We start from the raw sequence: 144179 nt of genomic DNA on the forward strand, positions 1-144179 counted from the left end.
TATACCTTTCCCTTCATGAAGAAATTCTTTGGTGAAATGCATGAGATTGACATTTGAAGATCATGACTTCCCATAGGTTGCTGATCTTTAGAATTCAGAAGAAACAAAGAAACAAACTCACATGTACTATTCCAAAACCCACTGCCCCATGTACCCTACCCAGAACTTCAAGTGAAAGGAAAATGTAATGTTCTCTTTTCTGTTGTTATCATTGTTTCTGTTATAATTAATAATACCTTGTACCTCATATTCTGATGATTCCAGTCCTTTGTTTAACAACATAAGCCATTATTTAAAAAGTTTCCCATTATGCATTAATTTTAATATTCTATATATTTCTGATATTAAAGAGAATTGTATGGCTGGGCATGCTGACACACGTGAGTAATCCCAGCAGCTCGGGAGGCTGAAGTGGGAGGATCTTGAGTTCAAAGCCAATCTCAGCAACTTAGGCCCTAGGCAACTCAGTGAGACCCTGTCTCCAAATAAAATACAAAAAAGGGCTGGGGATATGGATTAGTGGTCAAGCACCCCTGGGTTCAATCTTTGGTACCAAGAAAGGAAAAAAAAAAAGAAAGAAAGAAAAAAAAAGAGTTGTATAGAAGAAGGTTTTGTTTATCGTATATATATTAAAAAGTCTTTTGAGTCATTGACATTTAAGACATTTAAGACTCTCTGGTATAGTCCTTTGTCCTAGAGGAAGTAAATTAAAAATAATACTGGTTGGACTAATTAAAGACCAAATGAGCTTTATTTTTCATTGTCTGTGTGAACATGGAATGGTCTACTCTTAGATTTCTTTTTTTTCCTTTCTTTTTTAAAAATATTTTTTAGTTGTAGATGGACACAATATCTTTATTTAGTTTATTTATTTTTATGTGGTGCTGAGGGTTGAACCCAGTGCCTCATACATGCCAGGCAAGTGCTCTACCACTGAGCCACACCCCAGCCCATTAGATCTCTCATTAATACTTACCAAGAGCAAGCTTGGTCACCTTGTGATAATCAATTTCAGAAATAAACCAATTATTTTTGTACTATTAACACTATTGAGCCACACAAGGACATAACACAAAACTGACACCTATGTCTCCTTCCAGGACTTGTGGGAATGGACTCCCACGGTTATGGAGGCTGAGCACTTCTGCACAGGCTGTCTGAAGGCTGGAGAGTCGGGCAGCCAGTGACTTAACTCCATCTGAGTCGAAGGCTCAGGATGGGGTGGGGGTGGGGTGGTATAAGACCCAGTCTGTGTCCAAAAGACTGAAACCAGGAGCGCTGACTGCTGACCAAGGGCAGGAGAAGGTGGAGCTCAGCTTTTCCCTTTTTGTTCTGTTCAGATCTCGGTGGGTAAGATGAGGCCCACCCATGTCACAGACGGTCACCTGCTCTGCACACTGTGAGGTTTTGTTTTCCCAACATTCTGAGCACCCCCTGGCCCCGGCAAGGTGACACAAATTTAGCCACCTCACAGGCCTATTCTATGAGTCCTGAAACTAACTCTTTCATTTGACTTTGTGTTCTCTATTTATTCATATTGATAACAATTCTTGGCCTCAGTGTTGAGGTTGCCGATTCCTACAACAAATCTCATCATACACTTCCATATACCTTATTGGTCTTATTTTCTGGAGAACCATAATATGCTCATGTTTAGGAAAATCTTTTACTAATATTATATATGCATATAAACACATGATATATAGTTTATAATTATGTATTATTATATATACATATATGATATATAATCCATAGTTATATATTATTATTATATATTACTAATACATATTACTTTGGAAAAAATGCACATAAAAATATAAAAATATGGACAGAAACAACAAACAATATATTTGGAACAGGGTAGTGAGGCAGAGAGAAGGAGGTGGGAAGGTTACAAAAGGACTTAGCCTGTGTCTGTAGGTTCTTTTACCAGGAGGCTGGGGTAGGGGTGGGGGAGGAGAAGCCCCCGGTGGAGGTGGCTTTGAGAGCCTGGCGAGCCGGGACTGCTGCTCCAATCTCTGTTTGGCAGTGTCTTGGTGTTTCTGAGCCAGGGCAGACAGTGGGGAGGGGACAAGCATCTTGCCACCTTCTTTTCAACCATCGGGTTTGCTGCAGTTTGGTGCCAGCACATTCATGGGTCACCGCTTGTGTTTCTCAGTGCATTTCTACAGGCTTTGTGACCAGTGGCCATTCCTCCCAGGTTTGGGCTACTAATGACCAGTTCTGGTCTTCACCGCTGCAAGGCTCCGTCACTGCTGGGGGGCTTTTATTTTATTTCAACGCCTGTATGACTCATGCTGGGTTGGACACTGCTGTCCTGACAGATTATGGTGGTTTATAAAAGAACTTCCCTGGAGAAAAAGAAAAAAAAAAAAAAAAAGGAATCTTGGATTGAACATCCCTGGCTAGTCCACTTTAGTGCCTGTACTCTTCAGGGTCATTCACATTTGCTTTATGTATTATACTCAGGGATTTTAGTTGCCCACAGTGAGAGGAATAGGGAAAGGCACGTCCATCCATCTTCCTAGATGGAAGCTGGTTTCTTTTCTATATTGCATCTCTATTTGTTCCTATGAGTTTTTCATTTTTATTTTATGAGGTTTTTTTTTTTTTGGTGGTGCTGGGTATTGAACCCAGCGAGGGCCTCGTGCATGCCAGGCAAGCACTCTACCAACTGTACTATATCCCAGCCTTATTTGACTTATCTTTAGGAAGAATCCCATGCTGGCAGCGCTCTGGATGGAATTCCTTTTACATTCCTGCAGTACTGCTGAGAGTTACCCACGTGGCCGTGTGTCCCTGTTTCGTTCCTCAGTTTTGACGGCTATGTCCACAGGCCCTGGCTTCATCCTCAATGTCCTGAGAATGGGGGTTGGGGCGTTTCCCAGCTGTCGCCATTGTGAGCGACGCTGGCGTGGACACGGGCGTTGCTCCCGTGAGGCACGTCCAGGAGTTCCTCAAGGTCCACCTGGAGAGGGCCGGTGGGCTGCAAGCTGTGTCTTCCACCATGGTGGATAAGGCTAGCTCTTTTCCACGGTGGTTGTGGTAGTGTATGTCCCCGTTAACAGGGTGGATCCTTCGTGACCCTCTCCAGACCACAGGCTAGGATGGCGGTGGGACTTTCCTCCTCTTTCTCCTTTCTCAGTCATTGGTGTCACTGTTCTGGGATGAGCAACATCGGAACACTGTCCTTCAGGTGTGGTCCAGTGCTGCATGAGGACACTTTGGTCAGCGCTGGACTGCGTATATGACGGAGATTCCAAAGAACTGATGGCCTTAGCTGCCTCAGCAGTGCACACTATGATGTCCTTACCATGACAGCTGCCCAACAAGGCCCTTCTTAGGACCATCTCCCAGTCTTTAAGTGACTGGAGAGTATATTTAGAGTTTTTGCTTCTGGCACAAGGGTCAATGTCATCCTCAATTTTCCATCTTGTTTCAAAGAACTCTTTTTTTTTTTTTTGAATCATTTTAATATTTAGTTTTTCTGTACTAATTTTTTTTTATTCATAAGACCATTTATATTTTCTCTCTTCTTGTCTTGATTAATTTTGCCAAACTTTGTTCATTTTGTTAATTTTTCAAAATTGTTAATATTTGGTTTTATCTTCTCTGTTTCATTTTCTTTTTTCTCTTTCTTTGTATTTCCTTTAGTTTTATTCTGTTGTTTTATTTCTTTTTCCTTCTTCTCTCTCTCTCTCTCTTTTTTTTTCCAGGGATTGATCCAGGGGTGCTTAATCACTGAACACATCCTTAGCCCTTTTTGTGTTTTATTTAAAGACAAAGTCTTGCTGAGTTGCTTAGGGCCTTGCTAAGTTGCTGAGGCTGGCTTTGAACTTGTGATCTTCCTGCCTCAGCCCCTGGGCTGCTGGGATTACAGTCTTGTGCCACTATGCCCGGCTTTGTTGCTTTTTTCCTAAATTCTTATGTTGGGGAATTAATTCATTAATTTTGTGGCCTTCTTTTTTCCACCTAGTATTCCTGTTTAAGATCATAAATTTCCCTCAGATCCTTATTTTTGCTACACATTTTGATATGTGGTTTTAAAGATTTTAAGCCACTTTCAGGTATTTCAACATTTTTACTCCATTTTTAACTTGTGAGCTATTAGGATTTTTTTTTCAAATAAGTGGGAATTAAAATATATAATAATAATAATAATAATAATAATAATAATAATAATTGGTACTGGGGATTGAACTCACGGAGTTCTTACCACTTAGCTATATCCCCAGTCCTTCTAATTTTATTTTTAAGATACTCTCATTAAATTGCAGAGACTATCCTTGAAATTGTGAACCTCCTGCATCAGCCCTTCCGAGGTGCTGTGATTATAGATGTGTCCTACTGTGCCTGGCTCCAGTATTTATTTTATTGATGTTTGACTTAACTGCATGTTTCTTTTGGTAAAAGTGTTGAGGCTTTCTTTAGAATATAATCCATAATAAATTTTTATGAGTAATTATATGTACTTGTGAAAAACATATGTTATTCTAGTTGTTGGAAGCAGAGTTTCATATATATATATTCACTACAATAATTTTTAAGATTGTGTTGGGTGGATCTTGCATATCTTTTCTGTGTTTTTTCCCACTTGAATTGGGTATTTGAATAGTCGAGAGGCTATGCTGAGATCTCTCACTATAATGGTGGTTTTATTACTCTATCCCTGGAGTTCCAATAAAGTTTTCTTCATATAATTTAAGTTGATTTTATTAGGTAAGAACATATTTAAGCTTTATTTTCTTAGAGGACTGAATTGGGTAGTGAATTGAATTATCTGTCCCTAAACTACAGTTTACTATAACATTTGTTTTCCATGTGATTGACACAGCTACAACAACTTTCACTTTGTTGTGTTTGCTTGATAATTTCATTTTCTTTTTACTTTTAACCTTTAATATTTCCTCATGTTTTGGGTCTTTTATAAAAAGCATAGTTTGGATTTTTGTAAAATCCATACTGTTAATTATATCTTTAAAATTCTGTCCATACTCCTCCTTATGCTGATTATTAAGAAGTTCTGCCCAGTTTTAAACATCTCAACTTGTTATTTCTGTTCCCCTCCCCTTTATTTCTACTTCTTTTCATCTACTTCATTCCCTCCCCTCTTTAACCTGATGCTGTATCTACTAAGAATGCTGTTCTGGAAATTGGTAGGGTCACAATGAGACGAGCACCCAGAATGTAAGTGCACCATGGTTCCCTGTGGTCGTGGGGTCTTCACCTGACGCTCATGCCGACCCCGCCAAGCAGTGAGCTCAATGACGTGGTTAATGCTTTCTGGAGCAAGATGCTGCTCCTATCGAGCTGGTGGAGTTCATGTCCAGCTTGGTGACCACAGGGCTTCGTTCTTCTCCCAGCCCTTGTGAGAACTCAGCTTTCAACATTTTGGGGGACTCTAAACTTTTAAGTCAGGGTTATTGTGAGTATATCAGGTCTTGATGAGAGAAGGAACTTGCACACAAGTTTCCTCTTTTACTTCATAATAGCATCCTCTCTCTCTCTCTCTCTCTCTCTCTTCTCTATTTTAGGATAGCAAACAACTAAATCAGGGTGTGTGACTTCTTATTCATAGATTGCTGGCAGCATCTTTATATTCATTATTCTCTTAAGAATTTTATCCTCCCTTGGCACATTGGCGCACACCTGTAATCCTAGCAGTTTGGGAGGCTGAGGCAGGAGGATCACGAGTTCAAAGCCAGCCTCAGCAATTTAGTGAGGCCCTAACCAACTTATCAAGATCTTGTTTCTAAATAAAATACTTTTAAAAAAGGGATGGGGATGTGGCTCAGTGGTTCAATCCCTGGTACAAAAAAAAAAAAAAAAAAAAAAAAAGAAAGAAAGAAAGAAATTTATCCTCAAAGTTACACTCCACGTATGTATAATATGTCAAAATACACTCTACTACTTTCCCGTATCTACTGCGAGAATGAAGACCATTCTCAGCAATCAGACTGTCGACATTCCAGAAAATGTCGACATTACTCTGAAGGGATGCACAGTTATTGTGAAGGGCCCAAGAGGAACCCTCCGGAGGGATTTCAATCATATCAATGTGGAACTCAGCCTCCTTGGAAAGAAAAAGAAGAGGCTACGGGTTGACAAATGGTGGGGAAATAGAAAGGAACTGGCCACTGTTCGCACCATCTGTAGTCATGTACAGAACATGATCAAGGGTGTTACACTGGGCTTCCGTTACAAGATGAGGTCTGTGTATGCTCACTTCCCCATCAACGTTGTTATTCAGGAGAATGGGTCTCTTGTTGAAATCCGAAATTTCTTGGGTGAAAAATACATCCGCAGGGTTCGGATGAGGACAGGTGTTGCTTGTTCAGTGTCTCAAGCTCAGAAAGATGAATTAATCCTTGAAGGAAATGATATTGAACTTGTTTCAAATTCAGCCGCTTTGATTCAGCAAGCCACAACAGTGAAAAACAAGGATATCAGAAAATTTTTGGATGGTATTTATGTTTCTGAAAAAGGAACAGTTCAGCAGGCTGATGAATAAGATCTAAGAATTGTCCAGTCACAGAAACACGTCCTGGAGTCAATTTGATATTTTCACTGATGCAATAAAAGATCTCTATTGACTTTGGACTTAATCCTTTCCAACGGGTTGAATAAACTTTAGTGTCCTTTCAAAGGAACAGAAAAAAAAATACACTCTACTGTCATGTACATCTAAAGAGAACAAATTAAAAAACAAATTAAGGAGGGAAATGAAAAGATTTTTATCCTCAATGTTTTCTACCCGGGACCTTGCATGGAAAACCTTCTGAAGACTTACTTTCCTGAGTTACATTTAACCTCTCTGATTTGACTGATATTTAGGCTATAAAATTCTAAATCCTAATTTTTTTCCTTCAATACTTCAGAAACTATTCTCACATTGTCTTCTCATGGACAGCTTTAGTTTTAAATAATTTGCTTCTTATTCCTTCGATGTGACACTTTCTTTGGCTTTTAGAATTTTCTTTTCATCTTTGTCTTTTAAACGAAATTTACTCTTCAGTTTTAGCTTAATGCAGTGTGAATATTTTTCATTTCTTTAGGACTCTAAAGGTTCTTTCAGTGTTGGGCCTTTAAAAAAAAACCTGCAATACTTAAATACAGTATTCTTCAAGTATTTGTTCCATTTTTATTTTCCTGTCTTTCTGCTGTTGTGGTGTTGGATCTTGGCTGCTGGGCTCTGATTCTTTTGTTTGTTTGTTTTTTTTTTTTAAAGAGAGAGAGGATGGAGAGAGAGAGAGAATTTTTTATATTTATTTTTCAGTTTTCGGTGGACACAACATCTTTATTTTATTTTTATGTGGTGCTGAGGATCGAACCCAGCGCCCTGTGCATGCCAGGCGAGTGTGCTACCGCTTGAGCCACATTCCTAGCCCTGGGCTCTGATTCTTATACCTACTGTTATAAGATTCTTATACCTACTTATACTTTCTGTTTCTCTTGTCTCTGTCCTTCTTTCCTCCTTCCCATGATGTACTCCGTATCAGATGGGATACAGACAGTATCCCATCTCTGTGACCTTTATTTTAATCATTGTAACTTTACCTTAAAATAACTTCATTTTCTATCATATGGGTATGTTCTTTATTTTCTTTTTAAATGTGTTCTTTAAACTGACTTAAAATTATTGGTTCAAATATTTTGGCTTATATTGGAATCTAAACCTAGATGATTGTGTTCTCCCATAGCTTATCCTTTAGGTTTATGGGGCCTTCTTTATCTTGGGGGGAGTTTCAACTCGGCGGTGATACGGGGGAGGCCAGACCCTGTCTCTGTCCATGCAGTCAGTGAGGGGAGGGTGGGTGCATGCAGGAGTCTAGAATGCAGAGGCCTGGAGGTGAACAGCAGGGTCTATCACTCTATACTCTAAAAAAACAGCTCAAGGAAGCCCTGTGCTCTCTGTCCCTCAAGAAAGAGCAGCTTTAGCTTAAGTGCAGCAAATTCCCCCAAACAGGACCTCATGTCTCATGATAACTTCCAGTGCTGGGCTGCCTTTATTTTTTTGAGATCACTTGGATTAGAGATCTGAATGGCTCTAGGTGTGGGTTGGGTACCACTTGTCCTAATAGTATCTTTTCTGTTTTACCTTCTGTGCGGTCTACCAGGCTGCCTCTCAGGCTGAACAAAGCCACACTTTTCCTCCAACATCTATTTAAAGCACAACCCTCTGACTTTATCTCATGGATTTTTTTTTCTTTTTTAATTTTTTTTATTAGTGCACTATATGTATAATAGTGGGTTTAATTGACATACATTTTAATTCCTATAACATAATCTTAGGGACTTCTTGCACCTTTCTGGGTGTTTTTGGCTGATCTTTGAAGTGAAAGCCCGCGGTGGTACCTGTTCACCATCCCAGTAGGATCTGCAAGTGAACCCACCCACCACTGGCTACCATTTTAAGAAACCAAAAATTTTTTTTCCACAGTGAAAATTGGCCTACAGTTTTGTCTGATGATTTTAATTTTACAAAAAGTGTTTCATATATAAATATTAGGATAAAACTTAAAACACTGTACCCAAGCTCTTCATCTGTGTTCCCTTTCTAGTCACATTTTTATGATGTTGTTTCTTAACCTTCCTTTATTTTGAGTTCACTTCTCTCTTTTTTTAATCGTTCTACTTTATTTTTAATATTGCATAATATCTTAAAATTATATGCTCAATTGTTCCCAACCTGTGCTGGTGTAGAATGTTCACTTTACTTTTGGGGGCTTGTTTATCTCGGGGGGGAGTTTCCAGTAGTCTTCATTACTGGAGATCAATAGAACATCTTTATAAATATATCTTTTAAAATTTATTAGTTTAGATTTATTCCTAAGAATGAGGTTCTGAAGTCCATGGATGTAAACACTTTACGGCCCTTGAGAAGTCTTGCCAAATTGCCCTTCGAAGAATGATACTGCTCTTTGAATGGTTTTCTACACACTTATTCTGATATATACTTAATTGCGTATGCACAAACTTCTTGTACATCACTTAAGACAAATCCTCTTCTGTCTTTTTACACTACTCTGATTACATTTTTTAAGGATACATTAAATTAAAATGGTGATAGACCATCTCATTTTTTTTTAAAACCACTATTACTTCCAAATAGCCCTGTAAAATCCTCTTAATTCTAATTCTAATTTAAGTAATTAGGAATATAAATATAAATTAAGACAATGGGTGACATTTACTCTCTCAGATTTTAACAATATAGAGAGCACGTCTTCGTCATATATTTGGAGGTCTTATGTGTCCAACAAACATGCAAAATATTTTTTGAAGTTAGTGTTAACTTTTATAATTGCCTGAAAGTCTGTCCCTTCCACTCTGTTTGGAACTATGTAATGCCCAGGGTTTTGCATTATGCAAGATAATCAGGATAGAAGGACAGCTATTAGACTGCTTATCAACCCCAATACCTGGTGCTCACACTAGGCTTAATTTGATCTAGGAAATATGCGACATTTTTTATTTTTTACAGATCAAGGGCCACACAGCACTTTACTCCTACTATTTAAACATAGTTTTGAATGTGATGCATTTTTATAGTGCATCATGGCTTACAATATTCTCGATAGAATTATGGTTAGTATGTGCCAAGCTTGTTTGTGATATTAAACATGTGATCCTTGGATTCATTTTTGTTACATGAAAAGCAATCTCAAATTCTGGTGAGTCAACAATACAAAACTTTCACTCTCTCCTTCAGGGGTGCATGGGTTATCTGTGGCTCACTGGCTCTAGGAATGGTTGACCTTGGCTCCAGGCTATGGATTTGGTTTCCATTTGCTTCACCTATGCCAGTCACCACCTGGGACATGCAATTCCTCTGGAAGACCTCAGAAATGCAAGCAGGCTGGCCAAATGACACAAGGATGTTTAAAATATCTCCTAACATTGCATTAGCCCAAGCCGGTCATCCGGCCAAGCTCCACAGCAAGTGGGCTGGGTTTTGCATTCCTCCCACGGTAGAAAGCACTGTGAAGTCACATAGGAGGGACTATGAATGTGTCACTCTGTTAAGGACTGAGTGAAGGGCTGAGGACTGTGACCTCATGATCATAATCCTGAAAGCACTTCTGCAGATTGTTTTGTGTGAACTCACCGTGATTCCATCTCGTTTGTTGTATTAAAGATGCAGGTAGGACTACATTTTAGTTAAGAAGCCTAGGAAGGACATTTCCCAGAATCTCTTGCCAACAGAATTCTGGGTCAGATTCTGTTAATGAGAAACACTTACTGGAGATATGGAGAGTGAAAAATTAGGAGAAAGTATTATTTTCTTCCAGCAGTGAACTCCTGTGTACTGCCTGAATTAATCACACCAGTCTCTCTTGCATCTCTTTTGGATGATTTGGCAACAATTTCTCCTGATGTCATTTTTCTCTTAGTTTAAGTTCCACTGAAAGTAGAACCCGAGACAAGGATGTGGATGCAAAGAGAGCATATTTAGAAGGAGATCTCTGGGAGCAGATGGTCCTCTAGGGTCATCAACTCCTCCCCTGGGAACTTTCACTATCCCCCACCCGCCAGCTCCCAGGCTTCCTGAGGTGGAAGAACAGAGGCATCCTCAATGTTTTGAATAAAGAGCTGGAACAGTGACAAAGGCACAGAGATGACTGGGAAGAGCTCTGCTGGTTTTGGTTTTGTTTTCTTCTACACAAAATGCAAAAGCTGAGACTTGGTGGGTCACTTGCCAGATCAAAATGCACGAGACCTTGCGTGATTTTACAGCTTTTATTCTGCCTGCCATTTGCATTGCTGCTTCTTTAACAATTGCATGGGTGTGGGTGCTGTCTGTCTTGACCAAGTGTCTTGACTCTACATTATCTGATTCACAACAAGTCCCGCTCAGTCTGTAGTAAATCAAGAACTTGGCCATCTCCTGTAGAAGTGAGTCCCCAGAGAGTCTGGCTGACATGCATTGGCCTGGAGGAACTGGTTACTCCTGATCACATTCTGGACTCGGTTGCTTCAATGTAGGCGTTGCTATCCCGGGAAGCCCTGCCCCTGCAGCCTGCCAACATCCCATCACTCTTCTCCTTACTATTTCACAGATGTGTTAGATGCTTTGGGGAATAAAAAAAGAAGCTCATGTGACGATAGCTGTTTTCCAAAAGTTTAGATGCAATCCTACAAGGGGCTGTTTACCAAATTAGCAAATCAAACTCTGGAGGCAATTGAAAGAGAAGAGAGATTTTGTGGCCTGGACCCTTTTGGAAAGGCCCTAGGAGCCAGGTCTGAGCAATGCTCTAAAGAATGGGTAGACTTTAAACCAGGGAGCTGTGTTGCTAAGTACCTCTTGAGGATGCAGTCTCCTTGGAGCCTGGTACTTTCAAGCAAATGCCATTTTAAAGTGTGATCTTATTTCTCAACAGCAACTGAATTGTCCGGGTTCTTGAAGTTTGCCAAGAAAGATGCTTGGCAAGGTACTTGAAGCAGTTTGGTGGGAACTTGGGCATGAAGAGCTCAGCAAATCTGGATAAGAGTCTAGACATAGTGGGACCTACAAAGGGAACACCTGGTGGCTCATGTGCTGGGGCAGACAGATGTAGTATGGTTCATGCACCTGGGACCAAGCCTTTGTGTCACAGTGCTGGAATTTGCTTACGGAGTTTTTCTGCTGTGCGAAGCCCACCAGCTTTTGAGAGGACTTGCACCCACTGGAGCCATTTACCTCTTTTCTGCATCTTCTGGGGAGAACTAGAACTATTGATTTCCCTTGGGCTATCATGATACTTCCATAGAGTCGCATGGAGGGACTTCAGAGCTTTGTGTGTGCCTCAGAGTTTTGTCCTTTGTGAGTCTATGTTGTCTGCAACCTCCCACTTGTGAGAGGGAAAGCAGTTTCCTTCCGGCTCCAGAGGATCTGATTGACTTCGGGTCACTTTTGGAAGCCATTGTGCTTGGATCTCAGATTGGGGTTCAAATCCTAACGCTGCCATTAGCAGGCAACCACGGCTGATCTGGTTTTTCTCCTCTGGGGATGGTGGTTAACCATCCCTGTTTCATAGCATCTTTGAGAGATGGAATACAGTCAGGATGTAATGCACTTGGTGTGGAGTTCCAGAAGTTTCACTTCTCTAAAAGCTTGAAAGTTCAATTTCAATTTAATGAAAAAAGTAAGATATTTATGTATCATAAAGTCTAAGGAAAAATCTTTAGATTTAAGTTGAGGAATTTGAAAGTGGAATTATGGTTTTATTTCCAAAATGAGCTGTTGTTTCCAGTGACTATTTTATTCACTTTATATGGAAAAATAAGTCATATAGGAGAGATGGCCTGGGTATGAAGGCATCTGAGGAAAAGCCGCTAATTAAACACATAATTTGGTACAGACTGTGTACCCAACATATTTTGGCACATAAAATATTTACTCTGATAGACTGAAGCTGTTACTCTGAACTGGGTCTGCGTTGTTATTGAGACTGAGTGTTTTTAATCTAGCAAATGATAATGACTTCATCGCTTCTGACTTCGTGTGTCTGGTTTCAGCCTGGAATGAGGTTTTATTGCTGTGCTTTCAGCTTTGGGGAAGAGTGCGTGATAGACTATCACTGCTAAGATCCTGTCTTTGAAAAGAACATTAAATACTTGTTAATTTATATTTATATTTAAAACTTCAAATCCATGCTAACCATGAGCAAGCCTCCTCATTATGAATTTTCCTCATATTTCTAGTTTATGGGAAATACACCAACTTGAACAGCACAAAAAGTAGATCAGCTTCAAGTTTCTCTCCAAAATGCTTTTAATGTTTTGGACTCTGTGTGTCCCAGCTTCCTGGAGCATTTGTATTTGGAACAGGGCAGGCCGGGTGCATATAAACAGGTATATGTTGAAGTAATAAAAGAAGCAAACTAACCCTGTGCTTTAAGAAAGCACTGTTTGGGTTTATTTCAGTTTCAGATTTACTCAGCTAATGCACTGAAGTCTAGTTCTTGGTCCTAGACGTGGTTAGATTTTTTAGAACGTGCAGATTTTACTTGTGTTCAACTTCTGTTTCCTTCAGGTGGTCTCTCTGTGGCTTTTACAGATGCTGAGCTTTAGATTTGGGTGGATGGACTGAGAGTTTGCTATTCTTCTCTGTAGTTCAAGATCCTAGATTATTTCCCAGAGTCTAGGCTTCAGGTGATGTAGCCTAGTGATTCAGCATAGATTCGAGTCTGCCGAGTCTGGCTGTGGTCTGGCTGTGGCCCTGAGATTCTGCATTTCTAACAGGTTCCTAGGAGATGCTCAGTCTGTTGGAACGAGGAGAAAGAATGTTCTGCACGCATTTTGAAATTTGACTGCATGGGTTTGAATTTTTGTTTTACTAGATTTTTGAGCTGGGTCACCTTGAATGACTCTGTGCCTCCTTTTTGGCATCTGTCAAAATGGAGTGATCAGAATGGCATTTAGATCTTAGGGTTTAGAATAATTAATATGATCTGTATGAAGTATTTAACATAACAGCCAAGTGAAAACTCTTGATGAGTATTAGTATATATTTTATCTGATGGCTTCTGGAAAATAGGCAGGGGAGAGAAGTAGTCCTAATGTATGCTATGTATGTTATTTTTGCCCCAGAAAAGTTTCACCGCAACTGGAGCCACCCTGTTGCAGCTTGCCTGGGATGTCTTGGCCTGGCAGTGCAAATCCTGCATTCTGGAACTCCGTACCCCCTTTTAGCAAACTGGGAACTGTTAGAGTCTGTAAACAAGTCAGGATGGCGCCTGGCATTTTGCCAGGGGGAGTGGTTTGCGAAGTAAGGCCAGCGAGCCATTAAGTGTGGAGATTCCTTATTGGTTGACTGCTGCATACGGGGAGCCCCGGGACACTTGGGGGTAAGTGACGAAAAAAAGCTGCCCGTCCATAGATAGGACGGGAGCAAATCTGCTCGTCCCTAGGCAGATAGGACAAGAGGAAAAATGGTCATTTTGAGAAAATGGAGAGGATGGATACAGTATGTTTGTGTCTTGTTTTGTCTTGAAATGTTGTATTATCTTTGTGACGAAAATATGGAAGGGACGTTAAGTAAATTACTAAGGGAAGGAGGCACCCCAGTGGAACCAAGAGCAGTTAGGGCATGTGTTGATGGAAGCCCAGGAACTCTAGACGGAAAGAAGAAAGTTCAGAGGAGGAAGGATTATCAGGAAAAAAGTTGCAGCAAAAGGCTATTACTAAATACTTTTCGTTACCGGAGGGTGCAGGGTGCGTGAATTGGTGCAGCGGCTGCCACGTGCGCGAGCCGGTCCTGGCGCAGCAAGGACTTTCCAAGCTGCAGCGGCCGGCTCTTACCCGCCCCCCGCCCGGGGAGCTGGACGCCACTGTGAGAGCCCAAATCCAAACCTGTGCCCGGTGGCAGTTTGAGTCCAGGACGCTCCCCGTCTGGGGCTGCCCGAGGACGCTGCAGCTGGGCGGAGGACGCACATGGCGTCCCTGAAGTTTGATCATTTCCGAGGCCAGTGGCTACAATGGTTCTCCCACACCTGGAGGCTAATGAGTAATGAGCGCTATTAAGGCTTATTTCAAATGTAAAAAAAACCTTGAGATAATGTACTAAATTGTTCAGAAGGTTGTTTTCTTAGTGGAATGCTACAGGATTTTCTTTAGCCATCCAGAGTTCCTGCCTTCGTCCCAGTGCCGGTGAAAACGAAGGTGAAAGAATTTCCAGTGTTTCTGAGAACCAGACGAGACTTCGGATCAAGCTAGCTGCCTGCAGAACTTACCTGGACTGTGATTTAAGCTAGCTGCCTGCAGAACTTACCTGGACTGTGAACTTACATGGACTGTGATTTACCGGGACTGTGAGTTAATCTGTTGAGACACTACTTTACCTAGACTGAGACAACAAACTGTAATCTACAACAAATTGTAACTCGGTATCTTTGCAAACGGTGTCATTGCTGGTATAATTTTTCCAAGGGCTTCTTGCATGGAGCCATCAATTGGCTTGGTATTGTGGCATTTTGTATCCTCCCCTTCTGCTTGTAGCAGATTATTTATGGTGTTTGTGTAAAAACCACTATGGTCGTTATTTAAATTAAACAAAAGGGGGAAATGTTAGAGTCTGTAAACAAGTCAGGATGGTGCCTGGCATTTTGCCAGGGGGAGTGGTTTGCGAAGTAATGCCAGCGAGCCATTAAGTGTAGAGATTCCTTATTGGTTGACTGCTGTATCTAGTTTATGCTAATTAAGATAAGCTGTGTGGAATGTATAAATATCGCTCTGGTCCTACAATAAACAGCTCCTACTCCTGCTGTATCAATCTACACAAGTTGCTCGTCACCCTCCGGTTATTTTGCTGCAGCTGGACTGCAGCAGGGAACAATTGGACACCCACATATTTTTCTCTGCTTATTTTCAATTTTCACAAGAATCTTTGGACACAGGTACCATTACCTGCATTTCACAGATGGTCCACGGGCCATGGTTAGTAAGTGGTGAACCTCTATTCAAATCTGCCTTCCAGTGGCCTAAGCCCTTGCCCTCCATTACATCTGTTGTATATTCAGATGTTGCTTGTGCATTCTTTTCTTTTCTTTTTTTTTGCAGTGCTAGAGATTGAACCCAGGGATGCTCTACCACTGAGCTACATTCTCAGCCCTTCTTATTTTTTTCCTTTGAGACAAAATCTCGATAAGTTGCTCATGGGGCCGGCCTTGCATGTGATCCTCTTGCCTCAGTCTACAGAGTCTCTGGATTGCAGGACTTCACCATTGTGCCCGGGCTCTTTGTGTATTCTTTAATATTTAAGTTTTTATCAGTGGAGTTAGGGTATAGCTTACTGGTAGACATGTATTTAATGTGTGCAAGACTCGAGTTTCAATCCCCAGCACACACACATTATATTGAAAACATATTTGGTTTTAAATAAGATCAAGAAATAAAAGATCTTTAATCGCCATACAGTTATTTTATAGAAAATAAATACATAAATAGGGAATATACTAGATAATCCAAAATCAGGAGGCTGCCCTGGTCCAAAGTCTGAAGAAAGGCAACTCCTCTCAGAGACTTGCTTTGTGCAGGCTGAAGGGAAGGCACAGCTGGGTTACCATGAGGCTTAGAGGCAGAGCATTTAGGTAATTCTGGGGGAGAGTGGAGGTTTAGGGATGGGGCTAGGGAAAATTGGATTTCGTTATTTTTTTCCCCTGATTCTTTTTTTTTTACCCCAGTCTTCTGCCCAAATGACTATACACATGCTTCTTACCACTTTTTCCTTTCTCTGTGTTTGTAAAAGATTGATTGGGACAGATACAACTAAGCTCTGTCAGGTGGCCACACCAGGGGATGGCAGCAAGTTCAAGCATCCTCAGGTTAACTCATCTCCTATCTCCAGGATAGTGCAGGAATTACATCAGTTTCTTTATCTTCTGTGCACTCCAAAACCTCTCTGCAAATGGTCTGCATAGAATTCTCGTTTTTCTATTAGACAGTTACTGTTCACATGCAGAGGAATTCTTACAATAGCTTCTGGTTTCCTTAGCTGGATGTAGCCACAGTGCAACCAGGCCTTAGGAGAAGTCACTTTTAAAAATTTTTTTAAATGTTCCAAAACTGGAGTTGGATATAACATTTAAGATAAAAATAAAAGCATTAAAAAATTCATTGCAAAAGGAATTTGAGAAATTACACTCTGTGCATGAATAAATATACACAGTGAATTTCACCTTTATGTATATCTATGAAAAACAATAAATAAATAGAAGGAAGATCAGTAGAGTACAGGAATGGGGGGAGGGAGGAGGCAAGGGCAACAGGAAGCACCAGGGACTGAGAAAAATTTCAATAACTTAATGCATAAAATATAAATGTGAATAGATAAAGTTAATTCTTAATATCTTAAAATTTATAGAATCACTTAAATTTCAAAGCAGGGATCCTTTATTATACTTGATTATTTTACTATAATCATTATATTGAAAACATAATTTTTTGCTACATTTGTGGATTATTTAAATATGCAATGGATTTGAAATATTGTTCAAACACCTGGTTTTGTTATAGAAGACAAGAATTAAATGGAAATGTTATCCTTAGTTCATTTGTTTTTGATTTGTCTATACTTTGAAGATACAGCCTATGAGTAAGTTATTTTTTGTCAATAAGCTTAGAAATCACAATTTTTTGTGATTTATTTATTATTTCAGTGTTTTTATTGGCAAAACAAATAAACACTGAAAAATAGAAGGAAAATTTGCAATTATTCTGTGATTCTCAAAGTGTGGTTCTTGGGCCAGCAGCATCAGCATGACCTGATGTTAAAACTTGTTAAAAATGGAGATTTGGGGGCCTTTCCTTACTCTTGTTGTATTAGAAACTCTAGGACCACGGCCAGCAATTTGTGCTTTAATAACCCTCCTGGGTGAATCCAGTGCAAACCAAGGGTGAGAGTCCCTGGTCTAGGTCACCTGGAAGAGTATCTAATGGGTCATTATGATGATGTACCTTTAGCATGGAGTGAGAATTAGATGGGTAATTGATGATTGACAGATTAGGTAACCATTCTCTCTGCTTTCTCTAGAAAGGTGACCACCTTGAGGCAGTTCAGAGTAATAGAATGAATCTGAACTTGGAAGTGTGAAAATCTAGTTTTCAATTTGCAACTTTTTATAGGCAAGTCACTAAAGCACTTTTGAGTTATGGTTCTAACATATTGTGGCTCAGAGGAAGAGCACTTGCCTAGCATGCATGAGGCACTGGGTTTGATCCTCACACCACATGAAAACAAAATAAAGGTATGTGTCTACCTACAACTAAAAAATAAATATTAATAAATAAATAAATACTAATAATCTTCCCCCAACTAAGTCACATCGACTTGTGATCAAATGCAGGCATACACATAAGGCAATTTAAAAATTTTCTAGTATTATGCAAATGTTACTTTTTATATACTCATTACTGCCAGTATGATTGCATACCTCAAAACTTACCCTTCTCACCTCCCCATTCTTTGCCCCATTAAAATTTAATTACATCTTGAAATTTAAGTTTTGCAAAACAGAGATTAAAAAAATGATATTGGCATCTTTAAATAAAAAAGAAACCAGAGCTCTTGAAAATTATTTTATGCATGAAATGATACATATGGATTTTTTCTTTGTTTCATGAATAGTCTTTTACATGCCTTTAAATCCACAATGTGAAACGAATCAGTAGCACACTTCAGGGATACCATGGCAATAATAATGCATTTGGAACATTAAGTGTCAAATTTCCCTCACATATTTCAAAAATTGTTTTACATTTTTCTGGTTTAACCTCTCTTGACACCAGTGAACTTAAGGCTTGTAATTGAAGGATAAGTGAGTAAAAAAGCAGTTCAAGTGATAATATATCCATTTCAATTCCTATTTTCTGGACGGAGACCTTTTATGCGAAGTTCATGTGAGAGCAAATTTTTATGACAAAATTATAACCCTCAGATAGACATTACTCAGGCGGGCTGAGATCTGTCCTGGTATAATGGATTTTGTGACAATGAAATGCAAGAGAATCTCCCAAAAGCTTTGCCTAAGAAAATTCTGACAGTAGCCTATGTGCTGCCGAAATTTTCAAGATGCTATTATGAATCATTATAGAAAAATGGCTGGGTATTTTAATCATGAAATACAATTGTGTAAAAAGGAGAAAGATGAGTACAGGAGAATCTTTGACATTTTGCTTTGTATTCATATTAGCCTCACTATGTAGAAAATGTTGCTTTTAATGTGGTTTTGCACAATAAAACCTTGTGGTTTGGAAGGGCTCGTATATTTGTTTCCCCTAATTTGAGTTCTGCCCATAATTTTCTGCATATTACCAGTCGAATGAAAAGGAAACATCCTCTGTCACCAGATGTAATCTGAACTTCAGATCATTCCTTGTAGATTCTTTCTTTCCTAAGGGGGAGAACATTGCTTCTTTTTCCATTTCAATGTGTTGATTTTTTGAGGTATCTGCATAAAGTTTCCGTACTGTACTGTGCACAATTTAAAAAAATCACATCCTTGGCAAGGATCATAATTTCATAACAAATCAGCAGGTTAATGATTTTCTGAAATTTTAAGATTTTTGATTTTCCTGTTTTTGATCATTGGAAATATTTTATATTTTCCATCCACCAAATGGAAGTTTTTATATTTTTTTCTGAAGATCATTAAAAAGGGAAAGAAGAAACCAATAGTAATAAGCTCAATAACAAAAAGGAAGCCAATGAGAAACTTTAAAAAGGACTGGAGTTGGCATTGTCATACTTTTATGTGTGAAAATATGGTTTTTCATTAGGTTGGGTTTTGTGTTCAGTTGTGTTTAAACTTGTGGTCCTCAATAGCTCTCCTGATATAAGAATCTGATGGATACTCTATGCGGAAAGATGACATAAGCATCAGCATAGTTCACAACATCCCGTCAGAGCACAGCCAGGTGAAGAATCACAAGGGGAGCAGTGATTGTTCTGATTGTTTTGGTACCACCCAATCCTTTCACAAGAAGGAACCACCTGAGCCAGTTCATTACAAGACCCTGTACTTTGTCCCAAATACAAATAATATGGAAATCATTAGCTTAACTTGATAAGCATCTATTACCTCAAATTCTAACAAAAACCTAATAGATGGGTCTGGCAGGCAAAGGTGATGGTAGCTGGATTGTTGTTCAGTGGTAGAATCAGGATTCCAATCTCCACCTCCTGGTTTCTACTCCCATGATTTTGCGTAACACCATAGCATCCTCCAAAAGTTTCCATCTGGAACTGGTTTCCCAATTGTTCCTGGACTGTTGCATTAGTTAGGATTAGGCTTCATTGGGAACAACAGTGATTCAAATCAACAGTAGATTAATTAAGACCTTCCTTTCTCCTCTTTCTCTTTCTTCTTCTGGGCTCAGAATTGAACCCAGGGCCTTGTTCAAATTAGGGGCATGCTCTACCACTAAACTTTACCTATAACCACTATTTATTTGTCACATTTAAGTCCTAGGTGGTGTAAACCTTGATTAGCATCTCTAGTTGGTGAAGATCTATGGTTCCAGGCTTCTCCTAACAGTTTCTTTGCTTTGATTCTCAAGATCACTTAGGGTCCAAAATGATGGACAACCATTAGCCATCACAATTGTATTATAGCCCAAAGAGAAGAGAACAAGATGAAGGGCCCAAGTGAGCGTTCCAGAGGTCTTTGAACTGAGCCTCCTAGACTGTAACACATGATGCTTCTTAAAACTCATAGGCCAGAACAATACAATGGCTGCTATGATTTGCAAGAAAGTTTTGGAGATTTTATTTGGATGGCCATGTGTCTAGTTCAAAGTTGGGAGATCTCCTATAAGGGAGAATAGAGTGAAGAAAGAGGGAAAGGAAAGAGGGAAGAATGGATTTTAGAGGATACCATGCAGTAGTGAAGGTCCAGGTGGTCAGGTATGGTTTATGGACTCCATTGGTTCTTACAGATGCTCAGATAAATAAGTGTTCAACCAAGATTACTTACTGCTGCTGCTTCATAATTCGTGAATTCAGGATACTTTGACATTAATTTAATATTATAACACCACATTGTAGATTTTTGGGGCCAATGCATAGTCTTCTCTAGGAAATCTCATTTACATTTTCTATATTAAATATAAATTGCTAGTTTATAGTGGTGAGAACCACATGGTGGAATTAAGATGAGTTATCTGTCCTTGACTTATCCCCTGTCCAGGGGAGACCAATATCCATCCATTTGGAATGTCAAAATAACTTAGACTTCTAAGGTGGCCAGGGAGAACGTGAAAACTGAGAGAACTTGCATGCTCTCTATAACACCTTCTACCTTTCTCTGGAGATTAAATCTTTGCTTTTTTGTTTAAATTAGCTATAGGGGTTTGCGTTCCATGAGAAACAGTAACTCCCTTCCGGAAGTCTAATGTTCGCTTAGCCAATGAGTATTTATGTGGTCAAAGAATGGTGTGTGGGATATGAGGAGGAACTTCTGACAGTACATTTAAAAATCAGTTTGGACTCATGCTTCTCACTGGAAGTTCATTTATTGCATGGTATAAACAATTAATACCATGGTTAATTTCCTCATGGAAGTGAGTTGTGTATCTCAGCACGAGACCATTGCCCTCAAATAACAAATTTTCAAAATATGAAAAAAAATGCCCCTCAAGTGAATTTAATAGGAAAATTGGAAAAGAAATGGTTATTTAGAAGATTTTTTTATTAGGATATATTATCAAGAATATTATAAGAGATAGCAGAACTTGTAACTTGAGCACTACGCCCTTTTCCTGATAAAGGGGAAGTGTATGGAAAGACTCAGCACAGATTGCCCAACATTCTCATAAAAATGAAACTTGAGTTTTTAAACTTTAATGCAGATGTCTTCCTTCACATATTTATTTTCATTTTCATATGAAGTCAAAGAGGCAAACATACCCTAGATAGCCATTCAAAAAACTATTTGATTAGGATAAAGAATGGTCTTGTTAGGATTTTTGACTTTTAGCTAGTCAGATAATTTTTTTTTCCTAAGAAAAGAAATATCAAACTGAATAATAGCTCAAATAAGTTGTGTGTAAAACTTTTGTGTCTTTTATAAACAATACTGGATGGACATAGGACATCTTCAACAACTGGGATTCTCTCTCACCTCCTCCATCTAAAATCCTACTGGAATTAGAGATATTTATGTGAATTTAGGGGTAGAGCTGAGTTAAAAACCCTTTCTCAGTTGAGAAAGTGTGAATGAGTCTATAATTCCCACATGGCATATTTAAGGGAATAAATTGACACTCCTATGTTCTGAAACCAGTTTGGAATGCTAAATATTTAAGTATAGGTATTATATTTTTTTGTGAGACAACATACTCTCAGCCAAAATTTTGTCTTTCACTTTCCTGTCACTGTTTCCTCCTCAACCTGTAATGAATTTTTTTTATATTTATTTTTTCTAGACAATTTTGCATGAGAAAAATTTGCATGAGAACGTTTTGCCTACCTCCTCACTATCAGAAATGCCATTATCTTGTAGATTTAATGATGTCCATGCTTCTGGCAGTGCCTAAAGGATTCATGAGGAATGTTCCAGGTTATTTGTTGAGTATATTTCTCAGGACCTTTCAGGATCCTCAGAATCTATTGTCAGAGTGTTTGGAAAAATAAGTTTATGGGAAGTCAAGGTCCTCTCTTCCTGTCCTTCAAATTCTGGTCAGCCTGAGGGGGCCATTTGTGTTCTGAATTTCCAGAATGTAGATACCACCACTGCTGTCCTTTGATAAGGGGTCAATGTTGAGAATATTAAGGGATCAATATTTGGGGGAAAAGTATTTTGGAAGAGCATCTTAAACAACAGGCTAACAGACTGAACACTGGTACCAAGTTACCGTGATTGCTGGTGGTAGACCAGACTACTTATCTCCTAATGCATCTCCTGGTCTCCTCTCTTTCTATCAGGAGGGCAAGGCCATAGCTGTGTCTGTCACTGCTGAGAGATGTTTTGGCATGTGGTTTCCTCTGTTCCTCTGATTACAGCAGGTTAAATTAAACTGTTTTGAGTTTAATATATGTTATAGCGATGAGAACTGGGTTGGTTGTATAAAGCAAGCACTGAGATTCATCTCTATAAACAATGTTTACTTCTATCAGAAAAAAAATATGTGGGCAAATTATGTTTTTGAAAAATGAAGATATTCTTTCTTATTAACAGGCTGAATAAGAAACATTAATCTTGACTATTAATGCTATTGGAGAAATGCAGAGAACAGTCTATCAAAAACAGCATTTTTAAAGCATTAGAATGCATTTCATTTTAATCTTATTAGCACATGAAATGATGAAGCCACGCCGTAACAATCAGATTCTGGGGAAGGTTTTAATTTCTTTTCTGTGTTTCACTGTATATTACTTTTAAAAAATACTCAAAATCATACTCTTTTCTGGTTCACGCTTCCCTTAAAGCAAAGAAAGATGATTAGATAGTTTCAGTTAAAGCTATTTTATTAAGGTGCTACTGGGAGCCAATAAAAGCAAAAAGAAATAATGCAGGATTTGGGTGAATAAAGATGGACTCAGGTGATGTGAATCTGCATCTAGGCATAGCTAAGAGTGATTTTCTGACAAAAGAACATGAGTGTGTGCACACACACACACACACACACACAGAGATTAACTGGTGTTTTCTAAACTGAGAGCAGTTGTTTAGGAAGTATGCCTGAGGATGTACTTGGCAATAAACTTGACAGCCAGCATAGTCTCTTTACAGGTTGACTTTATCCGGGATTCTGGAAGGAGAAAACCAAATCTGCCTTTATCACGGAGCTCAAAGGCAAATGTGTGTTTGATGCCCAGACTGTAAGCCCAGTCTAAAGACGAACCTGATGTCGGGTCTGCAAAACATAAGCAGTAAATATTTAATTAGAGTCAAACGCTAACGCTTTTTTTTTCTTGAAATGGAAATCACTGGTGTAAAATTAGCAATAAAAAATAATTATGTGTACAGTTAACTGCAGTAAAGAATGAGAGTCGTGGTCTGAAAAGTACAGAGTGCATGGTAAAACATAATCGTGAGTTTGTAATTCACTACACAGTTTAGATATGTGCTGCTTTTAGAAAGTCACATTTTGTTTGGGTCAGTACTAAATTGACTTTATTTTCTGGGTACACTTGGCTGCTGTCAGCGGTGTTCTGAACAAATACAAGCAGCTGAGGAAATCCACTGTGCGTCACTGGTGGTTGAAAGCCACCAAGGAAACTTCACACACCAGCTCTGTAAGAGCTTAATCTCTCGATATCCATGTTATTAGGGTGAACTATTTTATAGTCAAAAGGCCAGGAAGGCTTAAATTTGTTTTTTTTTAAGTAGGTATTTTATTCCTTATTTCAAACTTCCCATGTCAGGCTTACAATATAATTCATTTTCCCAAATCAGGTTTAGTTTTAGGAAAGATGTTATTATTTGGTAGAATATTGAAAACATGTACATCTAGATGTTATATATATATATATCTCACACGCATAGAGGTTACATAATAAACATAAGTACATACACATATTGTAAATGCAGTTAGGTATATTTAGCTTTATGTAGTAAAATGTATTTTTTGTATGTAAAATTATGTTCTAGGACATAATTTGGGTTTGGAAGGTAGAATTTCAAAACTGTGAAGAGGAAAGAAAGAGAAAAGGAATACTTGGTGGGCAGAGAGAGTTGGCTCTTAAGTCAGCCAATAAATATTTATTGAGTGTTTAATGTGTCCAATTCATGGTACTTGGCCCTAGAAAGGGTGGGTGGTATAAAGTACTTGATCCAATTCTGTGACTCTTTTATCCCCCCAAATTCTTCATGAAGTTACAGATTAGGGGAGAGATGTCAAGGTCCCAGTCTATATGCAAGTAAACCCCGAAAGGAACAATGGCGTACAGAGATTTGTAAGAAGAAACAGGGTGCTTGGTGAGGAGATGACATTTCATACCATGCTTGTCAATGGCGATGGGTCACCTGGTGCCTTCAGGTGGCAAATGGGGGATGATGCCCTGAAGGGATGGGATGGAGAGCGATTCCTGGTGAGAAAGGGTCAGAAGGAAGAGGAGGGACCTGGAGGGAGAATCTTGGGAAAAACCTGTGCTTTGTGCCTGTTTGTCAGAACATCTATTTTAGAGGTGGTCACCAGAGACAGCGAAGAAAGAGGAAAAAGCGAAGGAGAACCAGGCAAGTGCAAAGTTTTAAGGGAGCTGAGGAATGACAGGAAAAGGATCCAGGAAGTCATTTTGCCGCTGGGAATCATGGAGCAGTGATCTGAGAAATATGTCCAGGATTCTGGAAGGCTGGTATTTTTAGCTAGTTGGGTTTAAATCCATTAGGAAGAAAGCACAAGAAGAGTTCAGTAGGAAAGGAGGTAAGGTCAAGAGGTATTGTGTCTGGTGTAGCAATTCAGAGTGTGCAATGAACTTGGCCAGAGTTTAGCTGTGCCAGCTCTCCATTTGCAGTTGATTGAACTGCTGTGATTTCAAAGGGTGAGAGGATATGGCTATTCCATTTCCAGAGCTTTGCTTTGTGTGAAATTTCTCATTAAGGTTAACAGTGGTGACTGAGAATATATGTAATTTGTGATTTTTCATAATTGTGTGATGTTATAGAGTATAATACATTTCTTTTATGATGCCACTTTGTGCATCTTCTAGACAAATTTACAAAACAAGAACTATATTAAAGCATATAATAAAGGCAATATTGAAAGCTTTTTGCTCATAAGAATATATTAGTCTAGAATGTAATTTGCTGAACATGATAGTCTTTTATTTAGCTCCATGTGTACTCATTAAGTTATAGCATATATTTATAAAATATAATAACTATCACTTCTCTAAATATCAGGCACCCTTCTAAGTGCTTTCTGCATGGTTAAATCATTTTAATTAATTCCTATCCTAACTTATTATGTAAGTACCACTTTGTAGAAGAGGAATTTAGGCACAGAGGGTTTAAGGAACTTTCTGAAAGACGTAGTTGATAGATGCTTGAATCAGGATTCAAACTAGGCTATGTGTCTTCAGAGTTCATGCTGTTAATCACTGTGTTTTACTACTTCCCTTGTGCCAATCTATAGCCAATCAAGTCTTCTATTAGTTATAGAAGATAATTTATTCTTAACACATTAACAATACATTCTTAACATCTCAACTTTTGGAAACAAATCGCTTCCTATTCCTTTCAAAGGACACACTAGGAACAAGGGACTTACTGTAATGCAGTCAAAACAAATAAAAATGAAACTGTACCAAGCAAAGGAATCCATATAGAATGATGCTGGTGACTTAATGTGTGCTGTGTCCATTGCCTACTTGATATGGAATTTTCTAGAAAATTGTAAAATTTTGCAAAGTATTATTGAAATGCATTATATATGATGACCTGCATTGACATAGCAAAATTAAGTGAAAATTCTATTTTAAGTGAAAGCTGAAGTCAGAGATATATGAGTGTAAATTAAAATATTTTTTCTGCCCTTCTGGTGCCCCACAGTGTCATCTCAGTTTGAATGTCTCTTAGGAAGTAGAGATTGGGTGTCCTAGTCTATGAGTTTCAACTTTCTTGTTTTTAAAATGTAGCATGGCATAGAATATGGAAAGGAGCGCTGGCTGAGAAGGAGGAGCACATTTAGCATTTGGTGCGTGGAGAAAGCAGCAAGAAGGGCACTTTGGAATCAGCTTTGTAATTCATGATGTGACTCCCAGGTAGATGTTACCAATGATGCAAGCTAGCTGGTTCCTATTAATTCAAATAATTATTTGTGCTCACTAAGGACTGTATGTAGTTATTTCTAAGATGGTGGAGGATTGGATATGATGTTAATATCAATGCAGACATTTCACAATCTTTTAACATCATTATTTACACATGGGTCCATCTAAATATGGATGTTTTGGGGCTGAATAGTTGGTATAACATTTTCACTCTTGTCTGAAATGCTCATTTTTGTTCTTCTTCTGCCCTGAAGTGATGGAATCTTACTATAATTCAGTTTCTTAGACTCTAAAGGAGGGTTGAGCCTAGATCAGTGTTTCCTGACCCTACTTTCATCTTAGAATTGTTTTGTGTAGCTTAAAAAAAATGCAAATGCCTAGGCTTCACCCCAGATGGGTGGAATCAGATTCTCTGGGTCCCCCAAGCAATTTAAAAGCTCCCTGATGATTCTAATGGGAAGTCAGGCTTGAGGACCATGGACTACATCATTTCTTCAGTTGCCCCCTGGGTTCTAACATTTGCCATTTTAACTTCTGTGATATATTTGCTTCTTAGGTTCAAATATTTCTTTTCTTCTGAGGGCCAGAGATCTCTCCATGCTTTGGGTTTGAAACATGTCTACAAAGTCCTTTTCTTCTGCCCTCATCAAATCAGAGAGGAAAATACTGGCAAGAGGTGGATGTTTCCCAAATCCTGGGACTTGTTAAGTGACAATCAGGACACTGGAATGACTAAACTTCAATCACGAGGTGCTTTCATTTCCTATTCTTACCAAGTCAACTGCTTTGCTACTCTCTGCTTTCTCATGAATGTTTGATTAACATTCAATTAGATGCTTTATTAAAGCAGTTACTCCTAGAAATTTTGGACATCTATTGAGCTGCTTCAGCCTTATAGGAAAGAGGCAATTCTTTCCAAATCTGAATTTCTGAAAAAACTGTTTTAGTATAATATAATAAATTTTAAAAAGACACTTTTACTCAGGTGTATAGGATAGCAATCCCTCTTGACCCCATCCTCCCATTTTGAAAGGGACACAGGATGGCACAGAGCCATTGCTCCCTTGTCTGCCTGCTCCTTCCAGGCAGGAGGGTACTTCATTGAGAGCAGGTACTATGTCTTCACTCTCCCCTGTCCCCCAAAGCTCAAAGATGCCGGGCTTTAGGTAGGCCTCCTGAGAATTCTTGTTCACTGAGAGATTGTGATGGAATGGTGACACCATGCCATGTCCGACTCCAGAGCTCTTTCACGTGCGCATGCATGCACACAGATAATCCTTTGATGCTTTAATTGCCTTTTGCAAACTTGGCTACTATTTGGAAGCCCTTGTTCCTTAGCCCCAGGAACATCTGCATGTCTTCCCTGCTCAGAGGAGTGGCTCTTATCTGATCCCTGGGAGCCTTACCTAGCCCTTCTCTTTCTCAGTTTCTACTTTGTAGGCAGCCACTTAAACTGATGTGCCAGTCTTTCTTGTTCTTTATCTCACTCACTTTCTGTCTACTCATGTAGCTGGGTATATATCACCTGTGTTTTATTTATTTATTTTTGTTGTCGTTCATGTGCATGTGCAATGATACCCAGCATAGGCTTTGAGGTAGCAGGATCTTTTTGGATGAGGGGTTCATGTGTGTCACTTTTGCTTCAGCCCTTTAGCAAAGACTATTTGATAGGTGATTGCTGATGAAGGCTCTCTAGGTACAGGACTTGTCTTTTTTTTTTTTTTGGTCATTTTTCCAATTCTAGCAAAGGAACTTCCAACAATTAAACTCTACAAATGATATGTGATGACTCTCGTAGTTTAAAATTCCACAGCAATTATTGAGAATACAGATCATTAGTTGCCATGTTTATACTCCTAGCTTGGGTAAAGGAAATAGTTGTAAGCTGTAGCCAGGTGACATTATGACAAGGATTCCATATATATGTATTTATTTTTTTTGATCCACAGATTCTCAAAGTACAATATGAATACGAATGTGTTTCGTGGTGGTTGTGATGCTCATGAAATGTTTGAAAGTTTAAAAAAACCATCTTCATGTTAAAGAAGTTGGCTACTATTGGTCTGGGCAATGATGCAGGCTACACCAAGTCCAGTGTTGTGGTCTCAGCCCATGTTCATTGCTTTTGGATAAGTCAGGTACCCCTCCCATTGCGTGAATTATGGGAGTAAATTCTGCAGTGTTCCATACCCTGCTCTGGGCTGTGTGTTAGGAGTGTGAGGGGACATTGAAAGCATTGTCCTTACTTCTGAGTAATAAAGTTTGGTTAAAAACTTTGGGATTTGTAACTAGTCTTTGGAGAAATTTTCTGTAAAGTTTCGAAATAGTAAGAGCTAAATCTTGAACTTGGTTTGGAGGAAAAAGAAATCTTTACTAAAGTCTTCCCAAACTAAGGTCAGTGAGAAGTTTTTATAAAGAAGAAATTATCTCACTTCCCAGGGTCAGAATTAATGGTCTTTGGTGAAAATCAAATGAATTATTGTTGATTTTGTTGCTTGAAAATAAAAATCTCTGTTATTTCAGTTACAAAAACCAAATGGCAGAGTAATATGCACAGTGGTCAAGATGGTTTGGTTTTGCTAAAGCCTGGAATTGTGTCCTGGATTTGCCAATTTCTAGAAATGGTACATAGTACTGCTCACTTCATAGGGATTCATGAAGACTAATTGAGATCATGAAATCCAAAGGCTAAGCACAGGGCTAATCTGTAAGAAAATATCAATAAACTGGTACAGATAGCACTGAGTGTATAGTATGAGGGTTGGAAAATTATGGTCATTCTCCTGCTTTGGTAATGAGGTTTTATGGGAACATAGTCATGCACATTTGTTAACTTATCATCTGTGGCTGCTTCTGAGCTAAATGCTCCAGTTGAGTAATTGCAGCAAAGGCCACACTGCTAGCAAAGCCAAGACTACTAACTAGCCCTTTGCAGAAAAAGTTTGCTAATTCCTTGTGTATGGAATACGTGACAAAAATAATCTAGACCAAGAATTCTAAGTTAACAATTCAAGAACACAAAAAACAATGAAATTATAAAAACAGTGAAGAGTAAGAGGTGGTGCTGAGAATATAAAACAAGAGCAATAGAATTAGATACCATGGTAGACTTTCCTATTCCACCATACAAGTACCAGTTGACCCTGATGAGAAGGGCAGGTTGGAGGGACAAGTAACTGGCTTTCCATGTTAAACATGGCTGAAACTGAATGTGCACCCATTTTCCCACTAGGAATTAGGGGAGAGATTGTGCTTTTATGGAGATAATGCCACGGAAGAAAGAGTCTGGTTAAAATTAAATAGTTAAAAAAGAACAGGAAGGTGGATGGATTAAATTAAGCTGTGAATTTGTATTCACTTAGTCATTTCTGTCAACCTCATAACCTTGTAAAAGTTCAACAAGTTCATATTGTCTGTGTCAGGAAAATCTTTTCCCCCCCAAACAGGCATAATCTAGCTCTTAGATTCACACGTAATTCAGAATCTCCTGTGAAAATTGGAGTTCAAATGAGTAACTCCAGATTCCTAGTCCCAATTTATAAGTTTGATAATTTTCTTTTGTATTTATAAAAAAAAGTTAGGAAAAAGTCACAGTAAGTGATAAGAAAAACTTACAAGCTGTCGATGCTATTGGGCCATAAATGTACTGGGTTTCATATCGAGTTGATAGAACATCAGTGCCAATCCTAGCAACTTTGGCCTGGAGAGAAAGAAAAGTTAGAAAGGAATAATAGAGAACTATGTAAATACCACTAATTTTCTAGGGATTCAAAAATCAGTTTTAAAGGTTGTTTGGCATTTGAAGATCAAAATAAATGATTAAATGACTTATTCTCATTCAGGTATGTTGTCATAACCAGGACTTCTAAATATGAAATCAATTATAGACAGTGACACTGTATCTAATTTTGAGTTTTTGTCTTTCTTCTGTCTCTGCCTTCCCTTTCTTTTATAGAATGCAGTCTTGTTCTCTCACACACACTGCTATGGGACTTTTTCCACTCATCTGACTTAATTTTGCCCAGGGAGGAAGGGTTGTTGACTCATCTTTAAAGTAGTTCTATTAAATTAGGGTTTCACCTCCAGAGTGGCATATCATGATCTTTAATAAACATGTGTTTTGTGTTATAAGAATGATTGTTGGAATGAACTTTAATGGAATATAGTCACTCACATATTTGTACTCTAAATGAAGATTTTTGTAAGTCTACATATAACTAAGAAATAGATCAACGATTAACTAGTTTGTTGTGTTAAGAACTTTTGCTTAAAATAAACAGTCACTGTTGTGCATATACATATATACTTTTTATTCCTAACATAATTTTCTTAAATATAATGCTAGAGTTCTGAATATAGTTGACTGAGGTCAAAAGGAAAATTGAAACCTCTTTTTTATTTCTAAATGAACTGTATGAGGCAGCATTTGAACCACATATTTTACTGAATGTGTTATATTTGCTAACCACAGAGGGAACCAGGGCACTGATCCTTATCAACTTTATTTCTTTCTTCTATAGCAATTCAAGGTATTTATCTACCTATCCAACCATTTACCTTGTCAGTTCCTGTGATTCACTGAAACTCACAGGCAGACATGATCAAATCAGCTTTCATGGAAAGACAAATAACAGGTTCAAGAGATCACACTTTAGGAAAGAGAGTATTCCTAGTGACAAAGCTTCACAACATTCAGGATGTTCTTTCTTTAGATAGAAAGTTAATATAATTTCTAATTTGATTGGTAGGATAGAAATACAACAGATCTCCTTAAATATGGTACCTGGGAAACAGAGCTATTGGGCTATGGCTGTGTGGTTTTATAGAATGGCCCATGGTAAATACTGAACTATATAGTGGTAGAAATCTGCTCTAGAAGCCAAACACTTATTTTTCTTTTCTTTTTTTTCCCCTTAGAATCACATTAAAAGACGTTATTATCTATATACTTTTATCAGATTAGAAATTAAAGATCATCATTTCAAATCCCCAGCAAACTTCATTAGTTTGTGTCCTAGGTGTTGAATTGTGAAGTTCCTTCAGCATAACCCAAGTTAATGAAGAACAGACTGAAAGTCAGTGGTGGTGCCCCCGGATAAACCACAGATTGTTCTCTACCTACCAGGTCCTCGTGGTTGGGTGGCAGCTTTAACGTGTAGCCGTAGGGAAACAGTAGCATCTGGGAGTAGGAATGGAAGGAGATGTAGGCCCTGATTGATTTCAGGTGGCTTCGAATGAAGTCAGCAACAGCTTTTGTCTCTTTCTCCGACTCTGGAGCAGGGCCCCGATAGGTGTCCTGACATGGGTCATCGGTGTTAGGAGAAGCTGCAAGGGACACGGGTGGACAAGATCACCATCCACTCTTCATCAGGACAGCCTGCCTGTCTGATGTGGGCTCCCAAAATGTTTTAAGTTCTTTGGTCTCCCCTGTTTACAGGGCTGCCTCAAGGTCTCCTGTCCCATGGTGCCTGCCTCCTGTGTCATGGCATGCTAACTTTGTCCTATCGTAACAGACTTGGTCCACTGCAATATCAGCCATGTTTACTTCCTCTTCCTTTCCCTGGGCTATGGGAAAACACATCAGGAGTGTCCCAGTTCCTAGAGCCAGAGAGACCCTGGTTCCAGCTCAACTCCAGCTCTATCTCCTAGGGACCTGCTGTAACCTGCCTTCTCTCAGCCTGACTGTCCCCAGCCGTATTTCAGTAGGAAGTTCTCAATCAGTGGTCACTGCTGCGATTATTATATTCATTATGGCAGAACAGAGTTAAAAGCTAAGGTGATGTTTTTAAGCAAATTAGGCAAAGAAGAAACACATAAATTGGAGCAATCTTAACTTCTCCTGAAAGTCCTAGTGATAAGTCCCAGTTGTGCCCCCGCATGCTGTATTGGATGCAGCTGCCTCTGCTTATCACCTCATTTCCATCAAATGTCTATGTGTAATTCACAAGCTGTTACCTTGCATTTTTAAAAAATTTTCCTAGTGTCAGAGTTTAAAAATTTTTTTGTCCCAGATGTTTCTTTCCACTAAGTATTTGAAGAATGACTTGATTGTTGGTTTTAATGACTGGTATTTCTCAACTTTTACCAGAGCAGGAAGGGGAGGGGAAGTGGAGGGATCCTCTGGAGTCTTATACCTCTGGATAGTGCTTGGTTTTGAAGCAAGCTAGCTACTCAGTAAGAGGCGGTTTGGTGAACAGTCTTCTCCCTACTTCCTCCCACAGAAAGACTTTCCTGATCCCTGTACAGCAGTGACAGTGACGATTATGTTGCAGTTAGTAGATAAGAAAATTAGTGCACAGGAATTCCTATTACTGAAAAAAGTACATGGCTCAGTTCAGTTCAGCGACTGAACGCTCAAGTGATTTTCCTTAAGACTACTCACAATGCCAAGACACATTAAAATTCCTGTTGAGGTCAGTGCCCACGCACTTGGAGTTGTGGTTCTTGGAACGATTTTTTTTCCACATGCGGTCCTGTGGGATTGAATCGTGGACGTGTTACCGAGATCACTTCAGACTTTTCAACTTGATCATCTCATATTCTCTCTGTAGGTGTCTACAGCTTTATTTGAAATTATCTAGTTAATGTGAGTCCCTTTATGACTAGAAGAATATTATTTTAAAAAAAATTTCTAATATTTTAAAAAACATGATTTTTAATACTAACATTTCTTAGGCCTTGATGAAATAATTCAGTTAGTTTATAAACTGTTGATTAGTTATCAATATTGGAAAATAATCATTGTTGCTTTGGAATTGCCTATAATCTAAATGATAATTTTATTCCATCTTTTACTATTTGTAGATTTGGATAAAAGACAAGTCAAATTGTGACCATTAGACCATAATTTTCAGAAAAGAACTTAATGTGATTGTATGTTTGAAAGTTCAGTATTAATCACTTTTAGCAATGGCAGGTCAATAAAATATCCTGTTAAAAGATGGATATACAGGTACTTGTATCTCCTTTTTATTATTTATTTAAAAATTATTATTTTATCTCAATTCCATCCCAGAGTGCCTTTAGCTTTGGAATCAATGTGTTCATTAAAATCTTTCCATAGCTTTTATTTTAGATAGAATCTGCTTTTGGCATAGCATGTAATCATGCACTTCCTTTATAATAACTGCTTTATTTCATTTTTTCATGCCATTAGCTTTAGCAACAAAAATTTCAAACTTCAAGGACATCTATGCAACCAGGAAGTCATAGTTGACTTAATCTGAAATTGAAAATATAAACTTTTCTGAATTGGAAATATCAAGCTACCCAAACCTTAAACTTATGGCATAGCCATCAATGAATGTACATGAAAGCCAGTGAACAATATATCATTTATGTGTAGTCATAAGAGAGAACAAAGCACTACCTGTGTCCATGACCAAATATATCCATCCACATTGAACACAGGAAGAACATAAAAATTCATTCGGTCCAAGATTTTGGTCATAATTTTGTTTTTTCCATAACTTTTTGCTGCCTGTAGGAATAGCAGGAAAAAAAAATTAAAATTAGGCTACTGGTGTGAAATTTAGCTACCAGGAGGAAAGTTGTGGTTCTAGTATTAGCTATCTTTCCTTGAGTCATTTGCCCAAGGTCAAATGATTTCAAACATATTTTTTTTCCAGAAACTGCACAGATTACAGAAAATAGCCCAATTTAGACTAGTGAGATTAATTGAAATGAAAATTCTCCAAAGGCTCAGCTATTCAGACTTGAAGCATTCCAAATATAGTATTTAAGGTACATTTTACAGAAGGCCAAATGGGAAATTTGTAGTACAACTTACTTTAGTGGTACAACTTATCCTTTACGTAAATCTAGATCGGGTGTGTAGGCACTGGAGTATGGACATATTGGAGAAGATATATAAAACAGTTACAAATTGGATTAAAGAAAAAAAATTTTTTTCTTTAGGGCTGGGATTGAATCCAGGGCCTTTTGCATGCTTGGCACATGCTGTACCCCTGAGCTACACCCCCCAGTCAAAAAAATATTATTAATAAAAATTCCAAGAATTTAGAGATTGACCAATCAACATTTTTCTCATATCTGACTGAAATTTCTCTAATTATCTGGGTTTTCTGGGCTACAACAGATCTCTCTCAGTATTGTTGGAAAAACTCTCCAAGGTGCCTCTCTTGGGAGTTATGTACAAGGCTTGTTGTGGTCCTATGATGCGTGTTCCCTTGTGGATTGAGCAAGGGGGCATTCTAGGTCCTCAGCAGGGACAGTTACAGGGAGAGGTCAGTTCTATGGCAGATTCCTTCCTAGTAAATATGTTCATGGCCAGACAATCTCTGTCAATGTGTTCTGTGCAGAAGTTTGTTGAAAGAGAAAGTTTAAAGATGGCAAGAGTCAGAATATATCAGCAGTTGAGTAATCGGAATAAAAAAAACATATAAAACTGGATTTATCTTTTAAAAATGAGCTCTTTTTTTCACTTGGAAAGAGAATATAAGTATGAAAATATCAAGTTCATGCATGGCCAGTGAGATAGCTAACTGAAACCAAAGAACTATATTTTGAGCTTACTGGAGAAAAAAATCTGAAGGGTATAATAAGAGAGTGGTTTTAGATTTCCCATACTTATATAGGGGAAATAACTACAGAAAAAACTTTCATATTATAGCCCCAAATAAAGGTGTTTCTTTTAGTTTCCTAAACTTTCAGGTGGGGTTCAAGAAGTTTGAAAGAAGGGGTCAGGTTTATAAAAACTGTGATGATGAATAAAATCTAGAGTGTTTCAACCTGGAAGCACCAAGTGTAGTCTCTTCCAGGTGACTGCAATTGCTGTCCTCTGGAAAGGGTGAGTCGCCACTCAGTAAAATGCAGCGACTAGACCCTCAAAGGGGAACTGTGAGTGTGCCCCAGGCACTCACCTGATAGACAAACCACTGGCAGAATGCTGGGGAGATCCATTCTTGTGCATGAATGCCGCAGTCCATGAAGATAGACTTTCTTCTTTCATCTTTTTTCCCAATCTATTGAAAAATGAACTTGAGATGCTATTTTACCTGAACTCACACACTGATCCCCTGTCATCCAAAACCTCACTCATATCCTCAGGGCAATTCTTTCCCCTGTTGGTGGATGGGAGCTGTGTTTGCACGTAGTTCTCAGGGAAGACCGTGGCACATATCCTTAAATGTCTATGTGTAATTCACAAGCTGTTACCTTGTATTTTAAAAAAATTTTCCTCGTGTCAGAGTTGCTTTTAGTTTTTTATTTACAAAAAACTTAATCTATTATTTTTCTTATTCCATTGCTAACATTCTATGTTTGAGATGTAGATTATAAAGTTACTTCTGTTTCCTTTTATTTTTTCTGTTTTTTATAAACTGGGAGTGTTTCACCAGGAGTGGAGAGATTTTGTGTTGTGTTTGGAATGAGGAGGAAGAACAGGGCCTCATATTTGATGGTCTGTCATTTTAAATGTTTTGGGTGGTTGGAGACACTGAACGGCAGTCAGGGTAAGGATGGCCTTCCTAGTTATGGAGGGGATGCTTCTGGAAGCGGTACCTTTGAGTGTGCAGAAGTCCAGTAGTACCAAGTGACAATTATCAGCCCTGTTACAGAGGGAAATGCCTCACCAACATGAGTTGGAATGCCTCATGTACTGTTCTGGGGTTCTGTCGGTGTCTGATACTTAAATTTCTCTTTAAGACATTCACTGATCAGTTTCATTGAGTTTTAGTGGGTGGAAAGGAGTGGAAATACCAGGAGCATTACACACTCCTGTAAGGAAACTGTGGATTGAGGTGTTGTCTGGGTTTGTCCACTCTGCAGCCTCTGACAATTTATTCAGGTACTTTCCTGCTTCATCAAAAACCACTTGTGAACGTCTATTCTTGATTTGATGTCTAGAGTTTAGATATTCTTCAGAAGGTCAGATTTTGCTGTCTCACAGTTGGCCCAGGTATGTCATGAAGTAACATTTAAATTTAAGTTTTTCAATAACAATAAGAATTGGTGGTTTTTGAATTATTTTTACCTTGAGAATGTACAGCGGATTATCTTCAAAAGTAGATCCGATTTTAATACGAGAGACCATTTCAGGATGTTTATCCACCATTTTTTCAGTCCAGGCTACAATCTTAGGAGCAAAATCAGTATTGAGGAATTAGAGTAAAGGAAAACTATATGAAAATGAATGATAAAGATCACTTTTTTAAAATAAATTTTTAAGTTGTTAATGGACCTTTATTTTACTCTTTTATTTATATGCAGTGCTGAGAATCAAAGCTAGTGCCTCACACATGTGAGGCAAGAACTCTACCACTGAGCCACGATCTCAGACCTAAGTCACCTTTTTAAAAATAATGGGGCTGAGTGCGGTGGCACACGCCTGTAATCCCAGGGGCTCCCAGCGGCTTGGGTCGCTGAGACTTGAGGATTGCGAGTTCAAAGCCAGTCTCAGCAAAAGTGAGGCGCTAAGCAACCCAATGAGACCCTGTCTCTAAATAAAAACAAAACAAAACAAAACAAATCAGGCTGGGGATGTGGCTCAGTGGTCAAGTTCCCCTGAGTTCAATTCCCGGGAACCCCCCCGCCAACCACCACCAAAAAAAATAATAGGCATTTTGCACTGTACCTTGTCCCAGTTATTGTATTTGGCATAACTGTGCCTGCCTGGGATAGCTTCTTTAACATCAAACTGTTTCTCGATTTCTTCTTGTAGATTATCAATCAGGATTCTGGTAGATAGGGGGTGATAAAATACACATTTTATCATGAGAAAGATAAACATAGTTATCTTTTATTTGCAGAAAATCTCTCTTCCTTCTCTATCTTTAATCAAGCTTGCCCATTTTCTTTTCTAGCCACCTCCTCTTGGACATGTGTCTAACTTCTGATCTCCCTCTTTATCTAGAGCTGTCTATCCAATGATAATCTCTAGTCACAGGTGGCTATGGAGCACTTAAAATGGGGCACATGTCAAGTATATATTGGATTTTGAAGAATTAGTATAAAAACTATGGAAAATATCTCATAAGTGTTATATTGATAAAATATTGACATAGTAATATTTTGGGTGTATTTGGTTAAATAGATATATTGCTAAAATTAATTATATGTATTGCTTTTTACTTTTTAAATGGCTACTAAAATATTTAGAATTACACAATGTGGCTCATATTATCCTGTTACTATATTCCCTGTCTGTCTCTAAAGCACCCACACATTTACATACACACAGCACAGGTAGCAATAATGTTTTATGTACACATCTCTGGACCACCCCTTATTAATTCACACTGGGAGAGCTGGGGAAACTTGAAGGTCAATTACAATGATGATGTTAGTAACCAGGTTCTTAGCACTTGCCAGGTGCCAAGTATTGATCTAAACTCCTTATGTACACTTCTTCACATGAGATCATGATCTTCATCTCACTGATGAGGAAACTGAGGCACAAAGTGTTTAAGCAACTTTCCTGTACTGGTGAAGCTTTTAAATGGCTACGCCGGTTTGGAGGGGCTGAAAAAAGACGCAGGCAAAATCCCTAGGAGGCTAATATTGGAGGTCAGAGGCTTACACCTCCACCTTCTGGTTTTCATCTCTTGCTGAGTCTTATAGCCTCCTCTCATGGAGGCCCTCCCCTCTAAGGGTTGCCTGATGTTCAGCTGTGCTTGAATCTGCAGGTCTGACCTCTCCCATCAACTCCAGACAAACACCGACTCTCTACCTTACATTTCCTCTGGGACTCAGACATGCATCTGTTTAATAGGAGTCAGTTGCTGCTTTATATACATGATTTTATTTAATCTTGTCAATATTATCACATCTTATAGATAGGGAAATTATTGCTTAGAAAGTTACATACTCGCAATTTGGATGTGTTGGAGTTAGTTGGGAATTTGGACCCGAAATACTCGACTTCAAGATTTATATTTCAAAAATATCACCTTCATCATATACAATGCATATTTTTATGTGTTTTGTCCATTTTGGGATATTCTATTTAGATCCACGATTCTGTTTTCCAGCTCTTATGTAATAACGAGCCATATGTAAATATAGTATGATTTAATATTGGATAAAGGGTTTCCTTGTTCTTCTTTTCAATAGTTTTGCCTTTAATAAATGTTTTGTTAGAATCATTTTGGAAAATACTAGAATCATCAGAAAAATAAACTTTTGATAGAATTTATTATCAAATTGTGAATAAATTTGGAAGAATTTTATTATTAATATCAGACCCTAATATATATTTTTTTGTTTCTTGAGTAAAATATTGTATATTTTGATTGCTTATTCATATATTTTTAAATTAGTCTTATGAGTGTATTATTCCTGAATGCATTTTTGAGTTGGTTATTATTCATACTTAAAAACATAAATTGCTTTGCTAATACCTGTTAGCTACTTTATTGGCTTAAAAATGTCTTTTTACTTTAAAAAAATTTTAGTTGTATCTTCAGGGTTTTCTGTGCAGTTATTTTTTCTGAAAATAATTAAAATTTCTATTTTTTCCAATTACTATTCCTTCTTCCCCCTTGCTTTATTGCATTGGCTAAACCCTTTAAACAATGAAAAGAATGGTAATGAGAAAGGGCATGCCTTTTTCACTGTTTCAGCAGGAAAACTTTTTTTTACCGTGTAGTATGCTATTGAATGCCACTCGAGATTAATATGGCAAAATTTATTTATATGATCTATTATTGTCCACTGAGGTAAGGTTGTATTGATGACTATGACCATATTCCTTGAGATTTTGAATATTATGTTGCAATCACAGGAAGTTTACAAACACCCTCCCAAGAGCCTTGGTCCTCTTCTTTTACACATAGTTCTAAGAAGCTTTATTGAGCCTACAGTGAATTACTGGATCTGGGAAAATGGTTTGCTGAGAGGAAGCACGCTGATATCAGTAGGTGATAGACCACAGAAGAAAAGGAGAGTAAAACCACCTATAACAGAAGTATTTAGTGAACACAAGAGTAAGTGGTCCCTTGATTCTGTCCAAATGACCCCACACACTTTGGCAGTTTCTGTATCTCTTAAGGATGTCACTTTCTTACAACAGCATGAAAATTCACATTTACAATTATAATTCTTTACCAGACAAGGTAAACTATATTCAAAATATCTATCTTATAGTATAGAGAACTATGTATTATGATGGAAATATTTTAAAGAAAATTTTTTAAAAAAGGATTTCTTCTTTTTTTTTTTTTTTTTTGGTACTAGGGATTGAACTCAGGGTCACTTAACCACTGAGCCACATCCCCAGCCCTTTTTCAGTATTTTATTTAGAGATAAGGTCTTGCTGAGTTGCTAAGTGACTTGCTAAGTTGCTCAGGCTGGCTTTGAATTCACCATCCTTCTGTCTCAGACTTCCAAGCTACTGGGATTACAGATGTGTACCACTGCATCCGGGTTAAAAAAGGATTTTTGAGGTTGTATGTGTCCAAACAATTTCCTTATTTGGATTCTCTCACTTCTCTCTGATTCCATATAAATACAGCTATTGCCCTGCTTTTGGTAATGAAATGCATGTGTCTGTTCTTTTGTTAGCAGCGAGTCCTGGATGCAGGAAGCTACTTTTTTTTTTTTTGTTTGTTTTTTTTAGCATTTGCTCCTGTAGTTTAGTCATCTAGTCATTTATCTAATTGAGGAAGCTGAGAACTACGGTCAGCGTTCTTGAGTTCCAGCCACAGTTCTGCTACTTGATGCTTAATGGGATCTTTAAGAATTTCTCTGACCTTCAGTTTTCTCACTTTTACTTGAGTACACAAAAGACCACCCAGGACTGTGATGAGGACAGAATGAAGAGAAATCTGAGAAGTGCTTGGCCTGCCCCAGGTTTCTAGGGAGTCTCAGAATAGTGGGGCCGAGTCAAAAAATTGACAACCACTTTCCAGAATGAGAACATCTTTAACCCAGAGTTAGTTGATGGTATGTGGTTGTCTGACTCTGATTTCTTCAGTTTCTTGTAATAGCCTGTGACACTGCAGAGCTGCTCTCTGCCTAGTTTCTTCCTGCAGATTGACTGATGGATCTGGGTTCTGATGCGGAACACAAATGTGGTCTACCCCTAATTAGAGTTTATTTAGCACATGGGACCAAGTACTGCTCATGAATATTGATTCCCATTAACAGCACTGACAAGCACATTATTATGCACATTATCTCTAACTCTCTGTGTGCTTTGCTTTTGACTTATGAATCTGGGATTTCTGAGGCAGTACATGTGTTGACCACAATCCTGAACCCAGGTGGGGCATGTTGCACTAAAGCTCACCTGAAGCTGGAGGAAGTTTGACATTCTATTTCAGGTGGTCACTACAGATATAATTAGTTGCTTTAAGCTATGAAGAGAGTATATAGCTTGTGCTCCACTTGCATAATTGAAGTGGAGGAATCAGGTGAGAGAGAAATGTTGTGATCCCAGAGGCTGATTCATAACACAAGGCAGTATTAATTAGTCACAAGAAAGCTTGTATCTAAGAATATTTTTAGACTTACACATATCAATTTAGCTCTTGTGAGAACAGCAGCAAAACAGAAAATCATGTGAGCTAACATACGACCTTCCCACAAATGCAGCTGCATGAGGACTTCGGAATGGTGCCAGATTGTAGCTGATAGGGACTGGAAATTAAGCCTAAGGCTGGAAATGAGGAACTAGGGCCAGATGTTATTTTCATGAGCCCTTCCACTATCCGGCAGCCAGGCTTAAGCAGATGAAACCAAATTCCTTTCTCCCAGATATTATTTTAGTATCTCAACATTGGCCTATTTTGTTTAAAAAAATTCTTAAATGTAGGTGACAGGATTAATACGTATCACTGAGGATTTAATAATCCTAGTGACTGATGTTTACTGAGTCTTTTTTATGTACTGGGAACTCTGCTCAGCTCTGCATTTACATTTTTTCACCACAACGGTGTCAACAATGGTCATTGAATTTCATTGTCACTCCCATCTTTCTGGAGGTCAAGTCTGTTTCCAGAATTGTCACAGCTATGGAAATACAGGAGTCTGGCTTTGAACCTGACTTCTGATGTCACTGCCCTAGCTGGAACCTCTGTGCAGCAGATCTGGGTTCTCCTCCGTCTTCAGAGGCCTGTGCAGGGTGTGCCCAGTCAACCAGCCCTGTGGAGGTCTGTCCTCCAAGGTCAGGGGGCAGGTAAGAGGTTTGGAGAAGAAGCAAGATGAATCCTTTGACCAGTTTAAAGCTGCTTTTAGAGAGTATCAAAGCAGGTCTGGAGGACTGTGGGGCGGGGTGGGCAACTGCCATGGGCCCTGGGGTGTGTGTATGTGTGTGTGTGTGTGTGTGCACGTGCACAGTGGAGAACGTGCTTCATGAGGCAGAGCCAATGTTAGGGTGTCTTGTACAGCTGGTCTGGAGTCCCCTGATGCCCACAAGACAGGAGCTGTTCAAAAAGTATGGGTTTAGGTTTCCTCAAAATCTGATTTGGTAGCTCCCTCATTGGGTTACCAGGCATCAAACTCCACACTTACAGATACGGATTTCCCAAACATCTGAGGCATACCATGTGTTGGATAATAAATTTTAAGGCACTGATTTATTCACCAGGAGGGAAGCCAACATCTGGTGTGAGCCTCTAGTTATCCCCTGTCTCCCTGTGTGTTTGTTGTGGGTGGTGTGTATGTGGTGCATGTGTGTGTTACACACACTCATATAAGCCCCTGCATAAGTGATCTTATCTCTACCTGCATTATAGAGGGATTTTATGGTCCCTGTCAATCTTTGTGAAAGCCCTCTGAAATAGGTTTCATGAGCTCCATTTTATGAACGAGGTAAATGAGGTGGGGAGAAGTAGATAAATTGCAGTGTTAAATACCTCTGGTTTGAATGGCACAGACAGCCTTGCTTCAAAATCCGTTTTCTACCTATTACATTTTGAGGGTTTCACTTCCACCAATACCTTTTCAGCGTTTGGAGGAGGCCTTACATACATGTTCTGCTCTTGGGCAAATATTATGTAAAAGTGGAACAGAAAAAAAATGAATGGAAAGACACAGTAGATAAATCATTAGGATGATTCACTTATTTGATAGGACCATGTATATACTTATATGAACTTGGGTCTGGCTGAGCATTATTAGGTAATTAGCACTGTTTCAGTTTGGGCTATATGTCATTTACATTTCCCATATAATCTCCTGTGATCTTACCATCTGAGTTTTATTTTTATATTAATAGTGTTTTTTCTAAATTATCTTTCATTAACAACTTTTCTAATTTTGACTTTTGACCACAGAAAAGACCATATATTAAAGATCAACTACCTACATGTAAAAAATTAGTAGAAACACTAGGATTTTTAACTGCTTCATCTAAACATGGTGCCTGCCCCGAGGCGCAGTCCAATGGATGTGCTTTCTGTCCAACATTTGTTCGCCAGTCTGTTTGGGTCTGTGTGTATATGCATATTATTTAGCTTTTGGACTTGGCCTTTTATGACTTTGTAAAAGTGTAAATAAAAAGGAAGTAAGCATGCTACTTTAAAATCAGATCTGGCTTAGTAATTTAATTTTCTGAAAATTAAAAAAATATTACACACAGATGCTTTAAACTAAATAGTGGTTTATATGCACTGTCTAATGAAGGGTGTCTAAGTAAATCATTGTGTCAAACCAGCCTCTTAATATGGTTTTATTCAGCCCAGTGCCTGAGTCCAACCAGATGTTTCTGTTCTTAGAACCCTCTTCTGTTACTGACTGACACCAAGTAACACATATAATTAATATGCAAATAAAATTATCTATATAATTAGTACTTTGAGACAAGATTTTAAATAGTTCTTGTCTGCACAGATCACTTTACATATTTATATTTTTGAGGAAGATAACTATCTAATTATGTGGCTTTCCCACAACTGTGGCTAATTTGGGCCAATTTCTAGAAATCATGTCTTAATTAGATAAAACTAATTTTTATAGGTAGATTAACCCCTTGCTTCTCGATGTAGACAGCAAAAAAAAAAAAAAAAAAAAAAAATCTTGGCATAAAACAAAGAGGAAAACACACTCTTTTCGAGGATGCAGATTAGATTCCAAAGGGTCTGAGGGTTAGGCCAGGAGAGGTAGAGAGGATGGGCGGGGCGGGGCGGGGGGTGGGGTGGGGGGGTGGTTTGATAAGCTGGAGAGCAATGTCCACCCACCTAGCTGTCTTTCTATATTTACTTCAGCATTCACACCTAAGTGGAGCAACTGGCTTTTTGTCTCTTTTATAAGAATGCTGTGGGAGGAGTGTAGCTCAGTGGTGGAGCAATTGCCTAGCACATGTGAGGCACTACTGAGTTCAAACCTCAGCACCACATAAAAATAAAATAAAACAAAGGTTGTGTCCACAACTAAGAAAATAACCAAAAAAAAAAAAAATGCTAAGAAGAACAGAAGATCTTTTTTTTTTTTATCTGATGATAAAGTATCTTTTTAAAAGAAGTATCTTTCTAAAATTTGTTCACATTCCTTAGATGTGACAGTAGAATGCATTTTGACACATCATACAAAATGGAATATAACTTATCCTCCTTCTGGTGGTACATGATATAGGAATTTCTCAGTTTTTACCCTGCTGTTTGAGCCAACTTATACAAAATTTGACTAGAGCACTACTGTATTTGAGCTGGGCGGGGTACTGTGTAAAGATGGATTGACCTTGGGAATCCACATCAGGTGTTAAGGAGGTAAAGTGAGGAGGGTAGTGACCGAGGCACACAGCGAGAGGCCTACCATGAAGTGAATGGAGAAACGGCAGCCCAGGGTTAACCACGGTGGAATCAAGACTTCCTCTCAACCTCGCTAAGCAGGTAGTCTAGAATGCACTAGGAATTTCTGGAATCTTGGAGGTCTAGCTCTAAAGTGTCTATTTCCAATTTTAATGGTGTCACTTAAAAAACATAGAAAGCACACTTTGATATGTTAATTAAAATGATTAAATGCTGGTTTCAATTCATTAGCTTCTACATTTCTATCACACTCCTCTTGAAGGAATAGTGAAAACAAAAACAGTGATCAATAACCATCACGGATAATCGCCTGCTATCTTAAAACTGTGAAAAAGAACGCTTTTTGTCTTTTCTTAAGTATGTCTTCCCTTAGTTTTAATAGCATCTATATTTATTTGTGATATTGTGCATTGTCATAAATATAACCAAATCATGATAGGCAGCTGTAGATCCCTCTCAGCCATGTGACCTCACTGTCATCAATAGGGTTTCTTTATCTCAGCCAGAAGAAGAAGGTCTTTTGAACTAAAGCACTGAATTAGGTGAAGGCATGAAATAGCAAGTTGGAAAAGAAAGAGCTGGTGCTTAGCAGTTTTGGGCAGTGAATCTCAGTAAGGGAGGATCCTGGGCTGATAAGGCCGGAGGAAGTTAAAATGGGACCTTTCAGTAAGTCAAACTGCTGAATGTTTGAAAGCCTAAAAACACACTTTGTTAAATTATGCATTGATTTGTGACGTTCACTGCCTGGTTCCTTTCTTGTTCATGGCCCCAGGGTCCAGACTGTGCATGGCCCATGGTTATTGCTCGATAAATTCTAATTTCCTCTTATTTCTCTGTGGGGCAGAATGACTCATTTCTGCATCTTTGGCTATTTGAGAGCCTCGTGTCTTTGATATAAGCTTTATTCTCCTGCTTTGCTTTGGTTTTCTTTGAGGAATAATTTCTCTTATAAAGAGTAATTTATTTATTATATTATTTTACATGACCATATTTCTGATTTGAATTTCTAGATGAACACTTTTTTTTTCTTAGTTTCCTTATATGTATCAGGAGAATTTGAATCCAAGCACATGGTTGATGTGCAGTTTGTGAACCCTGGGCTGAGGACACATTGTGGTATAATGGCCTAGGCTAAATGGCCTAGGCCTGATTTCCTGGGCCCTGTGCTAATATGGTGCTGGTTTTAGAAATGGCAGATGTAGGTAATTGTCATTCTTGCAGATGACAGCAAATTCAAGTTGGAAGGTGAGCTGCCAAAGATTGTATCATCTCCACAAGCAGCTTCCGTAGTCTGTTTGGAAGTAACCGTGAACTTTTATTTTATGAGCTTGTTTTTTGGGGAGGTCCAATTTACAACTAGTTCCACTGTAATACTTCCTTAAAATTTCAACTCTTTTGAAGCTTTGAGTATCTAACACATTTGAATATTTGCAAAGGACTTACTCATAGTGCATTCTGTTTTGATCCAAGGCAGACTGGATGGATTGGAATTCTTTCCCACTAACTCGGAAATCCACTGTCATGTTAGCAGCTACATGGTCGATGGCATCTGGATACCAGAAGTCAAGCTGCAGAGATGAGTGTGCTGTTAGTCACATTGCTTATTTTCCCACCCAGCATGTATTCATTAAGAGATGACCATAAAAGAAATTTGGGGTTCAGAGTGACTAAGGTATGGATTCTTCTTTTAATAAGCTAATGAGATTTTTGCAAACATGTTTAAGAACTGTTGAATGTTAAGGGGTGGGAAAGAAATTGTATGTACACATTTCTGTTTCAGGATATTGTATCTACCCATGCAAAAAGAATAGGAAGCTCTTTTGGTTAATCTCTTTGCTTCTATCATTTTGGAGTTGAATAGGATAGTTGCATAATTGATTTGGCCATAGCATATGGCTGTAATTGGATACTTACATGAAAAACTCTCTATTTTTCTTCCCCTAGTTAGGTATCAAAGCCAGATGTGCCTATAAACCCTGAAATTTCTGGAAGCTTAACATCCAACAAGGAGACAGAATCTCCCAGTTCTGTCATTCTTTAGCTATACTTTCTTGGGAATGTTACAGAAATCCTACATTTCAGTCCTCTCCCCTGAAAAATGGGGCCAACAGAGCTCCCTGGGGCGTGTTGTGAGTATCGTGAAATGATACAAAGTCTGGGACATACAGGAATTTATAAGTGCTGATTTCCTTTTTTCTATCTTTTCGTATGTGGGAATATTGGATTTGGTGAATGGACCCAAAAGGATAGGTTAAAATAACTCTGAGAAAATTTCAATTCTTGTGGCTCTTCAAAAATCATACTCCATGATGAATCCAAAGAAAATACAAGTTCCTAGCCTGGGAGATGAGAAGAAAATGCTCCATCTCCATCTGTCTCACCAAGATGGTGGCATGACTAAAGCTGTGTGGCTGTCTCTCAATTGAATTCCACTATAGCTCTAGGTCAGTCCATTACGGGACCATACGAGGCTGTTGTGAACCAATCAACATGTCTGCTTATTTTGATCAAAAGGTGACAGCATGAGTTAGACATATGAGAGATGTAGTTGATTTAAAGGCAAGTTAGGAGGGCCATCAAATCTCTTCTGGCAAAGCAATATGGAGTAAGAGACTAGAGCTCAGTGAACTTTATAATTATTTTTAAACCTCAGGCACAGAGCTGGATGCCATTATTGAAGAAGCAAGAGGTTCAGTGGGAGACAGATCCATTTTGCATGTTTCCAACATATTAACCATTGCCAGAGGAGGAGCCAGGTATCCCAGGAGCAGAAGGAACAATCTGACTGGGTCATGAGAATTGATGTACGGAGAGGACTTCTTGTAGGAGGTTTCAGCTGAGCCGTCCCCTCAAAGAATCAATAAGACTCAGCCAGGAAAAGAGGAAACACATTGCTCTTGAGAAAAAGTATACCAGCTGGGTAAAGTTTTGATATCTATATTTCTTGAAGGACTAGAAAGAGGGTGGACAAGCAAGAGACTAAAGAGGGCAGCAGTTTGATAGATCATAAAGAACTTTGAGGGACCTGGATTGTGTCTCAGTGGTAGAGCGCTTGCCTAACATGCATGGGGCACTGGGTTTGGTCCCCGGCACCACATAAAAATAAAAACAAATAAAATAAAGGTATTGTGTCCACCTACAACTTTGAATACCACACAAATATCAAGAGAAAAAATAGAGAAAAATGCTTCTGTGGTGATTATCATGGCCAGGCCTGCTTCTCAGGGCTATCTAAAACTTACTTAGTCTTGATAAAAACCTTACAGAACAGATAGGATGATTAGCCTTCTCAGGTAAGGAAATTGAGCTGCAAGCTGAGTAGCTGCCTAAGGCCACAGAACTAGCACAGAGCTAGAATTTGAACCAAAGAATCTGGCTCTGAAGAGCATGTTTTTCCCATACAAGGCAGCCTCTCAATGAAGAGTTTCAAATGAAGAAACGCCATTGTTAGGGTGCAATGCAAACTTGGCTTTGTAGGAGTCAAGACCAGAACCCTGAATGCTAGCTAAGGGACAATTAAAACTGTCCCACTAAGAGGTAGGATGGACATGGACGGGGTAGTGGAATGGAGAGGAAAGCATGTATGGGGGGAACATTTGGCCACTAGAATAGGTGGAATTTTTGATTGATTTGATGTGGAGATGACAGTTTTTGTGATTAGAGTCAACCCCAGATTTAGTTCTGGGTTTAAATCTGAGGTTTTCTTGACTATTTTATTTACCATCCTTGAAATTTAGTTATTCTGTTTTAAATGGGTCAAATTAGGGCCCTGGCATTGCAAATCTGCTGAAGAATTTGAGATGACGGATGGAAGATGGCTGGCCCAGGGTGCCTTGGATACAGAGCAGCAAGGAACTGCTAGAATGGTGATGTTCAACTGTTCGATTTTGAAGGCCTGATCTGATTTTCAGTCTCTTTTTAAAGTGCACCTGCTCTTGGAAAGGGTCACATCTTGATTTCAGCCAGTACTCTAACATTATCAATTTATAGTTTAATGGAAATTTTGCCACCAAAGGAGATCAGACTGGGAGTAGGGAGAGTAGGGAGCACCAGGCACCGGCAGGGAGGGAAAGAAGCCCTGAACTGCTCCTTATTTTACAATTTTACCTGGGAAAAGGTGTTGTTTGCAAAGCTTTTTGGGGACAAGTCAAGTGGTATTCCATGAAAACAAAAACATCCCTGAATTATCCAGATAGCACCTGCCATTATGTTGGAATCTTTGGTAGCACCGAGGGCATTAAAAATGAAATAGAAAAGAAGGATTTTAAAAAACAGAAGGAAAAGGTGCAATGTCTCTCTTTCTTACCTCATTGTCTTTGGCCAAATTCTTCATGATGCTCACTTGGTTTTCATCCTGGGGCTTCACACGGACCACCTTCTCCCTTCAAGAAAGCAAAAGATGAAAATGTGAGCCCTGGAGCAACATTCCCTTGGACTCTCTTAGTAACTGCCAAAGGCCACAGCACTAGTGCAGAGCTGGGTTTGGAACATTCAGCGCTGAAGAGCAAGTCTTCCTATATGAGGCTGCTTCTCAGTGAAGAGTTTCAAATGAAGAATCGCCACTGTTAGGTTTGAGAGAGAGCAATCAGGTGGCAATGCAGATGTGGCTTTGTGGGAGGCAAGACCAGAACCCTGAATGCTAGCTAAGGAACTATAGACTGGAATGCAGCGTGGTGGGCTTTACCTGTCGAAGTGGACGGGAGCAATCGCAATGGTGGTGGCCAGCAGAGCCACAAGCAGGAGGAGCCTCATGGTTGCTGTTTGCTTGACTTGAGACCCTCTGCCACTCTTATGCCCCAGCCTTTATCTTGAGCAGCAGCTGACTTCCTCTCAGAGTTCTATGGGACCAACTGTCTTCATCTCTATGGTGTGTGTGTGTGTGTGTAATTAGGGAGAGAGGGAAGAACACAAACCCTAAAATGTCTGTGCTCCTCATCTACCTTCTACAGTAGGGAACACCGTTTTACAGATAAAGAGTGGAAGGCAAATTACTTTATCCAATATTTGCCAAGGTAACAGAGCTAATCTGTTCTTTTTGATTGACACCCAATTCTTTTTGTTCTAAAGTACCCTACCACCATGCTTACATAGAAAGGTTCATGTTATTTTTAGTTTTTTAAATTTTTTTCTTTCATAGCAAAAGTTTGTTTCAAGTATGACAGTATGTTTAACGTATGTACACATACACACAATACCTGTAAAATTACACAGGCAAGTTAATGGAACTTTTTTTTTTTTTCAAGAGAGCTTGATCTTTGCCTTATTTCTTCCATGCTGTATGTCATAAGTCTTGTTTATTAACTTCAGAGCTACAGATCTTATCACTTGCTGGAGTTACTTGAATTTTTCAACACAACTAACTGGGATGTCAAAATATAATGTTCAGAATAAACAAAAGCAGAGAATGGACAAGGAAGTTATTTTATGTTGCCGCTCTACCAAGAAAAGATAGAAGGAGAAAAACAAACACCCACCTGAAAGGTCAGGAATGTCCATTCGTACGTAACCTGATGTTTTCCAAGCTATTTCCAACAAAGTTTCAAAAATGCTTTAAAAAAAAATCCTGATATAGATCTTGTTGTCCTTAAATGACACAGTATTTATGTCAAGTGATGGTCTAAAAACTTGAGATGTTTTTCTTTTCAGTGTTTGAAAAGGTACCAACTCTTAGTTCCAGACAAGTCCCAGGCAGGTCTCACTCTTTGAGCATGAGATGAATTTGGATATTGATCACAGGACCTTGGTGGGTGGTGGTCCTTAATAATGTAAAATATGTTTATGAATATAGATTATAATTTACTAAATTGACAACATTTTATTTACAAGATATTTTGAATATGCTGAAATATTATAAATATGGGGGGAGGAAGCAAACATGTTCCCCACACAGTATTTACGAGGTCATATTTTTGTTATAGTTTTCTGTACCCCTGTTGGGTAAAGAAGCAAGCATTATAGAAAGAATAAAAGAAACACTTCTCCCCTCCTCCCCCTTTTCTTCTTCCTGTCCTTGGAGGGAACCCCGATTCCTAGCACAGCCTGAGGACTCCCGGAGGGAAAGAAAACATCCATATTCCTTTTTTTGTAGATGGACAAATATTTATTTATTTATATTTTATTTATTTATTTTTATGTGGTGCTGCTAAGGATCAAACCCAGTGCTTCACATGTGCTAGGCAAGCACTCTGTCACTGAGCTCTGCCACTGAGCCATAGCCCCAGCCCCCAAATATCCATGTTTTCATGTCTATTCTTTGGACATAGTAACCAGAGTCTGAATGCTGTAGGTGCCAAAAAAGTGCTTTTAGAAAGTTGAATTGATGCAATCCATTTGTCTACCATGTAAAAACCATCTAAGGGTATCTTTAGTCTTGAACACAACTTAGTTAATTATGGACTATTTTGGAGAATAACACCATTACCCAGAATCAAGGGAATTAACCTCACGGAATAAAGTGAGTTTTAAAAATCAGATCCCTTATATTTTCCTTTCCAAAACTCTCTCTTCACATTGGCGAAAGTATAGATGGTTACATATGAAACACCTTAGAGTCATCATGATGCATTTTATTATCAAAGAAATATCAATGAGCAGATGCCCCATTATCTGTAGAGCAACAACAACAACAACAAAACGCTGTTCCTTCCTCTTCATCTGATGGGTGTGTGATATAACTTCAGATTTCCTGATCTTCCCCCACTAGGGACTCCCCATCTCAACCCTGAAGATAAGGAAGAGGAGGGCTTTACAAATGTCTTCATGTACTTGACCTTCACCAGGCTCATCAGCTAGAAACACCCAAAGTGAATGAATGCTTGCTCCACTGCTTTGACTAAAGGTGTGTTGGACTAGGCACAGTGGAAAGGCAGAGATGGAGCTGGCATTTAGGAAGCTGCACCCTTGGAGGGGCTCTCCAACATGAGCTGCAGCCCCTGAGCAGGCTGCCTGCTAATGGCTCTAACCAGTGCTTCAAGAGAGTCTGAGATGGTGCAACCCGGGGACGGGTACCTGGTAGGAGCTAAGAACCACACCTATGGCTTCTAAGGCATGGTCAGAGATTTAGTGTTTGTGACTGCTGGGTGCAGATTGATGATTGCCAGCACATACCACAAGGTAGATTGAAGTAGTATCTGTGATCTTTAAAGATAGAACTTCTCTCCCTATTTATTTTGATGTGTACAACTTCAAGAAAAAAAATTTTTTTGATGCTGTAACTTTGCTTTTTGGAGTTTTAGTTTTAGACTCTAAAAGTTACAAATGATCACTGAAAATAATTTTGCAAAATACAGAGAAGTTGAAAAGATGAAAACTAGAAATCTCCCTTAATTCTAGCTTTCTGATACATTTTGTTGACACTTTTGCTGTGTGAGGGGTTTTAACACTATGGAGAGGGCTTCAATTTTCTGTCTAAGGAGAAGGACACTTCCATTTCCTTTGGGGATCTACATGAGTGTTTTTAAGGACACTGGTATCTCTCAGGATAAGATTCTGATGATAAATAAAAGAACATCTTTAGATCCATAATATCTGCTGCATTTCATAGTTGTCTGTTTCTGAATAAGATCTGGCCATGTAATGCATCTAAACTCCTTCCCACCCTGCCCCCATTCTGTTTAGTTTCTGTTGAAAGTACAATAGATGGATTTAAAAAATGTTCTAGAACTTTCTCTCAAAGTGGGTGCTATTTCTTGGCACCCATATAAGGTTCATTGTAATTCTCTATTAACAAATCAAGACTTATAAAAGGTTTTGTCATATGTATGGGGTAGGATGAATGTTTACTGGACATTGTATTGTTTTAGGGTGACTATGTAAGACTGTGGTGTACCATAGGTGAAACTAGTCTCTTTAAAAGGCAATTTAAAGTTGAATGCTTCACACAGCAATAATTTTCCATTTTTTTGAGCTCTGTACTCCTGGGATTTTTATATCTAGCCACAGTTTAAAATATCACTTTATTTTTAACTATGCTTTTCTGTATGTCTTTGAACGTTATCACTATAAAGGAAACGTCCTAGAAAATGGAAATGAAAGTTCTCTTGTGATTTAATAGGATCTTCAAACAATTCTCCTCCTTCAAATTCAATCCAATAAATTGCTAGAATAGCTTTAGATATCCCATTGAGGGTATGTTGAAGGAAAAAATTTGATGCTTTTAGTTGTAGAGGTTGGATTCTTATCATTTCAAACAAAACTACCTTGTAAATGCAGCAGAGAAAGTTTTTCTTCATTAGTTGTGGCAAAGGTGGCATTTCTGGACATGTCTATGGATGCGTGGGTCGGGTGAGATTTGGGGGGAGTGCCTACCTTGGTCCAATGATGCCACAGTCCGGCTGCAGCAAAATAACCGGGGGGTGACGAACAACTTGAGTAGATTGATACAGCAGGAGTGGGAGCCGTTTATTGTAGGACAGGAAGGGTATATATACATTACACACAGCTTATCTTAATTAACATAAACTAGATACAGCAGTCAACCAATAAGGAATCTCCACACTTAATGGCTCACTGGCATTACTTCACAAACCACTCCCTCTGCAAAATGCCAGGCGCCATCTTGACTTGTTTACAGACCTTAACACAATGACCTGGCCTAAGAGACTCATCAAAACCTTGCTTAATCCCCAAATTTACTTGGTATCTTAGCATGCTTCTTCTCTTCCTTCTGGAAACTCTGTTTGACCAATTCATAGAGCTCAGCTTGAAAAAACAGATAAACATGCGGCGTTCAATTCTTAACATGCAGGAGTTCAATAAATGAAGCCTAAAAGTCAGTTGTCTTAGTCAGCTTTCTGTCACTGTGACAGGAATACCTGGCAAGGACAACTTATTGGATGAAAAGTTTATTTTGGTTCATGGTTCCAGAAGTTTAGTCCATGGTAGGTCCAGTCTAATGCTGGGGGCTCAACTTGAGGCAGAACATCATGGCGGAAGGGTGTGACGGAGGAAAGCTGCTCAACTCATGGCAGGCAGGAAGCAGAGAGAGGAAAAAGAGAAAAGTCTGCAGGGAAGATGTACCCTTCCAGGGTATGACGTCAGTGACCCCTCCTCTAGCCATGTCCCACCTGCCTACGGTTACCACCTAGTCGGTCCATTCAAACTAAGATGCACTGATTAAGTTAGAGTTCTCACAAGCCAATCATATTACCTCTGAGTATTCCTGCATTGACACAGGACTTTTGTAGGCCATCACATAACCTCAGTCTTGCTTTTTTCTAGCTACACCATTTGAGAAAGAAAGATTCAGGGGGCCATTCCTGTGTTCACTGTTGTTGTGTGAAGATGAAAGGAAAGGCCCATTGGCTGCTGTACTGGCTCTGAGAGTAGGAGCTGATCAAAGGAGAGAGGACGAGAGCTGCCCTCAGAGCCTGAGGCTCTTGGGTGGAGCTCTTGGCCATCTCTCGTCAGCTGGGTAGCTGGGCACCAGATTCTACTGCACTGGGCAGGACTAAGGCAGAGTCTGCTCTTTCTGTTTCCTGGGTTTAGCTCCAGCAAGTGGGATCCCTAGACAGCAGGCGGCCACATTTTAGTAAGTGGGGCAGGAGCTTTAGCAAAACTGTCTCAGTGCAGGAAGTCTTAGACATGTGGGATGTCTAAGTGAGAATATTTACATATTTGCTTGCCTATTCTGTTTTCTTCTCCTTAAAAGTGCCTTAGAATTTTAGAAAAGCCTACAGATATTCCTAATTGATTTATGCTGTTGTACTGGGGATTGAACCCAGAGCCTTACACATGCTAGGCAAGCACTCTACCACTGAGCTACTTCCCCAGTACCTTTTTAATTTATATATTAAGACAGGGTCTTGCTAAGTTTCCCAGGACTGGAACTTGCCATCCTCCTGCCTCAGCCTACTAAGTAGCTGGAATTCCAGTTGTGTACCACTATGTCTAGATTCCCTTTTTATTTTTGAAGGTAGTCATATAGGATTTTGGTGAATTGATTTATCCCCATGATTTCCATACTTTAGGCCACAGCATCCATTAGTAAGGGGTTGATGTTATTTGATAGAGATGGCGTAAAGCAGAGCCCTGTGGAACAAGAAGTGAAAAACTGTCACTCAAGTGACTGTGGTGGACTTAGCCCACAGTTGTAATGTGAGTATAAGTGAAGTAGAGTGGGGGATAGTGAACTTAGCTAAATTACACCTTTTTTTATTACTATCAATGCTTCTAAGAATCCATGGGAATTTATTTTTTTGCAACAAAGATCTCTATTTAAATGATACATTGCTAAATTATTTTGAAGATGGTTGCTTGACAGATTGTAGCAGTTGCACTACTACCATCTAGTGGACAATTAATGCAATTAATCATTCTTTGGCTTGATAATTTCCAAATTGTTATGACTCCAAAAGAAATTCTTTTTTAAAAAAATTAGAACAGGGCGGGGGATGTGGCTCAAGCGGTAGCGCGCTTGCCTGGCATGCGTGCGGCCCGGGTTCGATCCTCAGCACCACATACAAACAAAGATGTTGTGTCCGCCAAAAACTGAAAAATAAATGTTAAAATTCTCTCTCTCTCTAAAAAAAAAAAATTAGAACAATGTTATAGATATTTTAGCCTATTATGCTCAATGTGGAATCCTATTTTTCTTGAATCCACATAGGGGAAATAGTTAATATTTTGTTCTATGATTTTAAAGTAAGAGATGCTCCCAAATTATAACCTAAATAAATACTATTCTATTTTAAAAATTGGAATTGGTGCAGTCCTTTTGCACATGGGCACATCTGCTTATAATTCCGGATGGGATCAAGCCACGTGGTGAAGAAGTCACAGAGTGGTCTTCAGCTTCTTTCCTTGGCCCAGCTGATCCAGCCAGGGTGCCTAGCACGCTCAAGTGCCCTGGTGTGCAGAAAAGACTCTTCCCATGTCATTTAAACCTCACATCTTCAGTGGTTTCCTTTTGTTCTCAGGCCAGTGTTCCAGGTCCTAAACACAACTTCTAAGCTCTCCTGAGGTCGACCCTGTTCCCCTCCCCCAGGCCTGCCCATAGCTTCCTTCCTTCACTCTCCCTGTTCTACCCTTGTGGCTTATCTTCCGGCACCTTCCATGTCCAGCTCACGGTGACTCATTTTGCAGGTTGCAACACTTCTTTGAGAGGGTCTTCTCTCCACATCAGGAAGTAACTTCTTTTTCTTTTTCTAGAGTCTGTCAATCATTTTTTTTTTTTTTTTTTTTGCTTAATATCTGTCTTCTCTCATAGCCTGTATGCCCAATGAGGGCAGAAGTGTCACCATGTTCTATTTCACTGTTCTGTCTTGGAGTGCTCAGCACAGCTCTCGAAGGCACTAGGCAGCTCATTATAGAACCTGAACTAGCTCAGGTGAAAAGCCAGACCAAGAGGCACCTCCTCATCTACACCAGGGTTTGCAATGCTCCATTTCCCTTTTTATTTCTTCTCACTTCCTAAGCCCCCTATCATAACCTGTGCACTCTGCTAATGTTGGTTGGCTCCCCAAAGACTTTTTTTTTTTTTTTTTTTTTTTTTATTGTTGGCTGTTCAAAACATTACATAATTCTTGATATAGCATATTTCACAATTTGATTCAAGTGGGTTATGAGCTCCCATTTTTACCCCATATACAGATTGCAGAATCACATCAGTTACACATCCATTGATTTACATATTGCCATACTAGTGTCTGTTGTATTCTGCTGCCTTTCCTATCCTCTACTATCACCCCTCCCCTCCCCTCCCCTCCCCTCTTCTCTCTCTGCCCCCTCTACTGACATTCGTTTGTCCCCCTTGTATTATTTTTCCCCTTCCCCTCACTTCCTCTTCGGAAGGAGATCCCCAAAGACTTTTTAAGTCCTCTACAGGTGACACTTAGTCACTATACACAGCATTCCCCCCACCAAAGTAGACCATCTTCCATGTTTTGCTTTTACAACGATTTGTTTTATTGTGATCTATTGTAAAAGACCCAAGTTTTCAGTAGACACAGAAGTTTAAAGGAAAGATTAGGATCTGTAAAACCTCCGAACAAACAAAAGTAAGAATTCAGGATAGACCAGAAACGCACAGTGAGGTTTCTGAGAGAAGGCTCTGGAATTTTCCACTAGTACAGGTGTTCCAGGACGTAGCGGGCCATATGCTTGACTGCTAGCAAGGTCTCCTCACAGGTTGCCTGGATCTGGGACTCGGGAAGCAAAAAGCCATGTCTGCCTTGATCTCGGAGTTCAAAGGTGAAGGCATATTTGATTCCTTGATCATAAGCCCAGTCATCAGAGCCGCCAGCGGCAAGGTCTGAAATGAGCAAATAGCAGGGGGAAAAAAAAAAAAACCCTTTATGTGCAGAAAGGAGGTTAAAATTATTGTCATTTTCCTTTTATATTGACAAATATTTTGCTGTGTGAAATATTATGGGTAGATCAACTTTTTAGTAAATGGGATCACAGAGTTTTAAACACTTAGTCAATCTTACCTCTGGATATTGAGAGTGACATGTTGGACACTCCAGAAAGTGTGTAATTTGCTGTACCCAATTCTCAGTATGCTTATGTGCTAAGGTGCACTACACCGCTTAGTATGTGGTTTGATTACAAAATCTACATAATATCTGGGAAAAGAATGTGTAACTTCTAGGAAAGTCAGGAAAACTGAGCAGTGGGTGGGAGGATCACTGGACTCCGAGCCCCGCAGAAACTGTACTGAAGGATGGAACGGGAGCAGCCAGAGGGCAGCGCTGGGCCTGCGTTTCTTTATCCTCCATGTCTAACGTGGAGCTGGAATAATCGTGGCTGGCATCCATGCAGTCAGCAACTCATTCAACAGTTGCCACTGACATGTAGACCACGTATTCATCCATTCACTGATTAATCTGCTAATTCAGTCAACAACTCTGCAGCTGCCACTGAGCTGGTCATGTGCTCAAGTCCAGAGATGACAGGACAAAAGACAGATGCTGCCCCGCCCTGTAAGTGTGTCCTGTGTAATGGAAACAGAAACCTCATGGAACTAGTGTGAATGGCGTATAGTATACAGGAAGTTCACACTCTATGAATAAGTGAGTTATTTGAAAAAGTGAGTTATTTAAAGAAGTGAGATATTTCTATTAGAACTTCTTTAGGAAAAATATTTAAATTTTTCAGTTTTAAAAAACCGAGAATATGGAAAATTGTATTCTATATTGAGCTTAAAAAACCCCCAACAGCTCAGGACTGGAGCCGGACCATCTGCATTGCGGGCTCCTTGGTGACAGGACTGGGTCTTATTTATTTATTTATTTTTGTATATATTTCTGTTCCTTTCAGATTTGGGGGCAGAAAGAAATCACTTGAGGGAAGAGGAAAATAGAAAAAGAAAAAATTGAAAATGGGTCCCGTGGAATGTGCTGTTGCAGAGAAGGCTGATCTCTACAGCATCCGGGCCCAGTGATCCAGCCCTGCCCAGCTCTCTCGCTGTGTGTCTCTTCCACGTGCTTGCACCCAGTGGGGACTGCCAGAGGGGCTTCTCTACCCCCTCACAGGCAGCCTGTGCCCCAGGGAGCCCTCACACTGTTGTCTGTCTAGCCAGGCAAACATGTCCGCTATGCTTTCTCCCAGCAGAGGTCCTTCCAGGTAATGTTCTGGGCTGTTACCTTGGGAAGTGACCCTGATACTGCAGGGCGGATTGGTCAGTGTGTTCTTCACTTGTGCATCCCCGTGTCTTAGCTCTTAGCGCCTGTATCACCAGCTCTGTCATAGCTCTTAGCGCCTGTACCACTTTTCCTGCTTCCCTACTGTGGGTTCTTTGAAGAATGCACTGGTCCCCCTCCTTCCCTCTCTTCCCTGCGTCCTTCCCTCTCTCCACCCTTCCTTTCTCTCTACACACCCACTGAGTGCCTGCAACACCCACACCACAGCTGCTCAGTAGATGTATACAGAGAGCAAATGTTTCTGTGGGTTGAAAAACGTTTCTTTCTTTCTCTCTCTCTTAACAGAAAAATGATTACAGCGTTCATAATAATCACTGTAAGGCAAAAACCACATGCTTTAAGTGACTGGAGAAGAAAGGTGCTGGGAGCCATTTGTTGGCTTTTTTGGCGCATTGTCTCTTTCCACAGCTGGGAAGCCCAGACTCACAAATTGTGGTGGCTCCGGGGCCGTAGGTGTACTTGGTGCCGTGCAGCGAGGCCAGTTCCTTCACAGCAGCTTTAGCCAGGGAGTTCTGCAAAGGAACCAGTGACAACTGAGCAAAGACACACACCATAAGGAGACACGCTCCCCGCACATTATGTTCAAGGCCATGTCTGTCACATTTTTAGGTTAGTCTTATGAACTTATTCAGTGCCTGTTTTGATTTTTTCCAGCTAACTTAGTCCCATGGTCCAAGCACTAGGAGAGGACATCTCTCCTAGACGCTGACTCTCAGCTTCTAGATATCTCATCTATGAGAGAAAAAGGGAGGTCCTATGGCTGCATGTGGAGGTTGTCTGTTCTTTGAGCAAAAATCAAACACATGAAAAAAATTAAATAAAACCCAAACCAAACAAAAAACCACTTGGCAACACTGTGGTGCGATCATGTGAATTAGGGCAGGAGCGCTGGATGAATGATTGGCCGGTCCAATGCAAGGTTCAGCGCCGGCAGAGAAGTGCTCAGGAATTGGCAGTTCTAATGGTGGGTGGTAGTTCCAGCTTGGAAGAGTTTTGGCCTGAGGAATTAGAGAACATTCATTCTGTTTCAAAAGCCAGAATGTTTGAATTTTAGGATTTTAAAAAATTAGTATTAACTTACATGCATTCTTCTTCTTTTTTTTTCTTCAGCATAGCATCTCCTTTTCACAAGAGCCATTGCTTTCTAGTCCCCTGCACACAACTCCTAAGAGATGGGCTGTCTACACCACCCAGCAGCCCTGCCCGTGCAACTGCCCGACAGGCTACTTGTTTAAGTAGGCACTTGGAAAGCAAGGCCTGACTCAGCTGTCTGGGGAGCACAGATTGGAAAAGTGGATTGTTTACTACAGGAGGATTAACCATAATTCATTCTGGTTATGAAACTTGCTGTATTTCATACTTTGGCATCATAATTGCTTCTTGTACATATGCTGGGAAAACTGTGAGGGTGGTGATGTTATAAGAAGAATCTGATTTTTTACAGAGCAGGAACTTTCTTTTCTCCTTATTCTAGTATTAAACCTGGTTTCATAGAGTCTCCTATCAGAGTGTTGAGGGCACTGTCTTAAGACTTCAAGGATCCCAGATCCCAAAGCACTAATGCTTCATCAAATAATTGGAAAATTTGGAAAGAATTATAAAATTTAGGTCATGATTTTCTGCTCTGGCCCACTGAAATGATGCAACTAGTTTCCTGGAACTGACTTCTTATTCCCAAAGTTTTAGATCAGTAACTTGAAAGTTTTAGGGCTCTGTTTCTCTCTGTCTGAGCTGGAGAAAGAAGACGTGCTTTCTGTCACTCTCTGGACTCTTTACTCTTGTGATGTAAAGGCATCACCCAGGTTGCTTAGCCTTGTAACCAGATGCAGGAGTCTTAGATCTTCCTTTGTCTCTTCATTACCGGGCCTATTGTTGATTGAAATCAGAACACTCTACAAACATTGCATAATGTTCAGGATGGATCTAAAACCAGCTTTTAGAGATACGGAACCTGGTAAGGCAATAGTCCTTTTGCTAAATAAACAGTATGTTTTTCACTCTTTTATAGTTTCTTTGACTTGGGATCATCAAAGGAAATCTCTAGCCAGGTATTTTTTTTTTTTTGCAAGGCAAAGCCTCACATCTCCAAGAACACCTGTTCCATCTCCAGCTGCCTTCCTTGGGCTTTCACTCAAAAAAATTTTTTCCCCCTTTAAACAGTGAATTATTATTTAGAGTTATAAATAATATAATTAGTCAGAATTATTTTCAAATGGGAAAAGTTCCACCTGTGAGAAATTATAAAGAAAAGTGATACTGGAGGTTTCACAGTCCTTGTTGGCATCTGTTGAACTCACATGTCAATTCACCTCCAAGTCTCTCTACACAGTTATTGGAATTATTTAATAATTGAATTTGCAGACCGTACTCAAGGGTCCCCTCCCAATGTGTTTTCTCTCTGGACTCACCAACTTATCAACCTAGTCATGACTGCTATCAGGACCACACAAAAATGCACCATTTGCCTTTCCTCAGACTAAATTCCGGGCCTGTGGAGTGCCAGCAAGTGCTTTCTAAGCGTTTTGCAGGGATCTGTCTTTTGGAAATCGTGGCTTCTGTCTTTGAGGCTGAAAAAGAATCTATGATTGAGGTGAGCTCAGGAAGGCTGCCGTTGACGTCTGTGTCTGGCCCCCACGGAGGGGGTCCTCAGTCTCTGCTTCCTCATCCTCCTCTGCTCTCTCATTTTGACATCTGCATTCCTGCTCATCTTCCAAGGTGACCCTTGGCTGCACCTTCAATGGCTCCATCACCTTCTATTAAGTCCAGCCTCTTCTTTTGGCAAACAGTGTTACTGTGGACTTGTGACAGCCTTCTCTCTCAAGCCGAGTCCCCCCTTGTCCTGTGTTCCCATGCCCAGCTTGAGGCAGGTGTTCCCAGTGGCTTCCCTGTACCCCTTCCCTGCCTCCTCTTATCTCCATTCCTTGGGGTACCCTCCTCCCTTTACTAGAATCCTTTGCCTCTCTTTGCTTACATGAAGAATCCTGATTCTTCTAGATTCATCTTCAGACTTCTTTGTGGGGACTCGCCTCTTTTCAGAGTTCCTGCCACTCTGAGCTGCAACCGGTGGTGTATTAATCCATGATGCCCAAAGGTGAGCTCTTCATGGTCAGGGATTCTTGTGTCTTCATTTGTCTCCTCAGCAGATCACTCAGTACCTGGTGAAGGTGGGCTACCTGAGTCCTATGCAGGGTCTTAGGGGCAATATCAATGGGCACAATTTGAGTAGGGGTACAAAGTGCTGAGTGTTGCAAAGGCCACACTGTGACCCACCTGAATGGAGATGGGGTGCTGGTGGAGAGGACAATGGGACCGCAGAGTGATGGTTGGTGGGCTGCTGCATTTACATACTGACATCTTCTGCCTGCTTTTATTTATTTTGATTAGTTAAAAAAGAAGAAAAAGAAGAGTCGCCTGTGGAGCCTTACTCTGAGCCCCTCCAAAGCCAAGGGACAAGAAACAAACAAAGTTAGAACAGACATGAATCAATGAAACGACCATATTTTAAATTCCAATGATCTTAACAAAAATCCCTGGAATCATGTGGGTCTTTCTTTTGAAAAGTTTAAATAATTTCACAAATGTTACTCATTTATCTTCCCAACAGTATCTGTCCACATTTCATCACCCCAGAATTTTCTAGCAGAATGGAATGCCATGTGGGGCAGTCCGCTCAGTGGGAATGTTCCAACCAAGCTGGATGACTGACCCCTGCCAGGAATGAGAGAGAGAAAAGGTGATTTTTTTTTTTTTGCATTTACGAAAATGTTAGGGTGGTAGCTTCTTTCCTCTGTACGTTTCTGTGAAAAGGGACTAAGATGAGTGACCGAAGACCCAAGAAGCGATAATGGCAGAGAGCCCTGTCCACACCTTGAAGCTCCATTAAGGACATTTCCTATAGAACCTGCCACCAGAAGGATGAACCTTCCATTCTTGCTCAATAGGTTCAAAATAAGAACTAACATTTACATAAAACCTGACGCTTTTAAAAGAGCTCTTGATAAGCACTAGATATTTTTATCCCCATTTTACAGATAAAAGACTCAAAACTCAGAGAGGATGAAAGAACCCGTCCAAGGGCACACAGCTCCATAAGTGGCAGACTTGAGCTAGGTTCTTCTTTCTTTAAACCCTGTGCTCTTTTTCACTTCTCCTCTTGGCCTTTGAATACTTCAAAAGAAGTGTTGCTGGAGCTGGTTTTACCAATTGTAAAGAACAGAAGGAAGCTAAATATAAATCGGCCTCAGAGCAAACGGCTTTCAGTCAAGGCCAAACATGGCTGGCCTTTACTAATCCTCAGATATGAGTTTCCTACCACAGCTCATGCACGTTCTCTTTTGTCATCTGCTTCCTTAAAAAGAGGCCTTGGTCCTAGAGCAAAAGACAAAGAGTCCAAAATGTCACATCCAGCCCACAGCCCAGGATGGTTAAGGACAAAGCAGGGTTGGGCTGCCCCAGGCTCTAGGTCCAGGTCCTGGTGAGATGAATACACAGAGGTTGTTCTTTTCCACTGGCCCTCTTTCCGGGTAAGTTATGCTAAAGAAGCCCCTGTGTCATGGCAGCACACATAATCCACATTCCAACCTGCATCTTGCAGCCCGCATCATATCAGGGGCAGCCTGCTCCAGTCCTCCAGGGGCCACTGTCACTGGGCAGGAAAAACAGAAGCCCCAATCTGACAGTGAGATACCACAGGGTTCAAAGGAAATTTCCTTCAGAACTTCGTTTTGTAACTTCAAGTCCAAAGTTTAACCATCCCTGCGGGTAAGTAAAATGCTGGAGGCTTCCAGGTGATCTTCAACTGTGGCTTCCTGCCTTCTGTCCTGTGGTAATATGTAATGCACACCAAGGGACTAATAAGAAATGTCACTCTTATAATTTTGGTGCACGAAGAGAAGCACTTCAGATCTGTAAGCAGGCACTGAGGAGAAAGAACTTGGAACTGGAGAAAACAAGTTTCTAATAAAGAAGGGGCCCTGAGATTATAGAGGGGAGAGGAATCCAGCAAGGGACACTTGGTTTGGGAGAGCAAGGCCTGTGCTTTCTGCAGAGCCCACCAGGAGTGCGGGAATGTGGGAATGTGGGAACATGGGACTTCTTCCACTGATATAAACCAAATTTTTTCTTTGGCTTGATCGGCCTACATATTTTTCAGCCCTTTAAGAGTCAAGGGAAATGTGAAATGTGAGTCAGCTGAATTTTGCAGTCTGGAGTTTTTTTTTTTTTTTTTTTTTTTTTTTGTGGAAGTGTTGCTTCTCCCAAATAAATTTTAAAAATAAGCACTGTACAATAGGGATGTGCCAGTCTCTGGCACTTGAGACCATCAGAACATTGTGTACTATTTTTGAGGAGGGTATAAGATCCCGTGGAAGCCAAGAGCCTTTGGCCAGGAATGTGACTCTGTTCTTATCTTTGTTTAAAGCAGCATTTCTCAATCTCGGCTGGCTTGACATCTTGGGCTGGATGGTTCTTTGTTGTGTGTGGGGGCTGTTCTGTGCATTGTAGGATGTTTATCAGCTACCCTGGCCTCTGCCCACCAGATGCTGGTAGAACTCCCACAGTTACATCAATCATAAACATCTCCAGAGCATTGCCCAATGCCCTTTTGGGGTGCGGGTGGGGGCATAATTAGTTGAAAGGGAGATAAAAGATATAATTATGTCAAATGTGAGTTCATTTTAGGGAATGAATTAAGAAGAAAGACAACTGTCCTTCAAGGTGCTCTGAAGACCTGTTTTTCTGCTGATGTCCCTATAGGTGTCTCCAAGACACTTCTGCTAGGTCAGTCTTGCTGCAATATTGTTTTACCAGTAGGTTGGCAGATTTAGCAAAAAGTACAGGCATTCCAGTTAGATTTAAATTTTAGCTAAAATATGAACTTTTTTTAAGCATAAGTTTGTCCCATGAAATATGTGGCACATACTTAGAATAAAAAATGATTTGTTGTTTTTCTGAAATCCTAGTTAAACTGGAAGTCTCTTCTTGGACCTGGCAATACTCTTTACCATGTCCCTGGCTCCAGGACCAGCAGTGACAGAGGATTCATTCTGACATTCAAGTCCATCTATGACCTGATAACTTTATTGATCGCCCCTATTCTTCCCTAGAAAGAGCATTGGAAACAAACTGACCTCTGTATTTGCCTTCTCAACTCCCTTTATCAGTCCCACTGGTGTATATACCCAATTCCTTCCTCTGCCCAATTGTGTACTGCTCTTGAATGGTTTCTGGTATCTGTAGTTTATAATTTCAGCAAGAGCCTAAGTTCTCAATGGCAGGAGCCATGGTTTATGATGAGCACTGAAAATCTGATGATTGCCTGATAAACCATGTCCTGACCAGGACTAGTAGGACAATTTTATCAGGCCAAGGTGTATAATGGTACAGCAGCAACTGGTTTCTTTGACCAATGATATCCTGCTATTTCATTTGAAACTTTTTGGCGTTTTTGCAAGATTAGAAATTCTGAGAAAATTTTGTGCTTCAGTCCCCATTAGCCTGTAACAGTAGGACTGCGACCTTGTGACTCTAGTTTTAGGTAGGAGCATGGTGACAACAGTTTTCCACCTCCTAATTGCAAAATTTCTTCCCTCTGGATTTGTATGTTTATCCTAATTAGGACCTTGCACTTTGTCCACATGCTTGGGTGGAGCAGTGGGCTCTATCTTGGTGGGTTATTAACTACAGCTTTAAGAGGTGACAAGTGATATGCCAGTGGACTGGAAGGTGCCACTTTAGAAGTGGATTTCAATGTTTGGTTATGTTTAGTAATTTTTCAGAAAGACTGGCATATTTTTTCTGGTTACTATTATCTTTCTCTTGGTTAGTGAATATATATACTCATCCAGAGAATGGGCTAGGGCTGGGGATATAGCTCAGTTGGTTGAGTGCTTGCCTCACATGCACAGGGGTCTGGGTTCAATCCCCGGCACTGCCCCCCGCCCCACACACACAAAAGGGCCAGAATCATAAACACTGGGCCCTGATAAATCAGTCATGTGAGATAACAGGGGTAAATCTTTAGCGATGTCCAGGGGCAGAGGTAATTAGGTGCTTTTTGTGGGATTAAAGACTTTTTTTTTCTGATAAAATTCTGCAAATCAGTTACATGGATACTACCATTGAATGTGGCCACATGAATGTGTGAGTGTGTGTGTGTGTGTGTGTATAAACAGGGCAGCACAGAACATTTTTCAGGAGCCAGTAACTCTGGACTCCCCTGCTGGGGTCAGCTTAGCTATGGCTTCCTTGCTTCAGTGGGAAAATGAGAAACAGAACTAGAGAATTTCTACAATTTTCCAGCCATGACTTCCTAGCTTTCCTGTGAGGGAGGTCGGGTAAGACTCGTGCCCTGGGCTGCACTCTGCTGTCCTCTCGATCAGTTAGTAGAGTTTCCTGGGTGATGGCATAATGATGACGATTACCATTGTTAACAGTGTCATGCAGGCACCTGGGGTGTTGGGGGAAACGTCCTCATACCCAGTAAGTGCTGCTGTACCGCCCAGTTTTGGGAGTCTTGTCCTCTACGTCTTTCAGTTTTTAGTTCCTCTGACAATTAAGAAATCACATGATTCACTATTTTGTTATTCTTTAGAGTTTTGAAAATGTAAATATTTCTTTTTTTTCTGAGCCTTAAAACTTCCCTTGAAGATAGTGGTTGACAATATTGAAGGAATTCACACTGGGGAACACAGGGTGTGCTCTGGAAGCCACTGGAAACTCAGTGCACATCAGTCTTTAAATAATCTGGAAGGGCAGTTTGTGAAATGAAAAGCATCGTGTATGTGAGATACTCAAAATATTCCTGCACTTCCTACTGCTCTGGGAAACAGAGCAAGAAACACAAGAAACACTTGTGTTTCTGGCCACCTCCTAGGGTCCGTGTGATCATTTCTGCTCTTTTACTTCCTGGTCTTCTGTATGCCCATCACTACTCTTCTTCCCTCTGAAATTTTTCTCATATTATAAGCAATTACCAGGCAAGTTCCAAGAAAGATCTTTCTGAAAGGAAGCCACAAAAGTCTTTATCATTATTCTGATGTCAAAGGATTGCTGCTTATAGCATGCCTTAATTTTGGGTAAAAATACTAATATAAGTATAAAATAATTTCCTTGAGTTTAGAGTCTTATTCATCTTGGAGGGATTTTTTTTCCTACAAATATAATCTTATCATATATACATCAATGACTAGGTCAAACTACGTATGAGACAAAATCCTCACTCTAGCCCTTCAAGAAAATTCCTAGCTCTCTAATGTGGCATGATGCCATGAGATCGTTTTATTTATCTTTCACTACTTTCTGTAGCAGTCATGTTTCTCTAACTAAGAATTAATATGGAGACATCAGATTTGAATGGAAAATTCATCCTTCTAGATCAAGACCACTTTTTTCCCTTGAAATCCTCATTACAAATAAAAACTGTGAAAATGCCAATATACTTTTTTGCAGGGGAGAGATTCAAATTTTCCTTTGGCTATGCATACGTTTGTAATTATACTATAGTTTAAGCTTGTTCTAGAAAAACGTGCTTTAGAAGTAAGTGAATTGGAATTTCACAAAATAAGAAAAAAAAAGTGGAAAGAATTTTTATCTCTCCAAAGATCAAAGTTGCTTTGAGCTGTCAAACTAAATTCAAAGGCTAAATGAATGTAATAATCAAATAGCTTTTGCCCAGGCTTTCCTGGCCTAGTGGCATATAAATATTTGTCTTAAGATAGTAGGCCAAAGTTTCATCAAAGAAAAAATATCGGACATTAAAAAATCTTTTAAATCAATGTGTGATATAAATCTAGATGAGTTTTACACTTTAGTCACCTTTTTAATATCCTGGAAAAGGTAAGAAGGGACATGTGCTTTTCCTTGAATTTATTAGTTTTGTGAATACTGAAATATTTATTCATGATAAAATTATTTAATGACTTGTGCTCCTTTTGAGAATAGGTTAATATTTTATATCAATAGAATTCTGATAATTTCACTTCTTCATTAATTAGAGTTTAAAAACAATTTTAGAAACAGAATTTTAAGTAGTATCTCTTTTGCTACTATCTGCTTTTCACTAATTTTAAGGGAAAGACTGATTTTTGGGAGAACATTCGTGGCTCACAATCTACTGGTGCATTTTCTCACTTCCTGGGCCCATGTGAATGGGCCAATTAAATTCTGAGACTCTGAACCCTGGGTATTTTCCTGGATAAAGTTCCCATAGGAAGTAGCAAGCTTTATTCACAAGATTACAACAAATAAACAAACAAAAGCAAGAGTACTTGATTCCTTTTTAAACAATAGTTTGGAGACTTTTCAATAATCCAAATACTGGGTTATTATCATATGCAGTAGTCAATGCAAAGTTATCTCCTCACTATGAAGGATTAATTCATTCCCCAAATAAAAAAAAGTATTGAACCTTGTGAAAGCAGTTCAATTTCTATGAACACTTTAAACGTTTTGCTTAGTGTTAAACTTTGAGGTATTTACATCTAGAACTAGTAGATACTGAGCAAGCTAGACATATTCACTATTTAAACACTTTGTGTGTTTTATAATTTGTGTTTTCCCAATTCACTTCTTAATTCATTAGTATTTAGTTATGACAACTTTGTTTTCTCTTAGGATATAGGACAATTTAAATATATTCACAGGAATTAAGCAACCTCCTTCTTTTTGGTGGCCAGAAATCTAGGACAGAAACCAGGAGCTGACCACACCCATCTCTGGGGCCACAGGACCATGAACTCCCACTGGGAACATGTACAGATAGGGCATAACTGGACAAGTGAATATTTAATGGTTCTAACTAATAATGTTTTCTTTTATTTTTTGGCTCCAGATAGGGAAAATGAGAAACATTTTGAAGATTTTTTTTTTTTTTTTTTTTTTAAAGAATCCATCCAACTATTAGCCATCAGTTTTCTGGGAGAGTGGTTTGTTTTTCTGTTTTGCTCTTTTTATGACATATTTACAACATTACGTTTTTTATTTGGTCTCTGAAAGACTGAATCTGAAAGTGCAAAACAAGAATTTCCAGTTCTTAAAGTTACTGGGCCTTCTAGATTAAGCATTTATGTAAGCCAAATATCTGTGTCATTTTCTAGATGGAGTACTTTTTAAAAAAATTTCTGGTGTAATTCAAATGCTTTAAATCTTATGCTTGCTCTTTTAGATTGTTGATCTGAACTTCTGGCAACCAGATGTTTCATAAATTAAAAAAAATATTGTTCGAAGGGATCAAATCTGCTTTTTAAAAAAATGTATGCATCTATGTATGATATTTATTAGTGTGAATGTTATAAAACTCATAATATCTAAGTGCTCCTGTGATTATATCTTTAAAAAAATTTTTTTGTAGTTGTAGATGGATAGCTTGCCTTTATTTTATTTATTTCATTTTTACGTGGTGCTAAGGACCGATCCCAGTGCCTCATACATGCTAGGCAAGTGCTTTGCCTCTGAGCGACAGCCCCAGCCCCTGTGCTTGTATCTTGATTTTCCAACAAGGTTGCTTTTGTTTTGAGTGAGAGATACTTAAATTTCTTTGCATTGTCTCCTAAATCTAGAAAGACTCATTCATATCATTCGTCCATTGATTGACTGACTGACTTCTCAATCTCACCCAATTGAACTGTGAAATAAGCAGTTTCAGGATCTCATGACTAAACCTGATCTCAACCAAATGTGACAAATTCCTAATGACATCTGCCACGCTCTGTGTCAACCCAGCTCAAGGCAACTCAACAAAACCAACTCTGACAAATACTATGTATGTGACTAAGGAACTCCAGTGACAATCCCAAATACATCTGCAATCATTATTTGAGTCAATATTGTGAAGAAGCCAGAGAAAATGGAACTATGGTCATTTTGAAGATTAGTGGATAAACGATACAAAGGTGACTGTTCCTGATTGCAAAATTTTTAAGTCAATTTATGCAGTTGATTCTAAACTCCCTATAAATTTATAGTAAGTTTTCTGTACTTCTGCTACCAAAAACCAATAAAGAAACTTCTAGAAATTGTTCATATATATATATATATATATATATATATATATATATGAACAATTTATATATATATATATATATATATATATATATATATATATATTTCCCCCCCCCCCCCCCAGGAATAAAATGAAAAACAGTCTCAAGAGTGAAATTTCCCAGCCACTGCCGAGTCGACTTACCAACTCCACATTGTTCTTCGGCAGATTGTAGGTGTAGGAGTAGGGATAGAGCAGCATCTGGGAGTACGAGTGGATTGTCAGGTATGCCTTGATGGAAGAGAGGTTGTTGCGGATGAAATCAGCCAGGGCCTTGGTCTCCTTCTCAGACTCGGGCACAGGTCCACAGTAAGTATCAGAACAGGGGTTTTTAGATGCTCCCACCTCTGGGAGAACATGTGTTGTTGTTAATGGCCAATGGTGGCCTTCTGAAATGATCTACCTATGGTGAGCTACCTGGGGGATATTTTAATGCTTTACACTTTCACATTAGGAAGCTCAATGTACATTGTTTTCACGTGACTCTGTTGAACGATTCTCTACTATATATGCATGTGTTATAAAATATGTACGTATTTACTGACAAGATTAACACAGTATGGTTTTAAGCTCGCAGGATAAAAAACTTTGCATATGAAATCATGAATGTATCCTGTATAGTATTACACAGCATGATCAATAAACTGTAAGAAAATTAACAAGCAGTGTACAAACTAATATCTATCAAAATTCTATATTACTATGATCACAACACAATGTTATTTAAATAATTATTAACTTAATAGCTGTATCTAGACACTCACTAGACTAGACTCTCTAGTGTACAAACAGTAGTAGGATTCTCTCTGATTTGTTCAGTCCTATGTCTTCAGCATCTAACACATTTGAGAACCCAACACAGTGCCCGATACATATTTGTCAAATGAATTAATAAACTACTTATTATGTGTGCTTTCAGAAAGTGAAAACTCTAAAATATAAAAATTTATAGTTTTTCTTGTTTTGGGACACTATCATGTTTTCTTATGTCATTTTTTTTTCTCTCAAGGTTTCAACCTATGAGTGCCATATGGCCAGCCAGGTACTTACCACACCAACCAGCAGCAAAATTTCTGTTGGGGTCTATGCCCACACAGGAAGTTCCAGCCTGAGTCGAGCGGGTCTTTCTCCACATTCGGTTCTGAAAGTGGATTGTGTGGTTAGGACAAGGGTCACAGAAAGCAGTTGGTTTTCATTACATCAGTCCCACTCAGTGCGGGTTCATGTACCTTGGTCCAGGTGTAGACATAGCCATCAATATTGACCACGGGCAGGACGTAAAAGTCCAATTCATTGAGAAGCTCTGTCATGTGGATCTCTTGTCCATAGGTGCGAACTGCCTGTGTGTGAATTACAAAGCAGAATTTCATGGGATGGGGATAGAAGGGCACCATGCTGCTAAATTTACATAGACAGGGTGAAGGTTGACTTTGGTAATGGAACTGTGTCCCCTATTGGGGTAGGCAAAGTTAATATTTAGAAAGCCATTGGCAAATGATCACTGGTTTTCTTTTTTAAATTATTGTTTTTAATTCTTCTCTGCTTTTAGCATACTTTTGTTCCATTCATATGTAACACAGGGAATTATTGTTTTTTTATTTTAACTTTTTCCTTTAGAGATGAACATAGATTTAATAAAAATTAAAGACTTTTTTTCCCTCAGGGCATTCCAAATTTGTTGTACATGGAACTACAAATTAAAGACCTTTAAAGAACACACACACACACACACACACACGTACTTGTTTCCTTTATGGTAAAAACTGCAATCACTTTTTATCGAATTTACTAGGGTATGAGCATAAGACCTAGTCCTGGTATGTAAGGAGGGTCTATGGGTGGTTATTCATGTTCCTAATGACATCACCTAGATATTTACCTATTTTTTTAGAGTTTATAAAAAAACTTTCCTGGATGATATTACTAGAGTCCAACACGGAAGAAGAATGAGAATGTGTCTCCTTAATCCACTGATGGGTTTGGGGAAGTTCTTCCTGAGTATAGACGTCTCTGCTTCATCCTGTTTTTTTTTTTTAATATTTATTTTTTAGTTGTAGTTGGGCATAGTACCTTTATTTTACTTATTTATTTTTATATGGTGCTGAGGATTGAACCCAGGGCCTTGCCCATGCTAGGCAAGTGCTTTACTGCTGAGCCCCAGCCCCAGCCCCTTCATTCTGTTTCTTGAGAAGGGAATCCCATTAAGGGACTGGTTGTCCCTGTTAAGTAAACACTTAACTATGAACGAAGGACACTGTGCCCATTTAATTTGTTCTCTTTCATCGCAGATCTTTGGCTGTACCATCATGGTAAAGTTAAATTCAACATTCTCCTCGGCTTGTTTACATAACTTGAGAATGTACAAGGCTTCTCTATGTGAACAGTTTTTACATACTTTTTGTGATTCTTTACACATATACTCCTTACACTAACATATGATAAAGTGTGTGCTTTTTAGATTGGAGAAGCTGTAGAGCCATGTTCTTTGAATGGTCTACACACTGATGATAAAAATCTAACTTTCTCCTTCTAAAGGACAGAGGTAAGCTGCCCAGTAAAGTCAGGGGACGCTTCACTGACTTCTAGACCTGAAATCAAGACTAGAAATCAAGACTTTGGTAAGTAATACAGAAGGGCTTCACACAAAGTAAATTACATTGTACATGATCATATTCTTGTATTTTAAAGCACTTCAATGTAAGCTTTAAGATTTACAAAGGAGTTGCAAAAATAATATGAGGAGTTCTTATAGACCCTTCTCCCAGATCTCCCTAATGTTATGACCTTATATCACTGTGGTACAATTATCAAAGTGAAGGAATGAACCTGGGCATAACAATATTAGAAGTTAGATATAGGCTTTGTTCAGATTTCACGGTTTTCCACTCATGTCCTTTTTCTGTTCTGGGTCCTTCTAGGATCCCACCTTGGCTTTGCTTGTCCTTTCTCCTTGTCTTTTCTGATCTGTGATAGTTCTTCAGTTTTCCCTTGTTTTTCATTGACCCTGTTTAAGAGCACTTATCAGGTTATTTTGGAGAATGTCTCTCAGTTTGAGTGTGTCTTATTGTTTACATTATCTTTTTGTGATTAGCTCCACGTGTCAGGGGAGGAGTGTCACAAGGGTGATGTCTCCCTTTACTGTACAAGATCAGGGGCACATGGTGTCAATATATCTGATTTATCTCTGGTGATGTTCACCTTCACAACTTGGTTAAGGTAGTTTCTTTTTTAAATTTAATCTATTTAAAAGAATTTTTTTTAGTTGTAGATGGACACAATACCTTTATTTATTTTTATGTGGTGCTGAGGTTCGAACCCAGTGTCTCACTCATACTAGGCAAGTGCTCTACCACTAAGCTACAACCCTAGCCCTCTGCTAGGTTTTTCTATTCCAAGTTTTCCTTTGTAATTAATACATTTTGAGGGGGAAGATATTTTGTGATCCTGCAAATATCTTATTTCTCCTTAAACTTTTACCCACTCATTTTTGTGTCCCTCTGTGGATTTACCTGAATTGATTATTCAGATGGTATTCTAAAGGTGATTTTATAACATATATATTAACTATTTATTAAGTCATTTGTTATGCTAGTAGCACTCAGGGATATTTAAAAACTTGAGTTTTTAAGTTATTAGGAGATCATGTTCCAATTGGTAGCTAATCCACAACCATTAACTTTTAATGACCAGTTCACTATACTAGCAGTTAGCATGCTCACCCAAGGTGGGTGAGGAAAAAGTTCAGATAAGTGAAATGCAGATAAATCCAATTCTCTAACTGCTTAGAAATTCCACCTTACAATGATCTCTTGATAAAATTTGACACCAATTCTGAAAAACAAGAACTTGGAATTCTGGATTTTTTTGGTCCTGTGTCATTCTCTTATTCTAGCGAGGTTATAAGGAATTAACTGGAATTAAAAAATACTTTCTTTCACTATTTGCCAAAAATCATTGCACAGACTGACCTCTCTCACAAACCACTGGCAGAATGCAGGAGAAATCCACTCTCTGGCGTGGAAACCACAGTCTATGAAGATGGCGGGCTTATTTCGTTTGGCTTTGCCAACCTGGCAACAAAATGCAGAAGGAAGTTATGATTGACACTCTGGCATTCAGGGGTTAACCTTCATCATCCACTGGTGTTTCAGATTCAACAGGTGAAACCTGACAGCGTGTGATATATCCTATGATTAAATTAAAACACAATACCAGCACAGTATGCGCTTGCCTCTAGACACAATGTTTGAGCTGAGAGCTTACGTGGCTGTTTATTATTTTTATTAAGCTTGACAAGCTCATATTTTCCAAAGATGCCTGATTACCCTGCTTAATGGTCCTCACGTGGAGGTTATTTTCAGCCGCTATTACTAGGTGACATGACCAAGACAACTGGATGAGTAATTAGAGGTAATCACAGTAGTTGCTAATCTCATAAGAATTTTCCCTCCTCTCCACTATTTCTCGTCTTTTTATTTCCTTCATTAGAATTACATGACAAAAATGGCATTAGAGGGTGACAGAGACAAATTGTCGGTGCGCTTTGTAATGTTGTCTGATAAACGTGAAGTTTATGAAGCTCTTTAGCAAATGGATTTGCAAACAACAGCTGGGAGAGAAGGATTTCATCAAGGTAGATGATCATTTACATTGCTTACAGGAGTGTGGTTAAATTTATAGGACTTCTCTTATTTTATTGCATTTTCTTTTTGAATAAATCAAAATAATGATTTAAAAATCCACATATGATAAAGGAAGCCAGGGAATCTGTTCGACTCCCTGGGGGATATAGGCAGGAAAAGTTATAACAGTGTTTGGGATAACACGTCTGGGAAACAGATGTTAATGCATTAGAACTCACTGATTTAAAGCCCTCAGACCAGCAAGCTCATGGTTAAAAATAATTACCTTGAGGAGGTACATGGGGCGTCCTTCAAAGGTGGTTCCAATGACGCTGCGGGAGACGAGATTTGGGTTCTCCTTGGCAACTTGTTGAGTCCAAGCCTCTATCTACCAAAGGGAATCATTTGCGGATTAACAGGACATTGTTGATTCAATTGCCAAAGCAATGTGAAAACCACGTGTACCTCATACCGTTTCCCAGCTGTTGTACTTGGTGTAACTGTGTCCAGCGGCCCGGCTCCAGCTATCAAACTGGGCCTCCATCTCATTTCTCAGGTTGCTTATCAATACCCTGTAACAAACCAGAAAGGTGCCCCTAGGTAAACACACAGGAAACCCCAGACATAGCCACTGCTTTAGGGGATGGTCCCGTGCATCCCCAACAGATTCATAAATTGTAAGCCTTTGAGAAGGCCATCTGAGGGTGTTGGCAGGACAGGCTCTTCCTCAGTCCAAGCTTTACATATTTGGTGTCCTTAGACCCTAAGCTCAGAAATGGTTTCCCCTGGGATCTTGCATGTTCTGGGCAAGGGTTTGGGCACACGACAATATGTCCCATCTATGATCTTTCTTCCTTGGGACTTTCCTGATTTTATCAGTGAAGTCTCAGCTCCCAGAAACCTACTCAGTCCCACATAAATGGGGACAGTGTCTCATCCAGAGCCATCTCTAGGTTTCAAGAAAAATATCTTAGTGGCCTGAAGCTAAAGACTTATTGGGTTAAGACGTCTGGGCTTAAAGAACTAGTTTCTATTGCCTGTTTGGCTGGCGTAAGTAATCAAATAATAGTTCTGTAATCAGGTAACATGAACATTGAGGACAGGATACCTGAGGCCCTCCTCTTCCTATGAATGCACAGTTCAGTTAAAGTGCTCTTAAAAGTGGCATGCCTGAAGGTGTGGGCGTGGGTGTCTTCATTTCCCTTTGCCACTTTGAGGGTACAGGGTATTTGGAAGGGACACAGTTTTATAAGCATTAAAGTCCTTGGTCACAGCACTGTGAATATTACAGACAGAGGCCATTTTGCAGGAACTTCTATTATCCACAGTGGAGCCTTGAAATGGTTTTATCTGCCACATGGAGAATGACAACCACACATCAAAAGTCTGCCTTTCCTGCGGTCGCCCCCAAGGGCATTCTGACAGAGTTTATCAGGGACATCCTCTGAACCTTCCTCCTGATTGCTCCTTCATTTGGGGGAACTTGAATATGAACTTGTGTCTGTTCATGGAAAATGCAATAAATCAACACTGAATGGTATTTGCTTCCTAGCAAATGATAAATTCTGTCCCAAGGATTTCACTCTCTTAAGGTATTAAGAAAATGAAAAGGAGAAGATCTTAAAATTTATTCTGTGGAAAGAGATTTTTTTTTTTTTCCGTTGAACAGTCATCCATAGTTTGTGTCTTGATTTTCTGTGGCCACTTAAAGTTAGTAGGTGAAAGCAACATGAATTTGCAGTTTTATAGTTCTATAGGTTAGAAGCCCAACACAGGACTCACTGGGCTGAAAACAAGGTGTCCACAGGGATGTGTTCCTTCCAGAAGGTTCTGAGGGAGAGTCGGATCTCTCTGAGCCCCCTACTGGTCCTGGAGGTCACCTACATTTTGTGGCTGGTTCTTCCTCTTCCAACTTCAAGCTAGCAACAATAAACCAAGTCCTTCTCATATCCAATCTTCTGACTTCTACCTCTACTTTAAAGAACTTGATGGATTGCAATGCACCTGTCTAGACAATCCAGGGTAGACTTCCTATTTTAAGTCAGCTGGTTAGGATCCTTAAGCCATCTAATATCTCAATTCCCCTTTGCCAACACGTTTAGACAAAGTGGGGATTAGGATGTCGACTTTTTGGAGGGATTATCATTCTGCCTGCTATAGTTAGGAATGATGATGACAGTAAGTGCCATAATTATACTGAATGTGAAATCAGATTTTTAGGGAATAGGGTGGAAGTGGGAGGAATCCTGAATTGGAAATCAAAACATCAATGTTGCAGTGTGGCCCAACCCATCAACTCACTTTAGAAAAGTCATTTAATTTCTGGGCCTTAATTTCATAAATTTTAGAATTGGGGCATTGGATTGATGGATATTCAGTGTGTTTTTCAATTCTAAAACGCAAGGCTTCACTCAAATCCATAGGCTTTGTTCATTTACATAGATGTTTTTCAGGTATGTGAAAAAATTTTTTTTTTTCCCCAGTTACCACATCCATAAACACTAACATGGAGGAAAGTAAAGTCTAGACTTTCAAACCATAAGTTGGAAGTAAAGTCTAAACTTCCAAACCATAAGTTGGAAGTTTAGGAAAATAGTTTTCAAGAAAAACAAAAAACTAAAAACAACAAAATAAGCAAAACAGAAATTAAACAAAAATTAAAAACAAAATGGCAGAAGCCTTTAAGAAAATTATGGTATTCCAATATCATCAATTTGAAAGAATAAATCCTACTAGCTAACAAGGATGAACTTCCAAAGAGAGTGGGGTGGAGAGAAAATGGTAAATGGTAAATGGTAAATGATGTATTTATCTTTTACTTTAACACGACTTCCCACTGGAAGTGAGCAAGTGAAATATCAAGCCAGGCCACATGGCTTCTTCGTGGGTGTGCAGAGGAAAGATCTCATGGGTTAATCGCTTCCAGCATTCTGCAGCCTTGAGACTTTGGCTAGACATCTGCATCTAAGGCCATAACCACGGCTGTCCTGAGCTATCTCTGGGTGGAGGGGCAGCAAAACTCCCAGAGCATATAGCTTCCCTTTCACCTGCACCCAACCTCAAGTTCAAATTATTTAGAAGAATCAGTGACCATGCAGGGGCTAGTGTTGTTTTTTGGTACTAAGAAGAGACATTCCCTGAGAGTTATTATTGTGTTAAATATTAAACATTTTCATCAATAACCAGGACAAAGAAGCATTAAAAAACCCAGCTCGTTAAATTTAAGATGATACCCAAGTGTGGAGTGTCGTGTAGTAACTTGTGAGAGAGCATCAGAATGAGACTGAAATACGGTGTTGACTTTAGCCTGAATGCAGGGGATTGACCTCAAATGATCCTTTCCAGACTTATGATTATTTGATTTTTATTGGATTTAGGATGAAGCACTACTTTAGCTATATTACAAAAATATTATTACTAAATAATGAGCTACTATTGTAGAAGATTAAAACAATGCCTCTTAATATAATAGGGACCACATTATAGCTCCAAAAATCCAGATGATATACAGTGTTTTATACTTTTATATGCTCCTTTTATAGCGCCATTCAACTTCTTCTTTTCCTTTTTTTGTATTTTTAAAACTTGCAAGCAAATTAGAAAACTGTGGTTTCCAACAAAGCAAAGAACAGAATGTCTGAGAAAGAGAGATGACTCAATTTTATCTCCTTTTCAGATTCCAGAAAATGGAGCATTTGTTCAGTTCTTGGACTATGCGCCCATTACTACTGAAAACACTGCTATGCACTCATCACTATCTGAAGACACTTTCCTGTGTGACTCTGAAGTACTGCAGAAGAATGATGCTATTGTCAGTTATAACAGTCTTTCTCTGGATTGAATAAGGCCAAGATAACCTTGCAATTTGGAGGAAGGAACTCTGCAGAGGTTGCCCATCCACAACTTCAAACCATAAAGTTGGAGATTTATACTATTTTCTAGTTTTCCTATATCTCAGGATGCAACGTGGCCATTAAAACCAGTTGTCTTTTTTTGTACACATTTTAAATTTTTTCCAAAGATAATTCAGGATCTTACTAAAACTCTCAAGTGGTATGAGTCTTGGTGAAGAGAGTTGGAACTACCAAAAAAATCCAAAGAGCTATTTTGTGAAACTTGTGCAGTGGACGGTTCCTGATATGTACAAACACAAATGCAAATTCGTGCCAGCAGGAAACCATCTAAATACAAATTAGTTACCATATGAGGTAATAATAGGGTGCATGGGGACTGCTCATGGCCCCGGCAAGGATATTGCTGGAGTACTTCTCCAGGATTTCTAGGGACTTATTATTATTTAATATTTAGAAAATTATATGCTACAAATGTGTTCAGCCGTGAACAGAGAAGCAAAAATTAACAAGATCTTAGCCCTCAGGGAACACCCTATGTTCTAGATGAGACCATATTTATCCATGAGGCTCAGAAAGTTTACCATAAAAAAAGCAAGTGAATTTTCTACTTGGTCCAGTAAATGCAGATGGAGAGGGGATTGGAAACCCTTTCATTATTTTGAGATATGAGTAGAAGTGGGACAGTATGCAGATGGCTAGTATTAGTATATGGTTGCTGCTCTTCCTTTGTTTTTCTTAAAGGAGTCTTAAAAAGTCATCCTTTTGAATGTTATCAAGGCCCCTAAAGGCTAGGCTTTCAGAAGTCCTTCCTAGATAATAGCAAGAGCAAAATGCCAGGAACATGAATCTTAATCACATTTTGAAATTTACTAGGTTATATTTTGTTTAAGACGACAGTCAGTTTTTAAGGTCACATTTTGACACTTCCCTCAGGCAGAAGCAGATAGCTAAGTGATATGAAGCATGATAATGGGGTTAGACATAACAGTTTTTGTTGACCCTTAAAAAAGGGTAATCTATTTTCTCTCTGTGCACCACAGTAAGCGAGCCCTAACAGCATACTCAGGAATGATAGTTGGGATACTAGTTGCACCTTATTTACATATTGTTTGATTCCATTTTTACAACAGACCTTTGATAGTAGCATTGTGTCTTCATTTCATGAATAAGGGAACTGAAACTCAGAAGGGGCAGATAAATTCCCCAACATCTCACAGCCAGGGAGTTACAGAGTCAGGATTAGAATCTAGGCTGTTGTTTTTCCAAAACATTTATTTGTTGCAATAGGCCCCACCAATTCTGATGTTGGTACAGACTTTATATGTGACAATTCTGACACTTGTACTAGTACTGATAGTCTTCTTTGATGCTTTTTTTCCCCTTTGGTACTGGGGATTAAACTCCACCCTTGAGCCACATCCCAGCCCTATTTTGTATTTAGAGGCAGGATCTCACTGAGCTGCTTAGTGCCTCACTTTTGCTGAGGCTGGCTTTGAACTCATGATCCTCTTGCCTCAGCCTCCCGAGCCGCTGGGATTACAGGTGTGTGCCACCCGGCCTGACTCCTTTGATGCTTTTAAGATGTGGAAAAAACCCAGAAAATTTCTAGTGTTAAAATTATGTAGGTCATCTTTTCTTAAAACACAATGGAGACTTGAGCATGTGGTTGGTGATTGTTGGGTAAATGTTTTGAGAATTCAGAACTGGAGCTTGAGAACACTTCTTTGGTCCTTCTTGATCCAACCCTGGAAGAAGAGCTCTGCTTTGCATTGAAGACCTATTTTTTTTTTCCCTCTCTCTCCTGCAAATGCCTCCTGGCCGCCATATTTTCTCTACCTCTCAGACTTAGCATAAGGTCTGTTCTTTGCCTGGAGTTTGGTTTTCCTTGTCTTGGTTTGGCTCACTCCTACTCATCTTTTGGTTCTCAGCTGAAGACTCATTCTGGTCTGAAGACTGAGTCTGAAGACTCATTCTTGGATTCTAGACTTGGTCTATTCCTCTCAAATTCCATTTCTCTGTCCTTCCTAGTATCTGTCCTATGACTGCAATTTCTCCTTTCAAATCTTTATCTCTCCTAAAGCAGATGGGGCCACATCTAAACTTTTTAGCATTTGAAACATGGAGGCACTTGATACCCTCTTAGGAAAACTTGAAAGACCTTGATGGACCAGCATTTGGAGAGAGGAGACAGAGTGATCAGCTTAGCCAAGTCTACTCTAGGCCTCTGGAGAACCACTCTTCGTTCCTTGAGTCCTTTCTCCATGCCTGCTCCTACAGCCAGAGAGAATGGTAGAATCTTGGGAAGGGGATAAAACTGTGTCTCGCTGGTAATTGAGTGTCCTTTGTTTTGGCTGCACTCTTGTGAAGCAGTAGCAGGGCAGAATCTGGCTGAAGAACTGGGATTCACTAGCCAACACTATTTTCATTAGAGCAATAACTAAACGTAAAATCTACCAGGATGGAAGTCTTAAGACTGAGAATACAGGGCCAACTTAGGCTTTGCCTCTCTGTGGGGCCATGGGGAAGACATGGTCTTGGTCTCATTTTTACCTTCCCAGGGCTCTTCAAAGGCTCTAATGAAAGCATGCATGAGAGAGAATTTGAATAGATGTACAACTTAAACTTACTCATATTGTAGCTTGTTCTGCTCCAGAAGGTCCTCCACAGCGACACAATCTTCTGCTTTAACAGAGAAGTCAACTGTACTGCGGGCTTGGACTTGTATGACAGAATCTGGTTTCCAGAAGTCAATCTGAATACAAAACCAAGGTATATTATATTAGACTTCTACCACTCAAAAGGCGAGTTATAATCAGAAGGCACACTGTTGCTTATCTCCAATGAGTTATTTGCAAAATCAAAATTATCTGTGAAGATCCTTAAAAAAACTCCTTTGAGTAAACAAATGTTGGGACCAAGCAGTTAGATATTGATGAAAACGTTTACAAATACATATATACGTAACATTAACTGATTATCAACAAGCATCAAGAATATACAATTTTTTTCCCATAATATTATGTAAATGCAATATTCCACATGCGCTCTTTTCTACTTATTGATTTTCTAGAGCACTTGCTTGTTACGATGGCAGAACGGTGGCAAGGGATAAATATTCTAAACCAATGATAGTAAATTAGCTACTTACTGTCCACCCCCCCAAAAAAAAGGAGAGAAGCTGAACTTTTCCTTTTCCTTTTTTTTTTTTTAACTTTTGTTTTTTCCAATGGACTGATTTTATAAGTTTGTCCTGTGGCTTATTTGTGTAGAAGTCACAGTAATCTGTGGAAACAAGCGTGTCCCTGACCTGGGGAAGATACCTCAGGGAGAAATTCAGCATCCTTCCATACTGAGTATCTTGGCCCCCAAATACTTGAGAATAAAATATTCTTGGGGATCCAGGAATGTACTGACATTTTCATTTATTCAGTCATTTGACAACTGTTACTGAGGACCTATTATGTTTTAGGCTCTATGCCGGAGATGAGGAATATATTAGTGGCAAATGAAACGTGGTCTCCATCTTCATGAGGGCAACTTTAGAGAAAATTAAGTTCAAAATAATAGCATGTCATATTTGAAGACTCTAATGCGTTTGTTTGTGGATGTGTAGCTTCAGTATCCTTTTTCCATGGAAAAGTATTAGAGCATACCGCCTATTACAGGTGTATGTTTTCCTGTTTCTTCCTTGTGCCTCCTGGAAGCCTGAGGTGAGCCTGACAATGGGTCTTTCTTTGTCTCTCTGTCTCATCCAATCCCTGTTTAGATGTTTGTGAATTAGTCTCAGGCTGGTGATCAGATTGATGGTGATATTTAGGACCATTGCTTGGAAAATTGGAAAGGAGTGAGATAGACTGGACAGTAGAAATAGGAGTTCAAATGGTTCAGTTTCAGATACACTGGGGGATGAGTGGCGGGAATCCAGTAACCTATATCCTGCCATCTTCAAAATACTGTGGAAGTCCGGGGGGTACTGAGCTGGGGTCTTAGAGAATGTCAGGGCAATGGAAGGCAGGAGCGTGAGGTCCCATCAAGAGGGATTCCAGAAGAAAAATAGAGTGTGGTTATCACAAAGGGGTTGAACGGAGAGAGTATGGATGGTGGGATAAGGATGAGCTACAGAATGCCACCTAGTGAGTCAATGATGACAGGATAAAGATGAGAGGTTAGATGATAGTGGAGGAAGGACAAAAGGTGACATGTGACAAGAGCCCAGAAAGCCGGGGCTGCCTAGCCAGCATTGTGCAGGGAAAGACAAGGCAAGGAAGCACATGGGAAGAGGGAGGCTGTTTTTGGAAGCTGTCTCTGATGGCGTTCCTTACAGTAGGTGCCCGTGATTCCAAGGTGAGGCAGGAGAGGAGAGAGTGACTTTGTGATAGGCACAGAGGCGTAGCGTTGGCAAAGCGCATAAAGTCCTCTGAGCATCTGTAGCCGACCCGATATCGTCCACTTACATGTAATTGCGGGGACCTTTAAGTGTGTTCAGCAGACTCCCCAGTTCTAAGATCTACTTCTCTGTTCCTGAGGGCACTTTCCCCTGGGACTAGGAAAAGCCAAATATCAGCTCTGGGCAGGCACGGGCTGCAGAGGACCTAACTTTTTCTGGAGAACTGCTCAACCAGTGACCTTGGAAAGTAGTAATTTAGGTTCCCCGACTCCTGACCTCTCAGGTGGAATCACTTTGAAATGTGTAGTTTGTACCTTTTCCTAAACTGTCCCTATGGATTAAGATCGGGGGTCCTCTGTGGTACTTGGCTTAGTAATGCTGCCCTCTTTTTTGACTGTATTACTTCCCACTTTTATTTATTTATTAATTTTGTATCAGAGCTCTCTGCATTCCTAAATGGCCTCCTTCCCCACCCATCTTTGTTTCAGGTCCATTCTGGAAAAAACCTCTATTAGAGTCTACATTTCTACTCAAAGCAAAAAATACCTGATGATATTTTTGGTGATGATTCTAATTTGACCTTGAGTATTGGTTTCTTTCTGATACTAAACTGAAAATTGTCTTCTCTAACCTCCTAAGCTCTTGCCCATAGGTCTGGGTTCTGCCAAATATTGGAACATTACATATGAATATAGAGTGTTATCTTTAAAATTCTGCTCTGAGAATGGGGGATTCTTATAAGGGGATGTTATAAACATGTTTGACAAAAACTTGGAGACTCAGCCTCAGGTTGCTTAAAAATTTTGTTTCAACATGGGTAAACTTCATCAGCAAATCTGTCAACACCCATCAGTGTGGAGTGCTGTGGGTGTGACATAGTCTTCCGGAAAGTGTCCTTTGTATTTCCCAGGAACACAGCTGGAAGTCAGCAGCAAACAGTAGCTGACCAGCTATTTACCAATGCACCAAGTGTGGATCCTAACGATAAACTCGAGTAATGACACAAAGAGGTAATGTGAATTTCAGGAACTCCCAAGAACTTGTGAATGAGATGTATGCCTGAGTATGGAAAAGGGTGAAATATACAAGATGGAGGGGAATGAGTTATATGTTCAGATGTTATAAAACTGAAGTTACAAAATTACAAGTGTGGCAGAGAACCATACACAAGATTTGTTGGAAGGATATCTTTGAGTGACAGTCTGGTAAGAATACCACCTACATCAGCCAACTGGCTAATAACTAACGAGTCCTTTCTATAATGTTTCACAAAACAAGCACAAAAGCAAGATGGAACCTTAAAATCATTTGAGAATATGACTGGCATATAAAAGAATGAATACTGGTGTTGGAATCCTTGGTTTGTCACACGTTTATTTTTCCACCTTGCATTTGACTCTGAGTTGAGCATCTGATAGATCCCTTCATTTATCTTAAGGACATTTTCCAATTTTCCTTTCTAGTTAGAAAATGAAGCAACTTCTATTCCAGGCCTAATTTCAGACAGAGGGAGGAGCTTCCTATTGTAGCAGCAACAATGAGACATGGGAACTGTGACGATACAGGATAGAGCAAAGCATACCTTAAACTTGGAAAACAGATTTCAAGAAAGGCTAGAGAAAATAAAATACATTTTATGGCAAATGTCTCCAATAAAGGGACCAGTATAACCTTGATTGCAAGGGGGTAAAATTAAATCCTTCCTATACAATTGCAGATGAAAGAGGAGAGGCTGCAGAGTGCAGCCTGGCCCAGATCTCTCCAATACATTCAGCTTTTAAAGGGCACTTTCAAAAGCTGGGAAGAAGGACACTTGGCCAAAGATGAATACGAATACTGGATGCCCTTGTAATGATCTTATCAGGAAGGCCACATCCCAGAATACACTACCACACACAACTGGTAGAGAGAATTAAAAAAAAAAATCTCCTTTTTAATCATGTTGGACATTAAAAAAAAAGAAAAGAAAAGAAGAGGAAACATATGTCCTACTTCTCAGAGCTAAGGCATAATGTTTGAAGAGAGAAACTAGGCCTCTTATTTGGCTTCTGTCCTTTCTAAGAAGGAATAACACTGTTCCTTGTATCCTATACTTCTACTGAGAGAGGAAATCACCACCAAGATAAGTTAAAAATTTTTCACATGCTATTTAAGCAGAAATGATTTCTTTGGAAAGAGAGCATGGAGGTCCAAGGTAGATGAGGAGATGGGTGATTCTACTGGCATGTAAATTGTATTCAAAATCTCAGATCTAATGATAGCAACAATGAAACTTGCATAGTTCTTCCTGTTTAAGTTCTTCCTAAGTGTCTTACCTAAACTAACTCTCACAGCAATCCTCAAAGGTAATAGTCTTATCAACATTATGCCAATGGGGAAGTTGAGTCTCAAAGAGGTGTCTGAGGCTTAGATACCCAGTGGTAGGGCCAGGAATTGAACAAGGCAGCCTGAGACCCGATTCTCTGCTCCTGCCCACCGTAAAATGTTGAATTTTAGGGGCTGGAGTTAGGCTCAGTGCTGGAGCGCTTGTTTAGCCTATGAGAGGCACTGGGTCCGATTCTCAGCACCACATAAAATAAATAAATAAAATAAAGGTTTCCATCAACATCTAAAAAAAAAAATCATAAAAATGCTGAATTTTAGATAACTAGAAAAAAAAGGTACAGATGTGATTGCAGAACTTTTTCAGCAACATTGGAAGAAACAAGAGTCTGAAGGGCTTCCTGGGGAGTAATGGGGGGGCCAGTCCTGGATTTCATCAACAGGTGAAGCCCAGAAGCAGGAGCTCCTGGGGCCTGGCATGGGTGCTGGCAGAGCCACAGAGGAAACTGGAAGCAGACGGACAGAAACGGAAGCTGTGGTTTCTGGGAGTCAGACGCAATTAACTTCATCTTCCTGTTGGAAGAGACCCCTAGCCAGGAGAATACTGATACTTGATCTCAGTCAATCATTTGATGGAGTCTGCACTGAAATCTTCTTTACTAGCTGGAAACATGCCTCTAACTTAGGGCAGTTGAGCAGACTTACCCAAGGAGAACAGGCTGATGGATCACTTTCAGGGCTGACCACTGTGTCTCCCACATCAGAGATGCTGATTAATGAGTTGAATGAGCAAAACCATTCAGGAGGTCTCTTTTCTATGCTTACCCCTGGATCTACTTAATATTTTTCTTTATCAGTGACCAAAGTCAAAAAGGGATGCTTATCAAACTTGAAGGTAATACAAAGTTAGGGGGAAGAAATATTTCCTTGTTGACTGAATTCACTCTTAAAACGATCTCAACATGCTGAAAACAGGCTATCAAGATAAATTTTAGCAGCCTAAATCTAAAATCCCATATTTAGGTAAAAAAAAAAAAAGGTCAATTAGGTAAGCAAAGAAGAAGGAATAACTTGTTGAAAGGTGATTCATCTGAGGAAAAAAATAACCTAATGATTTTGATTGAACACAGGTTTAACAGAAGCTAAGAATGTTCTATAAGGGCTCAAGATGCTAAAAAAAGTCTTAGGCCCCATTAATAAATGTCTGCTTTACAAATGGAGGCAGGCAACGGTCCCGTATCATGTATTAATCAGACTGTACCTGGAGGCCAACTGTCAATTCTGGTAGCCACATTTTTTAACAGGAAATCCAGACAGACTGAGCTATATCCAGAGGTGACCAGAATGATCAAGGGTCTGTAAACTAGTGCTAAGAGAAATGATGAGAGGCCTGGAAAAGATAAATCTTAGAAGTAACACAATATTTGGTTCAGCTAGGTCTAATGGGCCAAAGTTAGAAAAGGCAGCCTTCAAGTAAGAGGCAGAAAACAGGATGGACTTTTAAGGCACATGGATGATTCCAGAAAGTAGTATACCTACTATCCCTGCAGGTTTTATTAGGACTAGCAACCGGGGGATGCCATTTCCTGGGAGGAAATTCCAGATTTGAGTGGAAGATTGGAATTGGTGACTTTCTATTCTCTTTCAGTGTTAAAAACCTTGGATGATGTGAAATGCACTACCCTTTTCTTTCTTCACAATTTCAAGGCTAGAAAATGAAAGCGAGGTGGACAGATCGATATTTAGGAGCCAGGAGACTTGCTAATATGTTTGTGAAGAAACAGCACCAGTTCAAGTGGACCTATTTGTGATCAGCAATAACTTCCGGCCACATTACAGACACAATTAAAAATGTTGGTTTCCACTCCATAAACAGTGATTTTTTTTTAAAGTAGCAGAGAGATTTTGGTTGCTTGAAAGCAAAATAAAAGTAAGAAAACCACTCATGGTTTTCTAATTCCCCCCCTTGCCTCCCCACCCGCCTCACATCATATCATTAAGGGGACCAAAATCAAGGTCATGAAACCTCAAGCTGTTTGATTTGGAATGAAAGAAAATCAAAGAGAACAGATGATACGTGAGTTGTGGAAATGAATTTGAAGTTGGACACAAGCCCAGTTCCTCAGTCATTTCCAAGTTGATCATTTTTCTTTCTTGCTTTAGAAGGGAAGTGGCTGCACATTAGATGTTCTGTGACCTTTGAGACGGCTCCAGCTCACCCAGTTGTCACCCTCTGTCAGCACTTTAAAAAGTCTTTATTGATTTATAATACTATGAGGCTTGTGGCTATCTAAATTAGGCAGAAAAATCAGGTATCATGGTATTATGTGCTTTCCAAGGTTTTATTTCTTGCGACTGAAATGCTGTAGTTAATATTTCCTGTCATTCTTCCTTTGACGGAATCACAGTACAACCAGTTTTTAAAGCAGGTGTGAAGCAAACCTAATGTACATAATGGTTGCTTACCTGGTAGTTGCTGGCCAACTCACGGATTACGTCGAGGTGATTTTCATCTTCAACTTGAACACGGAAAACCTTATGACTAAATGGTGAGATAGGAGAAGAATAGGAAATTAAAAGTTGGGTAATGTGTCCAAACTTTTGGACTAACAAGGAAGAAGACTAGCTCTTTAAGGAATTGCTCACCTACCCTTCAAAGTGCTCACTAGGAGGATGAGCAGAGGCGAGGGCCACGGTCACCAGAGCCAGGAACACCAACATTGTGTCTGACGAGGCCTGTTGGGTGACTCAGAGTGCCACCTGTCTTTATACGCGGAGTGTTCTTTACTCTCTCCTCCAAGATTGCAAATAAACACTATCAGATCTTGATTGCTGGTTTTCCTGGCATTGCTGCCGTGGAAGCTGTGTGAAGTCTGAGAAGATCTCTCTCTCAACACCTGTGGAAACAGACCAAATTTATCTAATTTGGAGTTAGACCTTGAGTAGTCTGGTGCAAAATGTATTTTAAATAAAATCTATGTTGTGGTCTTTCTTCTTTTTTTTAAATTGAGAATTGTGTAAGTAAATTCTATAGATCTAAGTATAAAGTTTGATGCGTCTTGACAAATGTGTACACCTATGTATGTTATGTACCAAACAAGGTATAGAACATTTCCTACCCTAAGAAGTTTCCTTGAGCACCTTTATAGCTCATTTCTGTGCTCTGAACCTCTGCCAACCACTACCCCAATTTCTAGCTTTATGCATAAGTTTTGCTTGTCCACACTTGGTGCAAATGAGTTCTACCATATGCAGTCTTTTGTTTGGGATTTATTTCATGATTTTAAGATTTATTAGCTTATATTATTGTTTTGTTTTTGTTATTGTTTATATTATATTATTGTTTTGTTCCTTTTTATCACAAGTAATGTTCCATAGGATGACTATGCTATGATTTGTTTAGCTATTTTCCTTTTGATAGATATTTATGCTTCCAATTTTATGTTACTGCAAATAAAGCTGCAATAAACATTTTTGCACAAGTCTTTTTGTTGAGATGTATTTTCATTCGGACAAGGAGTGGATAAATATCTAAGTGGAACTGCTAAACAATAATGTTGATATAGTTTTGGCATTAGAAGGTCTTACCATGCTGGGTGTCGTGGCACACATTTGTAATCCCAGGGGCTTGGGAAGCTGAGGCAGGAGGATCACAAGTTCAAAGTTAGACTCAGCAACTTAGCAAAGCCTTAAGCAATTTAGAAAGATTCTGCCTTAAAAATAAATAAATAAAAGGGCTAAGGATGTAACCCATTGGTAAATATTCCCTAGGTTAAATCCTCAGTACCCTCCCCACCCCCCAAAAAAAGGGCAACCTACCATTTTTCCATAGTGGTGGCACCATTTGAAATTTTCACCAGTATCCAGTTGTTCTGATAGAACACGACCATATGTTTGTGTATATACATATATATGTTAGTCTCCTTTTTCTTCGATTTCCATGAAAAATCATACTGGGACTTTAGTATTGCATTAGGTCTACTTTTCCATTTGAGGATAAATGATATCATTACAATATTAAGTCTTTCAACTCATAAGCATGAGATTTGTTTACATTAATCTTGGTATTTGTCAAAAAGTGTAAAGAACCTGAGATTTTATTCTCAGGTTCAGTGGAAGATAACAAGTTATCCTGCCACTGTCTCATAGATATTGGCAGAAGACATGAGACTCCTGGGTCAGAATTAAAGACTTTATTAGTCATGGCAGAGCAAGCAGCATAAACTTCATGTTTGTGTGGGTTCTTTTACACATAGTCCCATGGGGATGATAAGCAGGTGGGTCCAGGTGGATACTGTGTATATAGGTTTGTATTACAGGTGAGATATACTGAATTTAGGAACTCCAAATCTTAAGAGGGAATGCTAGCAAACTTTCCCAACCTTTGCCCCATAGGAGACATTCATTATCCTGGAAAGGAACAGACCCTTCTTTTGCTCGGGAGGGAGGCAACAGCTCTACTTTTCAGTCTCTCTGTTATACAAATATCGTTGAAAAGACAGTTCAGAATAGAAGCTGTCCTAAGATACAAAAATAGAGGGATTTATGGAGAATTGGTTCTCAATAATACCTACCACTTTCTATACCTTCTTTAATAATGAATTTTCCCATGAATATGCTACTCTGATCTGACATGTGCTAGAACCAAATCCATTCTACTTAGAAATGTTGCAGTTAATTGAATTCAATATCAATAGGACTCCATGTGGTATGATAAGGCCCATCTGCAACATTACCTCAGCCATTCCTCCCCAGGGTCCCGGACCCAACAAGCTGAACAAATTGCATAAACTATCAGTTTCTACCTTGGAGAACTAGGCAGCTTTCTCCTAAAGTTTTAGTATTGACTGTTCCACTCACTTGAGTCAATAATCCGGGCACAACAGGATCTATTAACTATTGCACGAACTCCACCATTGCCTGTAAGGAGGAAGTAATCTAGGGCAAGTTTATCATCCAGAACAATTCTGGGCTGAAAGTTAGAACTAACCCTAAAGTCTTCCAGGACTAACACGGTTTTTAATGCATTTGGTGTGTGTGTGTGTGTGTGTGTGTGTGTGTGTATGTGTTTTAAAATCCAATCCAGGATTGCATTTAATTGATGATGTCTCTTTAGTCTTCTTTAATTTGAACCAGACCTTCAAACTTTATATTTTATAATGTTGATATTTGAAAAGAGTACAAATTTGTCAGTTTGGTTTGTCTCCTTGTTTTTCATAACTTCATTAACAAATTAAAAAATTAGATCCCAATTATATAACTTCCTAAATATAAAGGATATAAATGTATCTATACTTTATTAACACAACTTAATAAAAGGTTGAAAAAATTCATTGATTTTGACAAGCCTACCTCTTTTGCAAGTATTATTAATTATTCCCTTCCGTTCACCCACTTACAATGATTTGCTTTTATCTCTGCATATTTTAATTTATTTTTGTATTTTGTATTAATTTATTTTGTATTGAATATTTTTGCATCTTTTTTTCCACTAGGATTGCAAGCTTCTTGAGAGATCAAACTGTATCTTATTCATTTAAATTTGTTTTGTAGCAGGTGCAGGCTTCTTTGTAGAATGAAAGAATGAAGACATAATGACAATCTGATATTTTCATAGTAATGCCACGTTATTTTGGCATTGTCCAATAACCATATTATAGGGATATTAAAATTAAGACAGATATTGCTTTTTAGGAAGGTCACATTTTAGCCTTCTCTTGTATTAATGGCAAAAATACTTTCCAGAACAAGTCACATCAAAGAAAAAAATTATAAACTTACCTGAATCATCCTCCCACCATACTTGTATTTTGAGAATTGTCAGTTTCCTTGGGGGAGAGGGTTCTTCTGAGAATCTTTTCTGTATTCAGAAGTAATGATTAAGTGGTGTTCCACATAGGAAGGATTTCTGATTATCACACCCATTTTATACTATGTTCCTGGTCCCCCAATATGGTGAGTCATATCATTTGCTCATTATTCATAGAATTATTCTAAATTATCTTGCCTTTGGATTTAGCCCCTTTTAAAGTCTTTCTAGTCTCAACCTTTGCAATCCATCAATCCTGATTTAGGTTCTTTATTTACTTCACTTCCCTTTCCTAGGTTGCCCTCAAATTCCCTCTTGGTTGCATCTAAAAATAAAACTAAACTAGGTAAATGAAAGAGATACTTGTTATTCACAGAGCTGATAAATTCAGCAACAGTGCTGACTTCACAAGCCCAGTTCACAATGGTTGTTTAGTCTGAGCCTTTCTTTTTGGTTAACTCTCTTATGAAATAAAAGGATGGACACTAATATTTGAAGTTGTGCATCTAAGTGGGTTAGTAACCCATTTTTGAAAGATAATGTATTCCTCCCCAAATTTCTAACCCACCTCTAGATTGCATCCCAGTGGACTGACTTTGGACATGAACCTGTCTATCCTGGAGCCAATTCTAGTAGTGAGGATGATGGGATATGCTGACTGGCCAGGTCTGGGTCATGTGATCACCATCACCCATAGACCTTTAGCATAAGCCTCACACAAAATACTCAATACAGCTACTACTGCTGCTGCTGACACCCTTTGTAGGACAGATCTTGAGATCTCTTCTCTTATGTTTGTCATCAGTTTGCAAGTCAGCGTCAAGGTATTAGGTATTAGTGCCTTTGGTTCAAGGTACTCTAGGAAAATAAAAGTCTGACTTTTAACTTGGAAAACTAGAAGGGTCACATTAATTGTGACCCTTAATGTAATCACATTAACTGTTTCCTATGGCTCTTAGCTGGAGCAGTCTCCAAACTTACAGAAGGGGTTCAGATCTGGATGACTAAAAAGAGTGGCAAATATTCACACACAAAAAAAGAGAACATAATTGTTTGTGGATGACTTTTGATGCTATGTTTGGAACTGTAAACATTGAAGAAAGTTTATCTCAACTGATGTTTTTTGGATCCATGTGGAGGGCAATCAGGATTTTTAGGTATTAAATTTTTTTTGTTAGGTGCTATAATTTCCTCATAGATTTATAAACTTCTGCCTTTTGTCTCATGTATATATATTTTAAATTCCTCTTTTTAATTCATAGTCTTGATAATTAAGAAAACAAAAGGCAACTTTGTGTTCATCTCTGGTTCATGCAACAATGTGGAACACTGTTTTGGAGAACCTATAAGCTGCTAGTGGTATTATGATTCATCCTGTGTGATGTCTCAATTTTTTGAAGAACATTTTCCTGAGCATATTCCATGGTACAAAGTAGAAAAGATTTCTGAGTGCTAATATGTCTGCTTAAGCTAAAACAAATGCAATCAAGGGACTCTGGCATATGACATTTCCTAAATACCTCGTGCAATAGAGGCCAAGAATAGTCAAGTCCAGGTAAAATTAGAAGACTCAGGACCATCTCCCCCGAGATAAGAGGAATACATTATCTTTCAAAATGGGTTACTAACCCACTTGGATGCACAAATATCCATTATTTGGATACTAAGCCAAACTTAGTGACCCCTATGTTTGGCTGTAAAACACTATCTTTGGAAGCATAAGTTCAGATCAGTGGGGACACATTCTGGGACTCTCTTGACTGTGTTCCTGTCATCACATTAACTTAAGGGTTTGGCCGTGTGGATTCCTTGATCTCTTTGTTTAAGATTCAAGACTTTTTTGTGATTCTCATGTTACTATCACTGGGCTAAGTGCTGTGGGGTATTCAAAGACAAAAAGGGTTTGATTCCTGTTCTTCGATCCCTGACTGCCATGTATGAAGACACTTTAAGCACAAATATTTTTTTTTATTGGTTGTTCAAAACATTACAAAGCTCATGACATATCATCTTTCATACATTTGATTCAAGTGGGTTATGAACTCCCATTTTTGCCCCAAATACAAGTTGCAGAATCACATCGGTTACACATCCACATTTTTACATAATACCATATTAATGACTGCTGTATTCTGCTACCTTTCCTATCCCCTACTATCCCCCCTCCCCTTCCCTCTCATCTTCCCTCTCTACCCCATCTGCTGTTGTTTAATTCTCTCCCTTGTTTTTTTTTTCCCTTTCCCCTCACAAACTCTTATATGTAATTTTGTGTAACAATGAGGGTCTCCTTCCATTTCCATACAGTTTCCCTTCTCTCTCCCTTTCTCTCCCCCCACTCGTCTCTGTTTAGTGTTAATCTTTTCCTCATGCTCTTCTTCCCTGTTCTGTTCTTAGTTGCTCTCTTTATATCAAAGAAGACATTTGGCATTTGTTTTTTAAGGATTGGCTAGCTTCACTTAGCATAATCTGCTCTAATGCCATGCATTTCCCTGCAAAATCCATGATTTTGTCGTTTTTTAGTGCTGCGTAAGTAATACTCCATTGTGTATAAATGCCACATTTTTTTTTATCCATTCATCTATTGAAGGGCATCTAGATTGATTCCAGAGTCTAGCTATTGTGAATTGAAGCACAAATATTAAGGAAGGAGTTTCCTTGACATCTTTCTCCTTTGTTTTAGAGTGTGGGTTAATAATTGGGTCCAAAGGTGGTTCTGGACAGGTCATTCTTTCAGTTCTAGGAACTGATGTGGGAGGAGTTACTAGAAAACTCTTCTTCAGCATTAGAAGACCAAATGATAACCAGGAAAAGAAACAAACTAGGAGGTGCGTAACTTCTGTTAAGTCAGAGAAAACAGTTCTAATTACTTGAAGAAGCTCAAGTGACTGTGCATGTATATGTGTCTGTTGGCTATTGAGTGGGAAAATTTTTACATAAAAATGATTCTCTCTGAAATCCTGTATCATCTTCTTTATTTGGTATAGTTGAAATCTGCCCCAATGAATATGATTGTAGGAGTCCAGATTATAAAACCCCAGAACGTGCCCCTTTAGCATATAGATTATTTTGGGAAACACCAGACAGGAGAAACTCTGAAAACAGAATAGATGTTACCCTTTTATAAGAGAAAGTTACCTTTGTAAAGGAAATTTCCACTTGCAAGGGTGTGGTCTTCTCTCTGCCAGGAAGAGAAGAATGCATGACAAACCTTACCCTTGTTTACTGTACTTTTTCTGCTCTTCTTGTAACAGGGTCTCCCCCACATCTTTTCAGCAGATGATGATATTTAAGACAACTTTCAGAGATTTTTTTTTCATTTTTTCCTTGGGTATCTTTCATTTATACACGAGGAACACATACCAATAAACTTCTGTTTGTTTTCTTAACATTAATCTGTCTTTTGTTATGTGGCTTCATCCCAACTAAAAATTCAGAAAGGGTAGAAGGGTACAAGTGGATAGATCATAATTTGTCAATCCATTCATACGATGATGGACATTTGGCTTTTTCCCAGATTTTGGCTATTGCAAATAAAATTGTTATAAACACTTATGAAAAAAAGGGGTAAAGGGAGAATTATTTTTGTTCTCCTACATCATCATCATTTTCTATCATCAATTCTTTGATCACTTAACTTGGATTGTTTCAATTCTAATGTTAAAAATGCAATCAGATTTTATGTGCTAGAGAAGGGAAGCTCCTAAATGAGAAGTTATTTCAGAAAAGATTTAGCTTTTGTTTTTGTTAACATCTAATCAAAATAACTAACTGGTTCAGGCAATTCAAAGAAAATTCTTCTGATAAACTTCTGTACAAATCTGCCCAGTTATTTGTGAGGCAGCCAGAATTTTCCTAAAAATTGATGGATATAGATGATTGTTAACCCAATCTTCTGGTATTTTTCTAAGGCGGGCAGAAATAACCTGAAAATGTTGTATAGGTGTACCTATGTCTATTAACTTTGCATAATTATATTTAATATTTGAATAAACTTCCTTCTATGAATAAGAAGAGGGAAGCTAGTAAACATTTGCTTAGCTTGCTTCCCCCTTGCATCTACTATTGTTGGTATTCTTTTTTCTACATGATCATCATCATTAATAGGCAGAGTCTGCATATCTCTGGTGGGAATGCTGTTTATTACTGAATTGCAGACCAGTATTTTTGAAAGCTGGGAGATAAACACAAAAGCTTCATCCCATAAATCTTGCCACCTGAGTCATCAATTTGAGGTTCCACATCGAAACAGGGAAAACATCTTTAATCATGCAAATATTTGGAAACTGCAAGCATATCTCCATTTGGAATTTGGGAGATAATTAGAATGGACAAGTAATGATTGATTAACACATGAAGAATGGCTTAGTTAAAAGGCAGTTGCTTCTCTTTCAATCCTTGTATCAACATTCCATCAACAGGAATTAAGAAAATAGTATAACTGGGCTCCAGCTCCTTGCTGAGGGCAATTAATCAGGACAGAAGAGCAGGAGGTGATTTGGAATGATACCAAACCGATGAACCTGTTCTCGTTCCTACATTTACGTTGTTAATTCTCACAGGCCATCTTACTGTTTTGATCTTTGATTTGTGCACTCGGTGGAGTTTAGGGGAAAATTCACAGGTATTTTGAATTATTAAATAAATGAATCACATATATTTCTGCTTACCATCTTTAGTTCCTTGGAAGCAGATTATGAAAAGAGGCATGTCTTCATTTTAATTCAAACCTGAGAAATATTTGCTTAATTCTACTTTGTAAGGAAATGGCTATTTGTATTCTTAAAATGCTATAACAGAACAGAGAAGCTCCTTGAAACCTTTTGAGGAAAAGGCTGTTTTTTTTTTTTTTTTTTGGTGCTGGGGATTGAACCCATAGCCTTGAGCCCATAAGGCAAGCACTCTGCCAACTGAGCTATATCCCCAGCTCCAAGGCTGGGTTTTAATAAATAAATGCTAATAACCTCTTATAGGTAGGAGAAAAAAAGCATGAAATCAATTCAAATTTTGATATTTTCTGACTACCTGTTTACTGTTTGCTTGATATGAATCTTGAAAAAGATCCACATTCTACTTTGTGTGGTTCCAACTCAATTCAAATTATTCTTAAAATTACTTTGGAAAGCAGCGACCCCAGGCACACAGATAACGCAGCCGGTACTGCCATCTGACAATCTGGTTCCAACTACCGAGATTGATTTTGAATTTTTCCCCTCTTTCCTGGTTTTAAGTCATCAAGACTCTCGTGTTTCTTTCTTCTTTATTGCCCTGAGGTAACTTTACAGCCTAACTGTTGGATGACCACTTAGATAGTCACTTGAGAAAAATAGGTTGACATTAGATTGTCCTGGCAACATTACCAGGGTGGCATCTGAGTGCTCAGCAATCTGATCAGTGCAATAGATGTCGTGACTTGGATTTTCACCCTTTGGGAGTGAAATATTTAATCCTGCAATGTTTTACAGGACATTCAAAGGTTGAAGGTCTAGGTACCATGCTTTTAAGTAACAAAATCCTTCCAAAGAACTCTGAGAACATGGCTAAGTTGTCACCTTGTTTGAGACTTAAAAGATCATCCCAGAATCCTTGATTGTTGGGTTTTCTTTTATCTTAGAGTTTTGGTCTCCAAACACAAGGCCACTTGAGCTTGCCACTAATGACCTAATTTTGCAGCCCTACTTGCTGCTCCTTAACATTGTTATTTTGATAGCTGTCAGAAGATATAACACAGACTTAGAAGTTTTCATTTTAGAATGTGGTGGTCCAGAAACTAATCAGATACATACAAAATGGTGTAAGAACTGCCCCAAAGAGAACCACACCACGTACAAAGAAAAAGTCTTATTGGGATACAGACAGCTAGGCTGACTCGTCCAGAATGGAGTGCAGCAGCCCACCAGCGATATCTGGGAGTCTTTAAATAAAGGACAAGCAGAGGGGAGTGGTCAGACCACTGGAAGAGGTGGGGCTGACATTGTGGTTGTAAGCAGTTAGTCAGGAAGGGTAAGTTTCTATTCTTGCTTAATGTTCAGGTCTTGGCGGGTCTTGGCAGGCCTTGGCGGGTCTTGGCTGGCCTACTTCCCTAAAAATGGGTAAAGATGTAGTGTTCAAGAGAAGAACCCACAAAGAAAAGTGATCATAACAATTAAAGCAAACATTAATATTCTCAGGGAACACTGGGGCATGAGGCTGAAATGCACAAAAAAGATCCCCTCTGGTTTTGAATCAGAACTGGTAAAATCAAAGGCACATTCTTCCCTGTGATGTTCCCTGGTATTGCTTTCCAAACCACATGTAATGCCATCCCTGATACATGGAACATTGGCTGTTGACGGGTCCCAATTAGTGAGAGAATGCCTCTGTGGATGGGCCATAGTTTTCATTCTCAGGATTGATGGGCCCACATCAGATTGCATGATAAACTTGCTGGAAACATGGTCTTGTATTTCCTAACAGCATTGGGTAAGCATTCAGTATCTGCATTTCAGAGTGGTTACACAAGGATAAATCAAATAGCAAATTAAATTTAGGTATGCCATCTGGTGCCTTTATTTTATGAATTCCAGCCCACAGGACAGGGCATGAATGTATAAGCCATTGTCTTTTATTGCTGGACCTACCATCAGCATTGGGCAAATGTTAATCCACACTGTCATTCTTGGAAAGAGGAAGATTCTATAAAAGCGAATCTTTTTTAGCTGTTGTAAGTTTTTTGTTTTAATAAAAATAAAGCACAACAGAAGAAAAACCAGCATGTACCCATCTCTCCAAGTGCAACATCTCAGCAGGCTCTAAGATCTCATCCACAAGGGGTAAATTGTTTGATGCGTAATTGTAAGCAGAACTGTAAAAAGCCACATTAGGCTTCCATGATTTTATTCTCTTCTGCTGGTAAAAGAACATTACTTCTCCCTGAGCTCCTAATGGTTAAGCCTCTTACCACCTTTCCATTTCTGAGGATGTTCTTGATTTCTTCTGCTGGTGACTCCAAATGTCATGTCTTTACTTCACAGTGTTTTTTTCTAAGAAATCATGTTTTCCCATGTTTCTAAGGAAAATTTTTTCCTTCATTTATTTTCAGTTGACAGGTAAAAATTATACATATGTAGGTGTACGTGATGATGTTTTGATAAGTGCACACTGGAATGGCTGAGTCAGGTCCTTAAATGTATGCATTGCTTCATGTATTTCTCATATTTTTTTGTGGTGAGGACACATTTTAAATATAACTTTCGTTAATTTTTGATTATACAACATGTTTATTAACTTATTCATTTATTGTCACCATGATGTTCAGTGAATTTCTTGAACTTATTCTTCTTAACTGAAATTTTGTGTCCTTTGACAAAAATTTTTCTTAGCAATTCAAGATAAGCAGAATAAATTTTTTTTTTTAATTCTTCTTTCAAAAAATATATATATTTTTAAGTATTTTTACTTTATTTATTTATTTATTTTTTATGTGGTGCTGAGAATCAAACCCAGTGCCTCACATGTGAGAGGCAAGCTCTCTGCCACTGAGCCACAACCCCAGCCCTCAAAACTTATATATATATATATATATATATATATATATATATATATAAAATTTTTTATTGTTGGTTGTTCAAAACATTACATAGTTCTTGATATATCACATTTCACACTTTGAATCAAGTGGGTTATGAACTCCCATTTTTACCCCATATACAGATTGCAGAATCACATCAGTTACACATCCATTGATTTACATATTGCCATACTAGTGTCTGTTGTGTTCTGCTGCCTTTCCTATCCTCTACTATCCCCCCTCCCCTCCCCTCCCCTCTTCTCTCTCTAACCCTCTACTGTCATTCATTTCTCCCCCTTGTATTATTTTTCCCTTTTCCCTCACTTCCTCTTGTATGTACTTTCGTATAACCCTGAGGGTCTCCTTCCATTTCCATGCAATTTCCCTTCTCTCTCCCTTTCCCTCCCACCTCTCATCCCTGTTTAATGTTAATCTTCTTTCAAAACTTATATTTTTAAAGTGTCCCTTTTTTGGGGGGGGGACAATAGGTCTATTTTCACTGAATGGTTTAATGTAAAGTATGCATTTACAGACGTGGAATTACATTTTGGTGCTATCGTTTGGGAGTGGTTTTATCTCTGAATACTGATGCCAACCTGGTTCTCTTGCAGCATTTGCTGGGATGCTGTGGTCACTGGGACAGTAGAGCTGCTTTTCAAGGATTTTTGTAGGTTTTTTAGCTAGCACTATAAAAAGAGTCCTCTGTTTCCGAGGCTAATAAAAGTCTTAATGATATGTACATCCAACAGATGGGGCAGAGGACTGTTTTGGCAGTGGGCAGTTGGAATTGGCCCTCTGTCGTTTGTTCCGGGCTCTCACTAAAGTCAGTGAAAGGTAATTTTCACACACGATTTAGTTCAGAGTATAAAATGTTGGGAAGAGTAGCTGGTGAAAGTCCAATGGGCATGAGGGTCGCAGTTGGTAAAAGTTTTGTTTGATGGCAAATGTGAACTGACAGAGTGACAGGTTGATTAAGAGCAATGCAGGATGGAGCCATGGGTCCTGGACATGGCAGGGTTTCAGAGGCCCAGTGAAGGACACAGCTGAGGTGATTATCCCCAACATCCCTGGCACAAGGTTTGATGATGAAAACTCTCCTCCCGCCTTCCCTGTTTTCTTCCTCTTCCGCTGGCTCACTCCAGTATCATCTCCATTTTTTGAAACAAGTTGTTTGCTCATATTCTCTTTTAGCATTTGTCTAACAAAAGGTTCCAAAAGACAGTGTTCACCAAAAAATTACAACTGTGTCACGAGATCATTGTAAACGTACTGGAAATAACTGGAATATACTACCCACAGCAGCCATGCAGGGTGAGGTATAAGGCTAGACCATGGTTTTCCCTGATGGTGGTGAAGGGCTATCATATTTAATGCTGATAAGGTTTTCATGGGTTGGAGTATTGGTCTAGAGACAGGTTCACAGTTAAAAATTATGGACTGAAGCTGCTAGCAACTTTGCTCTTTTTGTGCACTTATGTTAATGATTCATGCATATTAATAACTTATGTGCATTTGAGTAAAAAATGTCAGCAATTCTTTTTGTTTATTTTATTTTTGATACTGGAGATTGAATCCAGGGGCACATAACCATTGAGCTACATCCCCAGCCCTTTTTATTTTTTATTTTGAGACAGGGTCTTGCTAAATTGCTTAGGGCCTCGCCAAGTAGCTGAGGCTCGTGGTGAACTTCTCATCCTCCTGCCTCAGCCTCCAGGTCCCTGGGATTGCAAGCATGCACCACCATGCCCTACTCAGCAATGTTTTTGACTTGTGTATTGTATCTGATGTTGGTGAATTTTGGATATGCTTTGATGTAGGCATGACCTGTATGGAGAACATGTTCAGATTCTAGTTGTTTATGCTGTTAAATTTGTAAAGGCAAACACTGCCACCGCATACACAAAGACTATGTGACAAACTAGAAAGCAGATTATAATCATGGAATTATTAACATTTCATTTGACTTCTGTAGGGTTTCTCAACCTTGGCACCATTGACATTTTGACCTAGATAATTCTCTGTGGTGAGCATTGCCCTTGGCCTTGTAGGACGGAACGTAGCATGCCTGACCTCTATCAGTAAGACTTAAATAACATTCCCCTCACCCCCATACCCACCTCCCATCTCAACTTGTGATAACCAACAATACCTCAGATATTGCCAAATAGTCCCTCGGGGTTCAGTCGGCTCTACTGAGAACCACTGGTCTGCTGGTATGATTATCTCGCTTTCAAATCAATCCACGACTTGCCTGAACCTTGGTAAGACTGCAGACATGAAGGAGGAGGCAAACCGGGAGGAGGGAAAACGTGGAGAGTGGAGCATAGCAATGTCCTTGACTGTTGACTGGCTCCATCACTATCACGAAGAACCTTTGAAGTGTCAAATAACAAGAGGTCCTTAAATGTTGGCATCAAGCATACTTGCTGCAATAGACCCTTCTCTGAGACTGAGCGGGGCAGAGAGTTTGGTGGTCTTGGAGGTGCTAACAGTTCTGTGAGTTGGAGTGGAACAACAGTACCCATGCAAAAGAAGCCCTGTAGCAGGGCCTGAGGAGTGAGGCTGGGCAGTGACCAGGCAGTGTCCCAAGAGGACAGTGATGACCCTTGGGAGTTGCTTGTGGGATAGAAGAAGCTTGGTTTCTTTAAAGTTCCTTGGCATTTGTTCCTTGGGAACATCTGCAAGTGCTTCCAGTCTCCCGGGATAACTGAGTTCCCTGCAATGTCCAGCTGGGCTTAGAAGTGGTGACCATGGCTAATAGGGCTGGATACTTCCTTATTCATCCTCATCTCCCTCGGGCTCACTTTCCTCTGCCCTTTGGGTGAAGGCAAGCTGAGACAGGGAAAACTAGGGACTGCATACTTATTTCTGTTTTCTTCCTGCTTTATTTATGAAACTATATCCCCAAAGTGAAGTGAAGAAAAGGGACCCATTTCTTACTAGTTCTTGTTTCTTTGTGATTCAGTTAAATGAGTTGCTAACCTTGATGTTTTCCCTTAGTCTTTAGTAAGTTCTGGTCTCTGGCCTCTTTCATACTATTAAAAAAAAAAAAAAAACCAACTGTGCAGGCACTAAATAGTCTCCCTTATTTATATTTTTCCTTTTATCTTTTTTAAAAAATATTTATTTTTAGTTATCAGCGGACACAACATCTTTGTTTGTATGTGGTGCTGAGGATCGAACCCGGGCCGCACGCATGCCAGGCAAGCACGCTACCGCTTGAGCCACATCCCCAGCCCCTCCTTTTATCTTTCACATATAATTTTAAGAGAAAACAGTCTGCAGAATTCTAAAGACCCAAAGAAATTTCCTTATTTCTGAGTCATAAAATTCTTAAAATGGTAGAGTTGTTCGATTTCAGAGAGGACCGTTTCAATATTGGAGTGAAAAGAAGACAATGCTTCAGTTAGAGTTTGAATGTGTAGGCCAAGGTGAATTTCAGAGGTGAGGGGCTAAGAGTAAATGTGGGGAACCAGAATATGTCACCCCAAAATGTGAAGGGTTGTTGAGCTGGCAGACAAGAAGAAGGAGATACCAGGAAAGCTCTAAGAATATCCTTCATTTGTTCAAAAGTAAGACACAGAGTTAAAAAGACAAAAAGATACCCTGCCCCTCTACTAGGGAGAACAAAAGTGATCCCCGAAAGACAAGATCAGACCTTTACTGGCCTGGTTCTAGAGACGGTACCAGAGAAATCTACATTAACAAGCTTAATCAACTAGCCTGTGGTTGTTTGCCTTTCCCCAGCTGCCAGCTCTAGAACTTCTAAGTCCTTTTCCTTTGTCTTGTTGCTTCTCAAAAGACTCACCTGTTTTTGGTTGAAGATGCTACACAAGCTGGGATTCAATGACACCTCTCTGAGAACCACTCATTCCCTGGGTTTCGCCCATGAACGTGTTCAATATAAGTGTGAATAAACTTCTATTTTTCTCTTATTAATCTGTCTTTTATAGTATCTGTTCCAGTTTATTCCAACTAAGGACTTATGTGGTTATTCTTCCTTCTGCTATAGTTTTGGTGACCAGGAGGTATGGTTTGGGGGACATTCCCCTTGCTCCAGAGCCTGCAGAGGGGATTCTGAGAAAACTGGCCGGAACCAGGGAAAAGGTTAAATTTTACCAAAGGCAGATCTCCCTCTGAAATGCTCAATTGTGAGAGAAAAGTAAAAATTTCTTTCTCACTTGTTTTCCAAATTCAGATTAGCAGAAGGACATTTGTAAGAATTAGCTTGAAGTGTGACTCTGGATCTTGGGGTACCCATTGGTTATTGGCCCTTTCCCCTCCATGGCCAGCTATTGCTTTCCTGCTCCGATTGTGTATGACCTGAGAGCTTGGCTGTGTGACCAGTGAAAATCTCCTCTGGTCTCTTCCAGCTGGGGAGTTAGGTCCTGGCTTATGTAGGGCCAGCACTCTGCAGGCTGGAAACCTGAGACTTGAAGTGCTCTTTGTCTCACTGGGTCCCCTCTCAGGGGACTTTGTTTTAATAAGCAGTCCTGAAAATAGGGACTTAAGGATACAGAAAAAGAAAAAGTCTCAAAAGAGAAGCACTCATGAACCCTTGAGATGTAGGAAATGCCCCATGAACCTCTGAAAAGCAAACCAAGCAATCCAGCCCCTGTCCTTAGGCAGAGCCTTGGCCCATGCCCTAGATCCATGCCCTCACCTGCAAAAAGTATCATGAGGACAATATGTGAACTCTGGGAATCTGGTGCAAAATTGTGTGACCCACCTGAGTCCAGCCCCTAGCAACTGCCCCTCTATAAACATTCACACCCCACACCAAGGTGCTGCTGTCTTTCCCTCTGGGACCACTGTGTTGTCCCTTGCTTTACCTTCAAAACTTCTGTCAAGATGTTGGCATTGTTCCTTGAATGTGTATCTGCTTTCCTGGATAAATCTGTCTGCCTCTGTCTCTGAGTGGCGTGTGATTTGAAATTCTTTCCCAGCATGTTTGCCAAGGACCCTACTCTCCTGAGTTGAGGTCCCACTTTCCAGTGACACTACCAGTCCATAAAAGGTTTTTGTCCCTTTAACCTTCATTGCTTTGGGATAGTGCTGGGAAAATTCCATCCCTGTAATGCAGGCCCAGTGTTACACCTGGCAAGTCTGAGCCTGGAGCCATCCCGCATGCTGTGGAAGACCAGAGACACTATCTTTCTGCAGGAACGCGTCCTAACCGGCTGTGGCAACAGAAGACTTGTCTCTTCTGGGCTGTCTCTGGAAGTGAACCTTTATGTCGTGGGCTGCATCTCTGCAGATGCCTTGGGTTAATCCATATGGGGCTGATTGCCTTTGGACTTGAGGTACTTGGTAGGAATACCTTTATTTTAAAAAGTTTGGTTTAGTAAGTTGGGTTTCTGGTATTGAGAGCCTCATAGGAGCAATTATAAAAAAAGACCTGGGGCTGGGGGCAGGGGGCAGATGGCAGATTAGAGTGAGGGAGCATTTCTCCTAGCTCCCCACCCAGAACTCAGGCAGCAGGAGTACTGCTTCTCCTGGAGGCTTAGAGTGAAAAACCTGAGTCTGGAGGGGCAGCCTGTCCTAGCCGAACCAGGCGGTTTGACTCATTAAATGGATCAAACAACAACAACAACAACAACAACAACAACAAAAAACCCCCAAAAAACAAAAACAAAAACAAAAACAATGGCCCTGAATTTATCAATCCTCCTCTGGGGAGACAAGACCCAGGAGCTATTTTGGGACCACAGCTCCAGTTGTCAATAGGAACTGGAGGCCAGATACCGGAGTCTGGGGCTATGTCCGCTAAACCCGAGTCTAACAAACCCAAGGAAAATCAAAGAGAGAGCATTTCACTGGGGAAACACAAGCTAGAGAGGCCAAAGGGATCCCAGCTCTCCCCAGCCCGAGGCCTGTGGCTGGTTGGGACTAACAGGGGCAGCAGATTGCTCTCAGTGCAGCTGGGGTCTGGCACATACATGGTCCCCTGGTCCCTGTGTCTCTGGCACCCACCTGGGCTCTGCCAGGTCCAGCCTGGTTCCTGGACCCCTCCCTGCCGTTGCCTCCACTGGGTCCCCAGACCCTGCAGGGGTCCAGCACAGGTCTGGCACCTGCCAGATCTGGCACCCACAGGGTCCTCAGCCCAGAGCCCAGCCTGCCAGCCTACCACTAGGGCCCACCAGCTAGGCCCGCCAGACACAACCAGCTGCTTTGCCACCCAGTAGCCTCCCCACTGGCCCAACTCCCCACTTGGCTGCCAGGCCCACCTGCCCCAGTCAGTGGTTTGGCCACTCAGCTGGCAGCCTGGACTGCCCACACCAAACCCCCCAGAAGGGGAGTCGGGAAGTCTTAAACCCCGACCTGCAACTCGGTGAGAAGCACACTCAAAAGGGGGGACTGGACAGTCCATGCCCATACTCCACACTCAGCTCATCCCTCAAGAAGAAACAAAGAAAGCCAGGTGGGCACAGACCATGACCCACACACTCACTGACTAGTTTGTCCACCATGGGGGACAGGACTGCTCACTTTCTTAGTTTTTCACCAATATTTTTTCCCTTTTTTGTTTTGCTGCTTTGTTTTCTGTAATTGGCTTTTGTTTTATCTGAATGTGTACTGATTGATTCAAGAACTCCTGTACATAGATGTATTTATTTCTCTCTCCTCATTTCTGGCTCCCCCGCTTTTTTGAAGGCGTTAAAACCCATGCTCTGTTTTTTAAGGGTCAGGGTTTTTGATTAGCATATTTTGATTTTGTTTTATATAATTTTTGCCACTACTCTCCCTTGTCTAACTCTCTTTTTTCTAATGCTGACAGCCAAATTCCATTATTTTTCTTCTCCTCTATTTTTTTTTTCATACCCTTCCTCATTAACAACATATCCTAAGTTACTGCTGCATCTGCCCTATTCACCCTTTGGAATAGTAAATACATCTTCCCTCTTATCTCTTCTTCTTTACCCTTAACACCTCTTAATACAAATTGATGTACATAATGTCTTCCACTACCACCAACACCACAAGAATAATTAATACTGTAGAAGCCATACACAACACCTGTTGTTTGATCTTATGTCAGACAAAATTCATGACTATTTTCTGTTTTTACTGGTGGGAAATGCCCATCTTTCTATTTCTGCATATTAACACTGTAGATATCAATATAAGAACTAAGAACCTAGTCTACTGCTGTGTATTGTTTGCATAGATTATTGCTCCCTTTGGGCTTTCACCCAATCTGTGAGGTACTACTAACATGCAGGGACACTATAGACTTATAAGGTAGAAACTCTACAGCTTCAGACGCATCCTGTTAGATGGGTAGATACATGAACAATATGAAAAAACAAGGGAACAAACCATCCCAAACAACACAATACCTCAAAAAACAAAAAACAAAAACAAAAAACCCCCCACAAAACTTCATCGGCACCACAGTGGGGGAAATGTCAGAAATGGAATTCAGAAAGTTCATGTTTCAACGGATCAATGAGGTAAAAGATGATGTAAGAAATGAAATCAGAGAAAATTCAAGAAGTGAAAGGTCAGCTCAATAAGGAGATCGAAACCCTGAAGAAGAATCAGTCAGAAATCCTTGAAATTAAAGAATCAATAACCCAAATTAAAAATTTATTGGAAAGCATCACCAGCAGACAGGACCACTTGGAAGTCAGTTTTGGGCAAAGAAGACAAAAAATATAATCTTGAGAATAAAATTGACCATAGAGAAGAGATGTTAAGAGACTATGAACGAACTTCCAAGAAATATGGAATAACCTGAAAAGGCCAAATATGAGATTTATCAAGGTAGATGAAGGTTCAGAGATACAAACCAAAGGAATGCACAATATTTCAATGAAATAATATCTGAAAATTTCCCATCCTTAGGAATAAAATGGAAAATCAAATACAGGAGACAGAAGACATACAGGACCCCAAACATACAAAATTACAACAGACCCACACCAAGGCACATTATTACGAGAATGCCTAACATACAGCGTAATGATAGAATTTTGAGGCTCCTAGAGAAAATGACAGGTCACAGGGATACCAGTCCCAATTTCAGCTGATTTCTGTACCTAGACCCTCAAAGCTAAAAGGTCTTTGAATAATATATACCAAGCTACCAAAGAAAATGAATGCCAGACAAGAATACTATGCACAGCAAAATTAAGCTATAGAATTGACAATGAAATAAAAACCTTTCATGATAATCAAAAGTTAAAAGAATTCATAGCTAAAAAGCCTGCAAGACAAAACATACTCAATAAAATATTTCATGAAGAAGAAATGAAAAATCAAAGTAAAAACCAGCAAAGAGAGGAACTACACAGAAGAATAATAAATCAAAGAAGAAACTAATTCAAAATAAAAATTTTAAATAAAAGAACAGGGAATAAAAATCATATCAATAATAACTTTGAATGTAAATCTCCTAACTCATTCATCAAAAGACATAGACTGGCATTTTTGTATTAAAAAACAAGACCCAACAAACAATATGCTATCTCTAAGAGATCTACCTCATAGGCAAGACATTCATGGACTCAGGTAAAATATCAGTAAAAACATATCATTCACATGGATCTTGTAAACAAGCAGGGGTTTTTACCCTCATATCAGATAAAGTGGAATTCAAGCCAAAGTTAATCAGAAGGGAAAAATAAGGATATTTCATATTCCTTAAGGGGATTATACATCAACAGACTTAACAATTATAAATATTTATGCCCCAAACAATGGAACATCTACGTACATGAAACAAACCCTTCTCAATTTTAAGAATCTAGTAGACCACCAGCACAATAATACTGGGTGACTTTAACACGCCTCTCTCATCACTGGATAGATCTTCCACGCAAAAACTAAGTGGAGTTTTAGAACTAAAAAATACAATGAATAATCTAGACTTAACAGACATATTAGGAAAATTTCATCGATCAATGACTGAATGCACTTTCTTCTCAGCAGCACATGGATCCTTCTCTAAAATAGACCATATCTTAGCCCACAAAGCAAATTTGAGCAAATAAAAAAAAATAGAGGTAATACCTTGCATTCAATCAGGTCATAATGGGATAAAATTAGGAATCAATGATAAAATAATAAATAGAATCTACGTTAACAACTGGAGACTAAACAATATAATACAGAGGACCAATGGACAGCAGAAAAAAACATGGATAAAAGAGGTAAATGAGGATAGTGATAAAACACGTCAAAATCTCTGGAACACTATGAAGGTCATTCTGAGAGGAACATTTACTGCATTGAGCTTATTCATTAAAAGAATAGCAAGCCACCAAATAAAAAACCTAACACTGTATCTCAAAACCCTAGAAAAAGAAGAAAAAAATCAACACCAAATTCAGTAGAAGGCAGTAAATAATTAAAATGAGAGCTGAAATCAATGAAATTGAAATAAAGAAACAAAATTCAAAAAAGAAAATCAGTGAAACTAAGTGTTGGGTCCTTGAAAAAATAAATAAAGTTGATGAACCCTTAGCCAAGCTAATGCAGAGAAAGAGAGAAAAAACTCAAGTTACTAAAATTTGTGATGAAAAAGGAAATATAGTCACAGACACTATTGAAATACAGACGATAATCAGAAACTATTCTGAAAAATCTATACTCCAACAAAATAGAAAATCATGAAGATATCAACAAATATCTAGAGATATGTGTGACCTAACCAAATTGAATCAGGAGGACATTAAAAATTTAAACAGATCCTTTTCAAGCAATGAAATTGAAGACACCATCAAAAGCCTACCAACCAAGAAAACCCCAGGACCAGATGGATTCTCAGCCAAGTTCTATAAGACCTTTAAAGAAGAACTTACACAAATACTCCTCATATTATTGCAAGAAATATAAAAGGAGGGAACCCTTCCAAACTCATTCTATGAAGCTAGTATCACCCTAATACCAAAATCAGACAAAGACACATCAAGAAAACTTTATATCAATATCTCTGATGAACAGAGATTATATATATATATATATATATATATATATATATATATATATATATATATATATATATTTTTTTTTTTTTTTTGGATACTTGGGATTGAACTCAGGGGCACTCAACCACTAAGTCATATCCCAGCCCTTTTTTTGTAGTTTATATTTAAAAACAGGTTCTCACTGAGTTGCTCAGTACCTCGCTTTTGGTGAGGCTGGCTTTCAACTTTTGATCCTCCTGCCTCAGCCTCCTGAGTTGCTGAGATTATAGGTGTGTGCCACTTGCCTGGAGCAAAAATTCTTGAAAACATACTGGCAATGTGAATACAAAAACATTAAAAAGAGAGTGCACCATGATCAAGTGGGGTTCATTCCAGGGAATGGAAATCAACATAATTTATCACATCAATAGACTTAAAGATGTGAATCACATGATTATCTCAATAGATGCAGAAAAAGCACTTGACAAAATACAGCACCTTTCATGTTTAAAACACCAGAAAAACGGGGGATAGTAGAAACATACCTCAACGTGGTAAGTGCTATCTATGCTAAACCCAAGGCCAACATCATTCTAAATGGAAGAAAAATTGAAAGTATTCCCTCTAAAAGCTAAAACAAGACAGGATGACCTCTTTCACCACATTTTTTCAACATAGTCCTTGAAACCCTAGCCAGATGAAAGAAATAGGAAAAGAAGAACTAAAACTATTTGTAGTTGCTGAAGACCTGATTTAACCCGTAGGCCCAACTCTCCATCATGTCAGTTTAGGAACTGACTTTCCTTAACAAGACCCCTCAAAATTCCATCAGAGGCCTTCTAGAACTCATAAATGAATTCAGCAAAGTAGCAGCATATGAAATTAACACTCATAAATTAATTGTGTTCCTATACACCAATGATAAAACAGTTGAAAGAGAAATTAGGAAAACTATCCCATTCACAATAGTGTCTCCCTCAAAAAAAAAATGATGCTTGTGAATAAATCTAACAAAAAAGGTGAAAGACCTCTATGATGAAAACTACAGAACACTAAAAAAATTGAAGAAGACATTAGAAGATGGAAAGATCTCCCATGTTCTTGAATAGGCAAAATAGGATGTGAGGAAAAGGTACACTCATTGCTGGTGGGACTGCAAATTGGCGCAACCACTACGGAAAGAGGTGTGGAGATTCCTCTGAAAACTTGGAATAGAACCACCATTTGACCCAGTTATCCCACTCCTTGTTATGTACCCCAAAGACTTAAAAATCATACTACAGTGATGTAGCCACATCAATGTTTAATAGCAGCTCAATTTACAATAGCTAAACTATGGAACCAACTGGGGTTCCCTTCCTCAGATGAATGTATTAAGAAAATATGGTATTTATGTACACAGTGAAATATTACTCAGCCACAAAGAAGAATAAAATTATGGCATTTGCCTAGTAAATGGATGGACCTGGAGACGATTATGCTAAGTGATATAAGCCAATCCCAGAAAACCAAAGGCCAAATGTTTTCTCTCATATGTGGATGCTATCACATACAAGGTGGGGAGGGGAAGGTAATAGATGTTCAGTAAATTAGACAAAAGGAAACGAAGGGAAAGGGGAATGGGAATAGGAAAGATAGTAAAATGAATTGGACATAAATTTTCTATGTTCATATATGAATACGCAACCAGTGAAACTCCACATCATGCAAACTGTAAAAATGGGATCCTAATTACAATAAGTTATCTTTCATGTATGTATAATATGTCAAAATACATGACTCTACTGTCATGTATATCTAAAAGGAATAAATAAAAAGAATCATGTGGGAACAGAAAAAAAATAAATTATGACTATTCCTAGTTTGACATGAATAACTTAAGACGTACCCAGCTAATGGGAGGAAGAGTTGGGATTCCAATCCAGATCTTTCTAATTCTAAAGGTTTTGCTCCTAAGCCTCTATCTGAAGACAGTGCACAGTATCAAAGTGCCAAGTTCTAGATCCGCTGGTGGAATCTGGTGTCATTGTTTGAAAGCTCTGTGATTTGGGGCACATCTTTTGGAGTATCACATTTCTCATCTCTATATGGAAATCATTTGTCTTATGGTATTATTTTTATGATTAAAAAGCCTAAGAATAGGGCTGGAGTTGTGGCTCAGTGGTAGAGTGCTCGCCTAGAACGTGCAAGGCCCTGGGTTCGATCCTCAGCACCACATAAATGTAAAATAAAGACATTGTGTCCACCTAAAACCAAAAAGTAAATATTTTTAAAAAACCCCATAAGAATAGCAGTACTGTGGCACATAATATTTGCTTAATAAGCATTAGTTATTACGCTATTAAAAAAAAGACCTCTCTGTTCACTGATTTGTTCCTGCCCTTCTGTGGGAACTTCTCCCACAGATCACCTCTCTTTTTGAACACTTGCTCACGACCTCCTCGGCCTCCTCTCTCAACTTCCTTTCTCACTGACATTTTGTTATGTGGCACTTTGTTCCAGAAAATCCAGTTCCAATGGATCAGATCCAGTCCCAAGGTGCCGTGAGATTGAGAGAGAAGGAGCCACAGCTGCACCGAGTACCACTCCGTGGGGCCGCACTGACAGAAGTGTGGTCCTGGGCAGAAGCAAAACCAGTGGATTTCTGAGACGGGGGTCAGAAGGAGAGGGCTTCTGTTATAGTCGAGACATGCATGACCTCACCCAAGCCAGAATGTCCCTCCTTTACCTCAAACTAATAGCAAAGACATTGGGCATGTTCCTGGTGTTACTGTGCCATATCCACCCTAATGGTTTGTCTATGTGCAGTGAGCTGGGGGAGTAGGTGAGGGAAACAGGACAGGGTCACACAGGGGCAGTCCTGTGGTTAAGATGCCGGGTGGCTGCAGTCACCTCAGTCCCTACAGGTTCTTCTTTGGTTTGCTAAGAAACTTCAGGTCTTCCCAGATTGGCTGCTGTAAGCCTTTTCCCCTTGCTTGCTCCTGTTCCTTCTTCTTGCTGCCTTCAGTCTGCCCAGTACCGAATTCCCTTACATCCTTGGTATATCCCTTCAGCCCCTGCCTCCTCTGTCCCTGGGACCCCTGCTGGATCTCCCCTTCCACTGAGCCCCTCAGCCACTTGAACTTGAGATCCTACTTTCCTGGGACTCAGGGACCGTGACAGCAGCTATCTGAGGCTGAAAAGGAGAATTACTAGTTAGAAACAGACTGGCACCTAACATTTACTGCATGGCTTCCACAGAAGGCAAAGGTACCTAACACTCCTTCATGAGAAACATTTGCATTTCTTTCTTTGTCTTTGAGATGTAGTTTTCTACCCTATTTTTCCTGAGTCATCTGTTTTGCAAATCCAGATTTCGGTAAGCTGACTGACTCATCAAAGGGGGAAAAAATAGCTATTTGAAACTTAGGCAAATGAAAAATCTTAAGTCTTTTCCACAAATATTGGTAGGAAGATTTGGCTATCTGGGTAGGTCACCTGGCTTGTCTCAGAAACAACTTGGATTCAGCTATTTTATTAATGAGTTTTGTATAATAGTGTCTGGTGCATGGCTGAAGTTTTAGAATAAACACAGTGACACCTTCTTCTGTCTGTAGGATTTTTGTGTGTGTTATGCATATGTATGTTGTAGTATCTCTGGAAAGTATCACCCAAAATAAATTTGTAAAAGATGCCTCTTTAATTGGATTAAGAAAAAGAATTGCTTACATAAATAAAATATTTCTAAAGCTGTTTGAAATATGGGAACTAACCTGAGTGCTTTTCAAATTCATGTAATTTGGGTAAATATTTGGTTAAAAAGTAGTTTAACATTGTTAACTTAATAAAAACAGACAGGTGAAGTCCATTATTCAACTGTTAGGTTCTTGCTTTGTCCATGACTGCTTACCACTCATGTGCTATAAAAATATTTAGCAGGAAAATGACTTGATATGATGGCTGGCTTTTCTAATGTCTCATAAAATTATCATGACTAATCTAAGCATAATCATTAAGAACAAGTGCATTAAATAGATATAAGTATGATAAAATTTGTAAACATATATTTAAATAATAGTTATGTTTTTTAATGTTTCTACTAAAAACTGTTTCCCAAACCTCTTTGTAACTAATGCCTTCAAGTTTTGCTAAGTTAAGCAAAATAGCAGATACTTACTGAATATCCAGATCATTTCCAAATAAGATAAAATATTGAAACATCAATTACTAAGCATGAACTTAAGATACTTTTGGTATCTTATTTTTATATTCAATAGAGAAGTTAGAAGTTCTTGTTTTATGGCAATATATTTACATAAGTTCAATAAGAATTTAATCTCTTCATAGCAGGGTGCAATTGGAAATATTGATTATATAACCAAGGCTTTCACTGGGGATGTCATATTTGAAAATGTGCATGAAATTAGATATGACCAGAAAGTTTTAAAGAACTAAGTTGATTTTGTGGGAGTCAATAAAGCCCCTTTGGAAACACTGGCGTGGTACCTAATTCTAAAAGGATTCTAGTCCAACAGGTGGTTAAGGACTGCCATTTCCAGGCAGGATCAGGAAATTCAAGATGTTTCGGGGGCCTCAAGAAGAGAGGAACTCATGTAATACTATTGGTAGCGCAGACAAGGTCTGGTTGGCAAGTCCTTGATGTGTTTCCTTAGCCTTGAAGGGCTTTTGGAAGTCTAATCTGAATTTCATCATCAATATATTTTTTTTTAAATTTTTTATTGTTGGCTGTTCAAAACATTACATAGTTCTTGATATATCATATTTCACACTTTGATTCAAGTGGGTTATGAACTCCCATTTTTACCCCATATACAGATTGCAGAATTACATCAGTTACACATCCATTGATTTACATATTGCCATACTAGTGTCTGTTGTGTTCTGCTGCCTTTCCTATCCTCTACTACCCCCCCTCCCCTCCCCTCTCCTCCCCTCTTCTCTCTCTGCCCCCTCTACTGACATTCATTTGTCCCCCTTGTATTATTTTTCCCTTTCCCCTCACTTCCTCTTGTATGTTCATCATCAATATTTCCAGCAGAGTAGACTGAGGAAGCATCTGTGTGGTCAATCACTGCACTCATGTAGATAATCAGGCCAAGTTTAATGAGATGAAACTTAATCTGCAAAAACGTTCGACTCAGGGATTTCTTTGGTAAACATCCAGGTGAATGGCTTGAGGAAAAAAAGTGTTTCTAAAGAAAACTATAGTGTGTTTGTCATTAGATTCTAGCCCTTGTCATTGTTTTTGAGATTTTATTCTTTACCTGTATTCTGGATTGATTACTATAGAATAATTCAAGAGACAACTCAGGACTATATCCTGAATTATTTTATTTTCTCCAATATGTGGTTTAAACTCTCTAAATTAACATTTCTAATTTTCTCCCCCCGCTTTTTTTTTTTTTACTGAACTAGCATCAGTAAAACAAAAACTGTCCTTTCCCCAAAGGCCTCCAGTTGAAGCTGGATCACTTGCTATAAACTGCAGGTACAACCAGAGTAGCTCAGAGATGGCACTGAATGGGAGTCACTCAGACATCACTGCGGACTCTCAAACTGCAAGAGACACCCCAAGTCTAATGTCCAGAAATCTTCTTAATGGCTGCCCTTGGGATTTAGAAACTGGTTTCTAAGTTACTCCACTTGTTAATCTTTGCTTTTATTTTATTATACAAGTGCTTCTTATTAAATACCTGTTTGCTCATATCATATAGGCCTGACTTTGGTGGGTAGTGGCTTGCAACACTATGTCCAGAAATGAGACAGAATCATTTGACTGAACTGATCTACTCTCAGGGAAGAGAGACCCATTCATTCATACATGGGACAATTTACTCCAATTTATTTATTTTCCCCTGCTGCTAATTCCAGGCTATGTTTTCCTTCCCTTTGCCACTCTCTTCTTACCTTCCAACTTCTGACCCAAATCTTTCTTTCCATTTTTACCAATCCAACTTTTCATTTTTGAAACTTTCTAAAAAGCAAAGTTTCAAAGGAAACTTTGATGGAAATGCCACCACAAAATATGAAGAGCTGTTGAGCTGCAGGCAATTGAACAGAAAGGTCAGGAAAGCTCTGACCTCCTTGTTGGCCTGAAAGCAGGTCAAATGGTTACCCTGCCTGCTTTCTACCAGAGAAAATAAGGGTTAGCCCTAACGACAATTCTAGAGCATCAGGAAGAGCCATCTACATTAACGAGCTTGACTAACTATCTACCTACCTAACTAAACTAACCTTTACCTGCAGCTAATTTGTCTTCTCTCAACTTGCCACCCCTAGAGTCTCAAAGTCCTTTTCCTTCATCTTGTTTCTGCTTCTAAAATTTACTGTTCTTTGCTGAAGACATTAAGGAAACTGGAATTCAAAGCTACCTCTTTGAAAACTACACATTCTCTGGGGTTTCTCCCTGTTAATAACCATCCATATTTTCCCATTAATATGGCTTTTGTAATAGTCTGTTTCAACTAAGAACCTATAAGGTTGTTTTCCCTTCTGCTGCAGTTTAAAGACTGATTTAATCGCTGAGATATGTTTGATAACAGACTGTTTCAAGTTGCCTTTGTTCTTTCCAAATGCCATAGTTACCTGACAGATCAGGCATTTTCAAAACCTGAGCTTTTGCTCATGACCCACCATCCCTTCTGAAGTGCAGCTCCTGGAATTCTCAAACTCCTTGTCATAATTGGTTGAATGCAGGGCACATTGTTTTGCTTCTCTGTCCCCCATCCTGATGGCTCTCGATTTTTTAATGTTGTTGCAATAAATAGCATACTCTGGTTAAATTGGCGGCATTTTAAAAAATGATATATAAAATAATGTTTTATTTTATGATTGATGGCAAATTAGATTTGATGAAATGCTGCACAGGAGTTTGTACTGTCAATACATAATTCAAGCAGAAATATGCCATGGGCCGTTGGAAACCATGCACTAGATCTTTGGACCGATGAAGGTGCAAAGTACATATACCCCAACCCAACATTCTCCAAATTCTCAATTCATCACAGGGTCAATGGTGTGACTCCAGAGCAATGAGAGATCAAGTAAGTTGAGGACTGGTGAGGAACCCAGAACATGGCACATATCACTGCTGATCTCAGGAAGAGCTCAAGAAAAGAAAGCCGGAGTCTCAGAGATTTCAAGGATGAGAAGGGAGAGAGGGAGATAAGGGCAGCTAGAGGGTTTTGTAAGCTTGACCATTGTGTTTAAAATGATGAAAGACCTTGGGCAGGTTTGCATTTCAAGGGGAAAAACTAATTATGAAGAGGTTGAAAATATTTGAGAAAGTTGAGTATTGATCCCAGCCGAGAAGGGAATGCTCTGAAGGGGGGCCTGAGGGATTTTCCTCAGAGCTGCCTCACTTTTCTCTTTGAAGTAGGAGGCAAGGGCATCTGCAGGCAATGGGGGCATGTGGCTGGAAGGAGTTTGGGGAGAGTGGGGTTTGAAGGAAGGATGAGGGCCTACACTGCTTCAGGGCTGGCAAGCCGAGGCCTGGGTAGAACCATAAAATCACAGTGTTGTTCTCCGCAATGCTACATGGGACAGTCCAGATCGGGGAGGGCAAAGAAGATCTGTAGCTGGAAAACTCAAGAGCCAAAGGGGATCAATGCATTTCATGTTGTTCTACTCTTTTCCATCATTCAGAACATAGCCTGATGCTCAGCACATAGGAGGAACCCAGCTGCTATCAGCTCAGTGGCATCCTTGAGTGCCTACATTAGCAGGAAGGGCCATTTAGGGAATGTCCCCTCTCATATTTCCATCATTTTGTTTCAAGATAAAAAAATATCATCAGTTGTCATTGATAATTACTGTAGATATTAGTAAAAACATTTTATGTTTCACAAATGCTTTTTGTTTTGCCAGGGAAATCTCTTTATTCAAACTTTCCCTTTGCAACCAAAGCATTTGGTCTTAATCTTCTTCACAGATTTATTGAGTTACTTGTTTATATGATAGTGAAATCCCCTTTTTAAAGTATACAGTTTAATGATTTTTAAGTGAATTTTCATGTTGTGTACACCAGAATTCAATTTCAGAGTCTTTCTATCAGTTTAAGAAAAAGCTATCATACTTCTTTGCATTGAGTTCCTTCTCCTATCCTCAGCTCCCATAGTCGCTTATCTGCTTTTTATAGCTATTGATTTTTGTTTCCTGGACATTTCATACCCATGGAATAATACAATGTATGGTCTTTTGTATCTGGCTTATTTATTTAGCAGAATTGTTTCTGCAGTTTCTCTTTGCTGTAGCATTTATCTGTAGTTCACTCCTTTTTATTACTTGATATTATTCCATTATCTAGATGGACCACATTTGGTTTATCCATTCATCAGGTAGACATTTGGATTGCTTATGATGTTTGATTATTATGAACAGTGCTGCTCTGACCATTCACATGTGAGCATTTGTGTGAATAGACATTTTCATTTCTCTTGGCTAGATATAGAATGATTTTTTGATCAATTATGGATTCTTGTCACAAGAGTAGGATGTTATTTGGTAGGCGACTTTGAAATTTTCTTTTTCTATGTGGTATTGTATTGAAACCTTGAATAACATATCTAAAGACTAAAATACTAATGAGTATGTGAATATGAGAATTGCATCTAAAAGGCTGTTAAAATTTACTTGGCATCTGGTACAATTTACTGTCATTCACTAGTAACTACCTCTAGTCTTCCTGTCTGAAATAAAAATGACATATACATTATATTTACTACGCTGCTAATATCACTAGAAAGCCTCACAATTGTCACTTCTAGACTGTCGGGAGGTGATGTGGCAATCTCATTCCTGAAAACCACGTTCTTAAATGTATCATTTCAGAACCTTGCTTGTCCTTTCAAGTTCGAAGGATATTTCACATTTGAAAACAGGAATTTTGTCTGGTTATTAAAGAGGCCAAGAGAAAGAAGTAATTTGTTTAAAAATCTTTTCAAACCCAGAACAAGACGCAAGATAGTTTGCTAATTTGCCAGAGATGCTCATTGGAAAATCCCCCATCTTAGTTTGCTCTATTTTTTAGCTTCCTATGCTGCAGAGAAAGCAGAGTGCTATTCTACGTTTGCACATTTTTAATAGTAAGAATAAGAAAAATGTGATGATGGATGTGGAAAATAACAGCAATAACAACTTTCCTCAGGATATTTCTGCTAAATTGGTAGCGATAAATGAAGACTTAGAATATGATCTCCACTAGTTAATTAACCCACTAGCCTTTTATTAATTCAAAAGATATTTATGTGGTATGCTCCATTTACCAGATGCGAAGTGAGGTACTGGGATTTACAATTTTGAGTGCCAGTTTGAGGAGGAAGAAGCAGAAGAGGAAGCAGCCGCTATTTCACAGATAGTTTTCCCAGATAAATTTTTAAAAACCTGCAATTACTTTTGTTTACTCGATTTAAAGATCTGTGGGGCTTCTCTTTTTGGTTTTCCAGCTTTCTTGGCATTTTTCCTGAATCACGTGTAGGTTTGTTGTTACTGAACTTAGGTTCTAAGACCAGGAAAAATATGACCAAGGATAAGAAGAATCATTCTGTAGGGTATAATTTCCAAGACTTATAAGACAAGATAATTTAGGTCCTACATCTCTTGTAAAAACTAAAGTAAAAGAAAAGGATATAAATATTGTTCAAAAATTAAACAATTTTAATTAAAGCCACTTTATACAGAATAACAGTATCATACTATGGCTTATTTGTCTAGAATTCCTCCCATGTTAGTTTTTTCTCACTGTGACAAAATACTTGATGAAAACAACTTAGAGGAAAGATTTATTTTGCCCCATGGTTTCAGAGGTGTTAGTCCATGGTAGGCTGGCTCCAGTGCAGGCAGAGCATCATGGTGGAAAGGTGCGGGAGGAAAGTGCTCACCTCATGGCTGCTGGGAAGCAGATGTGGGAGGGGCAGAGAGAGGAGAAACCTCTCTCTGGTATATCCCCAGTGACCTACTTCCTCCATTTAAATTGTTAATCCATCAAATGGATTAATCCACTGATGAGATCAGAGCCCTCATGATCTAATAATTTCTTAAGAGCCCCACTTTTGGACATTGGTACATTTGGGACCAAACCTTTAAATACCTGAGCCATTCCAGTTCCAAACCATAACACATGCACCGTTCCTGATACTACTGATCATGTGCAAGATGCTTTGTGTTTGTTTCAGTTGAATGTGACATGATAGATCTTAAGTAAAAAAAAAAAAAGGCTGCTCTCTTTGGTACCAGATTCTCAGATGAAGCAGGATTTAATTTTTTAATTCAAACTTTTCTGCATTGAAATAACCAGTCATCACATGACATCTATGGAGTAAAACTTCTGTTTTGATTCCAACTTTTGGGAAGAAAGCCTGTTGTCCTCTAAGAGAAATATCATTTGATCAAGGGTGTACACCAAATGATACCTAACATATATCAGATTCTAACTCTGAGGGCTGTGGAATTTTCCAGACCCTAAAAAGACACCTACTATAGTGAAAAATCTGTTCATTTTTCCCAAGTGTGGACATCAACTACTCTGGATGAGTCACCTGAAGATCACTCCAGTTTGTTTCCAGATTTTTCTTATATCACATTAACAAAGCTACAAGTTCCTGTATCAATCAATGCCAAATTAGGAAGTGCACTTCAGAGATTCCTCATTTTTTAGTGCAATAGCTTTTAAATAGAAAGAGCTTCATTTGGTGCTAAGATATCCAAATGGAAAGGCAGCTTTGCTCTTTGCTGGAATTAAAATCAGAGATGATCTGTGTTCTAGAAACATGTCCTCAACACTGCTGGTCCCTGTAGACAGTGGAGGCTTTGAATACCAAATGAAGCAGGCCCTGAGGACACGGAGCCTCCTGTTTCCTCTGTTGCTGAGCACATGTGAATGGTGGCCAGGTCGAGGACTTGCTTAGCCCAGCTATTGCTTCTTTCTGGAATAATAGGTGAATAATGCGGGAACAGTATGACACTCTTCTGTACAAATTAAATAGCACTGAAGTGTGCTCAAAAGAAATTAAGAAGCTCCAGAATGGGAAGTGACTTTAAAACATTCTTTCTCTTTTTATTTCAATTTTATGATTAATGGCAAACGAATAAATGAAAAGATCAAGAAAGGAAAGAGAGGATATATAGTGAGGGATTATTAGCATACCACAAATATTTTATAGATATTTCATTTGAATGGGCTGAACATGAGGTGGGTTTTTAACCATTTTTCTTTATTTAGAAATCACTATTCTTAAAAACTATTTTGCAAATCTTCAGGCTAAGCAAAAGTACTTTGGATTTCTAATGAAAGAATGACAAAATTTTAATTTATTTTCCCTAGTAGAAATAATGTGACAAAATACTTGACGAAAACAACTTAGAGGAAAGATTTATTCTGCCCCACGGTTTCAGAGGTGTTAGTCCATGGTGGGCTGGCTTCATGGTGGGTAGCTATCTTCTCATTATCCAGGTAGTTGTAATTTTTTTTTTACACTGTATCAAGGCAGATGACATAGTCCTGTGCACTATATGAGCTCCTCTCACTTGAAGTTAAAATGATACTTCTAAAAATTTGGTGAAAAGTGCCATTCCATTAACACATCATTGGCAAGTATTGTACCAAATATAAGAAGAAAATAGATAACAGAAATTTGAATCAGGCATCATGTTTGTTTGCAGTTGAAGCAACCAGAAGGCAGATGTGTACTACATGGAAAAAAAGATGAGTCACTGAAAAAGAGTGAAGATTCAGATTTGAATTTTTATATGGATGCTTCTATGGTCCTTCCTCAGGATAGGTTATGAATATCCACACAATACAACATGCTCCTGAAGTCATTGGTATACAACTCATTTTCTTCGTCCCGATGGTATAAAATTAAATGCATTTCCCCAATTGGCATTTTTATAAATTATTATTTTTCAGATAGTTTTCTACTCATGTGACTGAGTTTTTTTCTTGTTGTAAAATCATGATGTAAATTACATGTTGTCACATGTGTTTTGTAGAAAAGGAAGATTTAACATTTAATGAATTCACATTTTTGATTGGTAGGTCTAATCTCCAGAATGATTTAAAAATAAATTTCACTTATGAGTCTCTTGTTTTTCCTATTTATTTAGTGTTCTTCTTTACTACCTAATTGGGAAGTTAATGATTTCTTAGATGACTCAGCGATAGCCCAGAGAATTCAATGGCCTCTAAGAGTATAATCATATGAATTGCATCTAGAATATTATTTCAGGAGGAGGATGGTAAGTGGGTATGTCAAGAATTATTACATTTTTTTCATTCCAATGTACATCTGAGATATGTGGGTGATAATTTTAAATCCTTGAGCTTCCTTACAATCCTCTTGATTATTCATAAATATACATTTTTTTTAAAAAAGTAATGTACTGTTAACATCCATTTTATTCATTTCCACATTTTTATTGATGTATAGAGTTGTACATAATTGTGGGATTTGTTGTTATATATTTGCACATGCACACAACATGACAATGTAATTTGGCCAATATCATTCCACAGCACTTTCTTTCCCTACCCTCCTCCTAACCCCTGGTCCCTTTCCTCTACTCTATTGATCTCCCTTCAATTTTCATGTGACCCACACCACCCCTGATTTTTTTCCCAATTTTTTTTTCTCTAGCCTCCACACATCAGAAAAAAAAATATGACCATTAACTTTCTGAGTTTGGCTTATTTTGCTTAACTTGATGTTCTCGAATTTCATACATTTTCCTGAAAATGGCATAATTTCATTATTCTTTATGGCTGAGTAAAACTCCAAAGTGTATACATACCACATTTTGTTTATCCATTCCATTGATGGACACTTAGGCTGGTTCCATTGTTTGGCTATTGTGAATTGTGCTGCTGTAAACATGGGTATGCATGTATCACAATAGTACGATGCCTTTAATTCTTCAGAGTAAATACCAAATCATATGATATAACTGCTTCATATGGTGGTTCTATGCCTGATCTTTTGAGGAAATTCCATACTGACTTCCATAGTGGTTGTAATAATTCATAATCTCACCAACAGTGTTCATTTTCCTCTACATCCTCTCCAGCATTTATTATTATTGGTATTCTTGATGGTTACCATTCTAACTGCAGTAAGATGAAATCTCAGTGTAGTTTTGATTGCATTTTCCTAATTGTCATTGATGTTGAAAATTTTTTCATATGTCAGTTGGCCATTTGTATTTATTTTTTGAGAAGAGTTTGTTTAGGCCATTTGTCCAGTTTTAATTGGGTTATTTGGTATTTTGATGTTTGGGTATTTTTGGAGTTCTTTGTATATTTTGGATATAATCCTCTGCCAGAAGAATAGGCAGCAAGGGATTTTTCCATTATACAGAATGGTTCTTTCCTCACATCCTTAATTGTTTCCTCTGCTGTCAGAAACTTTTAAATTTGATGTCATCTCATTTATTAACTTTTGGCATTATTTTCTGAGTTTTAGGTGTTTATTGAGAAAGCTGTTGCCTTCACTTATTTATTGGAGTATTGACCCTACATTTTCTTGTAGGAGTTTCATAGTTTTTGATTAAATTCCTAGGTCTTTGATTCATTTTGAGTTGATTGTTGTGCAGGGTGAGAGATAAGAGTCTAGTTTCATTTTTCTACATATGGATAACCAGATTTCCTAGCCCTATTTATTTACAAGGCTGTCTTTTCTTTAATGTATGTTTTTAGTACCTTTGTCAAAGATCAGATGATTGTAGATGTGTGGGTTTGTTTCTGTGTCTTCTATACTGTACCATTGGCATATATGTCTGTTTTATACCAGTGCCATGAAGTTTTTGTTACTATATCTCTGTAGTATAATTTGAAATCAGGTATTGTGATGCCTTCCACATACATATATACATTTCTTTCTTTCTTTTTTTCTTTCTCTCTCTCTCTCTCTCTCTCTCTCTCTCTGCCTGCCGCCCCCCCTCTCTTTCTTTCTTCTTCGAATTGCTTTGGCTATTCTGGTTCTTTTATTCTTCCAAATGAATTTTAGGACTACTTTTTCTAGTTAAGTGAGGAATGTCATTGGTATTTTGATGGGGATTGAATTTCATCTGTATGTTGCTTTTGATAGTATGGTCATTTAAAAATTTTAATTCTGTCTATTGATAAACATGGTAGTTCTTCCCATTTTCTTGTGTCTCCTTCAATTTCTTTCTTCAATGTTCTACAATTTTCATTATAGAGGTCTCTCATCTACTTGGTTAAATTTATAACTAGGTATTTTATTTTATTTTTTGATGCTATTGTGAATGGAATGGTTTTCTTGATTCACTTCTCAGCACATTAATTATTGGCATGTAGAAAAGATATTGATGTTTTCTATGTTGATTTTGTAACCTGCTACTTTGCTGAATTTGTTTATTAGCTCTAGCAGTATTCTGGTGTAGCTTTTAGTCTTCTGGTGAAGCTTGTTGAATATTGTAAGTACAGGGTTGTATCATCTGCAGAAAGTGATAATTTTACTTCTTCCTTTTCTATTTTTATCCATTTTTTAAAATCTTGTATAGTGGTTCTTGCTAGAATTTCTAGAAATGTATTGAATAGGAGTGGTAAGAGTGGATATCCGTATTTTGTTCTTCATTTTAAAGGAAATGCTTTCAGTTTTTCCTCATTCATTATGATGGTGGCTTTGGGTTTATAGTATATACCCTTCATGTCATTGAGGTAGATTCCTTCTATCTCTGGTTACTTTAGTGTTTTATCATGAATGGGAGTTGAATTTTGAGACTTGACTTCTTTGTTGGAAGACTTTTTATTACTGCTTGTATCTCAATTCTAGTTATTATTCTGTTTTGGTTTTCCATGTCCTCCTTGATTTAGTTTTGGTAGGTCATATGTGTCTAGAAATGTATGAATTTCTTCTGGGTTTTCCTATTTATTGGAGTATAAGTTTTCAAAATAGTCTTCAATGCTTTTCTGAATTTCTGTGGTGATTTCTCCTTTTTTGTTTCTAATTTTATTAACTTGGTTTTTCTCTTTTTTCTTTTGCTTAGTTTGGCTAAGAGCTTATCAATTTTATTTGTCTTTTTAAAAAAACAACTCTTCATTTCATTAGTCCTTTTATTTTTTTTTCTGTCCTCAATTTAATTGATTTTGGCTCTGATCTTATTTCCTTCCTTCTACTGGTTTTGCAATTAGTTTGTTCTTGTTTTTCAAAGTTTTTGAAATACATCTCTAGGTTGTTTATTTGAGATATTTCTGATTTGCTTATATAGGCACTTATGGTATGAATTTTCCTGTTACAACTGCCTTCACAGTGGCCCACAGGTTCTGGAGATGTTGTATTGGTATTTTTATTGGACTTAAGAATTTTAAGAATTTATTCCCTGTTTTCTTCTATCATTCTTTCATTATTCAAAAGTATATTGGTCAATCTCCATGTGTTTATATAGTTATTGTAGGAGTTTATTTTCTTGATTTCTATTTTTATTCCATTATAAGTTGATAAGATGCAAGGAATTAGATCACTATTTTTATATTTGCTAAGAGTTGTTTTGTGGCCTAAAATATGGTCTATCTTGGAAAAAATTCCAATGGCCATTGAGAAGGTATATTCTGCTGTTGTGTTGAATGAAATATTCTATTGATATTTGTTAAGTTCATTTGACTTATAATTTTTGCCATTTTGATTCACAGATCCAAAGAGTTTTTCTGAATTTATGTCTGAATGACCTGTCCATTGATAAGAAAGATATGTTGAAATCACCCGGTATTATTGTACTGGAGTCTAATAGAGTCTTTGATTTGAATAGTGTATATTTTATGTAATTGGGTGCATCAATTTTTGAGGCATAAATATGTACTGTCAATATAACTTCTTGTTGGACTGTTCCCTTTAGCCATATGAAGTGACCTCCTTTGTATTTTCTGTTTGTGACTTGAAATCTTTGCTGGGTATGTGGGTAGCTACTTCTGCTTTTGTGGAAGCTCCATTCACATGGTATATCAATTTGTATCCCTTCACTTTCAGTCTGTGTCTGTCTTTGCCTGTAATAGTCGCATCTTATTTTCTAATCCATTCTGCCTACCCATGTCTTTTATTTGGAGAGTTAAAAGATATACTTAATTTAATGTTATTATTGAGAAAATGTTTATTAATTCCTGCTATTTTTATTTATTTCTAACGTTTAATATGGCCCTGCTTCTCATTTGCTTAGCTATTCTCCAAATAAAATTTGTTCATTTGTGAGCCCTGGAGTTTGTTTTTGATTTTTTCAGTGTGAATTATTTCTTTAATTATTTCTGCAGTGCCAGCTTGGTAGTCATAAATTATTTTTAATTTCTGTTTATCTTGACAGGTTTTTAATTTTTCCTTCAATTCTGAAGAATAGATTTCTTGGATATAGCAATTAGGGTAGGAAGTTATTTTCCTTCAAGACTTGGAACACATCATTCCAAGTCCTCCTGGAATTGGAGTTTGTGCTGAGAAATTGTAGTAATTCTGACTGGCTTGCCTCTGAATGTGACCTGATGTTTTTCTCTTGAGGCTTTTAAAATTTTATTCTTGTTTTGTATGTTAGGCATTTTAATTATAATGTGCCATAGTGCAGTTCTTTTTTGATCTTGTTTGTTTGGGGTTCTGAATGCTTCTGGCATCTCATACTCAAGGTTTGAAGAAGTCTCTGTGATTATTTCCTTGAAGATGTTATCTATTCCATTAGTCCATATCTCACAATCCTTTTCAATTCCAAGGATTCTTAAGTTTAATCTCTTGGTGTCTCAGAGTTCTTGTATGTTCTTGTCATGGTTATTTATTTTCTTTTCTTTAATACTTTCCGAATGTTCAAGGCCGACCATATTGTCTTTCAGCTTCTATATTTTGTTTTCAGTATGGTCTACATTATTAGAGAGACTTTCAACTGAACATTTTATTAGATTTATTGTGCCTTTCATTTCCAAGATTTCTCTTTGGTGTTATTTCAATATCTGTACCTACATATTGAATTTTTCATTTATAACCTGTCCTGGATTCCATATTTCATTTGGTTGTTTTTCTGTGTTCTCTTGGAATTAATTGATCTTTTTTTATAATTAGTTTTTTGAATTCTTTATCTGATATTTCATCTACTTTAATATCTTTGGAGTCAGATTCTGTTAAATTATGGACTTTAGGAGGCATCAGGTTACCTTGTTTTTTCATATTTCTTATATTTCTGAGTTGGGTTTTATGCATCGGTTGGGATGGATTTCCCTTTCAATCTTATATGTGGGCCTTTTGAGGGCACAGTCTTGTTTCCAACATGCATGTAATAGTAATCTAGTAATAGTAATCTAGATTCAGATCCCTAATAGGTGTGGTATCCACAGCCTTTGTGTTAATTCTCTCTCTTTTTGTTATAGGATTGGATGTCTATGAGTGGGACATGAATTTCTACCCTTAACTATTCCTCCTTGGGACCTAGTAATGTTGGTGTCTTCTGTTTTTTTTTGTATTAAAGTATCACTAAAGTTTGGGTGTGGTTAATTCGTGTGTGGAGCAAGGTGCACTGTTTTTTGGTTGGGTTTAATTCAGCGGCAGAGCCTTTACCTGTGAACTTGTAGTATTCCTGTAAATCTCCAGAGCCCCACAGAAAGGGGGAAAACAAACAATACCACAGCTGGAACAAACAATATATAGCATAAAAATAAATACCTGGTGCCTACTGACATCCACACCACTGTAACCACATAAACAGGAATGGGAGGATCAATAATTTTCAACAGCATGAACAATAAATAACTGTGAACTAGATCTGGCATTAAAGTAAATAGTAGATGTCAACTATGTCATCCATGGTACTAATAACTGCAAAAATGTTAATTGTGGGGGCAGGAGCTATATAAACCAAATACTTCTAAAAGAGAGTAAAAATACAGTTAATTAAGAGGAAAGAAAATGTATGTGATAGGAGGTAGAAGAAAATTTAGATGATGTTCAAAATATGAACAGAGAGAAAGCTGAAGAGATGCAGCAGGTAATGTTTATAAACAAGCAGGGGAAAATAGAAAAAATAAAGGGAGAGGGAAAAAGAAAAGAGAACTTGACTGTTAGCAGCAGATGATAGAAGAGAAAGACAATCAGCAGAAACAACAACCAAAGTAAACAAAACTAAAATTCACAAACCGGAAACCCTAATCCTCAAAGGACAAGAAAAAAGAACTATTGTAAAAAAAAATATGCTAAAAATAAATAAATAAATAAATAAATAAAATATGCATATTTATATATGTCCCTGAATCAATCAACATAGCTTGGATCCATGAAGAAAATTCAGGAGGTCCAAGAGTTGGAGTTTGAAAAAATTACATCCTTATTTTTATTTACTTCTGTGTGATTCTTTTTTTTTAATTTTTATTTTTTTGGTACCATGGAATGAACCCACAGGTGCTTAACTACTGAGCCACATCACATCCCTAGCCCATTTTATATTTTATTTTGAGACAGGGTCTTACTAAGTTGCTTAGGTCCTTGCTAAGTTGCTGAGGCTAGCCTTGGACTTGTGATCCTCCTGCCTCAGCCTCCTTATCCACTGGGACAACAGGCATGAGCCACCTTTATTCATTTCTGTCTGAAGTTTAGCCTTTCCTTTAAATATGGACACAGACTACAAACTTCTGTAGTACTGACAACTCCCATTTCTTTGTCCTTAACAGATGACAGATAATTTCTTATTACAATGCAATTGTTATAAAGATCTTGAAACATTATTTGTACTCATAGGTTCTTTGAAATTGCTTTTGATCTTGTTTAAGGCTTTAATAAAGAAACGTATATATTACTACATCATACTTAAAAAAGTATTTGTGAACTATATTTCTATATAATCAATTTTCCTTCCAACCCTATGAATTTTATTTTATTCATTAGAAACATCCTGTGCTCACGGGTTTGCCAGACAGCATAGAGGTCCATGGCACAGATCAGCTCACCCTGTGCTGGGGAGCAGAGCCTCTTCCATGCAGGGCTCACACTATGCCTGTGATATTGGTGTTCCTGGTCCTCAGGTGTACAGGGACTGAGGCCCTGACTTCAGACAGTTTTGCCTATTCAAACACGAGCTTCATCTGTTGTATGAGATGAAAAAAGTTGGGGACACTGCTTTAAAATTTAAACTTTTGTTAGTGAGACTCTTTTAACATTAGTCTTCTAAGGATGCCACATTGTTTCCAATTATCAGTGTACACACTGTTACTATCTTCAGGGAGAGAGGCACTTTATTCCACAGGGGAACATGAATTTAAGGAACAAGAAATTTTAGAGGCTTGAGAATTCCTGAGGGAGAACCCCTTTGACAAGAATGAGATCATGCCCTAGCCAAGATACTGGAGTCTCATGGAAGGGACTCTTTTTGGCTCCTGGGACAGGGGAAGATGCTACACAGATTCTCCCTAAGAAATATACCACCCCTCAACTGTAGAGACTCTCCTATTTTGGCACAAGGTCCAAATGGCTTTGATCATGCCAACACTTATCTGTCCCACATAGTTGCTGATTCATTAATGCCACAGTCTGGCTGGGCACAAAATCACGAGCCACTCAAGCAGGAACAAAGTTTATTTTTTGAAACTGCCGCCAATGTCCAGTACCGCCCGGGAAGAATCTTTCCACCCACGCGGCCTCCTCTCGGCCCGCCGAGCCAGCTCCTCCCCCGGAACTCCCTCCTACTGTACTTCCCCAACCAATGGGAACTCTCCAGGAGTCCCGTAGCCGGCCTAGGTGAACAGCAGGAGTCCAATATCCATATGAATGCAAATCTTAACATAATCATATCATCTCAATGGCTAGCTGGCGTCACCTTTCAACCAAAAATGCCATGCATCATATACTTGGCTCTTAGCATCTCCCCCCTTCTGTTTAAGTAACAAGCAATCTGGCTAGGGACCGTGCCTGTTAGGTTTGTCCAATTCAACATATGGTTCTTACCCGTCATCGGAAAACTGACTTTTAGGCGTCAGCCTCCTGTCTTAGGTTGATACCACTGCAATTGGATCATACCCGTCACTGACTACCGGTCCAGCATATAGCCATACTTGTGGATAGGCCTATGTACCAGTGGGGGGGTGAGGTTCTTTGCCTCACCTCTGTTGGCCCCCAAATTTGGCCCTTGGTGTCGGTGGGGGGGTGAGGTTCTTTACCTCACCTCTGTTGGCCCCCAAAATTAGACCATCACTAGTAGAAGGGAGGAGGATACAGAAATGTCATGACACCAAGTCAATTAACGGCTCCTAGGAAAAATTACATCACTGGTGACACATCAGCAAAGATACGCTAGCACTACCATAATTCGCTGCATCAACAAATAGATCACAAAGCATACAAGTGATACATAGTCCAGGCAAGTTCTGTAAGCAGTTCAAAGTAGAGGAATCTATCAATATGTCCATAACCTCCCAAAATAAAGCATACAAGTGATACATAGTCCAGGCAAGTTCTGTAAGCAGTTCAAAGCAGAGGAATCTATCAATATGTCCATATCCTTCCAAAATAAATCGACTCATTGATTGAGCATTACTTGTTGAGTTATAAATCATTGATGTATCAGCTTACACGGTTTGTTGTGATAACTCTCAAAGAAGTTGTAGTTTGGTTTTATCTTTGTCTTCACCGGCACTGGGATGAAAATAGGAATTTTGACAATGATGCTAAAAAAAAAATATGTAACATTTCAACAGGTACTAAGAAAACAATATTTAGAACAATTTACATTATCCTGAACAGAATTATTAAATATAATGAAAAGGAAAGGTGAAAGTAAACAAACAGATTTGTTAACCTTCTATTTGTTCATATATTAGAACAATCCTCAACAGCTGTTTACCCAAATTAAATTAAACTATTAAAATCACGTGAATAATAAAAAAAAAAATTTTTTTTTGGATCCATGTGCATGAGCGCCCCTCATATGTGAAATATGGACATACGCACATACAGACATACAACACAAAACAGAAGTGTGCACACGTAACATATAACACATAAGACAATAGTAAAGGCCTTGTAGCTTTACCTAGGTGAAATCTCCATTGCAATGTTCAAAAACTCCACAGTCAAAAAAAACTGATCAGAAAAAACATTAACCTAGGTCTGTATGAGCTCAAAAATAAAATAGAACTTTATGATGTGGGAAAAAGCAATAATAAAATAGATATTGAAAAAAACATCCTGGTTAATCACTGTCACAGATGTAAGAATAGCCAAGCTGGAGATCTGGATATCAGCTGTTATGGATTTGAGTGGAATCATCTTCCTTTTGTTCTGTAGGAGCTGTTTTAGTTAGTCTTTCTGGAATCCAAATCGGCTGCTGTTCTTCCTGTGGAAAAACACAAACAGAGCCCCGACTCCAGACTATCACTGGGTCAGGACCTTTCCATTGTCCTGTTAGAATATCTTTCCAAAGTACCTTAGGCTTATGTACATTTTTTGGATACAAATGTCTTTCCGCAGCACTAAGCCCTGATGAATCCAAATTTAAAAAGTTTAGAGTAAAAAGGGTTATTTTAAGTTTATCTTTGGGGGATATATACCCCTTTCCAATTCCCTCCTTTTGTTTTAATAAGTACATTTTAATAGTTTGATGAGCTCTTTCAACTATGCCTTGTCCTTGTGGATTGTATGGAATTCCTGTTATGTGAGTAATGCCAAATGATGAGCAAAATTGTTTAAAAGAGGTGGACGTATAACCAGGACCATTATCGGTTTTTAACTGTTTTGGAACGCCCACAGTGGCAAAATTTTGTAAGCAATGAGCTATAACATCTTTAGTTTTTTCTCCAGCATGAAGGGAGCCCATCAGAAATCCGGAAGAAGTATCAACTGTAACATGTAAATATTTTAATTTTCCAAATTCTGGCAAGTGTGTGACGTCCATCTGCCAAATATGGTTAGGTATCAGTCCTCTAGGATTGACTCCAAGATTAACTTGTGGTAAAAATGTCACACAATTTTGACATTGTTTTATTATATGTCGGGCTTGTTCTTTAGTTATTTTAAAACGCTTTTGTAAAGTATTAGCATTGACATGGAACCTTTTATGAAAATTTATAGCTTCTTCTATTGTGGAGAAAATATGTATGTCATGTGTAGTTTTATCTGCTAACTCATTGCCCAAACTAAGGGCTCCAGGCAATCCTGTATGTGCCCTGATATGTCCTATAAAGAATGGATCTTTTCTGTCCCAGATTAGACTTTGTATAGTAGAAAACAAAGAGAAAACAGTAGAAGAAGGGGAAATCCTACCAGCATCTTCAAGGGATACTATAGCATTAACTACATACTGACTATCAGAAAATAAATTAAATACAGAATTTTTAAACATCATAAAAGCTTGTAATACTGCATTAAGCTCTACCTTTTGAGCTGATTGTTTGGGTACTAAAAATGTAAAAGTTTGATCAGGGGTAACTACTGCTGCTGTACCATTATTTGACCCATCAGTGAATATATTTGGAGCATTCATGATAGGGGTTTTTTTTGTCATCTTTGGAAAAACTACAGGATGTTTAGACCAAAAAGACAACAAAGGATTAGACGGTAAGTGATTATCAAATGAAACATTAGATTTACACATGATTATTGCCCAAGTATTTAACTCATTAGCTAACTCATCAATTTGATCTATAGTATATGGAGTAATAATTTTATTGGGAGAAATCCCAAACACTCCCTTGGCTGCTTTTATTCCTTTGAGTATTAATTGTCCTACAGCCTCAGGATACCTAGTAAGAATAGTATTAGGAGAATAAGATAAATGTATCCACAATAATGGACCTTCTTGCCAGAATACTCCTGTAGGTATATTTTTTGTTGGCAGTACAATAAATAATAAAGGCAAACTTATATCAATTCTATCCAAATGCATATTTTCCATATATGTTTCAATGATTTTTAATGCCTTTCTTGCTTCAGGCGTCAACATGCGGGGTGAATTTGGATCTGATGGACCTTTTAGAATATCAAATAAAGGTCCCAACTCTCCTGTTGGTATGCCTAGATAAGGCCTTATCCAATTTATGTCTCCTAATAACTTTTGAAAGTCGTTAAGTGATTTGAGTTGATCTACTCGTATTTGAATTTTGGGTGGACGGACCATGGTTGAGGATAATAAAACCCCTAAATAATTAATTGGAAGATTTAATTGTACTTTATCTATTGCTATCTCTAGATTATAATTTTTTAATAAATTTGTAAGTGTGGCATAACATTCTAGCAATGTGTTTTTATCTTTATGTGCCAATAACACATCATCCATATAGTGAAATATTTGTAGTTCAGGATTTTGATTTCTAAGTGGCTGGATTGCTTTGTTAACATAAATTTGACACATAGTTGGACTATTAGCCATCCCTTGAGGGAGTACTTTCCATTCATATCTCTGATCAGGACCTTCATGATTTAGTGCAGGGATAGTAAATGCAAAATGTGGACTATCCTCGGGATGAATTGGAATTGAAAAAAAACAATCTTTAATATCTATAGCTAAAACATACCAGGTTTTTGGTAAAGCAGACAATTGGGGAATCCCTGATTGAGCAGGTCCCATAATAACCATCTCATTATTAATGGCTCTTAAATCTTGCAATAATCTCCATTTACCAGATTTCTTTTTAATGACAAAAATGGGAGTATTATGGGGAGATACGGAAGGTTGTATATGTCCCTCCGCTAATTGTTGTTTGACCAGGTCATGGGCTATTTGTATCTTTTCTTTAGTCAGGGGCCACTGAGGAACCCACACTGGTCTTTCTGATTTCCAAGTAATTTTGATTGTCTCAGTGGCCCTTTCTGAAAACCCAATCCATGTCTATTTGTTTCTTGATTTATTTGAATTGGTGCTGTCATACCTTGTTCTTGTTCTCTTAATCTTTCTTCTTTCCTAAAGCCTTGTCTAGCCCTAGTAGTGGGCGCATTAGGATTGATGTTATTTGTTAATGTCAAACCTAATTGATCTAGGACATCTCGTCCCCATAAATTTATAGGAAGATGATCCAATACATAGGGCTGTATAGTTCCTTCACATCCTTCAGGATCCTTCCAATCTAATACCATTGCACTTCTATGGGGATTAGTTGCCACTCCTAGGCCTCGAAGCGTTTGAGTGGCTTGTTGTAATGGCCAGTGTTTTGGCCATTCTTGACGAGATATTATGCTAAGGTCTGCACCTGTATCAAGTAGCCCATTAAAGTCATGTCCTTGAATATTTAGTTTTAGCATTGGGCGAGAATCTAGATTTAAAGACAGCATAGCCCAATCTACACCTGTGGAGCCTAATCCCCTGGAACCTCTTTCTACAGTACGACTGGAAAATTTATCATGTAGGCTGGGTATTATTAATAACTGTGCTATTCTATCTCCTGGTGAAATTACTGATATACCTCTTGGAGAACTAGCTATAATTTTTATTTCACCTTCATAATCGGGATCAATTACCCCAGGACTTATCATAAGTCCTTTTAGTGTTGAAGAACTGCGTCCCAATAATAAGCCTACTGTTCCTTGGGGAAGAGGTCCTTTTACTCCTGTGGGAATGATTTGAACTCCCATCTCTGGAGTTAGTACTGCTCTGGCAGAGGCGCAGATGTCCAACCCTGCGCTCCCTCTAGTTTGTCTGATGAGGGATTTAATGGATAATGCGTCCTGGGCACTACCTTGATGGTGTTGCTGGGTTCCTCCACTGCCCCGTATATTTGTGGTTTTGGGCCCCGGAGCATTGGGCCCTCCAGTCCGTTTTTTGGCAATGGAGCCTGATGCCTTTCTCCACGATATCGTGGGTAAACACTTGGTCCTTGTCTGTTTTTTGATAACGGAATACCTTCTATGGTGGTTTGAGAATGGCATTCATTAGCCCAATGTTTCCCTCTACGGCATCGTGGGCAAATACCCGGTATTCTATTCCTTTGATACCTAGCCTTGTTAAACCCTCCTCCTATGGGGCAACTCCTTTTAAAATGTCCTGTTTGATCACAATTATAGCATGTTTTTGGCCTGGCATCTAAAGCCTGTTGTACTGCTGCTAAGACTTGTCCTTGTTCATTAATGTCTCTACATAATTTAATATATGTGTTTAAATCTTCATGTTTCCATGGTCTGATGACCTCTCTGCAGCAACGATTTGCTTGGTCATAAGCCAGTTGTTTTATAAATGGCATTGCCTGTTCTGTATCTCCAAATACTCTAGATGCTGTCTGAATAAGCCTATCTACAAATTCAGCGTAAGGTTCATTAGCTCCTTGTATTACCTTAGATAATTGTCCTTGTAAATCTCCATGCCCCTGTAAAGTTTTCCATGCCCTAACTGCGTCTGCAGCAATTTGTGCGTATATGCCAGGATCATATTCAATTTGTTGCCGTTGACCCTCATAAGGTCCTTTTCCTAATAACATCTCTAGATTTCTTTGAGGGTAACCGGCTGTTGCATTTCGCCTAGCTGTCTCCATGCAAAATTCCTCATTGGCAACCTTCCATAACAAATATTGTCCTCCATTTAGCACAGATCGACACATATTAGCCCAATCTGCTGGCGTCATGTCTAAGTTGGTAATGGATTCGACCATGCTCACAGTGAAGGGTGCTTGCGGCCCGTAGGTTGTTACAGCCTCTTTTAATTGCTTCACTGTTTTGAAATCTAAAGCACGGTGAATTCGTTGCCCTCCTGCCTGCTCAAGTACAGGGCATGCTAATCTTTGGGGTCCTGCCTCAGGATTCCGTCCATCAACTACGGGAGTTGAGGGCCGCTCAGCTGTAGATGGAGCTGTTGGTTGAATTACGCCCTCTGGTGATAGAACGGGGTTAGTAGCAGCCTCCTGTTGTAATTCCCCGCCTGATGGTTGTTTTTCCTCTAAGCTTTCTTTCTTCAAATCTTCCTCTGTCTGACTAGCTTGAGAGACCTTCTCTTTCGCTTGACCTAACATGTTTTCTACCATAGTCTGGACTTCTAACAATTTACTTAACAGTCTTTCGGTTTGTTTTTTACTAGTTTCTAATCTACTATACAGGTAACGCAACCCAATAAGATAGCATAAAACAAAACCGAAACAGAATGAAACAAAAACCGAACAAAGAATAGTTGTATCAATTTTCTCTTTCTCAGGGCCGAACAACTTCAAACCTTGAGCCAACCAATTTTCCCAGTTTGCCTGAGAAAATTCTAGGGATAGGCAGCTTGAAACAAAAACAAGATAAATCAAAACGAGAACACATTGTTTTTTGAAATGGTCACCCATTTTGTTGCCTTCCCTCAGGGGCGAGCAATTTTACTCACCTCCAAACTTCAGGCGTCCCCCGTACGGGCCACCAGTTGCCACAGTCTGGCTGGGCACAAAATCACGAGCCACTCAAGCAGGAACAAAGTTTATTTTTTGAAACTGCCGCCAATGTCCAGTACCGCCCGGGAAGAATCTTTCCACCCACGCGGCCTCCTCTCGGCCCGCCGAGCCAGCTCCTCCCCCGGAACTCCCTCCTACTGTACTTCCCCAACCAATGGGAACTCTCCAGGAGTCCCGTAGCCGGCCTAGGTGAACAGCAGGAGTCCAATATCCATATGAATGCAAATCTTAACATAATCATATCATCTCAATGGCTAGCTGGCGTCACCTTTCAACCAAAAATGCCATGCATCATATACTTGGCTCTTAGCACATTAAACTTTATCTAAAAGAGCATATCACCTTGTGTCTTTAAATACTTAGAGGTAGTTGTAAAGGGCTAAATTCTCATCAGTGTCCAAAATGTCTTGCAAGAATTGAAACACTTTTCCTTCATATTTTTGTTTCCCTTTTTTTGTATATGAAGCCAAATTTTAATAAATCCAGAATCACATCATTTTTTATATAATTTAGTATTCTCTGTCTAGAATATATTTACATGACACTTTCTCTTCAGTTTTTTGAACAATGAAACCACTAGAAGAAAGGACATTGTAGTTGACAGGATTGACAGCGGCTTCTGTGGATTCCTCAAGTCTCCCGTGACTGCATTGCTGGGTTTCTGCTTCCTAGAATTTGTAGCAGAAGGATCTGAAGAAAGCGGAATCCCTTTCCCTGGAACCCGTAACAAGCAATGACAGTTGTGAACTGTACAGAAAGCATCACCCTCAGACGAGCGGTACTGAGGTGGGGAATTAGATCTCTAACTGGCCGTTGATGACATGTCCTGTTTCTTGGTCTCCAGGAAACTGAAAATCATTTGGTTTTCTTTATCTAGGCCACAGCTGTCTTGGGCCTGATTCCAGTTATTTCGATCTGGTGAGGATTTGCTGGCAACACTCATGCAGTAGGGGGTGGGCTGTAGTGACATGGTGGTGACAGCTGCAGGGCACTTCCTCATTTTGATCTAGGTGAAGGTTCTTAATAGCATTGCTTGATAGCCATCTGCTTATCACTCCCATACTTTGAAGATATATTTTCTTAAAGGGACCAAATGTATTTTTTTTTCCTTCATTAAACTCTCAACAAAGAGCAATTGTGAGCCAAGTTTGGCTAATCCTTCAGATTCATGCACGAGAGTCAATACATGGAAAAAAATTAAAGCCCCTCTGTGTGCCTGTCATGGATGGCCCGAACTTCTCCCAGGAATCCACTCACTGGGAGACACAGTATCACGTCCGATTTGTTTGCCTAATGATGATGCATTTCCTTTTAAACAATTTGTACACAATAATTGATCAAAATTCTTCATCACAGGCTTCCCAGAACAATTCATTAGTTCCGTGAAGCCACGTGAGCAATGCTTAGAATACATTTACTTCATGATCATTTAGTTGGAAAAGAAAAAGCACGGCAGCTGCGGTGCAGTGTAGACAGCCATCAGAAACAGTTGATTTATCAAAATGAATTGATCTTGGCAGTTTGCATTCTGGGGCTTAGATAGAGAAACAACTAGAATTCAGTGCTGCGTGTGGAGCCAGAACAAAGTCATGTTGGCTCATTTTCCAGCAGCACTATGGGTTACACCGTGGATAGACAGAAATCCAGAATTTATCCATCCATACAGATTGCCACACACCTAAGGGATCAATTAATGGCATAAAAGCATTCCCTATTCGTCCTCTACTGGAGAGTGACAGGTCTTTTAAACCTGGGCCTGCTGCCTTCATCCACAGCAGACCCTCAGTAGTAATAGCACTGATTCAGCTGGAAGACAATGTGAAGGTCAACCTCGCCAAGGGATCATCAGACCCGGTAAAGTGGATTCTTGCTCTGAGCTTCCATAGGGTTGCACATTAGGAAAACCGGCAATCCATCATCGCTTCTAATCCTGACTTCTACCCATCAATCATAGCCTGTACAGTCGTAGAAATTCAGGACCTCTATCCTTTTCCAACCCGCACTTTGTCCCTTCTTAAAAAAAAAAAAAACAACAACAAAAAACCACGATGGCTTGATTCATGGGCTCGGCAGCTGCCTCCTCCCAGCATTCGCCTCCAGATACGCAGATTACATGGGACCCGGCCATCTGTGCTCCACAGTCCTTGCACCAGCTCCAAATCTCCTTGGCTTCTCTTTCCAGGCTCTCTGCGGGATACTTGACCCTCAGGTGCTGGGAGGCAGTCAAAGATGCAAAGAGCTCTGGATCACTCGAGCGCCTGGGTGGGAGGGGGAGCATTTTTTAAAATGTAGAGAGGCACTGTGAATACCTCAAACTTCTTTTCACGTCACCTGCCTTGTTTTGCCTGAGAGGAGGCAGATTTCCTGGGCCAAGTCTTTGTTGTTGCCATGAGGCTTTCAAGGTCCACATCACCCTCCCTCTCTGAAGGGGGAGGGGGTGGGGGGGTAGGGTGTGGGGGGGTGCTCAGCTGCATCGAGGAACTGCTCCCAACACGTCCTCATTCTGGAGACATTGTGGTCTGTGGTGGCGGGTGCCAAGTCCGCTCTGCGGGGACCAACTGGGGAGCTCTTTAGAAAGATAATAAACTATCACATGCTAGGAAAGTCATGGTCACAGGGTGAAGGGAAACAAACCAAGCCCCAAAACCCCACCACAGTGAAAAATGTTTGGTTTGCTGCTGCTGATAGGTGTTAAAGGGACATCTGCTTAGAGGATGGTGTCACTCAAAGAAATATCTTGAAGGTCCAAATCAGCTTGGAAGCCCAAGACCCTGCCTTGGCATCAATTCTACCCCAGTGTAGGCCACTTTCACCTCCCAGAGCCACCATGTTGTTATGATCAGTGTGTTCATGAACCACAGTGTAATGGATGTACATTAGTACCAGGGACAGAGAGAATACCAGAGATCTGACTGCGAATTCTATTTGCTTTCTAAGTGAGAAATTGCCATCACTGCATCCTTCCCCGTGCAGAAGGCAATCTGATTGAAAACTGGTTTTAAGGACTAAAAGCCTAGAATTGAAGTCACAGATGGCCTCCAGAGCTAACCTGGGTTTGCAACTTCCCTTGTCCTTTGGGACAAGAGGTCAACTGGGGTTGGTGACTACTAAGCAATGCTCAGTTCTGCTCCTTAAAGGTCTTCAGATCACATGACTTCTGGATATTTTCAGTATTCACACCTCACCTCCCACCCACAGCAGTTGATTTGTAGGTCTTTTTGCTAATAGAATCCTTTCACTCCTGCCTTCACCCAAATTAAATCCCCCCTGCTTCCCCCCCACCCCACATATTTATGGGTATCAGTAGTGCCAACCAGAGGATGGCCAGATGGCCAGGGGATAAAAATGCATAGCTTGGGACAGAGGAGCACTGAGCTGGGTAGCTGTGTGATATTTGACAAGTCACTTAACCTTTCTGAACACAGTGATATTTGAAGGAGTGAGAGGATTCCTTTGAGAATAAAATCCCATTTGTGACCTGGTGAAGGCATTCCTGCACCCTCTGTCTGACAGGGTCACAGCCTGGGGGATGCTGTGGCAGGGCCGAACCATCTGGAAACCAGAACCATTAAGAATGTTAAGTGTTTTGTTTATGATACTTATTATATGGAAAACAGGGCATACATCAATCAATAATAAAAGTATGTATTGCCTGAGATTGCAGGAAAATTCCTAGAATGAGACTAAGGATTCAATTGAGACATGCCATGAGGTGCATTTCAATATCTCAATAGTGTTATTCCTCAAGCCTAAACAACAAGAAATATTTATCCATGATTAACAATTTACACTAGCCCCCCAACCCCATCCTAAAGCCACAACTTGTACAATAACCTAGCTACAGAAAAACGATTGCTGTGCCAACAGTACAAGGACCACCATATATAGCTTACAAGAGGCTAATAAAAATACATTCCCCAACCAATAGACCCTCCTTTAGCTTACACAGAAACTTGTGATGAAAATGGAAAACACATAGTTAATATAAATGACAAATGGGTTGAGGTGTAAAGCCTGCCCTTTAGTTAAAGATTACAAAGACTTAAGAATTGGTGTGCTTTGACCAAGGATCAAGAAAGTTCTTTAAGAAAGCAGTTGAGGGCTGGGGTTGTGGCTCAAGCAGTAGCATGCTCGCCTGGCATGCGTGCGGCCGGGGTTCGATCCTCAGCACCATATACAAACAAAGATGTTGTGTCCGCAGAAAACTAAAAAATAAACATTAAAAATTCTCTCTCTCTCTCGCTCTCTCTCTCTTAAAAAAAAAGCAGTTGAATAGGTCATATGAAAAAAGAAAATTACCTTGGAAATTAAAAATATGATAATGTAAAATTAACATAGATATATTTTAGAGGCACTTCAGAGTAGTAGGCTTTTAAATAATAAACTTTCACTACTTTAAGTGTGTTTTACTGGGATTTTAGTTTAGAAGTAAGAAAGCTTACCAATAATCATAAGTATGCTTTAAAGCTAAAGGTTAATGAAATAATTATAGGTATGCTTTAAAGTCAGAAGTGAATAATAGGTTTGGAGTCATGTAGTCTAGTTACGTCGCCTAACACCTAGTGATTGGGGTGAAAAACCTAAAAGCTTAATCATGATTGACTAAGGTTATAGAAAAATATTTTAAACAATGTACTCAATATCTTAGGTAATCAATGTATGTCAGAAAAGATTGTAATTCTTGAAAATTATGTAAATCAAAAAAGTTTTGGGCTTTGAAGCTATCCATTAACTACCTGAAAAAACACCTATAAAAAAAGGTATAAAAATAAAGATCCCTCCAGGGGCAGCAGAGATGTCTTCTGGAGGCTGCTTGTAACTTGCAACCTGTTATCCTGACTCTTCTTCTTTCTCCAATGCCACTCCTCCTTCAGGACCTCTGGAACCCCACTCCCCGCCCACCCCCTGCAGGGGCTGGACCACGTCAGTGACCCTTAGAGAGAAAAACCAAACATTGCCAAGTGCTCTCAGCACACCCGACAGGACTCTGTTAATATTTGCAGACATCAGTGTTTGTCTGAGCATCAACATGCTATAGATAGGAAGGAGGTAGCTCTTGGTGGGTATGAGCCATGTCAAGGGATTTCTTTCATTATCCTCCCATTGTAGCCAGTTTATAGTTTTGCTGTTCCCAGGAACTCTGATTATTTAATATTAGCAAGAATTGGACACATCTTTCACTGTGCTGGTCTGGTGTCTCTGGTAGCTGGGAGGGATCGTGCCTCTGGTGAAGCTGGTGGTGGTGTATTCTCAGTGTGCCCAGGGGTTCCCCTCACCTCCTCTTTTTCCTGCTCCCCAGAGCCCTGTGTCAGCAGCAGTGACTGCTGAAGTAGGTTCTGGCAGGAAAATTCTGTGGCCCTGGAAATGGTATTTAACCTTTCTGTGGATCCAAACTGCAAAGCCATCAGGACAGGAGCTGCCTCCTTCACCGCTCTGTAGATCCTATGGACAATTCCCATAGGGCGATGACTCACCAGCTCAGGCCAGCGGCCATGACCAGACCCCCCTAAAAGCAGCTGCTTAGTGGGAATCCAGAAAGCTAAAAACGGAAGACTTTTCACCCATATTAGATGGACATTTACAGAAAAACTGGATTTTCTGAAGTGAGTGTGAGATGTACCAATGCTATGAGCAAGTGTCCTTCTTGTGGTTAAGTCGAGGTCATGGGCACTCTCGGTGTGGCACTTTATATATTTCACATATATATTTTACAAAGTAAATGTTTTAAAAATACATTAAATTGTTTTTTAAATTTTTTGAAGAAGGAGAAGAAAACAGATTTGGCATAAGTTATGGGACAGCCACAATGACGCTTTCTTATGTTCAAGAGACATTGACAGTCAGCCCCATGTGGTTTAAGTAATTTGAGAATATAGCTTTAAAAATCATATTACAGGCAGCAGTACTTAAGATCAATACAGAGGCCATTTACCTTTTTATTATGTATTTTATTAGCACTTACCAGCTTAATGTATAAAAAATACCTCTTGCATGTCAGAAGAGGAAGACTGCTATAATGAGTGATACAGGATGGTGACACCAAGGTCCTTTGTTTTAAGAGAGGAAGTCCTTGGAGGTTTTCTGCAGAGTGTGCTTGCAGGTCCCAGGGAGGTGGTCTCCCAGGAAGGGCCACTTAGGAGGGTCAGAGAGGCCTTCCTTGGCAGGTGGTAGCTCTGGGAAGACCAGGAGAAGGAGTTTAGGAATGGGGTAGGGGGAAAGGGGCCCATCCAGACAGAGGGACCAGCTTCAGCAGACACCTTAAGCAAGGCAGGACTGGCAAGTTGCAGATCAGCATAAGGGACAGTGTGGTCAGAGCCTCACGAACTGGGAGGAGCCTGGGGAAGACAGGAGACAAAGAGGGGTGTGGTTACTTTAAAAAAATATGAAAAAATTATTGTTCATTAAGCAAATCCTTACTTGTTGGGGAACTGAAAAGTTATTGTGTCCATAATAACATTATTGTTATGTATATTTTAACAGAACAATCCCATTTCTGGGGACTCTAAGGATGCAGATTTATATATCTAGGCATGTTTTAACGTCTTGTTGCTATTCATTTTCAAAGCAGACAGATTCAGTTTCCTGGCTTCCCTCTTTGATCCACTCCCCTAAAAGACTGATCACGCTTTTGTTTTACTTACGGTTTCCCCTGTGAGTTTAGAGGATTTTGTTCTTTTTCTGTTTTGTGTTACTTTAAAATTTTTTATGTGAATGCTTAAATCCTGAATTTGGATAGTACACTTGTCCTCCTCTTAACATATATAAGGCTCTCAGAAATTCTTAACTTTAAAGTCTTCCACTCATTTTCTTGTTTTTATCCACTACTTGATTCTCTTTGTTTTAAACTAATTTCTGTTGTAGGCTACAAATAATTAAATCAGCACTAGCTGTGCCTGCTCTACGGTTGGACACTTTATTTTTAAAACTTTTTGGCTATATTCATAACCCTTTTCATTTTTTATTTCCAGACAGGGTCTCACTAAGTTGCTGAGGCTGAGTTCAACATTTTGATTCTCCTACTTCATCCTTCCTGGGATTACGGATGTGGGCTGCCTCACTGGCCTAAGTTTTGTTTTTAGCATGAAATAATTTCAAACCCAGAAGAAAGCAGTCAGGATAGCAGAAGGAACTTTTATTTTCCCATCACCTTTGAAAGTTAGTGGCTGAAATGATGCCCTGTCACTTCCAATGTCTCAGTGTGAATTCTTTTTTTTTTTTAATTGGTTGTTCAAAACATTACAAAGCTCATGATATATCATCTTTCATACATTTGACTCAATTGGGTTATGAACTCCCATTTTTACCCCAAATACAAATTGCAGAATCACATCAGTTACACTCAGTGTGAATTCTTACAAACAAGGAGATTCTCCTACATTAAAATCAGGAGATTGACCCTGGTACGTGGCTGCCATGTAATCAGACTCCCTTCAGGCTTGGCCGGTTGTCTCCTGTGTAGACAAGGATCTGGTGTGGAATCATGAGTGGCATGTAGGAACGTCTTCTTAGCCCCGCTGTTTGGAACTGTGGCTCTGACTCCCTTGACTCACATGTTGAAACTCAGAGTTGACAGAAGTATCAATCAAGTCCTCCCTGAAACTCATGGGGTGGCACCTGATACGGATTTGTCCCATTACTGGCGATCATAACCATGATTAAAGTGATGACCACCAAGTTTTTCCATTAGAAAGATACTCTTTATCCCATATCTGAAATTAATCAGGATTTTGTGGACAACTGCTATGAATCTACACAAAGATCCCACTCCTCATTAAACTTTCCCCAAGTAGCTTTAAAGTCAGTTCATGTCTCAAGGTGGAATGGATCATTGGTAATCTGCTGTACGGAAAAATTTTCTTTCCTCCACATTTAGATCTTCATTTATCAATTTATGTCAGCATGGACTCATGAAGTCCTATATTATTCAGTGGATCATAGTCTGTTGCTATGATTATCATTAACTTTTAAGACTTTCTATAGGTGCATGATAATCACATAGAATAACGAGTTCATTGTTCCATATTCCTACATGTTCATGACATAATTTGATCAGTTTCATTTCCTTGGACTCCTGTTGGCCTCCTCTCCTCTCTACCTTATCTCTTTCTTTCCTACTGGTCTCCCTTTTATTTTCATGAGATCCCCTTTACCCTTTTTTTTTTCCTCTATGGCTCCCACATATGAGTGAACACATACAACCTTGACTTTGAGTTTGGCTTATTTTGCTCAACATTATGGTCTCTAGTTCCATCCACTTTCCTGAAAATGACATAATTTCATTTTTTTTCTTTATGGCTAATACTCCATTGTGTATATATACCACACTTTCTTTATCCATTCATCTGTTGGAGGGCTCCTAGGGTGGTTTCCATAACTTGGCTATTGTGAATGGTGCTTCTATAAACATGGGTATATATGCATGTGTCTCTATAGTATGCTCACATCAATTCTTTTGAATAAATACTGACGAGTGGTATAGCTGCATCTTGTGGTGGTTCCATTTTTAGTCCTTTAATTGATATTCATACAGATTAACTATTACATGAAAAAAGTATTCAACATCTCTAGTTATCATGGAAATACAAATCAAAACCACACTGAAATTTTATCTCGCTCCACTTTGAATAACAGTCATCAAGAATATAAATAATAAGTTCTGGTGAGGATGCAGGGAAAAGAAATGGCTGTACACTGTTGATGGAAATGTAAATTAATATAATTATTTATCTTGATGATCAAATTGTCCAAAATTTGGCTAGGAATCCCTTTACATTGCTATCTGTGATATATTCTTATCATTCTTCCAGTGTTTTCTTACTTCCTGTTCCAAGATGATCTGGGTTCACATTATGTGTTCTGTGCTCCAGTCCTGAGAGCAGTCACTTTTCCACTTTTTAATGGAGAGTGGTTATTTAGAACATAAGATCTGATGTCAGGTGTAATCATTGCTATTGATCCCAGTCAGTCAGTTTGTCTATTTATCTGTCTGCATATCTATCTATCCATCTTTACTTCCCGGAACTGTGTATTGATACCCCTGAGTGCCACCGATAACTCCAGTTCCAATCTATTCTCCCCAGCAATGGAGAACCTGGCTCCCATCATCCTGAGTGTATCTATTTATTGCACTAGTCCTAACTGTATATGCATTTCTCACTTCAGTTATAGCTTCCACTCCTTGACCTTGCATAGTCACCCACCTTGCTTAGTTTCAACTAATGACTTTTGAACCAAATCAGCTTTTAAATTTTTATTTTAAAAATTTTTAAATAAAAAATAAATTTTTATTTGCAGAATTTTTCTCTCTTTTTTAAAAAAAACCCCATTTTAACCTAATCTTCTGTTCCTGACGTGGTTTCTATTCTTTATTTCTTGGTCATTTGAAACGTGCTTTCCTATTTATTTGCAAGTTTCATTCCACTGTCTCTGGGTTCAAATAATCCTATTAGTTGCATCTACTCACTCTGCTTCCGTGTGACTCATTTCTCTGCAGGGCTTATAATTCGTTGCTTTGAGTAACGCTTGTTTACTACAGAAGTCCTAGTGTCCTGGATTATGGAATTGTCCCTGTGGAGTCATTCCTGTGGAATGATTTTGTATTTGCCTCTGCCAAGGATTTCTGAGTCTTATTGGCTTAGACAAGCGATTCTGCTAATTTTTCATGTTGAGATTTCCACATCCAAGGAATAGGACCCTCGTAGCTCTGAGTGGCACAGGGTTAGTGTTTAGCTTGCCTGTGGGTCATCCTTTTAAAATCTCAACCTTGCAAGCATGGCCTGCTTCCTTAGTTTCTCAGCTAGAAAGCAGAGCTCATAGAACAGGGTGCAAAGCCTTCTGTGGCTTCTGTTTTATGCAAAGCTTAGTGCTGACTCTCATGGGGGTGACTTGTCTCCCAAGTCCTCTCTTCTGTTAAATCCAGCCTCCAGGCCCCATAAGCCTGTGGCAATTTGGATACCTCTGGTGAGAGGTTTAATCTTCTACTTAGCCTTAAGACTTTGTGTTATCTCTTTGCTTCCAGCACCTGAGAATTTCTCTGACTTGTTTTAAAATAGTTTTTTATTTTGATGTTTTTGATTATACTTCAGCGCACATTTTAATGTTTCAACCAGAGAAGTCTGTATTGTTTGTAACAATAAAATGCTATGAATTAAATGTTTAACAATCGTTGAATGCTGAGATAAATTATAATGTAGTTGTAAGATTAATAATATATAGCTACCATAAGCGATTTGGTTGAAATATAATAAAGGACATAGAAAACACTGCATAATAATATTAGGTTATGAAGCATGATACATAATTATAGGATGTTATAAAAATCAAAAATGTAGAGAAAAACATCTATAAGAATACACAAGAATGTTAAGCTCATTTGTCTTTGGTTTGTTTATTATTGAGTTAATTTTATTTTCTATAAAAATAAAAGAAAATGAATTTTGACAAATATTCTCAAATCACAGAGATCTTCAAAGATAATAATAACAATGTTGATGATGGTTTATAACACCAATATTAGCTATTTGTTTGTTATTGGTTGAAATAAAATAAGGTTGGATTCTAGGGATAACTCAGAAATTAAGATTTTGATTTGAGAAATAACTGATCTTATTTGGTTTTCAATTTTGATACTGTTTTAAAAACAATGAAAGTAAGGGAAAGAATATTCAATGAATGTGTATTTTCCTAGTGATGGCTGAACTTCAAAAGTAAAAATACTTTCTAAGAGTTGGAATTGTAAGGTTTTTTCCCCTACTTTTGGGATTACAGAACATATTTTGAAAATGCAAATAAAATTTAAATTTGAAAATACAATTTTAATTTAAAATAATTATAAGCATTCACA

At 38.9% G+C, this 144179-nt stretch overlaps 2 protein-coding genes and 1 pseudogene across 2 annotated transcripts; 1 reads left to right on the plus strand and 2 right to left on the minus strand.

The window, feature by feature from the left end:
* The first annotated feature begins 5916 nt into the window (after positions 1 to 5916).
* LOC114091302 (large ribosomal subunit protein uL6 pseudogene) lies at positions 5917 to 6593 on the plus strand (annotated as a pseudogene).
* A 16204-nt stretch (positions 6594 to 22797) lies between these two features.
* On the minus strand, positions 22798 to 48661 carry Cpa3 (carboxypeptidase A3). The gene is made up of 11 exons (XM_027933963.2): positions 48584 to 48661; positions 48206 to 48281; positions 45343 to 45467; positions 36786 to 36888; positions 36186 to 36287; positions 35074 to 35175; positions 33561 to 33671; positions 32574 to 32664; positions 31314 to 31516; positions 29807 to 29891; positions 22798 to 23334 (listed from the first exon to the last, which is right to left on the minus strand). Exons 1-11 carry the CDS (start codon positions 48649 to 48651, stop codon positions 23147 to 23149), a joined length of 1254 nt encoding a protein of 417 aa, XP_027789764.1. The 5' UTR covers positions 48652 to 48661; the 3' UTR covers positions 22798 to 23146.
* Positions 48662 to 55961: 7300 nt separating this feature from the next.
* On the minus strand, positions 55962 to 86483 carry Cpb1 (carboxypeptidase B1). The gene is made up of 11 exons (XM_027934036.1): positions 86413 to 86483; positions 86229 to 86304; positions 79681 to 79805; positions 73672 to 73771; positions 73486 to 73587; positions 72546 to 72647; positions 69807 to 69917; positions 69628 to 69718; positions 68722 to 68924; positions 57967 to 58051; positions 55962 to 56149 (listed from the first exon to the last, which is right to left on the minus strand). The coding sequence occupies exons 1-11, from the start codon at positions 86481 to 86483 to the stop codon at positions 55962 to 55964; spliced, it is 1254 nt and encodes a 417-aa protein (XP_027789837.1).
* Between the last annotated feature and the right edge of the window lie 57696 nt (positions 86484 to 144179).

This window comes from Marmota flaviventris, chromosome 8 (assembly GCF_047511675.1).
Source record: "Marmota flaviventris isolate mMarFla1 chromosome 8, mMarFla1.hap1, whole genome shotgun sequence".
Classification (NCBI taxonomy): domain Eukaryota; kingdom Metazoa; phylum Chordata; class Mammalia; order Rodentia; family Sciuridae; genus Marmota; species Marmota flaviventris.

Coding starts and splice junctions, on each gene's coding strand:
- Cpa3 (XM_027933963.2), bottom strand. CDS start 48,651: ATGAGGCTCCTCCTGCTTGTGGCTCTGCTGGCCACCACCATTGCGATT. Junction 31,517..32,573: donor TTTTAATGTGTCTTGGCATT/GTGAGTAGTCTT, acceptor TGTCCCTTGCAG/CTTCTCCTAACACCGATGAC. Junction 23,335..29,806: donor CCCAATAGCATCGACAGCTT/GTAAGTTTTTCT, acceptor TATGTTTTGCAG/ACCCGACATCAGGTTCGTCT.
- Cpb1 (XM_027934036.1), bottom strand. CDS start 86,483: ATGTTGGTGTTCCTGGCTCTGGTGACCGTGGCCCTCGCCTCTGCTCAT. Junction 79,806..86,228: donor AGTTGGCCAGCAACTACCAG/GTAAGCAACCAT, acceptor TTTTGTATTCAG/ATTGACTTCTGGAAACCAGA. Junction 69,719..69,806: donor ATGTCTACACCTGGACCAAG/GTACATGAACCC, acceptor ATCCACTTTCAG/AACCGAATGTGGAGAAAGAC.